Source organism: Rattus norvegicus, chromosome 2, assembly GCF_036323735.1.
Source record: "Rattus norvegicus strain BN/NHsdMcwi chromosome 2, GRCr8, whole genome shotgun sequence".
Lineage (NCBI taxonomy): Eukaryota > Metazoa > Chordata > Mammalia > Rodentia > Muridae > Rattus > Rattus norvegicus.
Genome location: NC_086020.1, coordinates 239,695,716 through 239,839,894, shown reverse-complemented (window position 1 = coordinate 239,839,894; position 144,179 = coordinate 239,695,716). Strand labels below are relative to the sequence as shown.

At 39.1% G+C, this 144,179-nt stretch overlaps 3 long non-coding RNA genes and 1 pseudogene across 4 annotated transcripts; 2 read left to right on the top strand and 2 right to left on the bottom strand.

Moving 5' to 3' along the window:
• Window positions 1–36,279: 36,279 nt before the first annotated feature.
• On the bottom strand, window positions 36,280–57,592 carry LOC134486001 (uncharacterized). Of its 2 annotated transcripts, XR_010064505.1 has the most exons (3): window positions 57,448–57,592; window positions 51,324–51,562; window positions 36,280–38,233 (listed from the first exon to the last, which is right to left on the bottom strand). It is a non-coding gene; the product is annotated as an uncharacterized LOC134486001 (long non-coding RNA). The 2 variants fall into 2 exon arrangements; XR_010064504.1 differs by lacking the exons at window positions 36,280–38,233; window positions 51,324–51,562 and adding an exon at window positions 53,470–55,833.
• On the top strand, window positions 48,275–53,331 carry LOC134486002 (uncharacterized). Its single transcript, XR_010064506.1, has 3 exons — window positions 48,275–48,425; window positions 52,696–52,824; window positions 53,003–53,331. It is a non-coding gene; the product is annotated as an uncharacterized LOC134486002 (long non-coding RNA).
• Window positions 57,593–60,813: 3,221 nt separating the features above from the next.
• On the top strand, window positions 60,814–102,171 carry LOC134486000 (uncharacterized). Its single transcript, XR_010064503.1, has 2 exons — window positions 60,814–60,932; window positions 101,570–102,171. It is a non-coding gene; the product is annotated as an uncharacterized LOC134486000 (long non-coding RNA).
• A 22,546-nt stretch (window positions 102,172–124,717) lies between these two features.
• On the bottom strand, window positions 124,718–125,548 carry Esd-ps1 (esterase D, pseudogene 1; annotated as a pseudogene).
• Window positions 125,549–144,179: the final 18,631 nt, after the last annotated feature.

The following is a 144,179-nucleotide window of genomic DNA, read 5'->3' as shown; positions in this document are numbered from 1 at the left end:
CCTTCGTTATTCAGGTAGAGTGCCTAGATGCATAAAGGTCCAGTTATCAAAGCCCGTACTCATGCAAAGACTCTGAGGTCTCTCCTGGTTTTAATGAAAAGGGTTTCATCATTTTAGGATCTCTTGCTGTGCCTGTGTCTCTTGTGGAAAATCCTCCTCTGGTTATGCCAGGATCCATCAGGACTCACTGTGGCCCACCACAGCAGGCTCTCAACCAACCTGTCAGACCTCTGGATCAATGATCTTCTGATACTGCCAAAGGAGCCGGATGGTGCTCCCCAGTGATGTGTCTTTCTAGAAGTTTGTTCTGGATGATTAGAGAAAGGCTGCATTATGCCCGGGCTTAACTATGACAATGTCTGGTTCTCTAACACACGTGTGAGCAAGATGAATAATCACATCCCATAACGAGGTTGAAACTTTGCTACTTTTAAAAAAGATTTTGAAGATTCCCTGCTTTTGTTTAATAATTTATGACTGTTTCCTCTATTATTATAATTCGTACTATAGTTATGATCCCTAAGCTTGATTTTGATTTTTGCTAAATTTTATGAACTGTCTTGAGGACTTTTTCAAATTTATCTGTTGCACTTGAAATTCTTACAATAACATACTTGTTTATATTTTATAAATGGGGCAAAAAAAGAACTGTGCTGTGACTTGCCAAATTCATAGGGTCATGAAGAAATGAGGATTTGCATGCCCAGCTTTGAAGGCAATGGGCTTGGGTGCTCTTTACCAACACTGTGCACGGCACAGCTGTTTAACTTTGAAGCTACGGTGAGGGAAGCAGACAGGAAATAATCTGTATGTACGGGGCAGACCACCAACATTTTCCACAACATAGGTCATCCTAGAACGACATATATATATATATGTGTGTGTGTGTGTGTGTGTATATATATATATATGGGGTTGTTTTTTCCCTCTCTCTATCATGTGGGTCCCAGGGATTGAGGACAGGGTGTCAGTTTGGCTGGTAAGCCACCTTTACCTCCTGAGGCATCTCACCTACTTCTTCATCTCTTAAGGCAACCTTTCTGGAAACTGCTTTTGTTTCACAGTCTGAGCCAAGAGGTATTAGAGAACCCATGTGTCACAGGAACAAACTGTCAAGAACTTTCCCATGGGTGGAGCTGCCACACCCATACCCTGGCTTGAAATTTATGATGAAAAGAACACAGCAGCCAGAGTGTGGAGATGACAGTTGGCTTTTATTAGGGTGTGGCAGCGCTGTCCTGTTAGGAGCCATTGGTCTAGTCACTTTTGATTTACAGAGCTTTGCATAACCAAACATTCTGTGTAGGGTACATGTGCCAGTCCTCAATCAGATTGGCCTCTCCTGTGTATGAGGATGTCTTCCTTCAGAATGGTGTTTCCAATGGCTGTAGTGATTCAGAATCCGTAACACAACTTACTGTGCCAAAAGAACAAATACAGGTTGATTACCAGATGGTTACCTGAGAGAATTCACCAATGTCCTAACCTTGAGGAGTATAATACTATTCAACAGAGTTGGAATGGTTATAAAATTCCATAATCTTTGGTCCTAAATGGAACATATTGATGGTCTATAAGTCAAGCAATTAGTGATATCACACCCAAGCCAAAGTGTGACTTCGAAGAGTCACTTCATTGCCTTTAATGCTTTCTTTAATAAGCCGGCATACATTATTCAAATATTTACCCTTTTTTTGGGAAATTTGTAAAGTGTCTTGTCAAAAATAAATATAAAGAGTGTGATTATTTCTGTTTTGGCCTTTGCCAGAGCTATGATAATAAGTAAAACTGCTTTGCTTTTGTACTCCTGTTTGTGGAAATGGCTTGCTTGCCCATTGTATCACTGGAACAATATTATGCAGGTCCAATAAACTGCACTTTGGAACGAAATGCAAATCTTCTTGACAACAGGATGTAGCATACATGGATTCCTTTTGTGGAAATGTCTGCTTCCCTTTGCTAATATACGAAGAATGTCTTTGTACGTTAATTAAAGAGTAGAGGGTTGTAGTACAAAGAGCATGACAGAGAAACGGGGGACCAGTCTTTCAGCTGCCTATTGTTCTGTTCCTGATCCAATGAGCCATTTTCCGTGTGTTTATTAAACCAAGCAAAACGCTGTTTTGCACATTTCCTAGTCCTTCTGGAATCAAATCAATTCAAAAATAGGTGAAAAAGAGAAGTGTGCAAATCACAATTTACATTGAGAAATTGATTCTTTCCCTGAGTGAAACCATGTTCCCTGTCAGATCGCGGGAACATCAAAGCCACCATGAACAAGGATGAAAACAGAATTTAGCAATAGAAATTGAACTCTGTCTACAGCGTGTCAGGTATGGAGTAACAGTCTCCCAACAGACCAACTTAATATGTTGATTATTGTTCACTGAGCTGTTGAATACTTACATTACATATATACATATACACATACACACACATACATATGCATACATGTGTTCCTGTATAATCTATAAACAATTTCTGAAGCAAATAAATAAAAAGATCATTTTAAAATAGTTATATTTTTTGTTGGCTTGACTATTTCACAACAAAAGTTTCCAGAGAATGCTGGAGGATTATAGCCTCTTTGACTTTAGTCAAGTCCACTGCCTATGTTGCTGCAGTATTGAGTGAATTTTGGTCTTCCTCAGGCCTACATTCTATTGACTTGACCCTGATCTAGGTTCATGATATGGAATGGACATTTATATTTTTTTGTAATCTAAGCATGAACACTTAAAAAATAAATTATTCTCCTTGTAGATTTTTGTAGAACTATTTTATGATTTCTAATATATTTTATGTAATGTCTTGTGTGGATTATTCAAGGGTTTTTTGTTTGGTGTAAGTAGTTTTTGAAAACAGTGGCTTCTTCTTCTTCTTCTTCTTCTTCTTCTTCTTCTTCTTCTTCTTCTTCTTCTTCTTCTTCTTCTTCTCCTTCTCCTTCTCCTTCTCCTTCTCCTTCTCCTTCTCCTCCTTCTCCTTCTCCTCCTCCTCCTCCTCCTCCTCCTCCTTCTTCTCCTTCTCCTTCTCCTCTTCTTCTTTTTGGAAATGGAGTCATTTTTGAGGTACAACAGCAGAGCCTGAAGTAAATAATGGTGCTTGAAATTCATATAAGAGTTTGCTGGTCAATCTACATTAGCAAATACGAAGATTATCTACTTAAGTGTACTTTTATAAGAAAAATGCACATAAAATAGAGAAGATATACTTTTTTATTTTTAGTTTTCAGGGCTTTTTCACATAAAATATGTGATAGAAGACATTTTCGAGAACCAAGTTGGCATATAGATATGCCATGAGGGAAGAATAATTTTAATCACAGTCAGGGATAATCGCATACCATTTAGGTTTTGTTTGTTTTACAACTACATGGAATTATTAGGGACCACCGTGTATGATTCCATATACTACTGTATATATTTTCTGCCCACCCCCAAATACACCCTTCACCTTGCTCAGTGTCACTGAAAGTGTGTGGTATAACTCAGCAGGCTTTTCTGCCATCCGGTTTCCTACATTTCATGCCAAAGTGTGCAGCAGCCAGAGAAAAAGAGATTCATTTGAGTTTCTCTGGTTTCCACCTTGAGTCTTTGCTGAGAGATCGCTGTGTCCCTTCATGGGTACCAGCTTCCATGAGAGGATCCTGCCTCACAGCACTTCCTCCTCCTCTATTGTTGGAGCCTTCTCCTTACGTGGATCTGTACACACGGTAAGAGCATCCACATCTGACTCCTAGAGCGCTAGCAGATGCCTTGTGCTTTGCTGTTTCCCGTCTTTCATAGGCAGCCTCTTCCTTCGGCTATTCACTAGTTACAGAATCGGAAGGACTCATATGTTTACTTTCAATACTTGGATTGGCATGCATGGAAAATGATAAAATATATTGAAGCCTCCCCCGACTGCAAATATTCTTGCTCCTAGTTTAGTAAGTCAACAAATGGAGAAACAGCATGGGTGACCAGAAGTTTCTTATGCTGCTATAGGGAGTATGGAATCCTGTCTGCATGTATGTCCCAACTCACCCCAGGTAAGGAACACTTGTGAATTTTAAATTCTAGGTGCTACTTGATTCACTAAGTATATTTAGTCTTCCCATAATGACTAAATTCTGGGAATTATAAAGGAAAAGTCTAAGTTGCTTTGGTCATTTCTCATCTCTGAGTATTGTACTCTTGGTATATTCTTTCTGAGGATTAAATGCAAGAGTGAAGAGCTGAGTGGGTCGATGTATTTTCGGAACCTTTGCTTCCTATCAGTTTACCCCTCTATAAATTGCATTGTTCTTGAGCTCTATGAAGTTGATGAAAAATCCTGTCAGGATTCCTCTGCTTACATCTATGTTGTCCTCTTCAGCATTAGTGGCCTTTCCTAAGAATCCTAACTTCAACAATACTAGCTTGTCTTAGGTCTTCCCCTAAATGTTCAGCTGAAAACATCCTCCTCAAGAGGCTAACTTGGCATTTCCCTTTCCTGTGCTCATCATCAAAATGAGATTTACTTCCCTGTGTTGCCTCATCCCTGTGCTTAAAACTGAATGCTAAAGGCATTCTCATTGACAGAATGAGAAGTATCATTTTGGGTATGTTCCTTAAATTCAAAAACTTTCCACAGTTATTTATCAAATATCAGAAACGAGGCTATACTACATGAAGGCATATGAACAAGAAAAAAAAAGATATTAAGTGTCTGCCAAATGTCCTGAGAAGAAGGCTAATAGCGCCTGTCATGTAGGCACCTTGACAAAAGCTCTCTATAGTCACAACTGTAACCACTCCACTCCATCCTCCCTCTGGCAACTGCTTCCTACTCTAGCTCACAGCTCACAACCTTTGATGGCTGTCTCTGCTTTTAAAATAAATTTCAAAATTCTGGGTGCCATATGGAACTACTCAAAATCAAGGACACCAGCCAATCCGGGATCAGTTTTCATCCCATCAGATGGGCATTATAAAGCTTGTTCCTTATTGGATGGCCAGCATTCCATCGCAGGCTCAGCTCACTTTGATTCCCATCTTGCCTGGTGCTGTCATTTCCAGCTGGTAGAGGAAAGATGTTCCCACCGAGAGCCAGACCAAATGCCAATTTTCTCACCACATCATTCCCACTTCATTGCGTGTTCATTCGTTACTGAAGTTCGCCATTCACCAGCCTCAAAAGCATGGCTATATACCTTCCCAATTAGAGTCTAACTTCTAAGGTGAGAAGATCAAACACGTCCCAACTCCTAGCTCAGTGGTGTCTAGCAGAGGGCTTTGTTTGGCACATGTATTTTCAGATCAGTAAATATTTCTGAAACGAAATGACTTCTAGTGCTGTAATTAAACTTGGCGTGACCTTCCTTTGGATGGAGGCAGGAAGTGAGCTATGTATCATGAAGGGTATTAGAACGTTAGGTAAATTTGCAAGTTTTAACCTTCACAGTCTTAATTTAAGCGGAAAAGCACTTTTTTAATATCCACAGAAGCTTATGTTTGCCTTCTCTTCCTTCTCTTAGCAAAGTGGAATTATTCTACAAACCTGCCAGAGACAAGTTAGGTAAGGTTATCTCTTCTTCATGCCTTGTGGATTTCTCTTTTGAAACGATAAAGTTTCAAAAATTATCTGCCTCCTTTTTAAAATTATGTTAAGCAAAATTCAAAAATCGTACATGTGTAAGATACAATATTCACAATTCAAAAATTAAAAGTCTCCTTTGTTCCGATTATTAAATTGTGAAAATACTAAAGGGGTTTTTAAAAACACATCTAAGGATGTTCTTTTTCAAAAAATAATTCTCCAAAGGTACCTATGGATTTATTGAAATATTTATGATAAAACGAAACCCAGCGGCTTTATGTTGGTGGCATCAGAAAAAGGTTGTGTGATAGGCAGGGTCTGATTCTTGGGGTGAATTATTAAAAATATATTCTTCTGTACAGATCAAGAATTGAGAGATCAAGCAGTACAGTTCAAAAGTTGAAAGAGATTAGATAAAAGATGGGTGTGCAGGAAAGCCCAAGGAAGACATGAAACAACTGTGGGGTTGAGCATGGATCTATGGCGTGATCTGTGAGCATGAGGATTCGCATTTGAACAGAGAGCATCCATGTGCACAATTCACGTCAAATATTGGCTCTACAATTATTCCATAAAAATCCACGTGACACTCGTTTGATAATATTCTATTGGCAAAAACAAATTTTGGCTAATTTAGCGAAGTCTTGTATCATTTAATGCAAATAATTAAGAAGATGCTGCTATTCCTAATATGTTACAAAAGAGAAAACAGAGAAGACAGGGAATCCATGTTAGTGTTCTTCCTGTGATCACATGTGAGACGCGCCACTTTCGCATTTACATTTGGAAACTGGTGACTAGGCTTGTCTGGAGAATAAATGGACTTAGTCTCTATTATACCTAGCAGGTGGGTCTCTTTACTGTCTGGTGTTGATATTTGAATAAAAGGAGAGAGAGATGTTACCACAGGGTTATGTGCTTGAATGCTTAGTCCCCACTTTGTGGCACTATTTAGAGAGATTATGAGACTCTATTAAAGAGATGATCCCGGAAGAGGCATGCCATTGGAAGTAGGCTTTGAAGGTGTGTAGCCTTTCCCACTCCCTGATCTCTCCCTGTCCATGTCCCTCTCCCTGTTCCTCCCTTCCTGCCCTTCCCTTCCCCGCCCCTCCCCCTCACTCTCTCCCTCCTCCCACCTCTGTTTCCTATGTGTGAGTGACACGGGATCAAGCAGCTTCCTGCTCCTACCTCCAGCTGTTGTCCTTTCTGAACCATTATTGGCGTGTAAGGCCTGAGTCTAGACACCAAAATAATTATTCCTTTTATAACTTGCTCTTGGTTATGGTGATTTATGGCAGCAACAGAAGCTTCCACATGACTGTTTCTAACAAAGGCAACATTTGAGGTCACCAGGAATTGTACTGGTGTATTAAGACCAGAGTATTAGCTACCCCCTTTTCCAATACTCCACTGATAAGTTAGATGATGCCCATTGTCTTGTAGGACAAAAGTAAACTTCTAACATCTCATGATAGTTAGGTTGATAGGAGGGAGAAGCCATTCTGAAGGCACTCTTGGATCAGAGGCTTCTAAGTATTAAACTATTAAACATGCTCATCTAGATTTTTTTCCTTAGAAAGTCAAGTTCCTTTCCTTAGTGTAGTTCTTGACCTTGAAAAGACAACTAGAGTTGAAAGTCAGCTTTCTCTAGTCCTCAGGTACCCTTAATACTTAAGCTCTGGGCCAATCTTTTTCACCCTTTTATTCATAAGATACAAGAATGTTCTTCTTTACTATTTACAGCAATTCTTAGGAGACAGTAAGCTGTGAGTTCCCAACAGTAAGCATTCTTGACTAGCAGAAATAATAGCATTGTTTGGAAATTAACAAATTTGGACTAGTTAGCCTCTACCAAAAGAGAAGCATTCTTTGATCACAGTGTTGCGTATTGCTTCGTGTTATATATTGACAAGAAAGGACAAAAGGGAAAGAGAAGAGCTACATGTAGATTCAGCCTTTTAAACAAGCAAGTGACTGGCAATTGTCTGGTAGAAATGAAGGAGGGGCCAAGACCAAGGTTTGCGTGTCTCTTTTCACACACAGCAGAAGAGAGCATCGGATCCCATTACTGATGGTTGTGTGTGTTCTGGAAACTCAGAACCTTTGGAACAGCAGTCAGTGCTCTTAATCACTGAGCCAGCTTCCCAACCCCAGATAATCTCTTAACAATAAAATTCCATTGGCCAGTGAAGCTTCTAGGAAAGTATAGAATGGTTGAAAATATTTTGTTCATTGAAAAAAATCTCCATAATATTCCTCCTGTGTGCTGCATTAAAAATAGGAAGTTATGTATCTAGAGAAAGATAAACTTGACAAGCATAGTGGTGGGAAGAGATAAGTTCGGGGGCTAAGAGTATTTTAATGAAACAGCCTGCTTCGTTCTGTGGCTTTCTCCAGTCCTCCTCAGCTGAGTCAGCTTAACAAGGAAATTGTTAGCTGGCTGACTTTAGAGTTCAAATTTGTCCAGAGTTTAAAGACTATGAAGACAAGTGAGATGTCACATGTTTCTTAAGGATTCAGTTAGGAAATAACAGAATGGAAAGGAACTCGTGGATTGACAGGTAATTGACAATTTTAACCACGGTTTCATTACAAAAGTTAAACATACAAAGCAGAAATAGCTATCTTTTTGGAAACATTATTTGGGTATGGATATCAGGTGGCTTTAAAGTTCAAGGCTGATGTGAGAAATCACCTTAGATGATGAAGTCAGTGAACCCTCACTGTCGCATAATCAAAACCACACCATTCAGCAATATTCAGGATCAGGAGTAAATGTTGCTCTACCAGAAACTGATCAACTTTCTGATGCTGTGCCACTTTGCCCTCTCTCCCTTTCTAAGTGACTTTTCAGTGACTTTCCACAGCTTTTCTATGCAGTCCTTTCTTACCATAGTTGGCCCTAAGATTCCATCCACACATGTGGACTCATGCGTATCTACATGGTAATCGTTCTCAGACGTTTCTCCCCTCTCACTCACGTCACTTCCTACGAACTCCAGACTCATATATCTAATTAGATCATTCATATCCCTTTTCTTCAACTCCTGTACAATGGAATTCATCATCTTCCCAAGAGCCTGGCCTTCTTTAATACTTTCCTAAAGGATTAGGTCATACCCAGAGACAGTCAGATGTTTCATCTTCATGTAAAGCCCACTCAACTGAACTTTCAGTCGACCTAGAGATATGGTCTATTTTCTTACTCCATGCACTGGCGTTAGAATCAGTAAGTTCTGTAACACAGACCCTTAAAGTGAGTGTGACCCTCAGTCTCTCATCATCACCATCCACTTATTCAGCAGTTTCCTTTAGAAGGCTTCTTACAAATGTCTACGTCTCTCTAGATCTCCCACCATGAGCATAACAGTACTTTCATGGAAACCAGAAATAATCCTTTAAACCGCAGTCTCCTTTTTCTCTTTGCTTTTTTTTTCCATTTAAATCAATCTGATCATGCAAATTAGATTATATCTCACCTCAGATATAAAACTTTTCATAACTTCTGGTTATTTTACAAATAATCAAGGCCAAAGGGGTCTAACTCTGATTTGTGCCTGTCTGATCATCAGCTTAATTTACCTTACACTTTATATTGCTTTGGTTACTGTGAACCAGGTTTCTTTTTAATGCATCTTTATTACTTTTTCCCAATTTTAAAGGTTGATTTTATTCTCATTTTTCATCCCATTTAAGTAAATTTCACATCTTTCGCTGTGCTTGGGTTCACGTGGCTCATGGGGCTGAGCCTTTGAACTGTAGTCACTTGATTTGAGTCATTTTGTAATCATAGATGAGTTCATGTTTCCCTCAGATATAAACATTTAAGGTTATCTGCTCAGGGAAACTTTTACAGTTCTAATTTAGTAATTAAGTGTTCATTATACATCTCCCTATTTGTCTCAGGGTTTGGTAGCAACAGGTCCACAGATGATGCCTTTTATTTGTTTCTCTATTTTAGAGATATTATCCTCTTTAATAATAGCAAATATAGGACAAAAAAAATAAGTGAATGGATAAATAAACTATCTCATGGTCAAATGAGTGAGCTGAGCCAAGTACTTAGTGTAGGAAGTTCCACAACCAGTGCACCAGCATTCTTACGCTTCTCTTTGTGTACCCAATGGGAAAGGGTGCTAATGTAAAGTCTCATTTAAGAAGAAAGCCCAACAAGCTCTCATTCTCAGCACATTGACCAGTAACGAGTCTCTGCATTGACTACTATCCTATGTTAAAAGTTTGAAAGCAACACAGGTCTATTAAAATAAATATGAGTATTTAGAAGGCAGTAGTATAATATATCTAGTTAGAAGAAAAGTGGCAAGTTCCCTAATAGTTTTGACTGTTGACCGGTTTGCTGTGGCTGATATGAACTCTTTCTGGTGGAGCAGGCCTCATATAAAGTCAGTAAGTGATTGGTTACCCTCACACCAGTCACACCACTACTCTCACAGCGAATCCATCTTGCCTGGATAGTCAGTGTTACAGGATTTGGGATTTAAATGGATGGTGTGTCTTCCCCTGTGTCCTGTTCTGTAACATAAGTCTGTGTGTTTTGAACAATGGAGTCTTACCATCAGTTCTTGTGGACTCATAGAGAAGCATCTCACACTTGATGCTGAGATTTTTATTTAATAACCCATATGTTCTGAGGGACATTGTACACCCAAAAGTAGGGTACCTATATTCAAGTTCCTTCTTTAAAAATATTTCTTAGAATTACTTTCCAGCCTAGTTTCATATATTTTAGCTTGGTTAACCCCCTTCAGTCCCTCTGCTTCTCTGACTTCCAGGTTTCCACTTAGATAATACAGAGAGTAGCCACCTTCAAGGACTCTGACTAAGAAGGTAAATTGGGAAATTTGACAGCGTCTATAAAAAAAACCCCTTTAAGTCCATAATTTTACTTCTTGGAATCGCTCTTAAAAATTAAAAACCCATAGGAACATGAATAGAAAGGTTGTCATTAATATTATATTACTGAAGAACTAAAAGTCTACCTACAGGTTTGAACAGGACTGGTATAAGAACTAGTTTATATTCATGTATTTCCTGAAGTGCACTTCAGTTATTAGACAGGCATAAGGTACACATCAACAAGCTTGTGAGCGTCAATTCAGCATGGACTTTTTCTTTTTCCCTGATGTATCACCAGAGAGCAGAAAATGGCCTTGAACGTTGTCTATTTAGGTGAATAAATTTAATATTCATTATCCTGAAAAGTTATCTGAAAACATAGGAAGTTAAAAAATAAATTAAACTCCATAATAATTCATGGGAAAACATCTAATTTATGTTCAATAAAATAAATGTATAAATAAAAAGAGTCAGACTGCTACCCTTTAAGCTGCCTCCAAATGTGCCCTCTGTGAGTTGGGGATTAGGGCAAGAAGAGGAGCCATACTTCATGTGCCCGGTTAGCTGTTGCTCGCCTCTTTTGGAACAAGTAGGTATTCATGCATCATTTAAAAATCATCACGATTCATTTGAAAATCATTTGAAATTATAATATAAAGCGGGGCATTTATATTTTGAGCAGGGAAAAGTAATATTAGCTAAAACTGTATGCTCATCACGATCCACCTGCTTCTTCAATAATTTGCCTGAATTAACTTACCTGTTCCAGGCTCTTTTAATCCCCACAAGAGAAGCACCAATACTGTTTTGTAGATAAGGACACCTGGGACATAGTGATGATTTGACGTCACAAAGTTTACGTGGTCGTTGATGATGATGATGACGATGACGATGAGGACGACGACAATGATGATGATGATGATGATAGGATAATGGGATTCATTTTTAGAAAAGCTGAGTCATCAGTTGTATATAGGGCTGAGTTCATGGTCATCAGGTCATCTAGAGGGCGTGGTGCACAGTTCCTCAAACAAAGCACATTTTGGTGCACATTAACTCAACTTTGATGGATACACCGTTCATTTGTTTGACTAGAAATGTCTCTTTCCTGCTTGAATGGACAGTTTTGTATAATTTACCTTTTATTTATACTGAATTCATCTAACAGTTCTGGGGGTTACACCCCAGGAACCAGGACATGGTAGTCCAGTGTGCTTGATCTGCCCCATGCTTCAGTGATGTAATCTAGGCAAGTACTCAACCACTGAGCCACATCTCCAGTCCTAATCCCTAAAAGTTTAAAGGGAAAAATGGAAACTACTTCCTTCATAAAATTTTTGAATAGTACCAAGAAACAATAATAAAATGTGGGGTTTTTTTTGTTTGGTTGTTTATTTTTTGTTTTGGGCATTTGGTTTTTGCCATTCCTTGCTTCTGTGGTCATTTTGTACAACCATACTTACTATATAGATCAATGGTTAGCTAAGGAAAGTAGATATTTAATAAATAAGTAAGTAAGTAAATAAATAAATAAATAAATAAATAAATGAATAAATAATGTGCTCACTTATTTAAAACTTAAAGCTTTCTTTTGTTGATCCTTGTTTGCTAAAGACCATCACAATATACAGCCAAGGAGGTGCTTCTCTGACAGCAATCACATAAAAGAACGGGTATATTTTAATGTAGTTCCTGTAATTAGTTGTCACCTTATTAAAATAATGATTATGTCTTCTAAATTTAATGGGTGGAATAAAACTCTAAAGTGTATTGAATACTTTATGAAGGCCATTCTAAATCACACACATGCATGTGGCACACACACCTACGTGCACAAAATATTTCTCTTCACTCTTAACCCAGATGACATGACCAATGTACACTTACCGAGAAATAAGGCTTAGAAAGGGTAGGTTGACCAATGTCAAACAAATAATAATTCTGAAAAGTGGGTTTGATCTCAGGCTTGTTTTCCCTAAAGGTTTTGATTTTGCTGAGAGAAAATAGGAAGCAGTGATGAAGAGAGGCAAAAGCAATGTGGGATTAGAAGGACCTGCTGATTGGAGAGCTGTGATTTCTACCACAGCTCTCACAGAAAGGTGTGGTGACTCTAGTACATCACATACTGGCACAACATCCATGCCAACATTTCTAAACAAACCTGGAGATAAACCAATGGCTGGTTTCAGCAATGCTATCATCTTCCTGGTATTAACACAGAACGCTAAACAAACCTTGTTCACTTTAGAGCAAGCTCTGCTGTTCTTGCCTGAAACTTGTCTTGATTTTGTCTAAGCATAGACTGAGAGAGAGAGAGAGAGAGAGAGAGAGAGAGAGAGAGAGAGAGAGAGAGAGAGAAACATTTTATGTCGTCATCAGGAAGGTAGACTGTGCCTAGGACACAGCAGGAGACAGCACAGGGGCTGGGTCCATTTGTTCGCCCTTGTCTTTCTGCCTGGAACAAAATGCACGCTAAGAGTCATGTGAAGCCAAGAAGTTCCAGACAGCTCTCTCCATCTACGTTGTCAGTGATTTTGTAGAAAACATCCTTAAGAAGAGGTGACTGCAAGAGAATCCTTGCAGAGAGCAGTGACAGCCAGGAACAGATTGTTTTACTCGACGATGTTTTATATTTCAATAACTACCGCAATTGAATGATGATCGGAATGAAGAAAGATTTCCCAGAACGTCCCATCTTTCATCATCATCAGAGAGCAAACTCTGAGTTACTCAGGGGTGTAAGGAAGAGGTAGCTCTCGGGAATCTTCTCAGTGATGGCTGAAGTCCAGTGGATCACATATGATAGTTTTTCTTAAATTACCACACAGTAAGGGGGAGCGGCATTGAGTAATTTGAGGTGACTACCCCACAAATAGTCAGGGAAAGAGAGAGGTACAGTTGACTTATTTCCTTAATAATTGATCAAAACCACTTCCTCTCATAATGATTCTATTTCACACACATTGTGCTAATTTATTTATTTGTTTATTTACTGGCAGCAAGACATTGACAGGCTGTTTGCTGAATAAGATACTGGCTGACTTGGTAAAACAACAACAACAACAGACCCTGATCATTTAGTAAAGCACTAAATATTTTGAAGACTTTTTTCCAAATGAGTTGAAAGAAAGAAAGAGAGAAAGAAAGATAAAAAGTAAAAAGGAAGAAAGAAAAAGAAAAAGGGAGAGAAGGAGTGAAAGAGGGAAGGAAGGATGAAAGAAAAAAATTAGAAAAGGAAGGAAGGGACTGAGGGAAGGAAGGACAAAAGAAAGAAATGAAAAGAAAAGGAAACAAAGAAAGAGAAAGAAAGACATAAGGTGTTATATTAAATTTTGCCTTGGGGCATTATTACTTTGAAAGTAATCCAAATATTTTGTTTATGTTGGAAAGGTTTGTGGAGACACAGTTAACTGTGAATAGAATTCAAAACAACTCTGAGGAAGAGAGCTATCCCCTTTGGTCAGAGGCTATTGTGTCAGCAATTGTGCGGAGTCAATCAAAAGGAAGAAAGGGAGAGCAAATGCCAGCCGCAGAATGGAGCTGTCAGGCTGACTGACGAGGTGGCAACATAAAATTTGAGATGTTCTATGTCAAAAGATAAATACTTTTTGTCTGAGTGCTGAAAAAAAATAATAAATGTAACAATGTGAAAACCTTATGGGAACACCATTATTGAGTAATATAAAGAAACTAAATTAATTCTGCATAAAATTAAAAACAACACAAGTTAATTGTCTAATAGCATTGAACATTGCTGGGAGAGTGCGGTAGAGGAGTGCTAAGATTAATTTCAGAGCTGCATATGTGCTTGCGTTGCATTTTGTTCTCTCTTTTTGACAACTTTGTTAAATAAGCGACATGTCAAACCCACAAGTTCTGTTTTAGTTACACGCACACACACAAAAAAAATGTGTTTCAGGTGAATTATTTGACCTTTGGGAAAACCATTTTAGGAATTGGAACACCGAGAACATTTTTCCCCCTGCAGATTTAAAGAATAAGACTGACAACAACAGGAAACTGTATTGGTTTGCTTAGACTTTTATTTCTGTGACTAATTATTGCTGGGTTTCTTCTGAACTGACTCCAGTTGCCTTCTGCCGTGGTGCTAGGGAAACGTTAGACACCATGCTAGGAGGAAATAGGTCTGCTCAGGGCAGCCGATGGCCAAAAAAGTAGAGAATACTGAAATTTTTCTGTAACTACTGTCTCCTTTCATTCCATTTATGTCTTTGCTTGAAGTTGACTTTCTAACTTTTGTTTGACCTATGGAGTTCTTGATTAACCTATACCATGAAAATTTAATTAAAATGGGGTTTCCATTCCTTTTCCTGCTCCTTAGTAGATTTCAATCACTTTGTCAAAAAGGTTTTATTTCTTATATTCAACATTTGCATTTCCCCTTTGTAATCGCACACAAAAATAATTCCCACTCCTTATTGCTAATTTTTAGCATGTGTGATGTAGGCAGCCATGGCTACTGTGTGCTCATGTGTGACTATGCCACATCCTCGCGGCTCTCTGTCCTCCAGTTCTAACCATCTTTCCACCGTTTTCTCTGTGATGTTCACTGGGTCTTGCTGATGTGTAGTGTAGAATATAGATATAGTTAGAGGTAGAGATTAGATATAGTTTTTATATATAGATTAGATATAGACACAGATGTAGATATAGATGAGTCTATATATAGATAATGATAGATAGATAGGTAGATAGATAGATAGATAGATAGATAGATAGATAGATAGATAGGTAGATAGGTAGATAGATAGATAGATAGATAGATACAGAGATAGATACAGAGATTAGATGTAGATTAGACAGAGATAGAGGTAGAAATAGATAATGATATAGATAGATAGAGATGATATAGAGATGGATACATTTAGAAACTAAGTTGAACAATATCTTCCTGGGGCTTGTTCGAGCCTCCTCGCTTAGTCTTAACTTTCTGGAAGTCTAAATGAACCTGCAGCTGAGTTCCTAGTCAGCCATGCGCTGCATGCAAACAGCTTCCTACTCTCTTAACTTCCTGTTCACTCAAAGTGCCACCTGGGAATGCATTTCCATCAAGTTCCTCTTTCTCCGTTTCAGTGTTTTGATATGATTATAGAAACATTTTACAGAGCATTTACTGCCTCCCTTTTCCCTCGCCACATTGTTCATTATGTCATGCACTTTTAAAGGTGTGCGCACGCGCACACACATACACACATATACATATAAACATACATATAAATACATATAAACACACATATAGATACATATATACACACAAACATATATATATATATATATATATATATATATATATCCCCACCAATATGAGAAAAAGAAAATGAAAAAACCAAATCTCTAAGATACATATTCACTACTGTAAGGAGTGTGTGTGTGTGTGTGTGTGTGTGTGTGTGTGAAGGGTTCTTTGGCAAGAGAAGAACTTAAGAATGAATGTTAGCATTTCAAGTGCATACTGTCTTCATCACGGAAAAGAGGGTGGAAAGATGGCCAGAACTGGAGGATGGAGAGGCCTGTGAAGTTCTGTCACGTGGCCGTGGCATGGCCAGCAGAATCAGGAACACACAGCAGATATGGCTAACTACATCAGACCTACTGAAAAGTAACAGTGAGGCATGAGATTATTTTGTGCGTGATTACACAGGTTGTAATGCAAAGGTTGACGATAAGAAATTCATTTGGGTGTCGTTTCCTAATTTCTTTCTCAGCCTGTTTATCCTTTGAGTAGAGGAAGGCTACTGATTTGTTTGAGTTAATTTTATACCCAGCCACTTTGCTGAAGTTGTTTATCATGTTTAGGAGTTCTCTGGTGGAATTTTGGGGTCACTTAAGTATATTATCATGTCATCTGCAAATAGTGATATTTTCACTTCCTTTCCAATTTGTATTCCCTTGACCTCCATTCATTGTCTGCATGCTCTGGCTAGAACTTCGAGTACTATATTGAATAAGTAGGGAAAGAGTGGGCAGCCTTGTCTAGTCCCTGATTTTAGTGGGATTGCTTCAAGTTTCTCTCCATTTAGTTTGTTGGCTACTGGTTTACCGTACATTGCTTTTACTGTGTTTAGGTATGTGCCTTGAGTTCCTAATCTTTCCAAGACTTTTATCATGAAGGGTTATTGAATTTTGTCAAATGCCTTCTGAGCATCCAATGAAATGATCATAGTTTTTTTTTCTTTGAGTTTGTTTATATAGTAGATTCCGTTGATGAATTTCTATATATTGAACCATCCCCTCCTCACTGGGATGAGGCATACTTGATCCTGATAGATGACTATTTGAGGATGCCAAGAGTTACATGCTGACAGAAACCTGATATAGTTGTCTCCTGAGAGACTCAGTTAGAGCATGACAAATACGGAGGTGGATGGTCACAGCCAACCACTGGACTGAGAATGGGGTCCCCAATGGAGAAGTTAGAGAAAGGACTGAGGTAGCTGAGTGAGTTTGCAATCACATAGGAAGAACAAAAATAACCAACCAGACACCCCAGAGCTTCCAGGGACCAAACCACCAACCTACGGGTACACATGGAGCAACCTATGATTCCAGCCGCATATGTAGCAGAGGATAGCCTTGTTGGGCATCAGTGGAGGAGAGGCCCTTGGTCCTGTGAATTCTCCATGCCTCAGGCTAGGGGAATGCCAGGATGGAAATGAGTAGGTGGGGGAGCACGCTCATGGAGGCAGGTGGTGGGGGTATGGAATGGGGTTTTCCACAGGGGAAACTAGGAAGAGGGATAACATTTGAAAGGTAAATAAGAAAGAAAATATCCAATAAAAAAGTAATTCATTTGGAATTCTCTGTGTTCAAATTCATCACTTGCATTTATTTTCTTAGTAAGTTTTAAAGTAGAAATCATTTAAATGTCATGAAAACTGATTTCTTATAACTATGCGTTTTTTCCTTTAAGTTCTGAATACTGTGTATTTTTACATCTCTATTACTTGTATGTCATTAAGTTATTTATGTATGAAATGATACATATTCATTAGATATGGTAAACTTACCACTGTGATTCCACAGAAGGTGTGTGCTACACAGTTTTGATTCCCTCTAAGAAGTCTACACTCACTCTAATTGCAGTGTTATCATTAGGGCTCTGGGAATGAGGACTGTTTGGTGTTGGCCTCTAAACCAAAACATTTGTTACTTATGTTCCCAGCCTGTTCTTTTATAAATCAAGATTGAATTAACTTACTCTCAGAGCTTTTTCAGATATCTGAAATATTGATGATACTGTACTCTGTCCCTGACTGTTATGGGCTCCTGATGAAAAACATTTTGGTGCACCTTAAATACATATACACTAAAAAACAATTGCACGAGACATTTAAAGTCTGTGAGGACACAGGGTAAGCCAAAAACCTGCACTACATTTACTCTGCACAATGTCAGTTAGAGTCACTCTGTGTTATGGCATTGACAACTTTGCCTATTTTACTTTGCACATGCTCCCTCGTGACTCTGTCAACTGTGCAAAGACATCCAAGTTCATAGCACAGAACTATGCTTAACCAAATAAGTTCACCAAATTATTCTGTCTTTGCTGAGAACTCGTGTTAGCTGCTCTTGATTAGAAATGGAGATAAAATTAATTGTCTGGGTTTTGATAGGGATTGCACAAGCTTAGAAGGTTTTATTAGCTAATCCAAACAATGTCTGAGTGAGACAGTTTGTGTCATCTCTTTTTCTGCCCTACCCCCAATCATCTGGACTGGAAATGATGGATGGTATATTAACAAGAAAACATGAGACCAGAGGGCCCGACATGAAGACCACATTCTTTGTAGCTTCACTTGTGCCCTAATAATGAGGAGATAGCCTATACTGCACACCGTGTCTTGCCTGCTCTGCTTTGACTAAAACCAAGAACATCTTCCAGCCACGTGTCTTGTACCTTGGAATGGAAATACCTCACCATTTCTATGACGTGGCCTGCCACACAGGTTCTCCTGCAGGACCAGCTCATGATCAGGATGTGCAGAGACCCGAAGTAGGACAATTTCTGATGTGAAATCTCTGAACACTGTGACGGATCACACTGAAGGCAGTAGAATAAATTCATGTCTGAGGAAAGAAGAAAAATGGAAGCCTAGAAGGGTGAGAAAACCTATTTGTAGTTGGATGCCACAGATGTCAGCTTCGGCACCTGAGAAGTTCTATGGCACAACTTTCCCTCTGAAGGCTTCACCAGCTGAGTCTTCTGGTTGACCTCCCAGAGTTCATGAGTGTTACTATCATCTAAGGAAGGCTCACTGCATTCCTTTTAATGGATTCCTGCCAATTTCAAAGAAACAACAGCAGCTACAAAAACTGTAGGAATGGGAGAAATCACAGCTACCAACATCGGAAGGTAATTGTGGGACGTAGGTTAGAACAATATCCACGTGCCCAATTAGTAGACTCATGCACTCAGCTGAAGGCTTCCTAAGTAATGAAGGGACTGAAGAAGAAATCTTTATGATTTTTATACAGGTGCCTACTTAAAAGAAAAGGAAGTTCTTAAAATATTGTGAGACAACAGTAACTGTTTCAAATGACTTCCTTATTCCCAGGGACCGTATAGTAAAATAGAAATGGAACAACATGAACAAAAGAAGTTAGCAATGTCTATCATTTAAACCCTTTTTATACTGATAATATTTTTAGTTTGTGAATAGGGGTATGCACAGGCCTCAGTACCTACATGGAGGTCAGAGGCAACTTGAGAGAGTTAGTTCTCTCCTTTCACAAACTAGGTCCCAGGAGTTGAGCTTGAACTGTTAGTTTTGGCAGCAGTTACATTTTCCCACTTATCCATGTCTTTGCCCACCTCACTGTATGTTTTACCACGCAATGGAGGAGGCTGGAGAGGTGTTCAGCTGTTAAGAGCATTTGTTGCTTTTGCAGAGGAGAGCATTTGGTGCCCAGGACTCACACGGTGACTCCTATCCATCCATAACTCCATTTCTAGGGACCTAACTCCCTCTTCTGACCTCCAAAGCACCATACCTCCACAGGCAAAATACCTGTACACATAAAATAAAACACATAAATTTACAATAATTTAAGCTGCAGTTAAAATATATAAAACGCTTCATGAAGATGGGCACACTAATAAGCCTGTGCTCTTTCCTTAAAAAACCAAACATAGAAGGTAAGAATCTCATGTAAAAGATTTGTGGGGTTGGGGATTTAACTCAGTGGTAGGGCGCTTGCCTAGTAAGCGCAAGGCCCTGGGTTCGGTTCTCAGCTCTGAAAAAAAGAAAAAAAATGATTTGTAATCATGATCTATTATTATATCTTAGAAAATTATTGCTATTGTGCAAAATGTTTCTCAATTTGCATGTGATGATGGTGGTGGTGGTGGTGGTGGTGGTGGTGTGTGTGTGTGTGTGTGTGTGTGTGTGTGTGTGTTTGTGCATGCACATATGAAAATGTCTGGAGGATGGGGGTCTTTGATAGGTGTCTTTTTTCATAGCTCTTCTGCATATTCTTTGAAACAACATGTCTTAATGAACCTGCCCATCAATAATTAAGCCAGAATGTCTAGTGAGCTACAATGTGTCTGCCTGCCTCTGCCCTCCAACACTTAGGTCATGGCTGTGCACATCTCTACCCACCCATCTTCCGTGTAGCTGCCAGGTTCATGAACTCAGTCCCTCATACTCAGATAGCCATCAGCTTTTACCCATCTCCTTGGCCCATGTGACCCTGGGTTTGAGGACACCCTAAGAAGCATGAGAAGCTGGTTAAACACATTTTTAATTTTTGATGCTTATTTATTTTTGTTTTATGCATATGGGTGTCTTGCTTGTAGTCATATATGTGTATCATATGTGTTTGGTGCCATTGGAAGCCAAAAGAGTTAATAGAATCCCCATCCTCTGGAAGAGAAGTTCCTACTCTTAAATATCATTATAATATTATATACCTATTTATTTATATTTATTAGTATTAGTATTTTGTTGTTTTGTTTATTTACTGACAAGACTACTACACTTGATACTGTCTAGACGTGTTATATAAAGCTTCTGATTCTTTAAAATTATAAAGTTTATGAAATAATTTCTACTTCTATGTTGGGGTGCCTTAATATGTACTGTGGCAGGCTACCAGAAAGCGTCATAGAATGGACTCTAGTTGTGCCAGCTTAGTTTAAAATAAAACGCAAATGGTGCATGCCTTTAATCCCGTTATGTGGGAGGCAGAGGCAGGCAGAGCTCTGAGTTGAAGGTCAGCCTGGTCTACAACTGTAAGTTCCAGGACAGCCAGAGCTACACAGAGAAACCCTATCTCAAAACAAAACAACAACAAAATACTAATAAATAAGTAGATAGATAGATAAATAAATAAATAAATCACAGTAGCCTTATTCTGTAATGACTGTGTGCACCTATAATAGTATTTCTCTTCCTTTTGACTTGAATATAACTGCCTTTCATTGAATTTTTTCAATGGCATTTCAGCACGTACTGCACTTCTAATTCAATATTCCTTGTAGTCGTCTGTTAACCACTAATCTCTTCCACACCAGCCCTGTGCTTTTTCAAGATAAGGACCATGCCTCTCCCTCATTCATCTAATTTTAAACCTTCAAACCTTAAATACAAACCCTGATATATTACAGACCTTCAATAAACACTTGTTAAGTAACTGAATGAATGCAGGAACGAACCCACTATGTTTGTCGTGACCTGGCCAAGGCTGTGAATGGAAGAAGTATTTCAATAAGCTGCCTCCTTCCATCTCCTTTAAACCTGTGCTTACATTAAGGTTCGCATGATACTAAAACTGGATACAAATAATTGTAAGATTTCAGAGTTGGATGAGTTTTGAAAGTGAAGGAAGATTGAAAAGTTTTCTTAGGTAGGTGCAGTGCTGTTTGGAAATGAAAATAATGACCTATTATTGCAGGCTTATTAACATGAGCTATTGTCCTGATTATTCTAACACAAACCAAATGCCATGTACTTCAGAAGAAATTGCTCTGGATCTGCAATCTAAAGAGGCGAGAAGCGCAACAGACTTCCTTTACGCTATGTTTGGGATGCGGTTAAATTATTTTAGGATGTTCAGCAGTGTAGCGCAAATTCAAATCCTGTGGGCAAAGCTAAACAAGCAATGTGAGGCGGCTTAGCCACTTAATCTTTTGGTGTTCAGTCTGTTGGGTCTGTGCTGTGAAACGGACCCCGTGGCTTTCATGTGGAAAATGAGAATGCTCTATTACAGCTGATGTGGGAGTAGAGACGCAAACATAAGGAACCCTTACCAGCTCTCAATATCAACTGCACTAAGTAAGTGTGACGAACTGCATTCCGGTAGTGATCTATCAGGGGCTGACCAAATACTGTTTCTGTATGCCCCTGTTAACGGCTTTCAGTTATTGATCTGTCAGGGGTTAACCAAATTCTATTTTTAGACATCCACTTTGCAGACAGGGACAGAAAGCACAGGGAAGTTGAAATGGTTGTTAAACAAGTTATAGATGAATGGATTAATTTTCTTTAGTCCATCTTAAGAGAATGCCCAAGGGACATTGATAACAACTGGAAAATTACCTAAGACTTATTGACCCTGATCATTAATCATTAAATTGTCGATAATTATGATTTTAATAGAAACTATATATTTTTAGTTACTTGGTAAGTGAAACATTGAATTTGAAGGGATGTCTTATTACATTTTATTTTCCTCTTTCGAATATTCCTGAGTCACATTAACCTTAGTTCATAATAATGAGAAGGCAGCATAGCCTGTTCTAGGTAGCTAAATAAACAATTAAACCGCTGCATGAACAGGCTACGGGTATTTAGGGATAAAGGTGAATGCAATGTATTTGGGATGTGTAAATGACACTTTGATTTCAATCTCATTTCAGTAGATTCCAGACCCCATTAATGTAAACAATGAAAGTAGATTTATTTACTTAGAGATGAGAGGGGTCTTTCTGGGTTCTCTCTGTATCTGCCACACTCTGACTAGCAGCCATATCTACTCTCACAAGTTGGTGATTAGACTTTTGGGCTATTTTAAAGCATGCAGAGGACCTTTCTTTCTAAGTATCTAAGGCTTTTAAGCACAAATCCCAATTGTAAGCTTCAAGACACTTGAATCCTGATTACCTTTTTCAGTCTTTAATTACCCCAGAATCAGGTTATAAGCAAGCGGTGGTAGCAGAAAAGAAAAGTGGGGGTAGCATTCAGTGTGTGCAGTGAATTACTTCACAAGCTAGAAACACCCCAATCTCACTGACAGCCACAAACCACACCACACAGAATACTCAACCTCTCCAACGTTGTATGCACACGGAGGAGGAGAACTCATCTTGCCATGAGATCACAAAGATGTTTATAAGGCACATTGTGAACGAGAGCTAATGTCATTTTATCATGTCATGTCCCTGATCTAATCCTCCAAAGAACCAGATATTCCAAGCATACCAACACTGCCTTCTATCAGTTACACCAAAAGAATTTCCCCAACGATACATACCTAATAATGTGTGTGTGTGTGTGTGTGTGTGTGTGTGTGTGTGTGTGTGTGTGAAATAAATTTTTTAGACCCTTCTCTTGTAGAGGACGCCCCAGGAACACATTTCTGACTGAACTGTAAAGGAAATGCAGGAACATGGTTTGTTGGTTCGTTTTTACTCAGACTCAGATTAGCCTCAGAAAGATCCCCCAGTAAAAGGTCAGATTTTGAGAACATGTTTTAGAAGTTAAAATCAGGGACAGATTTTTTTTCTTCTCAGAAGGAAATTAATTAAAGAAAAGACACAAAGAAAGACAGGTTCTTGCCATTGAATTACTATAGAACATTTATGATATTCTGTTCTCAAGGCATGCTCATTAACGCCCATGGAGTGGGGTTATAAGTCCTATCTGTAGCCCGTGTACATTTGTCACACAGTTTGGTTGTTCTTCCTGTCTTTGGCTATACAATCATATGTGGTGGCTTCAATCATGTTAGTTTATGATCCACTTCAGGCCACCCAAACTCACTCAAACTTCAACTACAAGTCTAACTATTTCTTTCTTTTTTTTTTTTTTTTTTTGGTTCTTTTTTTCGGAGCTGGGGACCGAACCCAGGGCCTTGCACTTCCTAGGCAAGCGCTCTACCACTGAGCTAAATCCCCAACCCCCTAACTATTTCTTTTAAGAGATTGTGCAGACCTGGAACAGACTTGTAGAAGCATAAGAGCTCTGCTGCCTGCCACTTCCGTCTTCTCATGGAGATCCCACATACATACCTAAATCATGGCTGTGTTTTTTTTTATACAGTGACTGGAAAACACATTGTTTTACATGTTTACACACATTTGAGGGCATTTAAAAACATGATGGTTCAATGGTGTTTCTACAACTCACTGTTTTTGCAAAGAATGGCACAGATGATGTTTACATGAATTTGGGGTATGTGTGTGTAGTCTGTGATCTATGTAGAAATGCCGAAGATGACTTTGTTACTTACTGTGTTTGATTTTAAAACCTGTCGCAAAGCTCCAGTAATCCAGGTGCTGTATTGGTAAAAAAAAATAGCATTTCTGGAATTGATGGATTTCAGAAATAAATGCCATGATTATCATCAATGGAAAATGTTGCCAGAGTCTAGTTGTTACTGGATGAATCATAAAAGAAAGATATACCTAAGCTGACTTTCATCCAAGTCATTGAACTTCTAATCTTTGAAGGACAAACTCACAGAGACACACTAATGTGATCTTAGCAATCAGAAAGCTAAGGCAGAAAACCCAGTAGTTGGAGGCCAGCTTAACATTACAGATGCAGCTACAGAGAGAGGGAAAAGACAGAAGAGGGAAGGAGAAAAGAGAGAAATTCAACAATTTAGCGAAGCAAGTAAATTTAACACAAGTTGTAGGCTGAGGGAGAATGTCTGCCCAGTGTATATCTGATAAAGGGCTTCTTTTCATGCTGTAAAAATTTTTTAACTCAATAATAAAAAGACAGATGATCTAATAAAAAATGAAAAAAAGGACTTTGTATCCTACAATAAAAAATTTAAAACTCAATAATAAAAGATGGGTAATCTAATAAAAACAAGCAAAATATTTGAGAAGATGCTTATCAGATATGTCAGGACTGCAAATCACCAAAAAGTAGGGCCCTTAAAATCATTAATCAAATTAAAATTAAAACCACAATACACCACCACTGCATACCAACCTTTGTGTCTCAAATCAAGACTGGCAATTCCAAGGGCTGCAGGTTATGTAGGGGGTGCAACGCTCATATATAACTGCTGGGGAGAGTTCTACATACACTTTAGAAACAATTGTGATTAACTCTTTTGAGGTTCATCCCACCTGCTATTGCTACATGGCTCAAAGTTCATCAAGCATGAAGTCCTGACCTAAAATAATCCCTTTAAAAAGTTGGGCTAGACACCCGAGGATCCCGGCCCGCAGCAGCTCTCTGCTCCCAGACCCGGTGAGAGAGAGACCCAACCGCCTGGTCAGGTGGGCACTCCTGAGGCTGCAGAGCGGAAGAGACCACCAACACTGCTCACCCCTGCCCACATCCCTGGCCCAAGAGGAAACTGTATAAGCCCTCTGGGCTCCCGTGGGGGAGGGCCCAGGAGCGGCAGGACACCTGCCTGAGACACCGCCAGAACCTGAAAGAAACAGACCGGATAAACAGTTCTCTGCACCCAAATCCCGTGGGAGGGAGAGCTAAACCTTCAGAGAGGCAGACAAGCCTGGGAAACCAGAAGAGACTGCTCCCTGCACACACATCTCGGACACCAGAGGAAAAAGCCAAAGACCATCTGGAACCCTGGTGCACTGAAGCTCCCAGAAGGGGCGGCACAGGTCTTCCTGGTTGCTGCCGCTGCAGAGAGCCCGTGGGCAGCACCCCACCAGCGAACTTGAGCCTCAGGACCACAGGTAAGACCAAATTTTCTGCTGCAAGAAAGCTGCCTGGTGAACTCAAGACACAGGCCCACAGGAACAGCTGAAGACCTGTAGAGAGGAAAAACTACACGCCCGAAAGCAGAACACTCTGTCCCCATAACTGACTGAAAGAGAGGAAAACAGGTCTACAGCACTCCTGACACACAGGCTTATAGGACAGTCTAGCCACTGTCAGAAATAGCAGAACAAAGTAACACTAGAGATAATCTGATGGCGAGAGGCAAGCGCAGGAACCCAAGCAACAGAAACCAAGACTGCATGCCATCATCGGAGCCCAATTCTCCCACCAAAACAAACATGGAATATCCAAACACACCAGAAAAGCAAGATCTAGTTTCAAAATCATATTTGATCATGATGCTGGAGGACTTCAAGAAAGACATGAACACACTTAGGGAAACACAGGAAAACATTAATAAACAAGTAGAAGCCTACAGAGAGGAATCGCAAAAATCCCTGAAAGAATTCCAGGAAAACACAATCAAACAGTTGAAGGAATTAAAAATGGAAATAGAAGCAATCAAGAAAGAACACATGGAAACAACCCTGGATATAGAAAACCACAAGAAGAGACAAGGAGCTGTAGATACAAGCTTCACCAACAGAATACAAGAGATGGAAGAGAGAATCTCAGGAGCAGAAGATTCCATAGAAATCATTGACTCAACTGTCAAAGATAATGTAAAGCGGAAAAAGCTACTGGTCCAAAACATACAGGAAATCCAGGACTCAATGAGAAGATCAAACCTAAGGATAATAGGTATAGAAGAGAGTGAAGACTCCCAGCTCAAAGGACCAGTAAATATCTTCAACAAAATCATAGAAGAAAACTTCCCTAACCTAAAAAAAGAGATACCCATAGACATACAAGAAGCCTACAGAACTCCAAATAGATTGGACCAGAAAAGAAACACCTCCCGTCACATAATTGTCAAAACACCAAACGCACAAAATAAAGAAAGAATATTAAAAGCAGTAAGGGAAAAAGGTCAAGTAACATATAAAGGGAGACCTATCAGAATCACACCAGACTTCTCGCCAGAAATTATGAAGGCCAGAAGATCCTGGACTGATGTCATACAGACCCTAAGAGAACACAAATGCCAGCCCAGGTTACTGTATCCTGCAAAACTCTCAATTAACATTGATGGAGAAACCAAGATATTCCATGACAAAACCAAATTTACACAATATCTTTCTACAAATCCAGCACTACAAAGGATAATAAATGGTAAAGCCCAACATAAGGAGGCAAGCTATACCCTAGAAGAAGCAAGAAACTAATCGTCTTGGCAACAAAACAAAGAGAATGAAAGCACACAAACATAACCTCACATCCAAATATGAATATAAAGGGAAACAATAATCACTATTCCTTAGTATCTCTCAATATCAATGGCCTCAACTCCCCAATAAAAAGACATAGTTTAACAAACTGGATACGCAACGAGGACCCTGCATTCTGCTGCCTACAGGAAACACACCTCAGAGACAAAGACAGACACTACCTCAGAGTGAAAGGCTGGAAAACAACTTTCCAAGCAAATGGTCAGAAGAAGCAAGCTGGAGTAGCCATTCTAATATCAAATAAAATCAATTTCCAACTAAAAGTCATCAAAAAAGATAAGGAAGGACACTTCATATTCATCAAAGGGAAAATCCACCAAGATGAACTCTCAATCCTAAATATCTATGCCCCAAATACAAGGGCACCTACATACGTAAAAGAAACCTTGCTAAAGCTCCAAACACACATTGCACCTCACACAATAATAGTGGGAGATTTCAACACCCCACTCTCATCAATGGACAGATCATGGAAACAGAAATTAAACAGTGATGTAGACAGACTAAGAGAAGTCATGAGCCAAATGGACTTAACGGATATTTATAGAACATTCTATCCTAAAGCAAAAGGATATACCTTCTTCTCAGCTCCTCATGGTACTTTCTCCAAAATTGACCATATAATTGGTCAAAAAACGGGCCTCAACAGGTACAGAAAGATAGAAATAATCCCATGCGTGCTATCGGACCACCACGGCCTAAAACTGGTCTTCAATAACAATAAGGGAAGAATGCCCACATATACGTGGAAATTGAACAATGCTCTACTCAATGATAACCTGGTCAAGGAAGAAATAAAGAAAGAAATTAAAAACTTTTTAGAATTTAATGAAAATGAAGATACAACATACTCAAACTTATGGGACACAATGAAAGCTGTGCTAAGAGGAAAACTCATAGCGCTGAGTGCCTGCAGAAAGAAACAGGAAAGAGCATATGTCAGCAGCTTGACAGCACACCTAAAAGCTCTAGAACAAAAAGAAGCAAATACACCCAGGAGGAGTAGAAGGCAGGAAATAATCAAACTCAGAGCTGAAATCAACCAAGTAGAAACAAAAAGGACCATAGAAAGAATCAACAGAACCAAAAGTTGGTTCTTTGAGAAAATCAACAAGATAGATAAACCCTTAGCCAGACTAACGAGAGGACACAGAGAGTGCGTCCAAATTAACAAAATCAGAAATGAAAAGGGATACATAACTACAGATTCAGAGGAAATTCAAAAAATCATCAGATCTTACTATAAAAACCTATATTCAACAAAATTTGAAAATCTTCAGGAAATGGACAATTTCCTAGACAGATACCAGGTATCGAAGTTAAATCAGGAACAGATAAACCAGTTAAACAACCCCATAACTCCTAAGGAAATAGAAGCAGTCATTAAAGGTCTCCCAACCAAAAAGAGCCCAGGTCCAGACGGGTTTAGTGCAGAATTCTATCAAACCTTCATAGAAGACCTCATACCAATATTATCCAAACTATTCCACAAAATTGAAACAGATGGAGCCCTACCGAATTCCTTCTACGAAGCCACAATTACTCTTATACCTAAACCACACAAAGACACAACAAAGAAAGAGAACTTCAGACCAATTTCCCTTATGAATATCGACGCAAAAATACTCAATAAAATTCTGGCAAACCGAATTCAAGAGCACATCAAAACAATCATCCACCATGATCAAGTAGGCTTCATCCCAGGCATGCAGGGATGGTTTAATATACGGAAAACCATCAACGTGATCCATTATATAAACAAACTGAAAGAACAGAACCACATGATCATTTCATTAGATGCTGAGAAAGCATTTGACAAAATTCAACACCCCTTCATGATAAAAGTCCTGGAAAGAATAGGAATTCAAGGCCCATACCTAAACATAGTAAAAGCCATATACATCAAACCAGTTGCTAACATTAAACTAAATGGAGAGAAACTTGAAGCAATCCCACTAAAATCAGGGACTAGACAAGGCTGCCCACTCTCTCCCTACTTATTCAATATAGTTCTTGAAGTTCTAGCCAGAGCAATCAGACAACAAAAGGAGATCAAAGGGATACAGATCGGAAAAGAAGAGGTCAAAATATCACTATTTGCAGATGACATGATAGTATATTTAAGTGATCCCAAAAGTCCCACCAGAGAACTACTAAAGCTGATAAACAACTTCAGCAAAGTGGCTGGGTATAAAATTAACTCAAATAAATCAGTTGCCTTCCTCTATACAAAAGAGAAACAAGCCGAGAAAGAAATTAGGGAAACGACACCCTTCATAATAGACCCAAATAATATAAAGTACCTCGGTGTGACTTTAACCAAGCAAGTAAAAGATCTGTACAATAAGAACTTCAAGACACTGAGGAAAGAAATTGAAGAAGACCTCAGAAGATGGAAAGATCTCCCATGCTCATGGATTGGCAGGATTAATATAGTAAAAATGGCCATTTTACCAAAAGCAATCTACAGATTCAATGCAATCCCCATCAAAATACCAATCCAATTCTTCAAAGAGTTAGACAGAACAATTTGCAAATTCATCTGGAATAACAAAAAACCCAGGATAGCTAAAGCTATCCTCAACAATAAAAGGACTTCAGGGGGAATCACTATCCCTGAACTCAAGCAGTATTACAGAGCAATAGTGATAAAAACTGCATGGTATTGGTACAGAGACAGACAGATAGACCAATGGAATAGAATTGAAGACCCAGAAATGAACCCACACACCTATGGTCACTTGATTTTTGACAAAGGAGCCAAAACCATCCAATGGAAAAAAGATAGCATTTTCAGCAAATGGTGCTGGTTCAACTGGAGGGCAACATGTAGAAGAATGCAGATCGATCCATGCTTATCACCCTGTACAAAGATTAAGTCCAAGTGGATCAAGGACCTCCACATCAAACCAGACACACTCAAACTAATAGAAGAAAAACTAGGGAAGCATCTGGAACACATGGGCACTGGAAAAAATTTTCTGAACAAAACACCAATGGCTTATGCTCTAAGATCAAGAATCGACAAATGGGATCTCATAAAACTGCAAAGCTTCTGTAAGGCAAAGGACACTGTGGTTAGGACAAAACGGCAACCAACAGATTGGGAAAAGATCTTTACCAATCCTACAACAGATAGAGGCCTTATATCCAAAATATACAAAGAACTCAAGAAGTTAGACCGCAGGGAAACAAATAACCCTATTAAAAAATGGGGTTCAGAGCTAAACAAAGAATTCACAGCTGAGGAATGCCAAATGGCTGAGAAACACCTAAAGAAATGTTCAACATCTCTAGTCATAAGGGAAATGCAAATCAAAACAACCCTGAGATTTCACCTCACACCAGTGCGATTGCCTAAGATCAAAAACTCAGGTGACAGCAGATGCTGGCGAGGATGTGGAGAAAGAGGAACACTCCTCCATTGTTGGTGGGATTGCAGACTGGTAAAACCATTCTGGAAATCAGTCTGGAGGTTCCTCAGAAAATTGGACATTGAACTGCCTGAGGATCCAGCTATACCTCTCTTGGGCATATACCCAAAAGATGCCTCAACATATAAAAGAGACACGTGCTCCACGATGTTCATCGCAGCCTTATTTATAATAGCCAGAAACTGGAAAGAACCCAGATGCCCTTCAACAGAGGAATGGATACAGAAAATGTGGTACATCTACACAATGGAATATTACTCAGCTATCAAAAACAACGAGTTTATGAAATTCGTAGGCAAATGGTTGGAACTGGAAAATATCATCCTGAGTGAGCTAACCCAATCACAGAAAGACATACATGGTATGCACTCATTGATAAGTGGCTATTAGCCCAAATGCTTGAATTACCCTAGATCCCTAGAACAAACGAAACTCAAGACGGATGATCAAAATGTGAATGCTTCACTCCTTCTTTAAATGAGGAAAAAGAATACCCTTGGCAGGGAAGGGAGAGGCAAAGATTAAAACAGAGACTGAAGGAACACCCATTCAGAGCCTGCCCCACATGTGGCCCATACATATTCAGCCACCCAATTAGACAAGATGGATGAAGCAAAGAAGTGCAGACCGACAGGAGCCGGATGTAGATCTCTCCTGAGAGACACAGCCAGAATACAGCAAATACAGAGGCGAATGCCAGCAGCAAACATCTGAACTGAGAATAGGTCCCCTATTGAAGGAATCAGAGAAAGAACTGGAAGAGTTTGAAGGGGCTCGAGACCCCAAAAGTACAACAATGTCAAGCAACCAGAGCTTCCAGGGACTAAGCCACTACCTAAAGACTATACATGGACTGACCCTGGACTCTGACCCCATAGGTAGCAATGAATATCCTAGTAAGAGCACCAGTGGAAGGGGAAGCCCTGGGTCCTGCTAAGACTGAACCCCCAGTGAACTAGTCTATGGGGGGAGGGCGGCAATGGGGGGAGGGTTGGGAGGGGAACACCCATAAGGAAGGGGAGGGGGGAGGGGGGAGGGGGATGTTTGCCCGGAAACCGGGAAAGGGAATAACACTCGAAATGTATATAAGAAATACTCAAGTTAATAATAATAAAAAAAAAAGAGAGAAAAAAAAAAGTTGGGCTAAACCACTGAATCCAAATGCTAATCAGATGATGAATGACAAATGAGCTCCGGTCGTTGAAATGTCACACTACACTGAAAGAGATCCTAAGAAGACAACAGGTAGATGAGAGGCAGGACAATACAAAGCCAAGGAAGCTAACTGTGAAGGGTGAGCATTGTAGCCATTCTAATGGAGAAAAAATAATTTTAGTAGTATTGCTGCTTTACAATCCTGTACAGTCTGCTTAGTATATATAAATTCTTTTGCACAGTTGACTTTTGTTTGATTGGTGTGTATTGGCTTATGTGCCAGTAACTTTTTATCGTATATCTTGTAGTTTAATTAGTTTTTCATCATAATCTCTCTTGAAAGTATTTTTTTTTCAAATTTCACATTTCCTTTTCAAATATAGCTTTGGCTTACTTTGTTATTTAGCTCGAAATATTTTCTAACAAGGTTTTTTTTAAAGGATGAGAGGAACCACTAAGGATCTAAGTGAGACCCGAGACAATCTCTGCCCACAACCACTCTGCAAGGGTGGGGCAGAAGACACCCACAGGTCTGAGCACTGAGGTGAGAAAGCGGTGGAGAAATGATAGAAAGAACATTGTGTGGGTAATGGAGACTGGCAGATCTGGAGACCCAATGGTAGTGAGGGACAGCCTGGTCCAGAGCACCCTGGCTGCCACCTGAGACAACAATGGCAAGGTCCTGGCTCCAGTGGTCAAGGACCACGTCTGGGTCTGTGGCCCTGCAGCACCAGTACCTGTATCAATGCCCATGGTACATGTTACCCGCAAAGACCTGGTCTGGGCTGCAGCCTGGGGTTGTGTTGACGTCTAAGGGCTGTGCGGAGCTGGCCCCACCCCTCACTGGCTTCTGCATGGCCTGAACATGGGACAGATGGTCCTTCCTACCCCCACCACTCTCTAGCTACTTGCATCAGGTCGGAGAACTGGTCCTACCTGTAGCCTGCTGCCTCACTCACTTGGCAGCGTAACCTCGCACTTCCCACGGGGAGAACAGTAGAGTTGTCCCTGGTGATGGTGCTGTTGGCTAGCCTGCCCCTCATGAACACAGTTGTTGCATTGGAGAGTAGGACCCAAAGGTGTAAACTGAGAAGAGCTGGTCCTGCGCCCTAGCCTGGGAAGGGCAGGAGAGCGGGCCCTACTCCTCACAGCCTGCAGTATTTGGGGAGAGTGGTATGTTAGAGGCGGCTCCAGAGGGCATGAGTGAGGTAGAGTTGTTGGGCTGATCAGTTCAACTACAGCCAGGCCAATCCAGGACTTTGAGTTGGCCTACCATAATATCTGTCTCATCTAGGAACTCTTGCAGAAAGCGAGGGGTCTGATCCTGCAAATCCATAGCTTCAGGACCTCTAAGACACAGTATAGCAACAGGAAATCCAAGAGCAAACCAGGTGAGGTTCTAATATTAATAGTGTAAAAGGAGCTGGTGGCCTTGAACCGGACCAATGACTCATTGAAATGAACATTTGCAAGTAAAAGTGTTTGGACAACAGTCTGTAATGTGGGATATACCACGACACACAACAGATTCTCTGTCAAGATTTTTTTGGAAGGTTGCAAGGGCAAAAGGTGGGGACAGGGCAGATAGTGAAATTGGGGTACAGGATGTGAAACACATAAAGAATCAATGAAGAGGGTTCTTGTTTGGTTTTGTTTGAAGAGTCTGAGTCCATCAGTTATGACACATGGTATGTTTCTATATTTTAATAAGTATTTGAGTGGGGTTATCTTAGGTAACCTCTAAATTTGCATATAGACATTATATAATCATAAATTCAATAGTATGCTTTCTTGTAATGCATGTATATATGTACCGCACATAAACTCTCAATAGTATCTATGTGTTCATTGAACTGTAGCTTGGCTATCTACAAGAATATAATTCTATACATGTTGAACACATAGAGGCTGCTTTTCCTTCAAATTATTTCCTAAGCAGTAGACTATAACAACTACGTACACAATCTATACATTGTTTTAAATTCTGTAAGTAGTCTAGCTATAGCCTAAAGTTCACGAGACGAACATGTGTTACATGTATATACTGCATCGTTTTATAGGAGCAGTCATGGCCTCACCCTCCTCAGGAATCTGGAATCAGGTTTCCATTGATATCTAGGTGTAACTAACTGCATTTTAAATTGAGCTCTACCCCAAGATGTTTACAGATTTTGTTAAATTGTTTTTATTACCTTTTCTAAATGATTACTTAAAGTATGTATGAAATTTATTGGGTTTTCTATATTTGATGTAGTCAGTTTTGTGCACATTCTACATAGTTCTGAACAATTTGTTCTTGCTTCTTGGTCACCGTCATTTTATCTGAATATAGTAATAATTCATATTGCTTCTCTGTTAATTGCCATCCTTCCTTTTCATTTGCTTGGACGGAACATTCAGAACTTGATCTCGTGTGACTAGAATGAGTCTAATGAGCTGACAATTTCCTGGATGTTAGTAAGAGGGAAGGAAAGTCTCCTTAACAGCTGAAGCAGGTATTGGACATAGGTTTTAGCATTTTTGATGCTACTTTGCCGATAGGCTGGAAGGTTGGTTTATGTCCTCCCATTGTCAAGTGATGCCAGAGAAAAGAATGGGGGTGGGTTTCTCATGAGTTTCTTGCTGCAGGAGGAAACAAGCAGTGTAAGAAATGCACAAACATACAGTATGTGGACAAGAAAAGCTCACCTGTCAAGTTACCAGAGGGAGGAGTCAGTAGCCTTGACTTTGTCCATGAAGGCTTCTATGGTAAGAGTACAATGTGATGTACAAGGAGAGAGAGAGAGAGAGAGAGAGAGAGAGAGAGAGAGAGAGAGAGAGAGAGAGAGAGAGAGAGAGAGAGAGACCATCCTTTAAGCTTGCTAAGAATCCTCTGTCATGATGTAGTATGTTCATTGTGCCCCTGATGGATTCCTTAGGGTGAGTATATGATGTCTGGCTATAATCTGTCGAATGAAAGTAATATGGGCTCGTATTATGTCATTTACATGATGAGTTATATGAACCGATGCTCTTGAAACTAAATGAGTTGTTCGTGCTGGCATGGATGTTAATTTATAATCCAAATATTTTATAAAGGATTATTAATAAGTACTGTTGAAGTTTTACTCAGTTTAGCTGAAGATTACTAAACAAGGATGAGTATTGGAGTTTTTCCTTTTTTTCCAAATGATTTTGACTGTAGTTTATTTGATAAGAGATAGCCGAAGTAGGAAATGGAAAACTGCCTACTTCCCAGAAAAGTGAAATTCTATTAGCCTGGATGCTTCTTTTATAATGGTTTTAGTTTCTTTCATGGTTTATTTAACATGACATTCTCTTGACATTTCCTCATACTTTGTAAATAAATCTAAAGTGAATTTTTTACATACATATTATTAGAGATCCTACATTTTATGTATATATTTTTCATTTTTGTTTTCATGCATGATGGTTAAAAATTAAGCTATGCGTTTATACCTTAGAGTCCTCATTGTCAAATCTACTGGTAATTGTTTTTAAAACGTGATCCATAGCACTGAAATAAAAATCTAATCTCTAAATTCTTCAATGCTTAAAATATGACCGATTACATTGCTTATCAATGTTTTCTTCTAAACTTTTTATTTTTAATATTATTTCATGTAGAATATTTGCTCAATATCATCTGTATCTCGTCTGTTGTCATAGTAACCACGGTTCTACTGATTATCAATTATGAATAGAAACAGTGCATGTAATTAAGGCTGGACCCTTAGCAGAATCTATACTCAAAGTAACAATGTATTGGATATTATCCCTATCACTGTATTATTCATACACGACATCATACAAACAACAACAACAACATCAACAACAACAACTGCAGAAGACAAGGTCATCTGCAATCTTCTCTGCCTGTCTACAGCATCTGTATTCAGAGTAGATACAAGGTCAGGAAAAATGAAAGTTGGTATCTGGAAGTTTTAGGCATCTCTATACACCCTTAACTTCGAAATAAGTCCTTTACAAAGACTTGCAGAAAATCAACTACAGGCTATGCGAATGAAATCTGCCTTCATTCTTGAAGTGTCAATTTTGTCTCAGAAAAATATTGAAAAGTTAGCTTGCTCTCCAGAATGTCTTCCTTCTCATCATTATATCTGATTTTAACAAATGCATCTTAATAATTAAATATAACAAAAATGAAACAATAAATGAAATATACTCCTTTTTTTCCACCTACATTGTCATGGAAAATCAACTATTTCAGTGGCTGGTTTAATAGTAACAGCTATGACTTACACATGAGACTAAAAATCTAAATTTAGAACATTCATGCTTCAGTTCAGTGGTGAGACAGAACCCATCCAATATAATTATTGTATCTATGTAGGCAGACAAGTGTTATTGCTTAACGCTTTTTCTTAACTTTCCTAGAAAGTTGTTTTTAATTTATTGAAAAGTGATTTTTTTCTATATAATATATCCTCATTACAGCTTCCCCCCTCTCGCTCCTCTTCCCATTTCCTCCTGATCTCTCCTCCCATCTCAATCCACCCTTTCTGTTTCTCATTAGAAAACAAAGGGATTTCTAGGTGATAATAATCATAGAATAAAAAGTAACATGCCAGAATAATACAAAACCCAGAGGTAAAGGAGCCCACGAAAAGACACAAGAAGCAGACATAAACACAGATCCTCTCATTTACACACTCAGGAATCCCATAGAAATGCTGTACTGAAAGATGCTAGACTGAATGATATATATATATATATATCCATGCAAAGGGCCTGAAAGGTAAAAAAAGGGGAAAACACAATTATATATAAATAAAATTATGTGTGTGCGTGTGTGTGCGTGTGTGTGCATGTGTGTGTGTGCATATGTGTGTGCATGTGTACAAAGGACCTGTAAGGGAAAAAAGGAAAAATACATGCATACTTTGTTATACATATTATAAATACATATATACATATCTATATCTGACACCACAACCTTATGAGACAAACTATAAAGATTCCCTTGAATTCATTTTTGGTTGACCATCTATTGCTGGACATTCATGTTACCCATCAAAATAATGTGTTTCTCCAATTAGACTCCCTCGTAGGAAATAAACTTTCATTTGTATGTATTGATCTATTGGAGATGACTTCTGGATTGCCGGTGAGAGTGCGTATCCACTTCTTTCGGCTTTAGGACTTTATCTACTGCGGGCCCTGTCACTGCTTTAGTCTCTGAGCTCATGGATGTGTCTGTCCTAAAGATTTCCATGCTTTTGCCTTCTTTATGTCCCTCATCCCCTCTTGCTCTTACACTCTCTCTGTCTCCACTTCTGCAGGGCTCTCAGAGCCACAAGGATATTTGATGGACATTCAGTTTAAGGTTGAGTGTTCAAAGGTCTCTCAGTTGCTGCATATTGTTGGGCTATCTTTGTATTTGTTCTCGTCTTCTGCAGAAGAACGTTTCTCTGATGATGGCTGAGTAAGTCACAAATCTGTGAGTATATCTGAATGTTCTTAGTATTCATTTCAGTAGAAGAGTAACAATAACAAGCTTAAAGACATAAACCATGTAATCATCTCATTAGATGTATAAAAAGCCTTTGACAAAATCAAATACCCCTTCAAGATAAAAGTCCTAGGAAGATTAGGGTTACAGAGGGCATGCCCCAACATAATACAGGCGGTTTACAGCAAGCCCATAGCCAACATCAACCTAAATGGAGAGAAACTCAAAGCAATTTTATTCAAACCAGTAACAAGACAAAGCTGTCCATCTTTCCATACCTATTCAATATAGTACTTGAAATCTTAGAGCAATAAGACCACTCAAGATCAAGGGGATTTGAACTGGAAAGGAAGAATTAAAGGTATGTTTATTTGCAGATGATGTGATAGTATATATAATTGACCCTAAGAATTCTACCAGGAAACTTTTATAGCTGATAATCTTTACCTGAATACAAAATTAGCTCATAAAAAATCCTTGTAGCCCTCCTATAGAGGAATGACAAATGTACTTAGAATGAAATCAGGGAAACAAACCTTCTCACAATCTGAAATAGTATAAAATTTCTTAGAGTAACTAACCAAACATATGAATGACTTATATAATTAAAAATGAAACAAAACAAAACAAAAATCCCACAACTTTGAGACAAAAATCTTCTAAGAGCAACCAACCAATATTGAATTTGACTCAAGGTCTAGTCCATAAGATGGGACACATATTGGACACTGTTTGGGTGACCAAATACCTGAGATTCGATATCCCACGGACTTATGTGTAAACGTAGCTTTTATTTCCTCAGATGAAGTGATGAGATGAGAGCTGTACCCAGGGCATTTCCTTCTGTCTTCTAACTACCCTTAGGCCTAGGCCTGGAAGCTTGTAGCCTCTGCACAATGTAATCATCCAAGCTCACTGAACTCAACCAAGTTTCTCTTGAGTTCTGACTGAATTGCTGTGTCTGGACTCAGACTGACTTTGAGAATCTGTTCTAATCTTTTTGATCCTCATTTTCTGACTAATTATAGCTTCACCTCTGTCTAGCTTATTATCTCAGTAACCTGTCTCTGTAAAGCTTTCCTGGTTAAAAATGTCACACACACACACACACACACACACACACACACACACACACACACCACATTATCACACACCACAAACAGCACACCACATTACACTTTTTTCACTCTCCTACTCTTAAGTCATCTTTCTTTTTCTGCTATTCTTGTATCAGTTGGACCAATCCTATCTCTGACTCATTCTGTCAAGTATTTCTCTTATTTAAATCACTTTGCTTTTAATTAGAGGTCACTTTCAAAATAGCTGCTTCTTCCTCTAAACCAAACTTACCTTCATTGTTAGGAGTTAAAAGTGTGTAGTAAGGGCCTGTTTATATTCCAACCAGATGACACTGTAATCTTTGAATGCGATCCCTTGCCAGAATAGCCATGCGGTTGAATTAAAATTCCTTTGCACCTAGGATAAGACCAAAAGCTTCTTAAAGCTTTTATGCTATACAACAATTTAGAAATCATTATGAAAGTTTTCTGCTACTAGTTTTGATGTAGCCTTGCTTTAGTTAAACACACACATAGACACATACCATACCCAAAACAACAAAAGGGATTAAACAAGCAACAAAGCCAAAGATTAGCTTACATAGCAAATGAGGTTTAAGATTTAGTTCTGACGCTAAGAAAGTCCTTCTTGCACTGCTAATACGAGGAATGTTTAGAAAGAAAGTAAAACTAGATGAGAAACTTTTCCAGAGTTAGCATGACGAATTTTTCTATATGGATTTATAAGCAGTCTCAGTATCAATATAAATGTTATTATGATTGTTCTGTTTATAATTTAAATATTAATATTTCAAGCATGTAAGGATCTTGCTGATAGTTATATAACCACTGGCCATTTATATCCAAGCTCCAGCTGCCAGAATGAAAATATACCCTTTCCTCAAAAAGCATAATAAATATGTCCGGGATTATTACTATTATTTTAGCAATAAACCTCTTTGTGTGGTATTTGAAATACATGAATCTCCTCTGATTATATTCTCTGTTGGGATGACATGTACCCTTGATAGCTCAAAGATTTCAGGGAAAAGCACTACATAAATCTAAGATACTGAAATATTACTTTACAACATTAATCTACCGTGAGAATTATAGTAATAGTCGCCAAAATGAAAGGTTATTGGCTGTAAATGTTTCAACCTAGTTAAATTTTAGGTCTGTGACCTGTTTCCAAACTGTAGGATTCCAACTGCCCTGGAACCTTTTATTTCAACTCCACAGAAGGTTGAGGAGACGGCTCATCTGGTACAGCGTCCAGATTCCCCAGCACTCAGGTGAAATGTTGAATGGACATTGAGGTGGCTTTATAACCTTTGAACTGGTGAGGTCAGGGAGACAGGTGGATTCCCAGAGCTCGCTTAAGATCCAACCTAGCCAATGGATAATCTCTGAGTTTGAAGAAAGGGTCTTTGTCTAAAAAAGTAACGCAGTGATGGATGCAGGAAGACATCTGACATGATCTCCAGTATTTGTGCACATGAGTACAGGCACACACGCAAACACTATGAGTGCACAAACACATTATACATAAACACACACACACACACACACATACACACACACACACACACACACACTTTTCTATTTCAAAAAGTGAATTCTGCTCCTTAGCTATTAGCTATAGGGCCTGAAGGTGTCGAGTTTGAATGTTTTAGTTTTGTCAGGCTACTTCTTCCTCATACAGCTTAGAGGAGACCTGAGAGTGTCAATAATTTTAAATCAAAATGAAAGAATCTGGGAGCATCTTCTGCAGAGACAACACAAGAGCAGGCAGTGCACTGGGCTTCTTCCTGGGGATACATAAGGATTGTCTGACATATTGAAAAGGAGTGCTAGAATATATAATACACTGTCTGTAAGAACAGATTTTTTCTTAAATTATTATGGAGTTTTAAAAGTAAAAAATTATTGATTTGGTGTAGTGCTTATAATAGAGAAATAAATTCTATGGAAATTGGGTAGGTAACATGAATGCGAAAATGGGGGTGTTTGTGACATCCTTACATAGTTGACTTTCCCTAAAGTTTGAAATAAAGATGCAAAGTTTAGGCACTCTAAGCTAAAGGAAAATAAGCAATTTTTAAAAAATATAAAAATATAATGAGTCCATAAAGCATGGATAATGGAACATTGAATATTCTTAATAAAGCTAAAATAAATAAAACCAGGGAAGGAAGGAGAAATAATAATCGATGACACAGGTTGTAATAAACATATGAATGAAAGATTTAAACTCCAGTGCATGACAGACAGTTGCTGTCTGTATACATAACACAAGACGGGTTATAATGAATAGGTGACTGCAAGATTTAAACCCTGGTTCATGAGAGTCACTTGCTGCTACATACCTAACACTTGAAGGAAACAATTTTTAAACTAGGTAAAATAAAGCCCAAAGCATAGCGTTTATGAGAAATGTATACATGCCTGTACTACCGTGCAGGACAGGAAACGTTTTCTCCCCTCTCCTTTCCTAGCCCTCTGGGAGAACTCCACCTTCAGAAACGTCAGTCTCTAAGATAAGAACAAGTAAGAAACATGGACAATCCTGATTCTGTCCTGGGACAAGCATCTGCATCATTAGTTTGTCGGGATGTGACCCATCTTGACATGATCTCCGACAAACTTGTGGTTCTCTCTCTCTCTGTGGGACTCTTCTATGATGGGACTTCCCTGTCTCTGTGACACGTGTGTCAATTCTTCCAAGGAATGCTTCTTCATATGTCCTGAGCTGTCCCTGATGCATCCTAACATAATTGTTAATGATGGTGATAAACAGACTGTGGTATACCCACATTACCTAGGAATTTAAAATAGTAAATATCATTTCATAAAAAGACATGAGGAGTGGCTGGGGATTTAGCTCAGTGGTAGAGTGCTTGCCTAGCAAGCACAAGGCCCTGGGTTCGGTCCCCAGCTCCGAAAAAAAAGAAAAAAAAAAGACACGAGGAAACCAATATATACTACTAAGTGAAATGAGAAATATACTATTATATTAGTCAATTTTCTTTAGAAATAGAGTAGTAACAGGGGCAGGAGGGAAAGAAGGGAAAGAGAGAGAGAGAGAGAGAGAGAGAGAGAGAGAGAGAGAGAGAGAGAGAAACAGAGATTCTAAACATATAAGACAGCTTTAGTCTAAAGCTATAACAGAACTGAGATATTTCTATCAAGGAATGATGTCGCTGCAATAATACTGCAGAATAATTCATTACTTAAGTGTTTATGGTGATGTGTCACAAACGTTTCATGCTATCAAGCCTGTAAGTATAGAGAGCAATTCTGCACAGCACATAATGTATGATACTGTTAATGCTGTTACTAATTCATCTACTTATATACTGTATCTATGACTGTCATTTTACAATATATTCTTTTTTACTTACACAAAAATTTTACTTATACAAAGCAGTGAGCTATGTTATCCTGACTTTAGACCCATACACCTAATGTTTACTTTGTCCTCTTGTTCATATCAAGAAGTCAAGTTAAATGATGAAGAGGAATAAGCTCATACAAATATACTATGATGTCCAAACAATGACACAATCGCTGAATGGCATTTTTCAGGATGACAATATATGCTTATATGTACTTATACATGTACATATATGAGTAGTTGACTCAGTGTTGGTGACTAACGGTTTCTTCTCCTGCTGTGTGCATTCTGCACAGACTAGTAGCCAGTTTGTGGATCCAAGTCATGTCAAGTGTTTTGAGAACTAGGATATCCAATGGTATAAGTTCTATCCTAGATCTGGTATGCCAAGAAACAGCATAGCAGATGTCTCAGGAATGCCAAAATTAGTAAAGCTGTAGATAAAAACAGAAACACTATAAGATGTGTATTATCACACTAAACTCAATGAACAAGTAGTTCAATATACAGTAAATAAGTAAACAAAAAGATGACCTAGGTATCTCAAAATCAGAATGGCAACTGACTTCTGATATATTGTCTGGACCAGTGTGCAGAATCCTGAGTCAATAGGTAGTTAATGGGCATCAGCAAGGCCACAGTTACTTCCTCCTACATTTTTTTCTTGCTGGTTGCAAACACACTTGAGGCGAATTTAACCTGGAAGTAAGCGCAGGTTAAAGAACAAAATGTGGGGACTGGGGAGATGGCGCAAAGCCTGGGAGACTCATTGCTCTTGCAGAAGAGATGTATTCTGTTACCAACACCCAGTTTCAGGATATCCACAGCCCTCTTCTACACTCTGAAGGAACATGCATATATCTAATCAGACACATAAAATAAAGCTAAATAGATATGTTATTAAAACCCAAAATCTTATATTGCTCTTATGTCAGAAGCAACAGTATAGCCATTCAGATTACCTTTTGGTACTTATTGAGTTCATCTCCTAAGCCATGAAATGGCTTACTTATTAGTTGTCCTTATGAATTCATAATAGATATTGTGGACAAAAGTGTAATTCAATTTAGAAAATAAATCTCCATACAGTTACATTGCCTGGATAAACTGTTTGTGATAGCCTTTTGTGTATCTTTTAAAGTTGCAATATTCAGTATTATTTTAAGATTTTTAGACCTCTACTGAGTAAATGCTAGATAAATCAAGCATACAATTAGGTTTGTCAAAATATAATTACAAAATACATGGTTGGAAATTCTGATAAATTATGTCTGTATGTATACTGTAGGTACTATGAGTTCAAATATTTGTAGCTATCGTGACGGCAATAGACTGTGTGGATGGTTATTTTAAGTGTCTCACATATTACTTGCTTTATAAATATCACTATTAAGATCTTGAAATTTTTTTTCTTTTAATTATAGAGAATTTTATATCTGTGTACAACGAATTATGGTCATTTTATACCTATTACTCATGATATATTTTTCTAATAGTGTTCTCCCAATTTCATCGTTTTTGTTTTTGTTTTTTTGCTTTATTTTTTTTTAACAATCTACTAAGCCCAATTAGTACTGCCCAAATGTGCATTGGTGTGTAAGTATTCACTGGTACAGGAGCAACCCAGCAGTGGCCACACATTCAAAGAAAAACAATTCTCCACCCCATAGCATGTATTGACAATCAATATCTCCTCGGTGAGCGATGTGTGTTGTGCTCCTCCCACATCCATGTAGAAATTTTGATTGTGGACTGGTCTTATACAGGTAGTCACAGCTTGTAGCTTTTCATTAGCACAATAGGCTTCACAATAGCATTTCGTAATTTCTGACCTTCATTTTTTTTCCTTCTCATTCAAGACAATCTGTGCTGTGGTTTCTGTTTTCTTTGAGCTATTCTCAATAATACATACATCAACTGAGGACTTTATAATATTTTTATAATAATTTCTATATTTGACCAATACAAGAGGAGTGTGTGTGTGTGTGTGTGTGTGTGTGTGTGTGTGTGTGTGTATTACTGCATTCAACATAACAGGTTACTTTGGTCTACTGTAATCAACTTAAAAAATCCAGCATGTTGGGGAACCAATCTGCTGGATCTGCAAAACAGATAAGTGGAGAATGTAAATACTGACTCTACTTTGGAAGTGACCTTAAATTCATCAGTTTGTATCTACACATCGATTCAAGAATAGCATGTATGTAGCTGTAATGTACTATACATTAGAAAACTATGATTTCCCAAGGATCTTCTCAGGCCTTGTGTCTTGTATAAATCTTCAACAATATCACTGGGAGGTGAAATATTTCAAGTTTTCCAGCTGGGAACCCAGGTGTGTACATTTCTGAAGATTCATGACAGCATTTGTAAGAAGGACCCTGAGGTATGAACAAGAAACCATTCCTTAGTTATTAGCTAACATCTGAAAATAAAGGGACCAACTGTCATTCTAAATGATGGGATCATCTGTGATAACATTCCCCTCGAGGTCACTCCAAAGCCACAAATCATGGAAGGTGTACATCTCTGTAGTAAATTCTTTGTGTCATAACTGAAATCCAAGAGCTGAAATTTTTTTGCCATTGCCAGGTGAGTGCAAAGAAAATAAATGTTGCCAGCTTGGTCCTGAGCTGGAAGACAGTGGACCTTGTCTGCTGTGTGTGACTCTTGTAGGTTTTCTACATTTATTTGTATCTTTGGTTGCATGTTTTATATGTCTTAGTGTCAAGCATGATTTTAAACTTCTAGGGCTAGAGGAAACAACTCATGGTTGCCCCTTATGAGTGTTGGCCTTTATGAGTGCGTTCACTATCTTAACTTCATGAATGTGTGCCACTTTATCTCCAGACACTTCGCATTATTTTCTAACAGATAAGGTCCTTTGACTTGCCACGCCACTCAATTATCAATGCAAAAAATTGACATTAATGTACCTCGAGTATTAAATCGACAGCTTTTATTCACAATTCTGAATAGTCTAAATGGCGTCCTTCACAGCGAAGTGATTCTTTGGCGAATTCATCATTAGAACTTGCATCACATGGTACGACTAATTTCCATGGCTTTTTAATCTGGACCACTTCTTGAACCCTACTTTGTGCTTCATGATCCTGGAGCTTTTAAAGCTTACAGCTCATTTGTTTTATAAAATGTCTTTCAGTTTGGCCTTGTCTGGTATTTTCTCATAATTAGATTCAGGATGTGTGTTTTTGGCAGAAACACAATGAAAATGATATTATGTCTTTCTCCTGGCGGAGTGGAGGAGACATATGGCACCTAGTTATCCTATTATTAGTGATGTTAACTTTGGTCACTTGGATAAAATGCTCCCGATCAGGTTCTCTCCACCACACAGTCACTCATCGTCACTTGCTGATTAATAAACCTCTGGTTGGAGAGTCCTTGTGACTGGGTAAATTTTCAGTAGACATCATTGTTTCAACTACTATTTAGCATTTTTAACTATTTTTCCTAGAATCAATTGTTGTAGAGTGGTTGCCAGGTAATAGTGTTAAATTTTCATATCTTAAATATTCCTGGTAGGGTTCTACTTTAAGGAAGAGCTGAGCACAGCTTTGAAGAAAAGCCCATGGAAGTACAATGACATGTCTTTTAAGTGAGAAGCTCAGAAGTTCCACCTGTGCTGCCAATCTATAAGAGATTTCTTTTAAAAGCTGGAAAATTCTGAAATCCAGTCAAGTTTTGGTTGTGTATCCCAACAATCTTCTAAAGGAGGGAGAGTTCCCCTACAGCCATTAATTTCCCAGAGTCTTAGGATAAAAACCAGCCTGCAGGATTTTGTTGTAAAAGGACATATGTAACTGCTCCATGAGACGGAAAAGTTCTGACAGAAACACGGGTAAGTGGACTCAATGAGGTTCTTAATAAACTGACCTGCACCATTTTGCAAAAGAATGGAAATGAAGGTTGTGTGAATGAAAATACACAAGGTGTATTTTATCAGCAGAGCTGAGAGAAATGCACCAGAACCTGTCTCCATGCACCTAAAGTGTCAGGAGAATGGAAACAACTCCCTTTGGAAAGAGATCCCTTCACAGCGACAGACTTTTCCATTAGCTGGTTAAAAAAAATCTATGGGAAATACTTCTAGGCAATTCGAGTCTTTGGAGCATATAAGAAAACTGCTCCCATGTAAGCGAAAGGGGGGGATGTGGAGAAGAGGGATACATTGAGCAGAGACTGCTTCACACAAGTGTAAATTCTCTGGAAGAAATAAGACGAAGGTCCTCAGTGACTCTAGAAAGTAACCAGGCAGGTAACAAATGTTCTAATGATGAAGCCAAAATATAAAAGAATCTCAAACAAAAATTACAGATGTTCTGAGCTCCCACACTGTTGCATGAGAAGGTCCAGGTCACATCCACAAGAGGTTGGAAAACACAGAGTTGAACTTAGTCAGACTCTAGATGCACAAAAGCTTGCCTCCACGTCAGGTGCACAGAGGTTGACAGTAGGCCGAAAAGAAGGATCTCAATAGAACAAAAAGGACCATGCCCATGTCTGGCACGGAATTCTATCTATTCTTCTATTGTTTTCAAGAAAAACATTTATATGTTAAATCAAAGAGTGAAACTGATGGAGAAGAATGAACTCTGTGAAATGAGAGCGGATCCAGTTTAGAGAAGCAGTCCTACAGATGGTTTTAATATTAGAATTATCCAATAAGGACATGAAATTTTCTATAATAAAAAAAATCTAAAATTTACCATAAAATGTGAACATTATATGTGAGGTCCTAAGGAATTAAAATATAGCTCTAGACATTTGTGATAGCATGGCTTCCCACTTGTTAAAATAGGCCAAATGAGTCAGACCAGTTGATGATGTGGTTAAAGCATAACGCAAAGGCCCAAGTTTGTCCCACAGAACCAACATTAAAAAGCCAAAGGTTAGTAGACCTTGTAATCTTACTATCAGGGTGGGGGAAAAGGGTGGGTTCCTGGGGCCTCCTTCATCACCTAGATGGCCAGGCAGTAAGCTCTCAGTTAAAGTGAGAAGATATTGTGTTAAAGAACAAGGTAGAGAGTCCCCAACGAAGACATCGGAGGGTGACCTCTGGTCCTCAGGAAAAAAATACCTGGTGAGAAACAAAGATATGGAGATACTGCAGGGTTTCACCCACTGACTCAATATGAGGGACAGGAGCAGAGGGTGAGACAAAGAATGTGGATGGAAGCATTGGATCTGGTAACAACACTGTCGTCAGGCACAGCACATGGGCCAACTATAAAATGGTCAAAATACTTCTCGTGGAATCCCAGAAGGGGAAGGCAGGGAGAATGTGGTATCTAAGAATTACTGACCACACTGAAAACTGCAGCTACCGATCCTAATAGAGCCATTTCAAAACATCACAGAGTCCAAAGGAACAGCATGGAGTAGAAAACAAGAAGTCACATTTTTCTTAAAGTGATAATGGGAAAAAATAAGTCAGTAGCATAGGAAATCCATAGACTGCAAAAACACCCTTCAAAAATGAAACCAGAAGGAATCTAATTCCAAAGAGGAAAAAAATAACTAGAGTTATTTCTAACTGACCTCCCATTTCTTCTATAGCCACAGGAAAACCTGGATCTGCTGGTGATGTAGAAGAACTCAGCAAGAGAAGGCCAGAGCTCACCTCAGACATTGTGACCTGCTTCAAGCACGCATCCCTAGCCTTCAGTTTAGTTATGAATGCGTTTTTATATGCTAGTGGTTCCAGCTTGCCACATCTCACAGCATAAATGCCCTTATCCAGCTGCCTCTGACACTCATTCCTGGCCAGGCCCTGCAAAACCCCTTGGCTGTTTAACAAATACGACGTGTGTATCCTGGGAAGAGCTAACAGGCAAGGACTTTTCCTTTTGGAATTCTCTATGGAGTTTAGATCTGGGTTCTAACAATCTGGGTTTGGCTGGACACTGAATAGGCTGAGAAAAATGATGTCAAAGGGATGAGAAGGAAAACTCACTTTTCCTTCCTGGTCACTCCAGTTGCAGCCAAGCCCTAGTGAATCCTGCCCTTTGACCTAACCTAACTTCACAGGAAAACGTGTTTCCGGAGGAGCAATGCCCAAATCCTGGTGCACAGGTTGTGGTCGTCAGTAAAGCACTGTGTTTCAGCTCCTACTGTTTTCATATTCCATAGAAGTGGGTGTGTGTGCTGGAGGCTCATTCGTTTGCTAAGGTGTTCAGATTATATTCCTGGATGTAGCCTGTGCAATCATAAAAATGACCATTGTATTTTAAGAACTATCAGTGCTGTGAAGAGAGTTAACCCAACAGAGGAGGGGGAAGATACAATCCTGGTAAACTAACAATTAATCCAGAAACTTAAAGCGAGGTTGGAATAGAACAATGATTGTGGCTTTCAGAGAAGGAAAAATCAAGGAAGTGACTTAAACAGAACATATTCATTGGCATAATAAAAAATCATTTGAATACTCACTCAGAGGTTGAGACAAGTGAAGGACTTGCCCAAACTAGACCTACAAGACCTTGCTCACAAGAAACAGACTTAGAGGGTCTCATAAGAAATATCTCATCCAATGTGGTAGATAAAGCGAATGCCGTAATTGCCTCAAGTTTTCTAGTCTAAAATGTTTATAGAAAAACCTAACCATCAGTAAGCCAAGCCTTGACCTTTAAAAGTTTAGAATATAAAAGAGAAGAAAATCTGTGAATGATCTTAGGGACTTCACCTGACAAGGCAGGCTGGGCATTTTCTTCACCGCTCCAATCAACCAAACTGATATTAGAGGAAAGCAAACTCCTTAGAGGACCCGTCAGCTTATACAGTGAATCGTTACTTATGCACTAAGAGCCACAATAAAATACATTGATTAAAGTCATCACACTTTCCCAATTTGTCGTTATAACAAGATTAAAGAAAATTATGTGTTTTAATGTGAATCCTATTAGTGGTCCCTTAATAGTAAAAGTGACAGTGAGTGGCATGCATGACTCCGGTCCAAGGTCATGGAGTTCCCTGGGCACTGCCTAGGACCAAGTTCTGATGAGACAGGAGGAAGTTCTACAGAAAGTGATAAAAGCTGAGTTCATTTTCCTCTGCATTTTCAGCTACAAAACAGGATGTCAAGCCTTTTTATACACAATAGATGAAGATGTCTGAGGCAGAAGATAACTAACACAGTCTGAAGGAAGAGTTTTCACTCACACAGAAGGACGCTAGACTAAAGAGAAACTGGGTAAGAAAAAATAGAGTTTCTTTAAATTTGTTACATTTTAAAACTTTCTTCTCATACTTGTATATTGCCTTGCTTCTTGGACTAATAAAACCTAGATTTGGTCAGTAAGAATGTAACTATTTTCTCTTTGGAGCGTTTTCAATTTCCATCTTTTCTCCCTTCGCATCTTCTCTAGTATTTTCTATCCTTCTGAGTAGCTGCAACAGTTTCCATCAGAAAAAAAAAAGTATCTGTAAGTCTTTCAATGAGAGCTTGCCTTCAGCAAGGCACAGAGGGACTCAGAGGAGTCTCACAGTCACACGAAGAACTGTTTTATTGCCTACTTCTTTGCCTGTTATAATATTCCCAAATGAGTATTGGGACAATAATTTTCAAGAACTATTTTAATTAATTAATCTTTGTTTGGATTTTTAAAAAAATATGTCTTTTGTTTTAAAAGCCCCAGGGCACTAGCAGATTGTTAAAAATAAAACCCATTAATTAAATATTCTAAACAAGCAACAGTTACATTAATAGATGGAGAGAGGGAAATTAAGCTTTCAGGAAAACGGAGCACCCAGTAGACTGACTACCTTGTGTATTAAGATCAAGACTGGAAATTCTCAGCTCGCTTAAAATTCAGCACTAGACACCTGCACACATGCCAGGGAACCCCTGTAACATCGTTAGATTTCTGAGCTATTCAGCAATTCTTAGAGTCCTAACTATGCCAAATGCTCACATGCCACTATTTTGACAGAGATATGAAGACCCTGAATTAACCTTAGAAAGATAGTCCTGCTCCTTCCTGACATGGTAGGTTTGACACCTTGGGGCTCACTGTTATCTGCTTTGTGAGCATTTCTGTGTTATAAACTTTCTCCCACAAGCTAAGGCAGGATGTTTTCAGACACACCTCAGGTATCACAGTAATATTTGCTTTTGCAAGTATTGTCTATGGTTCGGATGCCAGGATAAGTGTGCAAGAATATTACATGTTTATTGCTGTGTTGGGTCCTGTTTGGGTCAAAAAAAAAAGGGGGACAAGGGACACTTTGCCAAGCTGACTTTAGACATAAACTCACCTCAGTTCTATTCCTACTTAGTGTCCCTCCGTGTCTTACCTCAAACCCACGACAGAGAGAACAAAGAATGAAACAGTGGTAATTACTGTGTACTTTTATTACACATCAGGAACCATGCTGCCTTCTCTTTCTTGTCTCAGTCCTTACAATACCTATAAAATGTGGTCTGCACATTCTTTTCTTTCTTAACTTTTATTTCATCTTTAATCATCTGCATATCCATGTATATGTCTACGCCTGAGTATGTGCCGGGGCCCATAGATGCCATAAGAAGGTGTCGGATTCTTGTTGGAGTGACAGGAATTTGTGAGCTTCCTCGAATGCATGCTGGGAACTGAACTCTAGTCTTTTGAAACCTCAGCACCCACTCTTTACTGCCGAGACACCTCTCCTTCCCACACAAGTTCCTATCACGAAACAAAGCAAAGCCCTGGAAAGAGTTTTCACTTTTCAACATGAGCATGGTGATAAATAAATTATGGTGGGAAATTTAGATGACGTACTGGGAGATTTTTATATCCTAAGCAAAATACTGAAATGGATCGTTTTCTCCATTTATTAGTATGTGTCATTATATGTGATTTCAAACTGTAAAGTTCTACAAGTCACTGAATCTCACTTGGGATACCACAAACATTATTCAAACAACTGACCCTACCTTTTATTAAAATGATTTCATCCTCCGGTGGTAGCCTATGTGCCTCCTGAGAAACCTACCGTAGCAGCCAATGTCACCAGCAGACTTATCTTTTACCTCTCCCAATATATTGGCACATCAATTATATATGTGTATACATTTATGTGTATGTATATACGTATGTACATATAAAGTTACCAACAAACAAACAATACAAATTGGCCAATGGTTAATATTTATTTTGCTTCAGAATTTTAATTACTTTTTGCAGTGTGACATATAACAGTTTGACATCCAGGCAGGCTCGCACAGACCGTCTGCAGCCCAGTTTTCTCTTAGGGAATCGGAATGAACGGCATTTGGCTCTGTAATTAAGACTGTTTGTAAGCCAGATAAAGAAAAAGCTGCACATAAAAAAAAATACCCTACTTTATTAAACCTGGAGCCAAAATCAGACTCTCATTTTTCAGACATTGAAACTTTTACCTGATTTTGACTATATCAATGTGCAATTTACCAAATAAGACCAGCTTTACTCTGTCTAATTATATAGTATATACTTGATGAAACATATATTTAATGAAAACAAATGTATAGTGTGCATTGATGCCTGTAGAAGCCAGATCAGGGTGCTGGATCCTCTGGAACTGGACTAAGAAGTGGTTGTGAGCCACCATACGCAAGAGCAGCAAAGGACTTACCTGCTGTGCCATTGGTCTTGTTCCTAGTATTTTTAAACTAATGAAAACTTACTTTATTTGAGATTTTTTTTCACAAAACACAGGCTGGCATCTAACTCACTGTGTAGAAAATGCTTGATGTTTCTGTCTCTACTTCCCAAGTGCTAAAATTACTGGCCATGTGCCACTGTATCCTACTTAAAAGTCCCCCCCCCCCATTTAATGGCTACCTGTACACCATAATTATGGAAAAGTCTAGGAATTTCTCACTAACCTGCAAAGCTAATGGTAAATATCAATAATAATTTGAGGAGAGGTTTTGCCTATAAATCTTATTTTCTCTGTGTAAGTTTTATTTGGGAAATGATTCTGAATGTTTCCCTTTGTCCGCATTTCCCGTGAGTCTTTGCAAGTACCTTCAGTGATCTACCACAATATAACGGATAACCTCAGCACTAAAGTGTCGTTCACAATTACGAATGCTTTCTCAAAAATCTCTGCAGTCAAGAATCCTTACCAGGAGTCTGTATGATGGCGTCTCTCATGAGGCTGCAGCTGACACCAGAGCCAAGACTGCAGTCATTTGGCAACTTCCTCAGGCAAGGAGATCTGCTCCCAGGATGGCCGACTGACAGGGCCATTGGCAGGAAATCTCACTTCCTCACTAGCGGTTGGCAGGAGGCCTCCATTCCTCCCTGTGTGGGCCTCTAAGGCTGCTCAAGAGTCCTCATGGCAAGACATCTGGTTTCCAGGTTTCTATCAGGGAGGATCAAAAGAGAAAGAGTGAGAGACAGAGAGAGACTGGAAGTCACCGTTGCCAGCAAGACACAACCCAGAAGTCAGACTTTGTCATTTGAGCCTTGTCCTTCTGGTTACAAAATTCACCCCTTGTCCACATGGTACCAGTCCACACAATAGCTCACTATCTTGAGTCACAGATAGTAGTTGGCCACCTAGAAGGTGGGCTACCATGTGTTTATTAGCATTTAAAACACACTTTACTGTGCTAGTAGTAAAGGCTGGTTTTGTTTTACAGGAAATGGCTTCTTCACCCATAGCTAGAATCTCAAAAAGGTGAACAGGTGACTCTCATAGAAGAAAAGCCCCAGATCCTGCCAGTAAATCCTTCTCTCTAAAGCACCCAGAAACTTCCTTTTCATGACTGGTCTTACTCTCTGCACTCCAGTTCTTCTTATAATTTTCCAGAACCTCTGCTTTATCCTACAAGTATACTGCTGCAGAGGGCCACCGAAGGAGGAGATGCTGGGTGTTGTTATCTTTATAGCATGTTGCATAGTAACACACCCTTGGTCAGTACTTAGGAAACAAAAAGGAGAGAGAGGGAGGGAATGGAGGAAGGGAGAGAGAGAGAGAGAGAGAGAGAGAGAGAGAGAGAGAGAGAGAAATTGAGAGAGATTGCCTTATATCACTTTATTCCCCATCCTAACCTCATTAAAAGCAATGAAATAAATTAAAAAGGGGAGATGTATATGTATATAAAAAACAAACATTTGTACATAGGCATCTTATCAACATATTCAGTAAAATCCACTAATATCTAAATATCATGGGTCAACATGAATCAGCACCTGTTCTTCGAAAAGAGAAAATACCATCACTCTGCCACTTTTAAATCTTGGAGGATAACTTAAAGGATGAGGAAGAGAGAGAATATAGAGATGTCAATGAATACAGATTTCCCTTTAATCCATTCCTTATCGTTTGCTTCTCAATACACCACTGGGCAACCACTATGCACAAGGAATCAGAAAAGATACCACAATATCTGGTGTCAATCTATTAGCTTTGATCCTACTCACAACCTTGCATTGATCAAACAAACAAACAAACAAAAATCAAACCACGAATATTTGTGTTTACTCTTGCAGAGAGATCTAATGGGGCAGAAATACACCCCATTATTAATTGTAACTGGGGATTTCGGAAAAGTACCTGGATGGAGACAGGGTTCCGTTAAGCATCAGCGTAGAGTCCTGAACCCTTCAATCAGTGCCATGGTAAAGTCAATCTTTGAGTTCCTAAGTTATCATTTCTGTTGGGTTTCCCTTATGCTTCTAATCTGGACCTTCTGTTATTAAATGCCGATGTATTGCACACTATTTGGTTGCTGTAATAAAACACGACGACAGAAAGAAACTTGAAGAAGAAAGAGTTTATTTGAGATCTCTCTTCCAGTGGGAGAGTCCGTGGTGGTGCGTGAGGCGTGGCAGAGTGGGAGGATCCGGAAGCAGAGAGATCACATTTCATCAGCACCGGAAGCAGTGGAAACAGGGATTGAGTCTGGGTGGTAAATCCTCAAAGCCCATCCCCGGTGGTGTACTTCTTATCAAGGCTCTGCCACCTGCAAGTCTTACTTACAACTTCCTCAAACAGCACCACCTGCGGCGACCAAGTGTTCAAATTGACGAGCCTACAGGGAACACCGCACATTCAAACTACCATAGGATACCAGATGCATGCCAGCAGAGATTACAGGGGTCATAAAAGGGCTGAGTCACAAAGAATTCAGGAGGCACAGGTCGTTGAGAAAGGGGGGGGGGCAAATTATGAATCTTTCAGATCAACATTCTGATTTGCTTTCTACTGATTTTTGTTCCCTTTTAAAACTGGAACTTTGACAAGGCTATGTGGGTAGAGACGCAGAGACATCAGTGATAATGAGTAGTAGAATACTCTAACTACTGCTGCAATTACTCTACACACATAATCTCATTAAACATGCCAGAAACCTGGGGTATACACACATTGAATTGTCCACCATCAGCAAACCTAGCAAAGAGTAGGTTTAGGTGTCAAAAGGTTGAAGAATCTGACTTCAGGCTAAAGGTCCTTAAGTTCTCTTAAATACTACATTTCAGTGACAAGATTGTAAATGTCTTACAATCCAGCCAACCGGGGCAGCACATAAACACAATCCCAGATCCAATGAGGCCAAGGCCAGAAGAAGGCAAATTCCAGCCTACCCTGAGCTAACACAGACAGGACCAGTTCCGTGCTAGCTTGGGCTACACAATGAAATAGTTGCAAAAATTATAACTAAGCGCCCTTCCTTATTTAGGAGTACGAAGTTTAAGCAATACTTGGGGGGATGGTGTTAAACATTTTCATCCAGAACTGTCACCCAAGGATTTGTGTAGTGTGGTGGCTCTGGACTGCACGGCTCACAACCCTTTCCACCTACACACTCCCAAACAGAGCAACACCAGAGGGGGTTTTCCCCAGAACGAAATAAACCTAAAATAGTTCAGTTTCTAATGTTGCATCCTTCTGCATGAAGTCACCGACTTAAGCATGAATGCCTTTTTGTTTTCGTCCCAGCACCCCAAGGAAACCCCAGTACCGGACAGTATTCGGATTTGTCTTCCCTGAGACTCTGAACTTGCAAATAAGGGCAAATACACAGATCATTACATTTAAGAGAAGACAGATCTCTTATCAGTGTCAGAAAGGAAGCTAAAAATCTCATAAAAATGCTAATGATCATATCTATCCCAAATGCCCTCGCTCAGTACAAAGTTTCCTTTTGATAACTCCATGTCGGGCTCTCCTCCCTCTCTTCTTAATCTCCATTTCTCAGTATGAACTTGGAGCAAATAACATAAATCTATAAAAAGATACCAGGCATTCTGTTCCAAATATAATGCTTAGATAATAATGTGATTGTTGAACTACAGAGCATGCTCTGCTCATTAGCAGTGAACTCAGATGTGAATGTGCCTCTGTCGGGCTCCTGGCTGGCCCAGCGATTACGTTCCAGCTGCAGTGCCTGAAGCCTGCTGGCCATGTTCTGCAGAGCGGAGTCCACTCTGTCCGCCCCATTAGCTGCCATTCTTCACTTCCAATAGCGTTCTTTGCAGCCATTTCTTAATCCAGGCAGAGAGAATTATTTTTTTTTCTAACAATGTGGCTGTGAACACTCCTGTAGTTGCAAGCCTTGGTTTGTTTAGGCAAATAAATACAGTGTTATGTGACAAGGCTGTGATAATCCTCGATCTGTCTTGAGCCTTGTGATACACACACACACACACACACACACACACACTAGTTGTACCCTTGTTTGAGCAAAGTCCACTTCCTATTTGAAAACTCGAAAATATTGATTCTAAGGCAGTTCAAGGCCACGAGATGGTATTTTTGTTGACGAGTGATTACAAGCTTTTCCCTTATATATTTTTATATCCTATGAGATACATAAAATTAGAAATCTACAGTTAACTCTTGGAAGCACAACTTTCTGCAGGTGACATCTAAGGCAAAGGTGGTGATCTATGTCCAGCCTAGGTGACAAAATGAGCCTCCCCCAACCAAAAAATTAAAAAAAAAAGCTTTTTAAAAAAAGAAGTAGTGATTTTATTTTTATTGTGGAATTTGAGTAGAGATTTATCTTAGATTGCATTATATTTAAAATGCTTAGTTTGGCTTTGTTGCTTTTTTTTTTTTGTTTTAGAAAGAAATTTCTACAAAATACCTTAAATTGTGTTCCAAACAGTCATGCTTTATGGTTCCAAATGATCACTGTGAAGAAAATAAAAATGTGCTTTCACATGAATAAAGGGTTCTCACTGTATGAGACTTAAACTCTCTCTGCTTTTCTTTCTCCCCCTCCTCCTCTTCCTTTTCTTCTTTTTCTTTCTCCTCCTCCTCATTCTTCCTCCTCCTCTCCCCCCTCCTCTTCTTCTTCTCTGGCTCTAAATCAGAAAAACGTTGTGGATCAGGGAAGATCAACAGATATATCCTAATCAAAGCTGTTGCAAAGGAAATTTATTTGACTTAAATTTCTAGGTGTTAAACTAAAATCCCCAGAACTAAACATCGCAAGGACATTATTTCCAACAAGACTCCAGTAATATTAGGTATTGATGCGATCAGTTTAGCATCCTGCACACCTGGATTCCTTTTGACCGTCCATCATGCCCATGCCCTTCTTCTGACGGGATAAATGAGTCTGATTTTGTCCATGGATCTGCTCTTTATCCTTGAAAACTGGTTTCACTTCATTCCTGGAGCTGCACAAGGAAGAGTAGCGTTTGCTTTGTCACTGAGTCATATGTTGGGCAAACAGTTATAGGCGTGAAAAACTGAGAATGCTTGGTCATAGTTTCATCCGAACATGTATTAAAGCCTGTGCTTGTGCTTGGAGGTCTTGTGTTTGGATGAGGCTGGTCTCACTTTAGAAACTTACACAGATGTCAGCTCAGTCAACAGAATACCTCAGTGTCACCACACCTTCCTGGAAACAAGTCCTCTATGTATAGAAAAGTTGCCAAATGCAGCATTTTGAGTGTGTACTCAGGAGACACCGCCAAGTAGAACCAGCCTGCTAAGCTAAGGCCTCCTGACTCAAATAGATGTGTGAGGAAACATTATTATTATTTTAAGGCAACTGAGGTTTGATATAATCTGTGAGGTTTTAATAGTTAGCTGCATGAATATGGGAGCTACGAATGTTATGAATAACAATTAAATCATATATTTTATAATAAATTTATATATAAAGCATATATAATTTATAATATATTATATGTAATATATAAATCAATATATTATATATAAATTATATATAAATTTTTGATATATAATTTATATAAACTTGTAATAAAAGTATAATTTATAATAAAATATAAATTAAATATGAATGTTAATTAAAAATCTGGAATGAAAGAAAAGAGTATTGTTTCCCCACTATGAACTGCATGTTAAAAATAACTAGAGGGGGATGCCACCCATCCAGTTACTGTGCTTGTGTGTCTGATGGTTCCTTACTTCATGATCATTTATTTACTGTGCAGTTCCTTGCATTGGTGCTAGCGATGTACCATGGGGTCAATTCTACATGCTAGAGTCCATTTATGTCACTTCTGGAGCAGGTAAGGTAGTTGTTTCAGCTCATATTTCAGTCTTTCTCTCCAGATGTTTTATGCCCCACCCCTTAGAAAATGCTAGTGTCCCGTGAAGAAATGCTTTACTTAGCATCCACACAGAAGCTTCTGGTTAAGAGAAATGCATGTAAATATGGCAGTCATTGTCTGGTCCACGGCAGCTTTCATGAGTCCACACAGAAGCTCCAATGGCCACTTCCAACACAACCTCAAAAGGCCCTTCGCCAGAGTCCTTTTATATGGACTCTGAATTCCCCCTAGTAACTATATAGAATATTGTATATTGCTTTAAGCTTCTGAGTTTCTGACATGTTTTTAAGTAGAAACAGATAATTCATAGGCTTACACTGGATCCATAAATCAAGAATGGTATCAAGGATACGAAAAGAAGTTTGATTCCTTGGGCATGGGAGCTGTGGAGACAGTGTTTCCTCATCCACTACATAACTATCCTAAGTTCAGGATGATAGTAGGTCCCAAGGAGACAGAGTTCATAGGTCTGGCGTTATGTCCCACAGTAGAACAAAAACATGTTAGTTGTTAAATTACTCTCCATATAAATGTGATAAATGTGTGCTAGTTTCACTTCTGTTGCTATGATAAAATACTCTGACAAAAGGCAATAGACGCAAAGAATTTGTTTTAGCTCACAATTCCAGGTCACAGGCCATCATAGCCGGAAGTCAAGGCAGGTGGGCATGTTCCATCCACAAACAACAGCAGATCGAAGTAGCCTCTTACCCTCTTAGCTGGCCTTTTCCACTCTCCAGGAAGAGAAAGGTGACCACAGTGAGCTGTGTGTTCCTCCCTCACTTGGTGTGCTAGAGACAATCTCCCACAGAATGTGCCTACTAACAGTCGTCCTCTGATGACAATTTCCTCCAGATGATTCTAGATTCCGTCAAGTTGATAATGAAAATTAACCATCAAAACATGGCAACCCATTTTGTCTAGCTACAGCCCCTTTTGTGCAGGAATTTCTAATTCTGATCTTTGGTATAAAAGAAGCAAGACTCTGGTCCTTAGCAACGTTGAGGTCATGCAGTTATCAAGTGGGTGATCTGAAAATGTGAACTCAGTTCTCTTTTATCTTAAAGAATCTGTCCTTCAACTCATTTAGCCTCTGATCATTGTTGGTGTTTTCTAAGCCACAATGCATCCCTTCCTGTTTATAACTCTCTTTCTTTCTCAGACAACAGCAATATACTCTTATAATCCAAGAAACCTCCTGCCAGGTAGGTATTATTTCTACAAATAAATAAATGGAAAGAACCTTTTTTGAGTGCAAATATTAATGTGGGGAAAGGAATGATTTTAAGAATTCATCTCATTCCTCAGACCGTCCCCAAAGAATACCTCCCAGCTACATCCTTATTTCTATTTCTTCAAATAAAAGACTCTCGAGCTGCTGTTAACAGGTTTATCAGGAGGATACTTCCTTTCTTAAATCATCCACTCCACTCCTCCCTCCCATTAGCCAGAATAATGAAACATTGCCTGTGTGCCCTCTTTGTGAAGATAAATTTAAAAGAAGAAGAAGAAAAGAAGAAGAGTCTGAGCTTGTAAATGTATCTGGGACTGTTTAGACGAGATGCTCAAACGAAGTCATGCCCTCACCACCCTGCTTCAGGGAGGTGTTCCAAACTCCAGGAGACGGGTGATGGACATTGAATTAGACAATGAGAGTAAGATCGAGACTTCCTGATGGATACAGGTGTGGTTGGTTGGCGTGGGAACTTCTGGAAGAGATGTAGAGTTTAATAAAGTGGGTCATCTTAAGGGACAGAGATTAAGCATGTCTCCTATCTCATTAAATTTTTTCTGAAACCTCTGCCTCTATTGGAAGCAGATATTTGGCAGAGACCTACACATGCTTAAGTTAAAAGAGATGGGAGGATGAAGAGATCCCCTGTGTTAAGTTTATGAGAGACTGCTTCATATTCTTCTCAAAGTGCACATATTACTTCATGATGGGACACGTAGACACACATGCACTTCTCATTCCTCTCCCTTTCCTCTCTGAAATTGGGAAATACTTGGCTCTCTTCTCCCAATGTATACAAAGAAGAGACCCTCACAAATTACCAACACCTGGGATTCATTCTCTCTTGGCTAGGATCAAATAGGAATCTTCACTCTGACTAGTGAAATAGATCAGGCCTCTCCTGCCTGACTCCAATATTTACTTGGTATTAACCTATTTTCCTTAATTTCAATGTCTAGGAATTAGATACTTAGAGTATCAAGACAGGTTTTTTTCCTCTAAAACAAAAGTGGCCTGTTATTTAATTTTTTCTTCCTTTCTGTAGTAGATAATGGGTTCCTATAGCCTTGACCTTTAACATCGACAGAAGCCGGAACATAGAGTGATAGCCAAACCTGTTTAGATAGCATGGTCTGGGCATGCACTGGAGTAATATTTCTGTGCCTAGGCGTCATCATTTACTCTTATTTATAGTTTAGCATGATTTTCAATGTCATTAAACCTTCTTGGCTGTTAACAAATGAGACTTGCCCTTCTTACCCCTCCCCGTTATTTTTGATTCTGGTCCAAAACTCAACGAAATAATATCTTATAAGTCAGTATTTTTAGGGGTTTGGCTGAAAAAAATTAGCACCACTCAAAGTAATCAAAACATAAAATTGACTCAAAAGTGAAGCATCCTGAGTATCTCAAGGTAACACATTTGGGGAAATTCATGGGGAAAAGAAATACCACCCCATGTGAGGAAATGAAAATTAGTTCAAGGACTTGGGACAGTTAGGGAGTATGGCAGATATGACTGCTGAGGTCACTTGGAGTGACATACAAACAGAAGTGATGACAGCAGCAGCTTAGGGTGGAGAAGATAATGCTGTTATAGTGTTACTATTAATAACTCATATGCAAGCTAATCTCTCATCACTGAACTTTCCTGCAAATTTTCTGTGACATTCTGCCTGCTCCTCAACATCCCTAAAATGAGAACCACTCACATTCAGAAGCAGCCAATAAAGTCTGACAAAGATATAGAACTCAGAAGTGCATATTTCCAACAAGGTTCAAGCCTGGGCTGCAAACCTACAACTGCCCTTCACTTTCATCTTGCAGAGTAGGGTAAGTGCTCTTCTCTTTGGGGGAACCGTCATGACGGGATTAAAAATCAGTATTATCTGTGGTGCTGTTATTAAACCAAAGTCTGTCTTTCTATTGTACATTAGTATATATTCCATCTCTGCTTATACCGTAGTATTCTCAGTCCCCATGTCTGAATCGACTCCAATGACTATAAGCTACTTTGTGTGTCAGTCACCTTCATATCCTGCCTTCCAACGAATAGGGAGCCATTAGCATGCAGACCTATTAACCAACTTTATAATTATGAAGCAGTTATACGTCTTATTGTAGAAATCAGCCTAAATAGTACAAGTTTTAAAGCAGAGAACGAAACCAGAAAAAACGGGATGGAGCCGCGATATAACGCATTAATAGAATACTTGTTTAGCATGCAAAAAGCCCTGGGTGTCCTGCTATTACCCAGGAATTGGGGTACAGTAACCCCAGAACACAATGAGTTGAGATCGTGGGTCAGAAATTCAATGTTATCCATGATCACATAGTAAGTTAGAAGCCAGTCTAGGGTACAGAAGACATGTGGCAGTACCAAACAACAAGAGTGAAAAGTGAAACTGACTGACTGACTGCTCTTTACCTGTGAAGAAGCAGAATGTAACTTACGGAAGGGGACCTATTAAGTTAGGGGCTCGCCTACAGTTTCAGAAGACTAGTCGACTATCATCATGGCAGAAGCACGGCAGCTGGTCTGGGGAGAGGAAGAGAGGGAGAGAGAGGGGGGACAAGGGGGTGGCTCTTGGTCTCGTGTGCCTTTTGAAACCCAAAATTCTACCCCTAGTGACATACTTTCTACAATCAGGCCACACCTATTCCAAAGAGATCAAACCTATTAAACTTTATAATCCTTTCAAACCATTCTACCCACCAGTGACTAAGCATTTGAATATAGGGACGTGGTGGGATTTCCCCTAATAAATAAACATTACAGGAAACCAATCACTGGGCGAGTAGGAGGGACTTCCGGGTCAGGAAGAGGAAGGCAGGAGACAGGAATGGCCTTTTTGGACTGCGGAGGGCAAGGGAGCGAGACAGAATGTAGGACGCTGGAGGCTGTTGTTTCGAGTGGCGGATCCTGGTGGATCTGCCACCGGAGGATTTCTAACATAGAACGGTTTGTAAAATTAGGATGTTACTTTTGACGCCCAGCGATTGTGTTACCTGTTGATTCTAAACTAAGATTGGGTGTGTGTTGTTTGCCTCCACACAGCGCTATAGTGGTAGAGCATGGCGTGCAAAAGTGCACCCCAACCAGCCACGGGACTGTGGAAGCACGGGGTGTGTGTGTGGCAACAACAAGTCATGGGAACTAGTGAGCCGGGAGGAGAGAGCCATTTCAGAGCTCTGAGTCAGAGTCTGCCAGGCTGAGAGCAGGCCGCCCTGTCTGCCGGTGCCTAACAGGTGATAGCGTGGGATTTTATTGTTTATATTTCACGCAACATAGGAGCCTCAGGGGCCATTATTATTCAAACCACCACACAAACAAATACCATCTAAGAGAAACTGGGAACTGTCTTATTCCTGCCATAAGACTTTATGACACAGATCTCTGCAACTTTAGTCATGTTGAATGTATTATTTACAAATAATGTTGGTCACTAAGAAATAGTGTGCAGGTATATGACAGACATAGCTAGGCAATAGTGACATGGTATTTCCCACAGTCGAAGTACTATGTTAAGTTCACTAAGTATCATGTTAGGGGTAAAGGAAAGATTATATATCACTTTTAAAAATGGACACCAAGAGACACAGTGGTCAAATAACATCCCAAGATCACATGGTCAGTCAATGGAGGACACGATTGTATCCTCAGGTCCATATACAGACTTGTTATGCTATATTCTTTGGGAACCAAACAGCCACTGAACATTGCAGACTCCTCTCCTCTCCCCAGCTTCTCGCTTAGGAGGTGACTTGGCAGTCATCTCCTGTCATCACTCAGAAAGCTCAGAAGAAATGTTGCCCATTTTCTTCTCTATAATACACTTACCCAGAGTCTCTTTATTTAAATATCTTTATATCACTGCTGTTCTAGGAAACTCTTCTGGGGTTCAGCCAGGTAAATTTTAGAAAAAAAAATGTAGTGTGTGTGTGTGTGTGTGTGTGTGTGTGTGTGTGTGAGAGAGAGAGAGAGAATTTGCTAAGTAATTTGTAAAATAATAAACAGCAGACAAATCACAAAGAAGTTAACCCAGTATTACTCAGTCCTGGCAGTTCCACAGTAGCTGACTCACTGGAGCCCCACAACAAGCTCTTGCTTAGTCCACAAGGCTAGTACCTCAGTAGTCCCAAACTGTCACCAGAAGCAGTAAAACTCCCTGCCTTCCATTCCTGCCCTGACTTCCTGCAGTGACAGCCAGAGAGTAGTAAGAGGAAATAAGCACTTTGCTTTGGGGAATGACATTTTATCACAGGAGTAGAAACTCTAAACCAGACGCCTGAGGAGTTTGGTTGCCCTGTGCAGCTAAAACTAGCTATAACTATGTTTGCTCTCGCACATGGAAATGTCCTTCTGCCCTGAAACTGTAAAACTGGATGTTTGCAATAATAAACAAATGACATTCATGCCAGGAACGCAACTTAAGGGTGAGGGTCCATCTTCATGTGCCAGACTTTCTTAGTTGTCTGTCTGTCTGTGTTTCTCTGTCTCTTTGTCTTTATCCCACTCATAGGTATTTGTGTATAAGAGAGAAATTAGCTATCTAGCTATCTAGCTATCTACCTACCTATCCTCTATATGTGTTTATACATATATGTAGGTTCAGTCAGGGAAAATTTTTCTAATTTTTTATTTTAACTTATTGAATTTGTATATATATATATATATATATATATGTATGTATAGTACATACATATATATATATATACACACAGAGACACACACAGAACCACACACACAGAATGAGAGAGAGAGAGAGAGACAGAGAGACAGAGAGACAGAGAGAGGAATTAACAATACTCTCCCTATACTCTGAGCTGCTACATAGACTGGCTCTAGATTGAGGCTAAATAGATTTGATTGTATTTTCAGTGTGGCCTTATTGTTTGGAAGGTGAGTGAAAGTTAATTAAGCATTAGATCCATTTGCTTGGCTATGGGTGTGTTTATGATTCTCCAGCTGTATAGCACATTGTTTAGTGAGCATTTTCTTTGTGTCCCTAAATCAATGTGCCTCTCTGGCAGAAGCCAATGATTTACCTGCTGTCCTTAATGTACTAAAGGTCAGGTAAGCATTGCGTGAAGTATTTTCCCAGAGAGGAAACCCCTTTCTTCACAAAGTCACACGAGGAACAGAACCCGTAAGAGCATCCTTGCATTTCACACAGTAGCTGACATCTTCTGCAGTCCACAGGATGCCATAGTTGCAGGGAGGATGTGGCCGGTGCTGTATCACCAAGTGACTCATGCACTCCATCTAGCTTTAGACACAGAAAGCTTCTAAGGCTGGGAAAACAAGCTAAAAAACTGCCTAGAACACAGATTGAGAGAATTTGTATTTTCTATCTCTATAAATATTTAATAAGTAGATTGTATTTTAATTGAGTAGATATTTTGTAGGTATTGCCTCTCTAATGTGTATATATTATATTATATATATTATATATGTGAATCAACAGGAAAATGATTTATTCTTTCATATAATCATTTTTTAGATAATTTATCTTTAGTTTACAAGTAAGAGAACTTGTACTGCATAAGCTTGCTTGAATTTCTCATAATGTTGTGGTGAGTAGAGTCTCAATACTAGGATAAACACATTAATTTCCAATGCATTCATACATAGACATTATATATCTCTCAAACTAGTTCTTTGAATCATGCCTACAATAAAACTTTTGAAGAACAGTTTTCCTCAGTGAACTTACTCTCGGGTCACTGGTCACCATTAAGCTTTAAAACTTCACACTTGAATTTCTTGGCTTTCTTTAGCTTGAGGAATTTGATTATTATGTTTGATTTTCGAGGAGAGATTTGCATTCCTACCCAGTAACTCAGAGCGCCAGAGAAGAGATTCCAGGTGATGGTGGATAGGATTCTGTTCATCATTTAGAAGTCAGAGCCTTGTGTCTTTCTTTTAATACCGTGCACGCAAATTCTACCATTTCCTGCCACAGGGAGGACAGCTGAAATGATTTCTTCGCATTTAACCTGGCTTCTTGGGCTTCCCAGGTCCAAAGCTCGGCCTAATAAGGCAGTAATTAACTTTACATCAGCCTCCTTCCTGCACTCCAGAAGGCAGTCAGCAAGTTCTATCGATTTTTTTTTTCTGTTCCATATTTGCAGGGCTTTATTCTTCATAAAACATTTTTCTTTTGGATTCATAAAGGTGCCAGAATTTTCTTTCTTTTCTATCGGACCTTATTTTTTTTCCCCCAAATGATGTTCAGAAGAGTGCTAATCATAACTGGCCGCAGTTTCTGAGGACTTGCCAACATTTTTTAGGAGGAATGTGATCGTCTAGGCTAGAATCACTTCCACATGTCTCAGGCTGAAGCTGAAGGGAATAAGTGCCAACCCCCCCCCCCCCGCCTTATCTTAATATCCAGTGAGCCTGGGAGGCTGAAGACAAATTTGCTTTAGATGCAGGCACTCTGATACATCGGAGCAATTTCTCAGCCCCTTCATCAGACTCACTCAGCAGCAGCGTGTGCATAACCAGGCCAGCTGTTTATGCTCCGTACGGTGCAGATTTTGAAGAAGCTCGATCTTTGACATCAGGATATCCCAAGAGCAAATGGGGCCCTGTGGGCAGTTCATTGACAGGTAATACTGTTAATCCTATGACCGTATCATTAATTCTTAAAAGTCCAATTTTCAGGATTCTGGTCTTATGTTGAAAGAAATACGATGGGAAATGCTATCTATTTGTTTAATGTGCAGGTACACCCCCATAACTTCTCTGCACCCAGCTCCCACTGCAGGAGTACACTTGTCTTCCTTGTGTGTTCTGACAGCAGGGAATACAGTCATCACTCAGTGCTCCCTTTTCAGGATGCACATGAAAAAGACTAAACAACACTGAAAAAAAGAATGACATACCCTGCAAGGAAAATGTTGTCTGGAACCCAACAAATTGTGTTAGGGCCTTATCCCACACTTCTATTAATAATAATGAGATTTGTGGTTTCATCAGAGCACTCATAATCTTTCATCTTAATTCTTCCTAAAAGAACCGAGTGTGTCAAAGTTGGCACACCATAGCTTTCCTGAAACATTTCAGTTCAAATTCTTTCACCATTGCTTGCCACGCTGATATCACAGGTCCTCCAGGACTTACTGCCTTGCAAAATACCTTTCTAGCCATGTACAAAACTATTTAAAAAACATGCACAACAACAACAAAACTCTAAAAAACAGAACAAAACAAAAACCCAATTTTTCAAAATAGGTTAAAAGCTCATTTGATAGCTCTGTCTGATTTACCTTTCCATGGTTCCTTCTTTGCCATATGGACTGGTGCGTGCTTTTCATGTTATGGATTGGATGCTGAAATAAATACCCTTTGGAACTAAAGAAAAAGAAAGGAAGAAACATATTTATGCTAAAATATAATTACTTCCAAGGTGATAGTTTCTGCTGGGCTTTTGAGAAGTGGGTGTGGCTATAATTCCCTTAGAAGGAGACTGTAGTGTTGGTCCTGGTACTGATCATTGTTGTTGAATACTTGTCTTCCCTTTGTCAAATCTCACAAAGAAGCTCATTCTTGGCCAGAAAAGATACAAGTTAAAATATTTTTTTATATTGAATGAATGTAATTTGAGGCAAAGCAGAACACACATTACGGCTAGTGAGAGTTGGATGACTTGGAGAGCAAAGTGCAGAAGTTGGGAATAGAATGGCAAATGGGCTATATCTGGTTACTATTCTGTTGGTGTGAGAAAATACTCAGACAAAAAGCAAGCTTAGAAGAAAGGGCTTATCTGGGCCTCTAATGACCTCTAGTTCCAAAGTGGTATAGACCACCATGTAAGACAAGGGCTGGCAACGTGAGGCTGACATGAGCCTTGAATTCAGGAAGCAAAGCATTCACACGTGATTCGCATATTGGAAGCCAAGGAAGAGAGAACAGACTAATACTAGGCTCTAAAATCTCACCCCATCTCCAGCCCTCAGTAACATATATCAGTAAGGCCACATGTACTACAGCTTCATAAATTTTCAAAAGTAGCAGTACTAGCTGGAGACCAGATCTCCAAACACATGAATCCATGAAGGACAATTCATATTTAAACTACAATGGGGGCTAAATGAATTAAAAGAAAGTTTCATAGGCTAGAAACATAGAAGCATAGGCTAAGTTTAAGCTTTGCCTCAACAATATGCATGCTTCTATATGTGTCCTATGGGGTTCCGTTTATTTGGAGTTAACTCTGCTTTATCCATGGAATTGCACACTACTAAGTTTACAAGATGTTTATATTTATAGAAAATATGACTTGGTTGTTTTACTTCACACTTCTGTCACACAAACAAGCACTCAATCACACTGAATTACTGTATTCTTCATGGGAATTCATCTGAAGAATTTGTATACCTAAACCAAATTTCCGTCCTTCTTTTTTCTTTCCTTCTTTCCTCCTTTCCTCCCTCCCTCCTTCCTTTCTTTTCTTCTTCTCTCCCTTCATTCCTCTCTTCTACCCTCTTTTTCTAGCTCCTTCACTCTCACTGTTCCTCTTGTCTCTCCGTCCCTCCATTCCTTCCTTCCTCCCTTTCTCCCTTCTATCCTCTCTCCTTAGCTTCCTCACTCCCACTATTTCTTCTTCCCTCCCTCCCTCTCTACCTCTCTTCCTCCCTTCTTCTCCCCCTCCCCACTTCATCTTACCTTCATTTCTTCCTCTGCCTGGTATTCACCCTTCTTTCTCTCTTTTTAAGAATTAATTTATTTTTTGATAATTTCATAAATTCATATAGAATATTCTGGTCACATTCATCCTTCTATCCTCTCCTCCTCCCGCCTTCCAAATCCCCATCTCACTTTCATGTCTCTGCTGTATTTGGTTTTGCTTTGGGATACTTGATTTAACTAGGCTCATTACTGTGAGTATGCGTGTGTAGTTAATCATTGGGGCAGAAGTCACTGTCCAGTGGTTACATCACTAAAGGCAACACCTTCTCTCTGCCAGAAGTCATCAACTGCCACTAGCTTCCTGGACAGGGTCCCATGAGCCCTCTCCATCTATGACTGATAACAAATGATAATTGTAAAATTGGATGGGAAACCGATGATCCTAGTATATTCCCCACCAGGCAAATCTTCAGTGGAAACCAGCAGGCAGTTAAGATCCCCTGTGTGCAGGCTCAAAACACAACATGGTATCAACCACATAGCATTTGAGCTCAGACACATGTACCATGGACTAGTAAGTTCATCTCACAATAAGGTGATATCATCAAAGGAGCACAGCGACTCAACACAACCTCGGAGGCCTTTAGACAGGTCCTGCCATGGAGATTTGCATATCTAAGACTTTACAATCTGATTTGGATGCCATTCAAATGGGACAAAGGTTATCACATGTTACCAGGAAATTTTCCACACCTGAGAGCTAGTCCTACATTGGTTTTTGTATGTTAGTTTCAGTTTTCTCTTTATAAGCAACCATGCCTATCTCCTGATTATTTCAGAATCTGCCTCAGAAGTATTCTCATCCACCCTGTTTCTACATTCCAAAGGCAAGCTTTTCTGGAATAACCCTGTGCTTATCTCAAAGCACAGGTATAGAGAAGCAGAACAACAAAGCTGCCAGCTACCTCCAAGTGTTAGAATTGAGAAAACATTTTGACCTCTTTTTGTTCTCTAATTGCTCTGGCTAGGAATTCAATCAAGTACAATACTGAATAGGTAGGGAGAGAGTGGGCAGTCTTATCTAGTCCCTGATTTTAGTGGGATTGCTTCGAGTTTCTCTCAATTCAGTTTGATGTTGACTACTGGTTTGCTGTATATTGCTTTTACTATGTTTAGGTATGGGCCTTGAATTCCTCATCATTCATTTTATTATGAAGGGGTGTTGAATATTGTCAAATGCTTTCTCAGTATCTAATGAGATAATTATGTGGTTTTTTCTTTGAGTTTGCTTACATAGTGGACTATGTTGATGGATTGCCTTATATTGAACCCATCCCTGCATCCCTGGGATGAAGCCTACTGGATCATGATGAATGATCATTTTGATGTGTTCTTGGATTCGGTTTGCAAGAATTTTATTGAGTATTTTTTTTTTTTTTGGTTCTTTTTTTCGGAGCTGGGGACCGAACCCAGGGCCTTGCGCTTCCTAGGTAAGCGCTCTACCACTGAGCTAAATCCCCAGCCCCTTTATTGAGTATTTTTACATCAATATTCATGAGGGAAATGGATCTGAAGTTCTTTCTTTGTAGGGTCTTTGTGTGGTTTAGATATAAGTATAATTGTGGCTCCAAAGAACAAATTAGGTACTGTTCCTTCTGTTTCTATTTTGTGGAATAGTTTGAAGAGTATTGGTATTAAGTCTTTTTTGAAGGTCTGATAGAATTCTGCACTAAACCCATCTGGTCCTGTACTTTTTTTGATTGGGAGAATTTTAGTGACTGCTTTTATTTCTTCAGGGGTTATGGGACTGTTTAGATGGTTTATCTGATCCTGATTTAACTTTGCTACTTGGTATCTGTATAGAAAATTGCCCATTTCCTTCAGATTTTCCAGTTTTGTTGAGTATAGGCTTTTGTAGTAGGATCTGATAATGTTTTGAATTTCCTCACTTTCTGTTTTTATGACTCCCTCTTCATTTCTGATTTTGTTAATTTGGATAATGTCTATGTGCCCTCTCCTTAGTCTGGCTAAAAAAAAACAATCCTGTTGATTTTTTTGTCAAAGAACCAGCTGGTAGTTTTGTTGATTGTTCGCATAGTTCTTTTTGTTTATATTTGGTTGATTTTACCCCTGGGTTTGATTAATTCCTGTCTTCTACTCCACTTGGGTGTGTTTGCTTCTTCATGCTCTAGAGCTTTTAGGTGTGCTGTCAAGCTGCTAGTATAAGCTTTCTTTTTGGGGGCACTCAGAGCTATGAGTTTTCCTCTTAGCACTGCTTTCATTGTGTCCCATAAGTTTGGGTATGCTCTGCCTTCATTTTCATTAAATTCTAAAAACGTCTTTAATTTGTTTACTTTTCCTTGACCAAGTTATCATTGAGTAGAGCATTGTTCAATATCCATGTGTATGTAGGTTTTCTGTTATTATTAAAGAACAGCCTTACTTCATGGTGATTTGACAGGATGCATGGGATTATTTTAATCTTATATCTGTTGAGGCCTATTTTGTGGCTGATTGTACGGTCGATTTTCGAGAAGGTACCATGAGGTGCAGAGAATAGGATATATTCTTTCATTTTGGGATAAAATGTTCTGTAGATATCTGTTGAATCCATTTGTTTCATAACTTCTGTTAGTTTCTCTTTGTCTCTATTTGTTTCTAGTTTCCATGACTGTCCATCGATGAGAGAGGGGTATTGAAATCTCCCGCTATTGTGTGAGGTGCAATGTGTCGTTTACATTTAGTAAAGTTGTGGATTTTTTTTTTTTTTGAATGTAGGTGCCATTGCAATTGGAGCACAGCTGTTCGGAATTGAGAGTTCATCTTGATAGATTTTTTTTCCCCCTTTGGCAAATATGAAGTCCCTCCTTACCTTTTTTCATAACTTTTGCTTGAAAGTCAATTTTATTTGATATTAGAATGGCTACTCCAGCTTGTTTCTTGGGACTATTTGCTTGGAATTTTTTTTCCAGCCTTTTACACTGAAGTAGTGTCTTTGTCACTGAGGTGTGTTTCCTGTATGTAACAAAATACTGACTCCTGTTTACATAACCAATCTGCTAATCTTTATCTTTTGTTTGGGGAATTGAGTTCGTTGATGTTAACAGATATTTTACAAATTGGACAGGAATAAGTCAAAATATCACTTTTTGCAGATGATCTGATAGTATAATTAAGTGACCCCCAAAATTGTACAAGAAAACTCCTAAACCTGATAAACAACTTCAGCAAAGTGGCTGGATATAAATTTAACTCAAACAAATCAGTAGCCTTCCTCTACTCTAAGGATTAACAGGCTGAGAAAGAAATTAGAAAAACAACACCCTTCATAATAGTCACAAATAACATAAAATACCTTGATGTGACTCTAATCAAGCAAGTGAAAGATCTGTATGACAAGAACTTCATATCTCTGAAGAAAGAAATTGAAGAAGATCTCAGAAAATGGAGAGATCTCCCATGCTCATAGATTGGAAGAAACTCAGAGCAATTTGAAAATTCATGTGGAATAACAAAAAACCCAGGATAGGGAAAACTATTCGCAACAATTAAAGAACTTCTGGAGGAATCACCATCCCGGTCCTCAAGTTGTATTACAGAAGCAGTAGTGATAAAAAACAAACAAACACACACACAAAACAAACAAACAAACAAACAAACAAAACCCTGTATGCTATTGGTACAGAGACAGGCAGGTAGATCAATGGAATACAAATGAAGACCCAGATATGAACCCACCTATTCACTTGTTCTTTGACAAAGGAGCTAAAACCATCCAGTGGAAAAAAGATAGCATTTTCAACAAATGGTTCTGGTTCATGGTAGTCAGCATATAAGACTACAAATCGATCTATTCTTTTCTCCTTGTACAAAGCTCAAGTCCAAGTGAATCAGGACCTACATATAAAACCAGATACACTGAAACTAAAGGAAGGGAAAGTGGGAAAGAGCCTCGAACACATAGGGACAGGGGAAAATGTCCTGAACAAAACACCAATGGCTTATGCTCTAAGATCACGAATTGACAAATGGGACCTCATAAAATTACAAAGTTTCAGTAAGGCAAAGGACACTGTCAATAAAACAAAACAGCAACCAACAGATTGGGAAAAGATCTTTACCAATCCTACATTCAATAGAGGGCTAATAATACATACAAAGAACTCAAGCAGTTAGATGCCAGAAAACCAAATAATCCTATTAAAAATGGGGTACAGAGCTAAACAAAGAATTCTCACTTGAGGAACATTGAAAGGCTAAGAAGCACCTAAAGAAATGTTCGACATTCTTAGTCATCAGTGAAATGCAAATTAAAACAACCCTGAGATTCTACCTCACACTAGTCAGAATGGTTAAAATCAAATACTCAGGTGACAGCAAATTCTGGTGAGAATCTGGAGAAAGAAGAACGCTCCTCCATTTTTGGTGGCATTGCAAGCTGGTACCACCACTCTGAAAATCAGTCTGGTGGTTCCTCAGAAAATTGGCATCCTTTTGACCTCTTTTTGTTGTCTGATTGCTCTGGCTAGAACTTCAAGAACTATATTGAATAAGTAGGGAGATAGTGGGCAGCCTTGTCTAGTCCCTGATTTTAGTGGAATTGCTTCAAGTTTCTCTCCATTTAGCTTAATGTTAGCTACTGTTTGCTGTATATGGCTTTTACTATGTTTAGGTATGAGCCTTAAATTCCTAATCTTTCCAAGTCTTACACAGCGTAGGCCAATGTTCTCCCACCTTACTACATTATGTTTTATTTAGAGTTGTTTACTGTCTGGCTTTTGCAGGCTTTAAAGCATGGGACACAAAGACAAGGAAATAGAATTCTTTGAACACTTAGCACCTTAACAGTGATACAGAACCTGTGGGCTGGGACTACCTAGCCCAAGAGGACAAGCAAATGCATATTTTCTACCAGATCCCAAGTGAGCAACGGTAAAATTTGTGTAAATAGGTAGGAAAATGGATAAACTATAAACCAAATGTGAGACATTAAAGAAGCTGTGGACATCCAGGAGCTATTGAAAGGACGGTCCTGAAACTCTGGAGATCCCGCTTGCTGCTGGGACAGCTTTTGTGGAGTCTAAGGATGAATATAAACAGGATAAACTGTGAGTCTAGGAGGGCAACTTTAAAGGAAATCAAGCAAGCCAGGGTAGACACATATTCCCTCAGAGCCTTCCACTCAGCACCTTTACCTCTGCACAGTAAGCCTTCCACTTGGCCTGGACGCCTAATCCACAACTCAAAGGAAAAACTACTTGAAGCCCACGTCTGATTATTTGATTCATGCAAAGCATTTCCCACCAGAGTCAATTGAGACTTGAACTTTCCATTTGCAGACTAAAAAGGCCTCAAGGTCATGCTTGGCTCCTTCCTATAAATTCAGGATTTTTTGTACAATATTCTATAGCAAAATATCCCTGAGGTTTTTTACTGCCCCGATTTCTAGAATCTAATCACTTCTTAACTCTTTTTAACACTTTGGCTCCTACTGATGTGGCAGGATCACCACTACCACCACCACCACCACACACACACACACACACACACACACACACACACACACACACACACACACATACACGCACATACACACACACCTCAGCACCATAAGAACTTTCTAAATGATACCCTTGCCTCTTTAGAGACAAAATAGACATTTTTATTCATTAACTAGAAAATTGGATCAGGTTGTAATTCCCACTTTCCAAAAGCTCAAATCTAATTCCAAGCAAACCCCTACTTCTTTATGATGGCTTACAAACTCATTAACTTCCCTTCACCCCACCATTTTATTTCACTTTGTGTTTGTGTGTGGGATTATATACATGTTCCTGTGGGGATGTGCACATTTGTATGCCTACAGGTTTGCTTGCATATGCATGTGATTGGATGTAGAGGTCAGAGGTTATCTCAGGTGTCTTCCTCTATCACCTGACCCCCATTTATTTTTTTTTAAAAACAGACTCTCACTGAGCTCAGAGCCCATCCATTTGATAAACTGGCAAGCCACTGAGCTTCATTGACTTCCCTCTACCTGCCCCAGTACCAAGGTGACAGACGTGACACATAGCCACCTAGCTTCATATGTGGGTGCTGAGGGTCCAAAGAGCCTGCATGGTAGACTTCTTATGGACTAAGCTCTCCCTGCTTATCCATGGCCATACCTCCCACTACTCTGCTAGGACCCAGAGATTTCTTTTTACATTTTGCTTATGTTTATTGTCGAGAGTAATTCATGGGTTAGAGATAGAAGAGGAGATGTTGACCCACGGACTGAACCTCCACCGAATGGGGGCAGTTCACAGAGTGTTATGCTGACAGACACCAGCAGTGATGAGTGACCCATGCCTGATACAGCTTCTATCTCAGAACCAGTCATGGACAACAGAGGCTGCTGCTGAAAGAGCCGATGGAAGTGTGCACATGGATACACACCAGTGAAAGGAAAAGGGACAGAGGTTGAGCAGAAGGATGAGGGAGGGAGACACAATGTAAGGGAGCTGTAGTGAGTTCTTCATCAGGGGCTGGTGGTATCCACTGTGCTGTCTCACTGAGGAAAGGAAGCTGCCGCTTTAGCTTTACCTCAGCTCATTCTCTCATGTTCTCTGCGACTTTCTTCTCCTTTCCTGACACACACACACACACACACACACACACACACACACACACACACACACACACACACACACACACACCTCCTAATTTACCCCTAGATCTTAGAACACAGGACCTTTTACTTCCTCTCCCCTCTTTATTACCTAATCCATGCTAATGCTCCCAATCAATTGTTTTACTAATAGCAATTCTTTTACTACCCCAGGGGAAAACTTAAGAAAATTACCTTGTAAATCTTCAATTTCCTTCACTTAATGGTGCCTGCATTTTTAGGCATTCCATAAAACAATTTCAAATTCCTTGCAGCATAACAGCTGTATGGTAAGCCTGAATGAGTGTTTGTTCCCACCTCTTCTGTGTTACACCTAATAGGCAGTAGGTGACATTATGGTGACCATTAATTAAGGACCAAATAAAAATAATAAAGCAGAGTGATGGGTAAAGGGGAGAAGGTGGGTACAGGCAGGAGACCCCAGAGGAAGTGGCCTCCATAAATGCAGTTCTTGTTCTGTTAAATTGGAAGGTGACCATGAGAGCAGGAAGTGAATGGTTTGTGACACGTTTTATTATTTACTAAACTATTATAGTGATGTTTTCTATTGTTGGGAGACTTTTTTGGTTTTGTTTTCACTCTGAAGTTCCAATAGTTACAGCTGAAAAAGTAAAGGAACAATAGATAAATAGGGATTCAGACAAAAGAGTACAAATGTACAAGGTACAGGAGCTAGAGAAATTTAGAGAAAACAGAGTGCTAGACATTTGGAGCACTCACAGATGCACACATGGACAAACACAGAGATATGCAGACACCGACAGACAGACAGACACATGCACACACACACACACACACACACACACACACACACACACACAATGAGGGGCTGTTGCCAGAAATTATAGTGTGATGGGAGGAAGAAGACAGGATAAGTTGGGTTTTATTATAAAAATCTGCCTCAGATGCTGGAGAGATGGCTCCATTGATAAGAGTACTTGCTGCTCCCACAGAAGACTCTAGTTCAATTCTTAGCTCTCACATGGCCGATCACAAACATTAGTAACATCGTTCCGTAGGCTCCAAAGCTCCCCTTTGGCATTAAGCAAGCACTTGATGCACTCACACTTAGACTGACACAACATTCATTTCATTTAAAATTGCCTTAAAATAATAATTAGGAAGCCAGCTATGAGCCTCTGACTAGGTAGGTGTGAAGACAGAGCCCTAATATCTTCCCCCTTCTTGTCTTGATCTCTCTCTCTCTCTCTCTCTCTCTCTCTCTCTCTCTCTCTCTCTCTCTCTGTGTGTGTGTGTGTGTGTGTGTGTGTGTGTGTTTTGAGAGAATATCGCATTGTAGCCCAGGTTGGCCTTTGGAGTATGGGCTTGGATCACTAATGCCATCTCTGAAGCCTTCTTCCTATGGAGACATCTTCCCAGGTTGATAAAAGCCAGACACATCAGACAAAGCAGGCTGGTGTCACCTGCTGTTCACTAGGACTACAGTCCCTCTTAAAACAGAACAGATTTTCTGGGAGAATTCTCTCATTCAGAGCTCTTCTGAATAGTTACCACAGATTATGCCACCCAAAAAAAAAAAAAGTATTCTTGAGGGAGGTCAGCTCTGACTGTGTGGCCCTGACTGATAATGTGTGGGGGATGTCTTTTGAAGAGGATGCTCTACCGAACCATTTGGAATTTTATCTAGATGCTAGCTTCCCTGTCACCTGGCCCGGGCAAAGTCACTGCACTTCACGTGCCTTCTGACTCTTCCTGCCAACCAACAGGTGAGTTCAGCTCAGTTCCAGGATGGAGCCTGCAAGGCTGTGTATCAGCCTGAGTGCCCTAAAGCTCTGAGGTTCTCTCTCAGCAGCAGCTCGGGCGGACTAACGTGAGAAATCCATTATAATAACACGCTTTCTGAGGAAAGGGGATTACAGGTAATTTTCTTTTATTCCCTAGTAACAAGGTTTTAATACAGTGCTGAGACAGTAGTTGAAAATCAAATACCTCATTGAATTAAAGTGAAAAGCAGATGGATGGGCTCATTCTTTCTCAAGGCTTTGGGGTTGTGGAAGCTGGAGACTCTTCCAGTGAGGGGCTTTTTTCAACATCAGATTTTCTTCCATATTTAGACCTCACATTTCCCCCCAAGGCCTGATTCAATATGAAGAGTTGCAAATTCTGCGAGATTCATGTTAATAGGCTTTTGATAAAGGAAGACTTGAACATGATCAGGTACCTGCTGAGAAGCCGAGCCCACAAGCATCCCTGTTTGTGTGCCACATGACTTCACGATCACAACTTTATCATGTCTACCGGCAAGTTCTCATCCCGGGAAGCAGCAAGACAGAAAACCTGAAGCAAAGGTCGTTCTGAGGAACTTTGGGGTCTGGAGAGATGGTTCAGCCAAGGGACACGTGGAGTTCAGTTCTCAGCAACCATGACAGGCTACTCATAAAGTATTAAAATTCTGGTTGCAGGCCATTCAATATCCTCTTGTGGCTTCAGAGGACATGAAAACACACACACACACACACACACACACACACACACACATGCATATATACATGCACATATAAATAAAATCAAATCTATAGAAGCAAAAGGGAAAATCTACCTTTTCTTTGGTTTTGCGAGCTGACCAATGAGTGTAGCTGCTATAAGTAAAGTTACACCTGTCAAGTAACACTGCCTGTGGCTCAGTGTTGCTTACACAGAAGGGCTGTTGCTAGATGATAACAGGGACGCTTGGGCTGCTGACTCCCACAACTGTAAACCTAATTTTCTTTATATTCATATGTGCAGGCCTGTACGTGATCGTTTGGTATAGACTGCATGATGTACTGAAAAGAGTTATCCTATGAGACATGTCTAACTCACATCCAAGGAAAATCGCATAGCCTTGGGATGCCTCAAAATGTTCATATTGAAAGTTAGAGAAGCTGGCCTGGTGAGATGTTTCAGTCGGTTAAGGCGTTGGCCATGCATGCTTGATGACTTCTGTTCAATCCCTGAGACAAATGTAAAGTTATATGGAGTAAATTGACTACAGAAAGGTGTCCTCTTAATGTCCACAGAGTCACATGGACACCTGACAACTTCTATTAACACACATACATACTTTGTACATACAAATAATAATAATAATAATAATAATAATAATAATAATAATAAAATAGTAGTGGTAGTAGTAGTAGTAGTAGTAGTAGTAGTAGTAGTAGTAGTAAAAGGTAAATAAAATGGAGAACCTTGTTCAGAGTTTAGGTAAGACTGATGCTCAGATAAGCACTGAAATTCTCTCACATACCACTTTGTCTATACACACATATCATACATTAATAATAAAAAGATAAAATGTTTAAATAAATGGAGAATCTAGTTGAGCATCCAGATAAAATTGATGCTGCAGGTCAACACTAAAATTCTGTCACCCCCCCCCACACACACACACACACACACTCCCCACTCCCCTTTGGTAACGTTTTTCTGTATACATATGACCATCAATACATGTCCTTTGAAGAAGCAGAAGGAATCTGGTCGTGCATGTTTTGTTGAAGTCTAGAGCTTACCTACAAAAAAAATTCACTCTTTTGCAAGTCTTTTTTTTCCCCCTAAATAGGCTTTAATATTGTGTACAAAATTTCAGATCTAGTACAAAGTAGAATATTGACATATTAACCCCTGAAAATGAATTTCTAATGGAGAAACCAATTGACTATTAAGCAGAGTGGTGTTAGCAGTAGTTCATCTAATGGGACATTTATAATGAATAGCTGATTAGCACCATGCTGTGATGAAAGAGAAGTGGATCGCCTTCTCTTTTACCCCTTCCTAAGGACATGCGCTCTACTGAATTGTTTTGAAGTTCATCTTTCTACTATACCTGACTTTGCTGAAAGAGCAAAACTTGAATAGATCCAGCTTTCATAGGAGTTGCACATCTCTTATTATGAAACCAGTGACGGTCCTTAACTGAGTAGAAGCAGACCCACAAACGTGAATATGGCATGTTATCATGTTGTAACAATAAATTATAAAAAACTACAGACTAAAAAAAGTCTCCAAAGTCGAGTTAATCAAGATGAACAATGTCACCCACCTGCAGAGGACACGTTAATACTTGACATTGTGTAGGTAAAAATTGAAATCCCATTGGAAAGCCATGGGGTAGATGATCCTGGTGAGAGTTTGGCTATAGAATGTGTGCGAGGTACTGCAGCGGAGACCATTGCAAATGGTGAATGCCTTCACCAAACGAATCATTGTAAAGGCTTCTAGATGCTAAAGCTCATGCACATTTCTAAAAGATAAGTGAGGAGAAAGGGTAATTCATCGCCAATGTGCGGGCCAACTGCCTTTCCTTTTTCTGGTGAGTTCTAGAATAATAATAAAGCCAATTGAAATTGACTGAAGGGGAACTACAGCCAGATGGTAACATGGAAGAGGAAAGGCCCTCAGCTGGCAGTCACAACCCCTGAGCCATGCCAGGATGCAGGGCAGAGAGTAGTTGGACAGATAAATACTGTGTTTTTTCACTGTTAAATGCAGTGTTAATCATGGCTGACGTAAGGCTCATGACTCTTCAGCAGAAGGTGTTGTGTATAAGGATTTGCAAATCGCATTCGTTTTCTTACGATACATGAAGGCATACATTAGAGCTTCACTAAATTTGTCTCTCAAACAAAATAACATATTATTACTAATATTCATAATCATCATTTTCCTTAGTCACCAGGGATGGGGCACCAGCTGGGGGTTGCCTTTAATCTACCAGATATCACACCAAATTCTAGATCACAATCTTCAGAATCATTTCATCAGCTTTCCAAACAAGAGTGTAAACATGAGTTATCATCTGTCAGAACAGCTTTCAATGATCAAGGCTTTGCAGTAGATCAAAATTAAGCCACTGAGCACAATTATGATAAAGGAGACTGGATAATGAAAGGAAACCTGATATCCTGCAGCTGTAATGCTATTTCCCCAAGGACAGAGGAGACGACTTCCTGATGTCCATGGGGTTCTTCATTACTAGGCACAGGAATCCCTGGGTTGGACATTGGGATGATAGTGACAGAACCATTGATATTTAGGCTGCATAAATCATAAACAACATTTGAAAGAGATTGACACACTTATCAAAAGAAATGAATAGTTTTCTAAGATTGTCTTTGGTCAATAGCAATTTATGCAAAAATAAGATGGGTATGTATACATGGAGGCACCAAGCTGAGGAAAAAATCAAGTGGACACTGCTAACTGTCACACCTCAGCCATTGGTTATTATAAGTCAGATCCTCTGAAAAGGCCCAGCAGGTAATATAAACTCACCAAATTCCCGATGCTACGCAACTGAAATGCGTTGAATCCTAAGACAAGGCAGCTCTTACAGGTCACTCTATATCACAGAGAATGAGATAAAGGACTCAGTTCGCTCCCACACACTTTAAAAGTGTAGCTAAAATACTGTATTGCACCAGCATAAAAACTATGCAATACATAGCCATCAGTAGTCAATACACAACACCTACCAGTTATTCCCTATCCTTGTCTCATTGTGTTTCTAAAATATTCTCCACTATTATTTATTAGTTATTTTATTTATTGTATGTGTGTGTGCATGTTGGTATGTGCACACATGTTATATAAAATGTGTGTGTGTATGTGTGTGAGTGTGTGATTATGTACCCTTGCATGCACAGAGGTCAGGAAGCACCTTCCTCTATCACAACTTTGAGCTAGGTTGAGTGACAGCAATCTCCATCAATCTCCTGTCTCTACCCAAACCTCCCTCAGTGTTAGGTTTATGGGAATACAGCCACACCCTTTCCCTTATATGGGTACTGAGGATGGGACTCAGTTTCTTATATTTGTGCAAAAAGTGCTCATGCCATTGAGCTGTCCCTCCAATCCATAAATAATCCCTGTGGCTGTTGACACATTGGTACTCTAGCGGAACATTGATCCTTCACGCATTTCTCAAACGTGTTCAATACCCATTTCTGTACATGATATCAGAGAAATAATGAGACCAGGACAAGTTCCTTCCCACGTGTGGCAGTTTAAATCACATGCGATCCCTCAGCTTCTGGCCACGGCAGGCGTCTGCTCTTCATGCTTCGTTGCTGCAACGGTGATGGAATCTTAACCTTTTGGAACTGTAACCCCTAAATAAACTCTTCACTCTTCAAGTTGCTTCAGACATGGTGCTTTTTTCTCAGCAAGAGACTTGTAACTAAAAAAGGAGTTGGGATGTTGCTGTGACAGAAGTGACTGTGCTCCTTTGGAAGACAGGGTAGGGCTTTGTAACTTTAGATTAGTCAAATGGTTGAACACAGTAAGAAGAGCTTAATGGCGCATCCTACGAGGAGATTGGAAGGCAGTAGGGCTGAGAGCATTGCAGACTGTGGAAGTTTGGCTTAAAATGTTTCAAATGGAATAATGCGGGAGTCGCGGGTAGAATATTATGAGTGAAAACCAGTTCAAATTTTTGAATAATGGTATAGAAGAAAATACATGCCACCACGGGAGCACATGGCAGTTGCTTTTCCTCTTGTGTGTTCTACTGACCACACTCCTGCTGTCCTGGGGCCATCTTTGTCCATCTTTGAGGCTCTCCTTGATAGTCAAACTTGTCATTTTGTCATACAGACATTGGTTGGTTTCTTTAGTCACTGTCAACCCACAGTATCTGTTTAAGAGAGCGACAGCACTGTGATGTGGCAAAGCCTCTGTACTTATTCATTTGCACTCAGGGGAGGGAGAGATACGAGTGAAACCTGAGCAATGTTCATAAAGAACCTACTGGAAGAAACGCAGGAGCAGCAGGTTTCCCCCGGATTCCTTCAGAAGTGCAGAGGTGCTTTGTGTGCTGTAATAGGTACCAGAATGTCTCCCTCGCCTTCGATCATTGTCTCCCTCTAGAATATTCTTTCCAGACTGTTTCAGAGTTCATTCGGTGTATAAAAATCACACCCATATTTCAAACATTGATTTATAATATTAAACAGTATTAAATTGGTAAAAGAGGATTCACTACTAAAGAGAGTAAAGTGGTGTCTTAAAAATACAGTTAAGAGTGGAGTCACTGAGTGTCACTCCCTCTAGAGCTGAGAGAGCAAACAAGGAAAGGACAAACTTGGAAGTGAGCACCTCTGGCACAGAGCTTCTATTCTAACTCTGTAAAAGAGATCTGCTGGAGAGTCAGAGTGAACCGTCCCTGGTGTGCAGGGAAAACTCAGTAGTCACCCACCCCATTGATGGCTGTGACATCTATGAAGGAGCTATTGACTGTTACATGCAAGGAATGTTTGCTGTGCAACACTGTGCTGTTGGTGAGGCTCATGGGAAGCATTGACCAGGATAATGGTGAAACCCATTGGATAACTCCCTTCACATTTGTCTCCCAGACCCTTTACTACAGCCATGCTGCTGACAAACAAAGAGGACGGGCGAAAAGATGTAGTTCCGGTGTCACAAAGCATCTAGGGCGCAGTAGAAACTTAGTGACATATTTTTTGTTCACTTGGATTTCAGTCAGCCCCACGACTCTGGCTATCCTGGGAAAATCAGTCCTCATTTTTGTTTTTACATTTGTAAATAGAAAATGGCATGCTAGTTATCTATCCAGTAATGTGATGTTGTAATGTGAAACTACATGTGACAATACACAAAAATGTATTTGCTGTTTTGTAATAGTACGAATACTCTCATATAGGCTTATTATATTTAGGAATCATTTGTAGCTCAAATTCTTATTTGGTACTTACTTCCTGCACGTCATTTTATATAGATATAAAAATTGAAATATGAAAGTTATTTCTCACTTAGTGCATAAGATAAATTTGCATAGCAAATGGGGCACAGACACTGACGTGTTGTTAATTTACACACATCATTTGGCTGCTTACCATGAAGAATGTAGCTGATGACAGTCCCAAACTATGAAAGCATTTTAAAGTTGACCTGGAGACCATGGCAGGAAAGTCCGTTTAAGCAATGGCATTTGAATTGCGAGATCTTAAAATATGGAACTTCCTTCAGCAGCTGTATTTGGAGGATGAGAATAAAGAGGCCCACCCTACAAAACACGGGCAAGGAAATTCAGCGAAGTGGAGGACATTTTTATCACATGGGATTAGTTTCCGTCAACATCTTTCACTTAATTAAGCTCCCCTGTCTTCTGTTTCCGACTTTACAGCATGTCTACACATTAAGACTGATTAATATTTGCACAGTAAAGTTCAGGTGCTACCTATTGCTCTACCCCCTCAATGTGTACAAGCGACTGAACACAGAGCTGGAAAACAATGGCTGTCTGGTTTTCAAATGTACTCAGTGGTCGCACCCTCTTCAGTTTTTATCTCACAGCTCTTTAGGGCTCAGTCGTGCTAGCTTTTCTCATGTCCCGTAATTTAAAACTATCTACCTACCTAGTGGAATACTATGCAAACCTATGAGGAAATGCTAGCCATTTTTCCCACGCCCATCTTAGAAGATAACTTTTCCTTGCAGATAGTTTTCATCTCCAAAGAATGGAGTTTCTTCAGTCGTGCACAGATGCGAGTGGTAACAAGTAGTCTACTTAAACTCTGTGGTGGAGGCTAACTTGTTTTTATATCTCCATGGATACTGAAAATCAGTTATAGTAATATAGCAGGAGTGCAGAATTTAGGTATCCAGTGTCAAAGTTTTATCAATAAAATCAATAAAGTATTCAGTAAGGAAAATGTTCCCTATTTCGGAAAAGTCTGGCGACAAAGCCCACATACACATCAAGCAGAACAGTAACCAAGAAACTGTCTTTGGTCCAGAGAAATAAATGTGTATTCTAGAACTTATTTCAGACAACTCTAGAAGTGAATAGCTACCCCTTCATGTTAGCCTCAAAGATAACCTTCTGGGTTTCCTCATGAAACTTAATAGAGAAAAACCCTGAAAGATTTATTATCTACCTAGAGCTGTGTGATTACTTATACCTCTCTACTCTTCCCAGACTTCAATGAATAGTAAATTTGCAGTTGGCACCAACGCTTGTGCTTCAGGAGCAATAAATCGACGACCCCCCAAATCCCACATTTCAGTTTTTATAATGATCGAATGTTGGCAGGCTCTAAGAAGAATGTTTTTATTATCCAAGTGAAAAGTTTATTATGAATATTGAAATGCAATTTGGGTTCCAGATGTGCACACAGGAAGAAAGGAGGGGAATGAGGGGGTATTGAAGCCTGTGATCTGGCGCTCACTTCACAATTCATTCCTCAGAGCTGCCTGTCTGTCAGTTTCTTGCACTGGAAAGCTCTCCTTTTGAAAGGAAGACTGTCACGGTACTGCAGAGTCATGTGACTGTGTCCTCTGATGACTTGTTGTGGATGAAACATGCCATATACCTTGTGCTTTGCTTTCTTTTTCTTTCCAGAAAGTTGGGTGGATTGAAGTGTTCCTGATTCTTCTTTATAATATGTCAAACTGGCATTTTATTGATGTAGGTAGTGGCGCAATACAATAAGACTTTTGATGCAATTTTATACTACAGCAGGATTAGAGGAAAGAATCGCTAGTGTAAGAACATTGTTTCTGCCTCTGGCTCCTTTTTTCCTTGTGTTTAAAAGTGGATAACTTAATATAGATTATTTTAGGATATAACAGAGCAGCATAAGTTAACCATGAAGTAACCTTCCTAAGCCTTGAGCTGATTAGACTAAGAAACTTTTAGATATAGCTTGAGAAAGCCCTAGCCACCCATTTAAAACAAAATATAACAAGCCCTAAAATCACAGCAAAGGGAATGATAGCATTTTTATCCTGGCCTGTGGGATAATTATTCTCACTCTTAGTTTTACTTATTAGGACTTATTAAGAACTAGAAATGTTATAAAATGTAAATTATACATTAATGTCAATTATAGTGAATAATTCCTTCCATGATTATTGGAAATATCTCTTTTTCTCAGCCATCTAGAAGGTTAAACTCTTCCGTGTTAAAAGGCCATAATTAAATTATTTAAGCTCAACTGATTTGTAAAAAGCTGTAGGTTTATAGTGGTGTGGAAAGTTTCCCTGATCAAACTCTATGCTCACAGAGATGAGAACACTTCAAAGTATTGATAGTTAACTGTTTAACAATCACCTGAAAAGATCTGCCTTTAAAAGTACATGCACAGACATTTATTGTCTGCTGGACTGGCATCAGACAAGTGAGATCGGCTTTTTATGCCTTTCCTTTTCACTGGGGATACCTTTGAGTATGAAGACCATTTATCACGGTCACCATTGTCTGGCACTTGAGAGCTCTCACTACCAGCTGGAGCAGCAGGACACTCTGGTTTAGAAGAAGAAACAGTTCCAAAAATCATTTTTTTAAAGAACCGGAGCCATTTAAAATTCTTTGTATTTTGACTTGTTCTATATTAGTAACAGTGTCACGGTACCATTGTCATGTGCTCTGAATACATACTTATTAAGGGGCAGGCAAGACAGTGGAAGGCAGGACCCTGAAGATTGGCCTGCTTTTGATTCTTCTGCCAAAGGGCTGGGACTGAAAGGCAAGACAGTGGCTTTAGCTTTGCTTCCCTCCATCTAACATCAGCGGCCATGCTGAGGCCAGGAAACAGGCTAGGGAGCACTGTCGGGGACCAGAATGTAGTATTCTTTTAAAGATGCATTCTATCTCCAGCAAGGATACATGGCCTTTCCACAATTATGCAACTAGTTTGCCTATATGCATACCACATGTGCACAGTACCCAAGGAGGACAGAAGACATCAGATTTGTGGGTGCTGGGGACTGAGCCTGAGTCCTTTCAAGGAAATAGGCATTCTTAATTACTTAGCCATCTCTCTAGTCTAGAATAAAACTGATTCCTATCTGGAATATCTGTGGATCTTCAGACTTTTGTAAACTCCATTTTTGATACTACTTTATCCTTCTGGTAGACTCAACTGGAGATTTAAGATTCAGTTATGCTCTCAACCAACCATTGGACTCAAATGGGGGTCCCCAGTGGAGGAATTAGAGAAAGGACTGAAGGAACTGAAGTTGTTTACAACCCCATAGGTGGAACAACAGTACCAACCCACCAGACACCCAAGAGCTCCCATGGACTGAACCACCAACCAAAGAATACACAAGGAGGGACCTATGGCTCCAGCGTCCTTTGTAGCAAAAGATGACATTGCCAGGCATCAATGGGAGGAGAGGCCCTTGGTCCTGTGAAGGCTCATTTCCCTAGGGTAGGGGAATGCCAGGGCAGGGAGTGGGTGGGAGGAGGAGCACCCTTATAGAAGTAGGGGGAGTGAGAGGGGATAGGGTATTTCCAGAGGGAAACCAGGAAAGGGGATAACATTTGAAATGTAAATAAAGTAAATATCCAATAAAAGAAAAGAAAAAAATGCCACACACACACACACACACACACACACACACACACAAATACCATGTGTTTATGAATCCCAGAAAAATACAAGAAGGACAAGAAGAAAAGCAGGAGAGTAAAAAATAAAAGATTCAGCTATGTTTGATCATGAGGGGTTATTATCTGATGTCAACAGAAAGACACATTTTCTTTCACTTGAGGAAACAGAACAACAAGCTGGATAAGGGCTCAGAAGGGATCGTGTCTTCTCTGTATTGTCTAACATGGTCTAAAAGCTGAATTTGTTGATAAAATTTGTAGCCAAAGTTGTGCAATTTATACCTGCTCTCACACAGTTCAGGCCATTGCTTTATCTGTGGTATGGCATGCATAGGCCAGAATCACCCTGATTCTGAATAATAGAGTAGTATTATTTATAGATTTTATCTTACTTCTAGTATGGACACCATATATAGAGAGAGACATTGGCAGTTATACAACATTCTATTCTACAAAAATGTTTCACAATACCTTGGTTACTATCACATATTCTTACAAAATCCTAGAATCCAAAAAAAAAAAAAAAAAATCACATCATATGACTATATTTAAATGAAATGTATGTGATTAATTACTTATTTTATGTTTTACCCTTGGACTCTAGATTTTAGGATATAAGAAAATATATCAACATTATTCATCTCTGAATGATAGAGTTTTATATGTAAAAGGGAGACTTACTGAATTTTTTGTTTTATTAAAAATAGAAAATTAAAACTGAAAAGGTTCATTCTCCATGGTTTTAGCTTTAATGTGAAATAGAAAAAAACATAACTGAGGAAGGAACAGGAGCCTTAGGTCTTTGTTCTTGAAGTTATTAAAAGTCTATTAAGTTATTAATGAGGCCATGTTATAAATTCTTGCATGTAAATGATTCAAGCACCCAGGCAACTTCATAACGCTACTACCTTTCCTTTTAATATAGACAACATATGCTTAAGTGTGGAGTTTAGTGCCATACTCTTATGGGTTGATCTTTCTTCCACCAAGGTCCAAAAATAAGGTAGATGGTAAGACAATTTTTGCAGTGATGGCAGACAAGACACTGCTTAGAAACTTGGACACTTGAAGCAGAAGTCTACACATTGCAATCCTGGCCAAGTTACTTTAGGTCTGTTTTCAACTTTTTACCTGGTAGAGTAGAGTGTATGGTAGAGTCTGCCCATTGGATTGATGTAAGAATTTAGACAACAGGAGCAAAGAATCCATCATGGTGATGGTAGCTATCATCATAGTTGCAACAGAAGTTTTACAACAATTTGACTATTGAAAACAGTAACATTTGGTAAATTTCCGGACATCATTGAAACTTGGTTCCTCTTGGTGGTGAAATCAGACTACCCCAAGGACTTTCCCTGCAGTCAGATAACAGTACTTGATCTCTACTGCTCAAGGAACATAAAGTCTGGAGTTCCCTGACCGATGGGTAGTACAACTAGCAACCTGTCAATTATCACAGCGCGGAAGACATAATGCCGTCCAACTCTGACCCTCTCTGTGCACTTCATCATGTCCCATCACTATTCTCTTATTTATTTTGTGTTTGGGTAAGGGATCATTGTTTCCCCCACAACATTATTTTTGGAGACAATAAGAACTATAAAGAGACTCATCAAATGCTCTCATTTCTTCCACTCTGTCATCAATGATTCTTCCCTCAACTCCACTTCACACACCCAATGCCCTGTCAAGCCTTAAAACGTATGCTTGTTCTCCCACAGAAAGTGCCCTTCCACTCTGTCCCTTCATTCCCCACCTTTTCTTAAGACATTGTTCCTGCAATGGTTTCTTTTCGTTTTCACTATCAACTTCCTGGTCTCTTAGAACATTAGTAAAAATGAAACACACACACACACACACACACACACACACACACACACACACACACACACACACACACGAGAGAGACAGACAGAGAGAGAGAGAGAGAGAGAGAGAGAGAAGTCTCCCATTACCTTTGTCACCCTTTCTAACCAAGTTCCTCCAGAGACTGATTCACACTCACTGCCCATTCATTGCTCATGTCTGGCTTCCCTTCAGGGTCTCATCAGTGGGCTTTTCTTATACACAATGTGTTGAGCTTCTTTGAATAAAATCAACAAGTCCATCTTATACCAACCCCAATGATCAATTTTATTTCTTTATGACATTAGTTCTTCAATGAGCTCTGCACATAACTGATGAGCCTTTTGTTGGTCCTCATCCCCATCCACTAGATTCACAAGAAACTCTTTGTTGATTTACTCTTCTGCTTTAATTGTATCAAATCAGTATTTCCTGTATTTTTCTTGTTGTGTTACCTGAAGTACTGCCAGCACCAAATTACTCCCTTTCTTTCTCTCTCCCTGTGAATACAACTAAAGGCAGTCTTGTCTGCCCATCTAGTTTTGAACACAGTATAATGTAATGCAATCTGAATCCTTTAGTACTCTTCATTGAACTTTGCATCTGAAAATGCATCCGCGTTCTCTGTAAACAGAATTTGAGATTATTATTCATTATCCCACTCCGGTGTGGTGCCATGGCTCTTCCCTAGTTAAACAAATAGCACAACCGCACGTTCTGTTGCTTAGGCACAGCCTGGGGAAGTCCCTTCGATTTCTCACTTGCCTTAATGTTCTTTATCCAGCCATTCAGCAAGTAATTTTAGGGTTCTTCGTTGAAATATATGGAAATCCAATCGTCTCAGCATCTCTACTGCCAGGAGCCTAGCTCAAGCAATAATTATCAGTTGCCCAGGATAATTATTAGGTTGACGTATTAGATAATTATTATATAATGCATTAGTCTTCTAATTATTCTTCCTATTTTATTTGCAGCTCATACTTATGTTTCCCACTAAGCAGAGATGCATTGCAAAGAAAATAATGGCCATGAAAATGTCCTGTTCCCTAGCTCCTTCTCTGTCACTCATCAGACCAAAAGCCTTCAAAGGCTTCCCATCAGGCAGTGAATAGCACAGGAAATCTTCAGCATTGATCCTGAAAGCCCTGCATTCCTGCAATTCCTAATGATTTACACTCCCCTCCTAGAGCCACACAAACCACATAGGGTTTGCAGATGCCTCTTAATGGGCTAAAGTAAAGCCCCACACCCAAATGGCTATGCTTGTTCTCCTGGCCTATGGGAGCTGTTTCTCACCAGATCTTCATTTGACCTATTCCTTTTTTTTTTCTGTCACCTCAGCTACACTGTATAAATGCCATCTCTCAAAGAGATTTCAAGGTGGCTTTATTTGAAGCATCTCCTGCATTCCTAATCCGGAACAATTATTTTATTCGAGCTTCCCTTTTAATTGAATTCAATGTTGTTGCAGTATCTACATATGTAGATACAAGCACATGTGTCCCTGCTTCCCCTTCTCCCTCACCCTTCAAGTATCCTTTCAATTGATTTCCTCCAGCAAATTCTTAAAGGAGACTGTGTGTGCCCAATGCTGTAAATTGATGATCTAGAATAATGCCTGACACATTTTAGATACCGACTAAATAGTTGTTAACCAAGACTGGATCCAGGATGGAAAACAAATTAGATGTCTTGGTTTTGTCGAGCTGTACAGGTGATTAAAACAAAACAGACTGCAGAGTAAATTGTGACTCAATGCAGAGAAGCTGTTCTTGTTGAACATTAGATAGGTCACTGTTTTTCTTCTTTTAGAAAGGTAAAAGGGATAATCTCATTCAATTAGAATGTTATTCTTTTGGGATATCTTGAGTGTTCCAAAATCACTGACTTTCACCCATAATTAGCAAACCCGAGAACGCTTTGCATTAGGGAAGTAGTGTCTGGTTTCAGTGAACTCTTGTTAGTATTTCTTCTGTCCTGGTCTAAATTCTAAGGTTAGCATAGGAGTAACCCCTCATAGCAGTCTTATTTGTGATAGCTGGAAGCTGGACATAGCCCAGATGTCCCACAACAGAAGAATGGATACAGAAAATGTGGTTAATTTACACAACGGAATACTACTCAGCTGTTAAGAACGAGAACATCCTGAGTTTCGCACGCAAATGGATAGAACTAGAAAATGTCATCTGAATGACGTAACTCAGACCTAAAAGGATATGTACGGTATGTACTCACTAGTAAGTGGATATTAGCCAAAAAAGTACAGAAGAGATCTGGGGGTGGTGCGGGGGGAAGAATTTGGTGGGAAAGGCCATAGGGAGGAGAAGAGAAAAACATGATCAGGAATTGTTGGGGGTGCAGGGGAGACAAAACTAAAGCCCTGAGGGCCAGCACAAAGACAACCTTGGAAGCAGCCTATCATGACTGCTCTCCGAAAGGCCCGACAAGCAGCTGAAAGAGTTACACGCAGATATTTATACCCAACCAATGAACAGAAGCTGGTGACCCCTGTGGTTGAATCTGGAAAAAAAAAGCTGGAAGAAGCTGAGGAGGAGGGTGACCCTAGAGGAAGACCAGCAGTCTAGTCTAGCCTGAACCCCTGGGATCTCTCAGACACTGAGCCACCAACCAGGCAGCATGCACCAGCTGATATGAGGCCCCCAGCACCTACACCGCAGAGGACTTCCAGGCCTGGACTCAGTCAGAGAAGATGCACCCAACCCCCAAGGGACTGGAGGCCCCAGGGAGTGTGGGGTCTGATGAGGTGGGGTTGGGGGCATTCTTTTGGAGATGGAGGGAGGAGGTGTGGTATGTGTAACAGTCCGAGGGTGAATCAGGAAGAAGATAAAGTGTGGACTGTAAAAAAACGATCAAAAAGAAAAAAAATTTTGAAAATTAAAAAGAGAATTGAGTCAGTACCCAATTTTCTTGAGCACCAACTGGAATGAAGCTTCTCCCCAGTCACTCAGATGGTAAATATTAAGTGCTTGCTGCCCGCTACCAGATGTAGGGGTGGGGTAGGACGATAATAAGTAACATTTTCCAGTTTTTAAAGTTTATTTTCTGTTCTTCTTCCTCTTTGTTGATTGAGTGTTGACTGACTGACTGACTGACTGCTTCATTGGGCGTATTCCCCTGAATGCCACAGCCTGCATCTGCCAAGGACACGTAGCTCGGTTTGATTTCCTTCTACTGCCACGCTGGTCCCAGTAACCAAACTCAATCCTTCGTTCTTAGGAGCAAAGGTCCATTTCCTCAGCCATGTCAGCAGCTCACTCTTTCTCGAGTGGACTCCCCACAGCTCTTGCCAGCACTGTTTACTTGTACTTAAATAAATGTATTATTTCCCACGCAGTAGCATCTGTACAACTTTTTCAATGCCTGTAGAAAGCTATGCCACACGATGTGCTGTTTCAATGGGTGGTTTTACCTAACTTAGGTCAGAGGAAACTGTGTAGAAGTATAAGATTAGAGTGAGCTTGGTGGGTTTGTAGACATGAGATTGTGCTGTGTATAAAAGAGCAAGGGCATCAAGAAAATAGTCTGTTCCTTTCATCCAGACAGAATGCTATTGTAGTAGGTGAGAGATGTGGACATCAGGACCTGGAATAAAGGGGAGTCCTATATTTACTTCTTGATTTTTATTTTTAGATATTTCTCCAAGTTACGGGGCTTGTTATTTCTCAAGGTTAACGTATTCAAACTAAGCTCCCCATGCGGGATCTGATTTATCGGAGCCCACGCAGCCCCTTACTGGGTGGAATTGCTCATGCTCTGCTTTTGTGCATCTCCAAAGCAAGTGTGGTGAAGCAGAGCAAAGCCGGTGTCCCTTTGTGAATGTGAGTGCCACCTCTCCTGGCAGAACACTTCGTTTCCGAGATGGATGTGCAGTTGATACAGCAGGGCGCACACTACATGCTTTCTCCTCCTACGGAGTAACCAAACCACACTGCGATTTTCACTCATATCTACATCTTCTTTAACCAAGGCTTTGTAATAGATTGGCTGCAAACGATTCTCAGTATCCCACGTGTCAAAGTGGAAAGGAAATAGTTGCTCATTTTCGATAAATTAGGCTAATTGTGCAACGGCATGGTAGCCCAGCAATAGAAATTGTATAGCGTTAAAAATTGCTTTTTAATTAAAACTCAGTATGCTTATGGTATGCTTTTTTAAATAACAGATTTTTTTTAAAAAATGAAGACATATTTTTAAATATGATACTGAGAGTAGCTGGTCTTCCAGTAGAGATTATCCCATTGTCAGGTTGTAACAAGCAGTTGAATGACAAGTGCTCCCCGCGCCCCAAGTGTACTAGGTTCAAGTATTTGACTACTTATTTCACAGTTCGCCGAATTTTAGGAGAAGAATATGGAACCTTAAAAAGTGGACCCTTATTCCAAGAATATCACTGGGTATGAGCTTAGGAGGTTTATAGCTTCATGTTTTCTCTGTCTGTCTGTCTGTCTGTCTGTCTGTCTGTCTGTGTGTGTGTTTGTGTGTGTATGTGTGAGTGAGAGAGAGAGAGAGAGAGAGAGAGAGAGAGAGCACATTAGTGTTTCCGAAGTTTTGTTTCAATTCATCACTATTTTTTCAGTGTAATAACCTTTTTCTGTATGAGGAATTGAAGCCAGGGCCTTTCACATGCTAGGCATACAATACAATTGAACTACCTTTCCAAATACTAGGTGTTTTGTTTTAATTGTAAGGCAGGTTCTTATTTGTGCCCACTGGCCTATCCTCTTCTATAGTACCAGGAAGACTTTGAGTCTGCAGACCTTTTCCTCTACCTCCTGTGTAGCTGCACACCCAGGCCAGTATGACCAGTGTACTCTATTCTAGAGTACACAAACTATTGCTCTAAACTTATGCTTAAGTTGCCTATTACTTATGCTAAACAATTCATTCCTCTCTCTGAGATTCTCAAACACTAGCAGCACACTCGTTCTGCTTTCCTGACTGGGAAATATAAGAAGTGCTATCAGAAGCAGAAAATTGTGAAAAACAAACCAAGTCTGTGATGTAGATTCAAAATCAGATGTTTAACAAGTTATCAGTGCATAATATTTGTGCACTCTGCCTTAAAACATGTATTTTTGAGTTATAATTTTAACATGCTTGAACACTGTTTCTCCTGAAAAGATCTAGTTAGGGTACTATGAACTCGTTAGTGTTTTAAATGTTTCTACATTTTCTGGACTTAGAAAGCATTCAGCTCCCCAGTGGAATACCATCCTTACATGAACTCCAGTGCTAAAACCTTCACATGAAGTCAAATGCTCATAGTTTATTTACTCTTTGTGATGAGAAAATTCTTTTAATTGGTGATTTTTCCTCTTTTTTATTTAGCTTCACAATATATAAAATAATGAGTTTAATTGCAATATACGCTCATGTGTATCATGGTAATTTTCTCTCAGGTGTTTTGATCTCAGACAATGCAGACTTATCTCAGAGTCCTGGAGGTCAGAGGTCCAGGTAGTCTCTAGGATTTAACACAGTCAGTTTGAAGGTAGGAAGATCCATGTGTAAGGTCATGTAAACTTAACAGAAATCAGTCTGAGATCCTGTCTTTAGTCTCCCCATCTTCCTTCCCCCTCTCTAGCTAGTCCTCTTACTCCTGCAAAAACAAAAACAAAACAAACAGAAAAAAACCTGAACAACCAAAGAAACAAAGAATCCTCCTATTTCTGCTTCAGGACCCTGTATATAGTATATTGATACCTATATATTAATGAATATAGAGATTCTGTATATGAAATTTGTATTTTATAATCCTTCTCCTAATTTTCTTTCTTTCCCTTACTCTCTTTAGGCACTTGCTTCTCCTTTAATGTTCCCCTGTCTAGAACACTACCTATTAATTCTTTATTGCTTTCATTAACTTTTTAAATTAAAATATTACTGCATCATTCCCTCTATTGTATTTCCCTTCTCCTGGTCTTCCCATGCTCCTTTCCTGGTCCCTCCCAAATTCCCAGTCTCTTCTTTTCTACTATTACTTATAAATGCAAACACGAACACACACACACATACACACACAGACACACACACACACACACACACACACACACACACTTTGTCTAGGAATGGGACTTGTGAGGTTTCTTTCTTCTGCATTAACATTTCTATTACTGTTGTCCTTGCAGAACACACTCTTTTAATCTTTTAATCTTGAAACTCACCTTTCAACCTAAACTCAACAAACTGTCTATACTCCATTACCAAACAACAACAACAACAACAACAACAACAACAACAACAACAACATCCAGAAATATTTACTGGAATTTGTGGCAAACCCCAGTTTCAAACTCACATCATGACAGTCATTAAAAAATAGTCTACTGCACAACTTTTTCTTTACTTTTTTCTCAAAACATTTTTACCTAGACATTGCGTCCATTAAATTAGGTCTCTATATGCTCTCATAAGTGATTAAGAAGTATATGTAGAAGTATATGTCGAAGGATTAAGAAAGTATATGTCTTATAGTGGTCTCAACATTTACCTAGTAAGATTTTGTTAAAGATAAAACTAGTGTTTTCTTTGGTTTCTGAAATACTCATGGATTTATAAAAATAACCTTTACATAAATGATGAGTGGAAATATTTGAAACCTTGACCTGAAAATTTCTGGATAATAATTCAAAAGGTCTCCATGAGGAGTAATAATGTCACACTTATGTCACAGATCAATAATTCTTCAAAGCTGGTCCCAGGCAGGCTCAGAAGAAAAATGACTTGTAGTCTATAAAGAAGCACTCAACTTGCCCCATCATCCCTAAAAGAGTCCAAACACAAATTCCTTAGCAGGCAGAGCACTAAGGATGGACGCACTAGTATAGTCTCTGTTCTTTTCTTGGAAAGTCTGAGTTCTGCTGTGTCCACATGGCTCCAGATCAGCCTTGGGGCATGAGTCATTCTCCCACATTGGCCATTTGTGACAGTGTCTTGAGTAGATCCCCTCCATTCGGGCTCAACTTCATTGTCATTCCCACTCTGATGAAGTCTCCATACTCCATATATCTGTCATCTTAATTTGAATCTCCGCTTACAGCTTTTATTATCCTGGTTACTTAGAGATACTCACGGTTTTTATCTTGTTTTTCATTTTTCCCCTTGGATGTGGGTCTCATCTTCTCATCACCACTGAGCAGGGAACGTCTAAAATGGTGTGCTTATTTTCTTAAATGATGTAGATCTCAGCGCAAACCACCTCTCCACAGCATAAAGACCATGTTTAGCAGACACACAAAACAAATACACAATCAAGATGAACACGTCTGTGTGCTATTTTTCCGTTGCTGCTGGCAGCTGTAGTCTAAGCATCGCCAACGTATCAACGTCACAGTCCTGACAGTGACTGGTGGACTTGGCTGCTTCCTCCATTTAAGGTCTAATACAGCCAAAGTCAGCAAGTCGGCTCTTTCTCATCTGGAGGTCCTAGAGAAAATTCCACACTCACACTCTGCTATGCTGTGGGCCCGAGTCCATTCCTTGCTTCTGTCAGCCTCTTCAAGCTGGCTGTTGGTGGAAGCTTCTCTCAGTTCCTTAAGACCACTGGCAGTTACTGTCTTATGACCCCCAACCATCTCCAGCTCATTAAGTATGAGTTTGTGCATAACTCAAATCCCTTGGGTTTTATTTCCCAGCGTATGTCATTTGTCCCCAGCCTGAGAAAATTCTCTGCTCCTAAGTATTGTGTGCTCAGATAAGACCTGCCTGAGGAATCCAAAGGAACTTTCTTAATTTAATTGCTCCTTAGTAATATAAAATAACCTTCCAATTTTTGTCATTTCCACAAAGTCCCTTTCGGTATAGAGCGGAAGCTCTAAGTAGATTTCAGAGCTTGGAGATTAGACGTTGGTATTCTACTTGTAGGCCTTTTGTTCCCTATTCCTGTTTTACTTCGACTGTCCATCGAGTCTTTGCCTCTCCTAACATTAAGGATTTCTGCAACCGTTTCTCTACCATTTGTAGAGTCAGATAGTCTGTTATGTTATTCAATGATCTTCAGGGACTTTAAATCAATGGAGATAACAGATGGACAGACAGAGACACAGACACAGACAGGGATACAGACAGACAGATGTGAGTTACACGGTTATGGATGCCAGAATAATATCCTACCTGCTTGCTTGAGAATCTGGACACCAATAACACGGCTTAATGCAAGTTAAACATCTTAGAACCGAGGAGCACGGTAATGAGGCTGAGGGTCCATAAACGTGATGTCTGCTAGTTGGAACTACAGAGTCCGTGGGCATACTGCCCAGAGTTCTGCTGTTTGAAAACAGAATGTGTTTCCAGCTCTCGGATAGAGATAGAATTTGCCTCTTCTGTGTCATACTGTTATATTTGGTCCTCGAGCAGATTAGATGGTGCCCAATGCACTGTGGGGTGGGCATGCACCTGTCAGTCTGCTGGCCCATATGCCAATTTCTAGAAATTTTGTCATAAATACCTACAGTAAAAGTTTTGTCAGCTCTCCAATATTCATTTATGCGGTCAAACTGATGTTAAAAATTAACCATGATACTAATGCCTAATCAGAAGACTGGCAGCATGTGCCACATAGGTAGATCTTACAGCTGGTTTGAATTTTGACTCGGGCTGGCCTATAACATGAAATCTCTACGCCTGCATCTGAGATCACACCATTGTATTGCCCTGCCTCACCTGGATTTGAACAGTTTATTCCATGCAGGCATAATTTATCCATCCTTCTCAAAAACATATCGATCCTTTGAAAGTTGTTTCCATCCTCCTTCTTCTCGTTCTGGAGGAGCCTCGCCACGCCATGATGAAGAACAGGTTCCCTTCGTGTTTAATTCAGTCCGAGTGTCGAGCACGTCTTCTTCACCCTAGCAGAAATATTATTTCTCATTCACTTCTTAGGAGGGCAGGAGCGATTTAAAATGCATGAATCCCAGAGGATTCAAGCTATAATTTGTCTCTTTAGGTGTAAAAGAAATGAGATATGTATGATGTGTTTTCATAGGTTTACCAAAAGAAAACAATGTGCATTTGAACCAAACTTCGGCGTTTGTTCTGCTTTTAAAATAGGCAAGTATACTTTAAAACAATAACGTTTTAAAACTAAAGGTAGGGCTACTAAAACACATCCATTTAAAATAAAATCAAACTCTCAAGATGTGCTGTGTGAGCATGTGCGTGTGTGCTCTGTGATTAGTGTGTGTATGTGTGTGTGTGTGTCTGTGTGTGTGTCTGTGTGTGTCTGTGTTTGTGCAAGCCATGAGTATGCAGGTACATGTGAAGGTCAGGGCTTCACATTAGATGTCTTTGTCTGTTACCATAAACAGTTTTTGTGATAAGGTCATTCACAGAAATCAGAGTTCTTGGATTTGGCTTGGCTGCCTAGCTATCATGTCCTCAGGATCCCCTTGTCTCAGTCCATCTAGTGCTGGAATTAGAGCTATACCACCCTGGTTGAACGTTTTACATGGTTGCTGGGTAGACAAACACAAGAACCATTCTTTTCCAGTAGGCTCTTTACTGAAACATTTCTCCAACCCCCTAACTCGTAGCTTATCAGTTTTCTTCTAAAGAGTTGCAAGATGGTAGGACTGAGGTAATGGGTGTCGAGAGCGTATGCTAAGATGCTGCTGCAAGGCTTCACCACCTCAGGCAGCGTCAGCTCCTTCTGAGTATGCCCAGTTTCATAAATGGCTTCTCAGCCATCCACACAGATTTTTTTTTTCTTTACCGGTCTCCAAAGTCTATTTCGTTTGTCCTACCTTTCCAATGACTTTCCAATAAAGGAATACAAGATGTGAATCTGGATTTTAATATGTACCATTGAAAGCAGCTATCAATGATACATTAGTCATTCTACCCAGTGCACTGGGGAGGTGGGTGAATGAATTACAGTTGACCTTCAGACAAGAGAGAAGATCTAACCTATCCTTGAAGGCTTCTGACTGTGGAGTGTTTTGTCTGCTAGGTGGGCAAGCATTGAGTCATTAGCATAATATTATGGGGATCATTTGGAATTCGAAGCTAAAATAAACTTATTTCTGTTTGTCAGGATAATGGGCTAATGTTCTTAAATGTAATAATGAATTTTAGAAGTTTTTCCTCCTTATTACAAGATTTACCATCCAATGGAGCTATTTTCTTCCAGGAAAAAAAATACAGAACTTTTAAAAGCACAAATGTTTATTTTTGATTTTTACTTTTTGGTAAAGCCAGAGAAAAATAAGAAATAGATTTATACTCTCTTTTCCATGAGTACTCTGGAGGGGAAAAAATCAGTTTCGAGTAACTGTCTAAATGAATCTTCTTTTTAATGGATCAGCCCCAGGTTGTGGAGATTGCTCAGTGCCTAAATCGTTCACCCTGGAAACATGAGGATTGTGTCTAAAATATATAAAGAATCCGGAAACTAAACATCAAGAACACAAACAAGACAATTAAAAATGGTCATGAAAACCAAGAGAAAGTTCTTAGAAGATGAAATTCAAATGGCTAGTAGATCCTTCAGAAATTAGGCGTATGAATGTTCATAGCCTGTGCTGCTGCCGGAAGCCATGTTGATGTCCATGGGCCAGGCCGTCCCTGGAGACTTATTCGTGTCCCTGAGACTGTACTGATGTCTGAGACCTGTGTTGACAGAGAGGTCCATGTTGACATCCATGATCTGTATTGTCACTGGAGGCATGCTGAGGTCTGTGGCACATGCTAACACCAGAGACCATAAAGATGCCCATGTTTCATGCTATCCAGAAACCATGTCTAAGTCCATGTGTTGTTCCTTCTGACTACAAAGGGTGAGAGAGCTCTATTTGCGGTGGTACCGAGGACTGCAGATTCTCAGTTTAAAAAAGAGACAAGAGACTTTTGAGGCTTCCGTGGTACACACATACATCTGAATTTTATTCTAGTAGAAAGAAAACTCAAGTAGTGGAATTTTCAGGTAAACAGATGAAACTGTAAAAATTATCCTGAAGGAGGAGACTCAAACCCAGAAACATATACCATATGTTCCCGCTTATAATTGAATGTTAGTTTTAAATGTTTTGTCTGGGATAGTTTAGTTGGCATGCATGTAGAAGCCAGGACTCTATAGGAAGTGTTGGCACATGAGGACAGAGTCTAGGAGTGATATGGTACAATGGATATGAAATTAGAGAGAGGGCTGAAAATACTCAAGCAGGATTGGAGGCAGGGAGAATAGGGGGAAGGAAGGAGTGGGTGGGAAGTCGGGAGCTTGAGGGGAGGATGGTTAACGAAAATGAAACCTATATAAAACCCCATATGCAAACTTCCTTTATTGTAACCTAAATTTAAAATATAATAGGAGAGAGAGCATAGGTGGTATAAAAGAATATTGGTATTGAGAGTTTAGTCTGGGGTGAGAAGAGTCGGGTAGAAGAGAAGACCGATAGAGAGTGGTAAACACAGCTAGCGATGTATGGGAAAGCTTAAAAAAACCCATTCAGTTATAGTCAAATTATTAAAAGCACTGTTTAGCCAGAAGTGATGAAGGATGCCTTTAATCCCAGCACTCGAGAAGCAGAGGAGGAAGGCTTTCTGTGAGGCTGAAGACAGCCTGGCTACAAAGTGAGTTCTAGAAGTGTGAGATGCACAAATGAAACAAAAAGAAAAAGAAAAAAATAAAAACAATAATGAATATAAGTACCGTGAATGGGCAGCCCATTCTTCCCCAGAATAGATGAGTGCTTGACATGGGATGCCTCCTTCTGAGCGCAGTGAAATTCCTGAGTCCTCCCAAACACCCCAGGCTGTCACTGTTACTCTTAGGCTGAGACCGTACATGCTCGGCCCTATTTCTGAATAGACTATACACAGTCTTATGTGTTTATCTACTGGTGGTTTGTTCAAGCTCTAGTGAATGGCCCCACACTGACCCACCCTTATGCACTGTGCTCCAACATGCTTAAGGGGACACACTAATTTAACAAGATCTCCACCCATAGGAAGACAGCTTTAGGCAACTAGTGGCTTCTGAGAGAAGATGATTAATCTTTTCCAGAGATGACCCCTCTGCGATGTTCCATGATTCCAAGTGCTCAGTCCTATACATATATACTCAGAAGAGCCACACAAAATGGACTCAGTGAGTTGTACTTAAGTGCGTACAATTTGTACATGTGTAAGAAGAATAGTTAAAGAAGAGATTCTGGCCTTGAGAGTGAATGGGGAATGACACAGGAAGAGTTGGGGGGAAGGTGATGGAAATACTCACATATGAAATTCTCAAAAATGTTTACATATAAAGAGAAGATGAAGCTGGGAGAAGTGTGCTTTGGATGGTATCTTGGGGACTGAGATGGGAAATAGTGTGTAGATGTGATGAAAACATGTCATACTCATGCATACATTTCTCAATGAGTAAATGAGATAGATTACTAAACTATGTTTTTTATTGGTATGCTCAGTCTTGGGTAGACAACAGAGTGGATAAAGTGTTCCCTGGGCAAGTCTATAACAGAGTTCATACCCAGAGACTATGTAAAGTACAGACATAGTAGGGTACATCTGTAATGCTAGCCTGCCCAGTTCATGGAACTTAATGGGTGAAAACCACCTAGGCCTTTTGTCACATGATTACTCAAAGGACAAGTTTTAAATGTGTACAATATCACTTAAAATATCTTTCTTTCTCAATAGGCTTTGTCTCTCTGCATCGATGTAGTGGAAGAGCCAAGCCTTTGTGTGATGCAGAGAAGCACTCATTCTGTCTTACATGTTACGGGCAAATCCCATGGAAGAAACGAGGGAGGGTACACAGGACAGGGATTGGTTGTTTGTGCCAACTGCATAGACCTACATATTGTTATGGTTGTTATTTATAGAATGCACAAAAGGAAAGTTGAGAAAAATGTCCCTGACTTAATATATATTTTTCCCTGCACTACCCTATCAACATTACTTCTCCATCCTTTGGAATATATTCTCCTTACTCTGTATGACTCTCTCGTTAGCAAATTAGCAGGAGTTCACAAAAGAACCTTTCATCCTTTTTTCTCCCACCCGCCCCTTATGCCTCTGTGCAGGGATCTAACCCACAGGCTACAGGGCCTCAGATACACAAGGGAAGCAATCTGCCACCAGGCCACACGTCTAGCCACAGTCACTTGTCCTTATATGCTAATTTTCTTCTTTCTTGGGAGTGAATTGCATGTTCATTGAAAAGTACACAGATTAAGTTGCAGATATTTTTAAAGCTACTTATTTTTCTCACTTTCGTCTTAGCATCCATTCCCCACGTGATTTTAAATTCATGTACTTAATTCTTTAAAGCCTGTTATTCTGTTCTTCAGAAGTAAGCATTAATGTGTCATTTTTAATAGTGCCTTCGGGGACAAATGTTTTGTATATTGAATGGGTTTAGCAGTCCTAACCAGTCCTTGGGCTTCAGTTTGGCTAAGTTTTGAAAGCTACATGGTACCAATTACATTCAGTATATAGCAAATCAATATAGGGTTGATCTGAAGTTCTTTATTGTCGTTAACAGCTGTGTGGAACTAAAGTTCTCCAGAGAGGCCACATCTATATTAAGGATCCTGCAGTATGACTTGACCTTAGCCACGATAGAATCAGGATTGTGGAGAGATACAGTATAGCGAGCTAAATTACCGTGAGATTTCCTAGGCCTATTTTAAAGTTTAAATTCACTTTTACCTTTTGTACCTGACCTGGCATTCTAGAGACTATTAGGGAAATCTTCTGGAATACATGGTTAAGCCTTGTAGACCTCTGACTTTCCACCCTTCGGCGAGTAATACCACAACATTGCATCTGAAACCCACAGAAAAACACTTCTCTTCTTTGCTTTCCCCTGCCCACAGATCTCTCCCCTGATGTATTGATTTATGACTATTTTTGTTCTGTGTCTATGAAAGTTCATCTAACCTCTTCGATAGTGGGACATGTCACTCAGGATAACTGGAGTCCATGCAGTCAAGCCATGATTACTCTTATTTAGTTCTGAGCAAGCTATTTTCTTTAAAACAAAATTGTCATCCTACTTCAATTCTTGAAAGCAGGCTTCCATTTTAGGAAAAGACATACCTTCAAGCACACGGTCAAGACTATAAGAATTGGATTTCTTTACTAGAAATTGCTTCATTTATTAGAGGGAGGGTAACCGTGTGATGACTCCCCCCTCAGAGTTTATTTAAGGTCTCTTATGCAGAATTAAGAGTAACAGGTAGAACCTTTAATGCTTTCCCAAAAGATGCTTACAAGTATGATTTCTTAGAACCATAGAAGCTCTTATATAAATGTATGATGATCCATTCTCTCATTTATTCAACAAATATGCATTGATCCACTGGCACGAAGCTACTACAGGGCACTGTACTGGCCACTAGGCATTGTTCTGCTTTGTAGGAGAATGAGGGGAGGATACGGATCAATATGTGAACATTCCTAAAACGTGTACGTAAAATGTGAAACAGGGCTGTCTATGTGGACCACTGACCTGGAGCTGATTGCTAAGGATTCAAGGAAGGGTGAGGAAAAAGAAACTGTGGGAAACATGTGAATAGTCACAAGCTGCTCAGGGACTCTGGCCCACCATTTCCAGTGCCAGTTGTCTCCTGTGCAGAGTGGGCTTTGCAACCTGACTGAGTCTGACGCCAAGAACAACTGTTAAGTTTGCTGAGCACTTTCTATTTGTCAAATACCGCTCAGAAAATTATATATATATATATATATACATATATATATATTTATTTGTGTAATTTGTGTGACATCACTCAGAGGCAGACAATTCTGTCCACTTTTTCCTTTTCCTTCTGGGAGCTCTTTCAAAGTGAGATCCCTTTCAATGGAAATTCCAGAAAGGAAAAAAATCCAAACAATATAAAACAAAACGAATTTCACCCATGGAGGATTCACTGTGGGTAGATTTCTTTAAAAACAAATAATACGGGGCTGGGGATTTAGCTCAGTGGTAGAGCGCTTACCTAGGAAGCGCAAGGCCCTGGGTTCGGTCCCCAGCTCCGAAAAAAAGAACCAAAAAAAAAAAAAAAAACAAAAAAACAAAAAACAAAAAAAAAAAAAACAAATAATACACCTGTGCTTCCTTTCCAGAAATCCATGAACCTGTGAAGAACAGAGCTCACTTTCCTGAGGTCAGATGCTTAAATCCCTTCAGAGTTCAGACATGGAAGGCAGGGCAGGAGGCTGAACGATTAAGAGAGAACTGATCGCACACAGGGCCCAGGCAGCACACACAACCTGGGACCATGAAAGATTTCTGCAGGGATTCCTGGCTCAGCTAGGGTGTTTGGGTGCAAAGCTGTAAATTCCCTGCACTGGCCAGAGTTCCCTGTCTGCACCCACCATGCCATCGTCTTCCGCCAAGCACATCTTGGCGGTACCTGTACAGATACGTACACAACTAACCTTAATGCTGATGGGACATAAACTTCCGGTCTGCTGCCATTTCTACTTCTTCTCGCTCTGAGTTGTGGAAACTGAGAATCTTTCCATGTACTCCATATTACTTCCAAAGGGGGAGACATTAACCTTAGCAAGCTCTATCAATCCACAGCGGGACCATGGAGTTTTCAGACCCTCCACTCAGAGGGGCATGTGCTGTGAAATACCAACTGCTCGCGGCTTAGCTAATGGGCCCATTAGAGCTGTGTTTAATAACTTTTGAAAATAAATCTGCTTTGATATTTTTGGCATATTTGCACCTATTTTAAAAAACGTTTAGAGGAAGACGTAATTGGGGGATTTTTTTTTTTGATACGTTAACAAAGTCAGTGTTCTTAAAGTAAGCTCTAATTCTGAGGAAAGATTCTTCACCGTGTCAGCTTCTAATTGCTACTATAGCGAAGAGTAACCAGGATAGTATCTTAGCGATGCTGCCACCTTTGCTCTGCAGAAAATATGAAAGCCAGTGAGTGTCTGAGGATATTATCAGTACTTATTATAATTGTCTGTGTGTGTGTGTGTGTGTGCGTGCGTGCGTGCGCGCGCGCGCGCGCGTGTGTGTGTGTGTGTGTGTGTGTGTTTCTGTATTACTGTTTGAAATTTAGGGCATCCACAGGAACTTGGTAATTTGCTACAGCTTAAGTCTTTTTTTTTTAATTTAGGTTTTTTGTTACAATAATTCATTTCTTGAGTTGGAGGAAGCATATGTATGGAGGTCAAAGGACGCCTTCCAAGAGGGTGGTTTCTTTCTTTCTTTCTTTTTTTTTAATTGTTGTTGTTTTTCCTTCTTCCACACTGTTCTGGAACTTTAGCTTAGGTCATTAGCCTTAGGTTCTGAACGCTCTCACATGTTGTCCATTTTTGTTACAGGGCCTCTCTAAGTCTTCTTGACTGGCCTTGAACTCTTCTGTAGCCCAGGCTGGCTCTCTGCTTGTGATCCTCATGCTTAAGCTTCCTAAATCGCTGGGATTACAAGCCTGGTTGGCCTTTCTTCCCCCTTAAAATCCCTGTCAAGGAAGGCATGAATTTTGCCTCTCCTAGCAAATGTGAGCCAGTTTGCGTTGGAAATTAGACATTCCCTGCTCCGGGTTCTGCATGGCATGACCCCAGAATCCTTCTCTGCTGTTCAGTGGCAGGCTAACAAAATCAATGTTGAGCGAGTGAAGAGAAAACCAACATTTCCTCTATGTTTGCCATTCTTGACATTTTTTTCACTTTTTTTCTCTATCAAGCTTCAGGCTCATTATTTTCCCTACTTGGCAGACTAAATCTACCTATAATTTCCACACGAAAGCATGGTGTCAGGAGGAAGATGGTTGGTTCTTCAAGAATATTTGGGGACTTCGCATTATCAGTGTAGCCTTGGACAACTAAATGCAGGTCCTGTGGATCGAGACCTCCCACCAGAGGTCTTTAGTGTGTCAGGGCATCATGACACATATGTCGCCAGAGAAACTGAGCCAACATTATTCTTGAAAATCAGTTCAGATGATCACGGGAAAGCTAATGATTCAGGAGCTGTAAAGATATTCTCACGGAACCTGGCTTGTTAGCCGATCTCAACCACCATTAATGAATATGGTAATGGTCAGTTTTATTAAGTGCTACTTCAGTTGGTCCAACAATTTTTAAAATAATGACCATTTAAATGAACTTCTAGTGTGTTCTTCCTTCGGTGATCTTCACAGTATCATTTAAAGGCTGAGATACTCAAACAACACAGGTACATTTCGTTAAGATGAAATGACCTTTGAGGTCGAAGTTCAGTAGAGCAGGTCCCTTCTACAAATCCTGATGGTGCTTTGGGCCTGAAGATGTGCAGACTTTTGACCCCCTGGCGTCCTAGAAGCTTGGTACTAGGCAGAGAGTGCTTGCCTTCCTCAGTAATTGGCACTTAGAGTAATAATTGCATCAATCATACTGTCAAGAAACATAGCATTAGACCTAATGGGAAGAAAGCAACTTATTAAGAAAAAATTTCTGTTAATAATGTTAATCTTCTATATTAAACCCTGTGAGTACCCACAGAAATAGCTAATCATATCTGAGGGATGAAAACCTCTCACCCCATGGTTCTTTTCACTTAGTCACGTGGTTGTGAGGCTCAGTCTTTAGAGGTTTGACAACTTACTGTTGGCTATTTATTTTGAAATGCAACTTCTATTTTAAAGAATATGTATTTTAATAAAAATTGTATATTTTTTAAAAAGGGAGTTAAAAGGAAGCAATAGTGAAGGATTGAGGGAGAGGAAGCTGTGGGGGTAGTAGTGTAGGGAAGAAGTGTAGGAGTAGTGTAGGGGGTAGTGTAGAGGAAGGAAGAGGAGAGGAGGGAGGGTAAGAAAAAAGAGGGGATCTCAGGATTTTTAGCTATAAAGTCATAGACAAAATCCTTAAGAAAATGAGAGAAATCGTTTACACTAGAGTATCTCCCACAGTAAAAGCTATTTGTGTACTTGCCTCCTAAGGGCAGTTAGGAACAGGGAGAAGACATCATCTAGAATATTTTTCAATATCTTAAAATGATGGGAAATAAAACTATAATTGCTTTCTGGATTGGTCTTGAGGATCCAAGGATATTCCTTGACTCTTCTGTTTTAAATCCCAAGGAAGGCACTTACTAGTCCAGAGGTAGTGTGATGTTGCCTCAGCGGTGACACAGGATACACAGGTATAAACTGGGAATCCACCCAGGTGGGAGCCATCACCCTTGGGCCACTTAGAGCTTTAGTCATTAAGTCAGTCATAAAAATTCCCATCAAGTTCACATGCTAAAAAAAAAAAAAAAAACAAAACGGATACCAGAAAGCTAGCTCAATATTAGTTAATAGTTGACCTGTTTATTACCAATCCATACTACTAAAAGGTACTGAGCAACATATGTCTTCAGAGACTGTTCAAGACGGAAGAGATATAACAAGGAATGACCAAAATAGTTTCAACCCACAGAAATCTTGCCTGATTTCTACATAATGTCATTTGAGACATTATGGTACCCTGTGAGTCCACTCTCACTCTCAGAGAATTTGAATTATCCATAGACTTTTAAAATTTACATAGCTAAACTGTCTCTTCATACTTTTATTCTGAGTGCCATAAAAGACTGGCTTTATTGCTCTTCATGGTTGGTGAAAGGCTGAGTGTTTATCAGAAGATCCAGATTTTCATCTGCATCGCGTTAACCCACATTCCCCTTGACATCTGTCTTGTTTTTCTGACCAGTGTAGAAATTCTTCAAAAGCACTGTCTATTCTCAGTTTAATCAATGGTTGCCCTGAAGCCTGGTTTGAAGGGTCTCTCTGAGACTTTGTAACCCTACTCTTGTGTTTCAGGAAGTCATGCATACCATGCTTCTGAGAAGTTCCTGACTATGTCCTAAGGATTTTAGCAAAGTTTTTAGTGGGAAGTGAAAATGGCCTAGGGGACAAGTGAAGAAGTAGAATATCACTCCTGAGGTCAGATGTCTGGTTTTAATTCCCAAGAATAGAGGCTAAGTCCTTAGCTCTGGTGAACAACTGGCTACCAGGCTCTGACAACACCATGAAGTGAAAGGCCCTATCTGTTGTCCTAGACAAAGAGGCTTGAGTAGCAGAATTGGGCAATGTGTCACACAGCAATCTGCCATTTAAAAGGATGGAGCTGATGTCCCAGTTCATCCAGGAGGGGACAGACAATAAGCACCAGTAAAATAATTTTATTTGTTTTATTTTTTCACACAAGATAAATGGATTTTTCAATTTGAAAACGTCATCCATGAAATCAGAAAGAGAAAAATAGAATTGCCCAACATAAATACATTTGTATTTATACATTAAATACATTTGTAAAATTTTCCTAAAGGCAGTTTTAAGGAATGATTCAATCCAAGCAAAACACTGAAAGTTTTGCTAAACCAATGGTTTCAAAGTATCTTTGGACGTAAATGTCGAAACAATTTCTAATTCAAATATATGACAGAATAAAAATATAAAAAGAGACATCTAAGAGAGAAATGTTGTCTTTGATTCACTTGAACTGGTCCCTTGCTCTTGTCACATGCTCATGAACAAGCGTAACTGGATTAGTTCTTATATCTTGGTCACAGTTGATGGTGTCATAAGATGAAAAATGTAATGTATTGGACACACAAGAAGACGACCCAACCTGAAAAATATTTGCCAGGATGCTGGAGGGTCAGAGTTTGTGTTTCCAGAGCTTACATAAATACCCAATAGGCATGGTAGCTTCCTGAAATCACAGAATATAGGAGCATACAGGACATCTCTTGAGCAAGTTTATTAGTTAGAGCATTGGTAAGCTGTGGGTTCAATTGAGAGGCCCTGTCTCAATATATGAGTTGAAGAAGAAGCGAGTCAGACACCTGCTGTCAGCTTCAGGCTTCCGCATGCACATGAGCACTTGCGTGCCAGTGCACACACATACGCACAAGCACGTGCACACATATGGCAAATTTTCTTCTGGAATCTGCATGCTTCAACACCACAGACTATACAGCTCCATGAGGGTAAAGACTAGCTTTTTCACTACCTGCTATAAGGCCTAGAAAAATATAGGATACTCAATAAATGTATCTAAATGAGTCACACTGAGTCATATAGCAAAAACTAATGTACACTAGGATCTTTTTTGCCTAAACATCTGCATGAGGATCATATTTTACACGTTGTCCAGGGTCTGAGATGCTGAATGATAATAGTCTACTGTAACAATCACCAGGAGACCTCTCAAGGCTAGTCTTGTCTCCACAGAATTTTCTGCATTTTTGCTATGAGCAAAACTCACTAAAGGAAACACGGCTCTCACTGCATTAGAGACAAGGCTGTCACCATCCCCCTACTTCATATACGGTTGATATTAAAAACAGGGTTTCTCACAAGGTAAGCAACAGGGAAATTACATTTCCTGCATCCAGGTCCCTTCACAATTTTCAAGTGATGAAGCATCAAGAAGTTTGATTTTATGACAATGTGTTTAAGATATATTAAGGCTGGAATGCGCAGCCCCGCGAATGGGAATTGAGATTTAGTTGCTGCTTATCTGACAGTTTGTGTTTGACCATGGTTGTGCCTCTTGGTGATTTGATGAAAGTGACTCTGATGTTTATTTGCTCTGTTTTGGTTTAAACACCTACCTATCTACCCACGAAACCATCTTCAGGTGATATATAAAATATCAAAAGGACATAGTAATTAAATGTTAATGGGTGAGTCTTTGAGAAAGATGTCACACAAACAGGCAGCTTAGATAAGGAGTCATTCTTTCCAAAATGGAGAAGCCCCAAGTGGAAAGAAATATAAATCCCAGCTGCTCATCAAATCCATCTACGTCACACATCTTCACAATTTCTCCACTCCCCTTCAGAAATTAAAATCTGTGTGTTTCTCTCTGCACTACACCCTCCACTGCCTTGAACGTTTGCTAGAGAACCATTGCTGATATATTACTTTTAGCCTGCTTTCATACAATTTTGTTGGCCGTAATTTTTATCACATGCCAACACTTAATATATGTGAAATATTTTGAAGACTGGTTTGCTAAAAATATAAAAGCCAAAGTCACATATATGGTAATCTTTAATTGGAAATTTTTCTGATGTAACTTTCTATTCAAAAACATAGAGGGTGATTTAAGAGTGTATATTAAGGTTTATAATTTTTCTAGAGCCAGCAAGAGTTGTGCTCAAGTCTCCAGAGCTAAAGCAGACTTCACAGAACCCAGGAATCTCTGTTTTCATTTGATCTCAGACTTAGGTTAGTTGACAATGTGTTTCCTTCATAGAATCCCTTTTCTAGTTTATACAATGTTGCATCTACATATGAATTCAAGAAAATGGAACCCAACTAAAACAGTGTCCCCTGTATTTTAAACTCACACATATTTTTCCTCACCTTGCACCCCACTTAATTTTTCTAACCTCTGAAGGAAAAATTTAAAACCACCAAGGAAAAGTGTCAGCAAAAGCCAAGACTTGTCCAATTTAGAATTAAAACTTTCATTTGAAGGTTGGGCAGTCTATTTTGAGAAACTGTTCTGTGTTACACACTGACCTGCAGTGATGAGTGGGAGAGGGGACAGATGCTGCAAGCCTTTCAAAATGAGAGCACTTGCAGTGATGGTCTATAAGCAGGCAGAATGGAAAGAGCTAGAAAGCTAGCCAGGAAAAGGGAGTAAGAAATGGGTCCCATGTATTGAGCCGTGGTGCTTTCCGGGGGGCACTCTTTATTCTACTTGGTGTTCATAGCCAGAGTTATGACTCTCTTTTCCTTATAACTAGGAGCAAAATAATTAGCATTGTGTGTTGTTCTTTTTCTCTTGAACTAAACAGACTCGAGTTTATATATTTGTACTTTGTACTCATTGTATAACTTTGGGCAAGTGAGCAAATCTCCTTAATGCTCACATTTCTCATTGGGAAATAGAAGCTAAGACTATTCACCTTGCAGGGATATTGGAAGGAAGACAAGGAAAATATATTAAGTGCTGAGCACATCTGAAAGTCTAATGGAAAGTAACTGTGCCACAGAGCCAGCTGCCAGGAGGGTGGAGAGCAGGGGAGGGCTGAGACTAGCCCAAGGTTGGAAACTTTGTCACAGCCTCTAACTGACAAAATAGAAATGATGAGAGTGGCTAAGATTTGCTCCTGGTTCAAAGAATAGATGGAAAAAGATGTAGCCCTGGGGCCAAGGGTTATGTGCAACCATGTCACCCATGCATGCCCAGAGACTAAGGAAGAGGGAACTCAGAGGCTCAGGAAGCTGAGTTATGGCTGAGGGCATGGGCAGCCAAGGAGAAGGCCGGCTGGCCCTGAGGAGATGAAGTGAGCGTCTACCAGAAACTCAAAGGCCAACAGGGAGATGAAATTACTGGGGTCAGCAAGGTGGCCTGGTGTACATTCAGCAGTCCAATCCCCTTTTCTTCTATGGAGAACAAGGCTTTGTAAAGAGCGAAGATGCTCTCACATTGTCCCTCTGCCACCAAGCTCCAGCCAGCCTCAAAGATCTCATGCGTACATCTTCATCCCCACCTGCCACCCACATAGTCTGTCTGTAGTTTCAGGCTTCATACTGTACAGTTGGTCTCATACAGCCTTTAGGAGCTTGACACCATTTTATAAAATCTTGAGTGAATTTATAAAGCAGTAAAATCAACCCAAAGTCAGTTACTCTACACCTAGTCAATGTCAGGAATAGAGAACAGCTTAACACGTATGGTGTGTGTTCTGACATGTGTTCTATGATATATGTGTGGGGGAGAAGTTTCAGAGGATGCCTTATGGGAGTTAGTTCTAGTATTCTAGCATGTTAATCCTGGAGATAAAACTCATGTCCTTAGGATTTTCAGAAAGTACCATAACTGGCTAAGCCATTTCATCATCCCCAAAACACAACTTTAGTTCTTAAATTAAGACTTTCAACAAAGGGATCCTATGTCCCTCTAATACAATATTCTGTAAGATTGCCCTTCACTGTATCAACAAAGATACTTATGACTCTGTAGCTGGTCATTTGAAAATCTCTCTCTCTCTCTCTCTCTCTCTCTCTCTCTCTCTCTCTCTCTCTCTCTCTCTCTGGGTGTGTGTGTGTGTGTGTGTGTGTGTATTTGTGGAGAGAAATAGAGAGAGGTTCCCCTGAGCTTACATCAACATCTTACATGAGGCCTAAACATGGTCTCACATAACAGAAAAAACAAATAGTATGTGTTACATAATTGAGTAAGTACCAATCACAAACTTAAAAGATTCACATCTAGAAGTGAGACCTGTAGTCATAACAAGACAGACCTGGGCACATAGGAAAGGGAAAGAAAGCCTGAGTGGGGAAAGATCTCAAACCTGCCTACCCAAGTCTAAATTGTCATCATGGGCTTCTGGGATGATTTGGAGCTTGTAGATCCCTCAGCAGACTTACACCGGAAATGAAAGTAGTGGTTTGGACAACACTTCTGCTTGTTCTTATTTTATGACATGCTTTAAAGCTGTGAGAAGCTCTCACAAGAAGCCAAGCAAGCGTCACAGACGCGTACCAGCATAGTCATACATTCACAGCTGTGTACCAGCACATGGGTACATTCATTGCTATGAGTTTACAGGGTTTGGTTGGTGAGTGACTTCCTCCTGTCCCAGGTCATGCTGATATGCAGTTGTCAACTTGGTGGCCTGGGACGACTGTGCATCCTCTATGTCTAGGCTTCTGCAGCAGGGCTCTTAGGTTGGGATGATGCTTTTAAGAGGATTATTTACTTACTGAAGGAGCTCTCCTTCCTTTCCTTGAATCCACATGCACAGGTTTGTTCTTGCTTTTGGCCGAACTGTGCAAGAACTTCATTCTTACCCCATGAAGCAGGTAAGAGTACTGTTCCTTTGGGGCCGTAGAACATGGGACTTAGTAGACCGTTGTTGTTTAAGGTTGCCCAGTATTATCTGCTCTGTGATAATGGCAGGAAATAGAATGAAATGATTAATTAATACCTGTCTCTTCTGAAAATTATATTGTTTTTAAAGACTACATTCTACACTTTCTTAGCTTATGACCAATGATAAATAGGTATAATTTACCTTTCAGTCTGTAACAAAGAATATAAAATAATGAACATTTACTGCCAAGTTTGACTCAATAACCTTTAAAAATTCTTGGCTGAAACCATTTATTTAATGTTATATACCCAGTTCGAAAGTAAATGTTAATGTTGTGAGTAAATTTACAAATCCATGACACTTTCTCCCTAATTAAGAGGTCCTTTCTTCACCAAACTCGAGAACAAGCACTCTCTTCCTTTGGTCTTCTACAGGGTGTCTTATTCCAGAGATAGAAGAATTGTGTCCCATGCTGAAGTATTTCACATCTGAGTTGCCTCAGAAGCATATGACTTGTGAAATTATCTTATGTGGTCATCACAGCCATGCTCACTAATTTTTATGTCTGAATAAAATTGCCTTGTTTTCTCACTATCTGCTTTGTATCCTTTTGGTGCTGTGACACAGGTTGTTTCTAAGTTGAAGTTATTAAAAATTGCTGATAAGTAAAATTCTCCTATGAGATATTTACATAATAGATATTTTAATTTCTTACACAAAAATACTTAAGCATGAAATTCTCAGGTCAGTGGATACATTTTTTTTTATCTTTGGGGAACTGTGGGGATATTTTAGATTCCTGGCAGCACCTGTGAATGTTCGATGCTACATGTCTTGTCAACATTTGATGTTACACATCCTTTAATTTTACCCATTCATATAGGCTCTTGGTGTTATTTCCCTGAAGCTTTCATCTGTATTTGCCTGTTGGCTAATGATGTCGAGGCCCTTGGAGGCTTTTGATGAGTGGTATATCTCCTTTCAGCTTATCTCTTTCCTTTATAATCTTTTACGACTTGTATTACCTCTTTATAAAGGAGTTAAAAGAATTATTTATGTATCCTAGAGGCAAACCTTTGTGTGTGTGTGTGTGTGTGTGTGTGTGTGTGTGTGTGTGTGTGAGTGAGTGTTTATGTGTGTGGGAGATATTTAGCCTCACTCTGTAGTTTGCTTACACATTTTTAAAACATTTAATAAGTTTTACACATTGGAAAAGCACAATTTATCTCTTCCTTATGATCATTTATTTTGTAGATGATATTTGCTCCCTTCAGATTTAAAGGCTACATTTCTTGTGATTTGGTTTCTAGAGTTTTATAACTTTAGCTTTCTTTCAGTTTAGCCTAGATTAAATTTCACATATGTCACCATCTGCCCTGGTGCCAGGTAGTAACTTATCAGTTGCCCATAGTTTCCCTGACACTGGTAGCTACTGGATACAGTTCCTGTCTTTCACAGGAGGAAAATTTCTATCATACCATGTAGAATTTAGATCTAGTCATCTATCTGTCATCTTTCTAGTTGCAGTGACAAAGCATCTTGCCAAGCAACTCAGGGAGTGTTTCTTTGGGCACAGCATTTGTTGGTATAATCCACTCTGGTAGGAAGGCAGAGTGGTGAGAGTAGCTCTTGCACTTGGGGCTGGGTTTTCTATCTTCCAGAATCACAAAGAGGGATGCCAGTGTTCATCTAGATTTCTCCTTTAAAAAATTGTGTGTGTGTGTGTGTGTGTGTGTGTATGTGTATACATACATACATATACATACACACATGCATATATATTCTATTTTTTATGTTGTCCCCCTTCATGGTTTCCCCTCCTCAAACTCCCATCCCATTTCCTCTGACTCCTTCTATGAGGGTGTTCTCCGTTTCATCTCCTCCCACCTCACGAACCTAGACTTCTCCTATGCTGGGGTATCAAGCCTCCATCGGACCAAGGGCCTCCCCTCCCATTGATGCCAGATAAGGTCGTCCTCTGCTGCATACGCAGCTGGAGCCATGGGTTCCTCCATGTGTACTCTTTGGTTGGTATTCTAGTCCCTGGGAGCTCTAGAGGGGTGGGGGCTCTAGTTAGTTGATATTATTGTTATTTCTATGGGGTTGCAAACCCCTTCAGCTCCTTCAGTCCTTCTCCTAACTCCCCCATTGGGTCCCCATGCTCAGTCAGATGGTTGACTGCGAGCATCTGTGTCTGTATTGGTCAGGATCTGGCAGCCTCTCGAGGAGCAGCTATACCAGACTCATGTCAATGAGTGCTTCTTGGCATCAGTAATAGGGTCTGGTTTTGATGTCTGCAGTTGGAATTTCTACATAACACCCTAACCCACAGTAAGGTGCCCAGATTCAGGATGAGTATTGTCTTCTCAATAAAACCCCTGTGGAGATATACGTATGTCTCCTAAGTGACTCAAAATTCAGTCTAGTTAACAATCAAGCCACACTATGATAATTTATAGCAAAAATCTCTATATCTTACACAAAGAGCCTATAACCAGAGAAGCTTCTAGATGTATTGCAAGAGTAAGATAAGTCAGTTTACTAAAAGTTATTAATACTAAGAAGGATAGCTAGTGTGAAGAGAGAAGGAGCCTGGCATCTTGCATTCTTGAATTCCAAGATGTCAGGGCAGAGGAAACAGGACCTGGCCCACCCTGCATTCCTGCATCTGCTGTCCTAAAGTCAGCTCAACTCTTCCATTGTCCAAGATAATCTTGAACTAGGAAGGAGGACCACTACTCTTTAATGGTGTCTCTTAATGGCAGTACTAAAATCAAAGAGAGTCTAGGAAATAAAATCTGTGGATTTCCAACCATCATAAGAAACACAAGCAATGGAGTAAAGATGGAAATTTGACTAAAGACCCAGAAATTGTTGGCAGATATAGCAGGTACCAGGTATCATCTCATTACACAATGTATAGGCATAAATGACGTTGATAGGAACAGTTGTGTTGATGTGGGGGACTGATATATAACAGATGATTTCTGAGGCCTTTTCATGCCTTCACTAAGATTCTTTCCAGTCTGATTGTATTGTAAACCAAAATAAACCCTCAATAACATGTTATTCTTTCCCTTACTCCTTCCACAAATATAAACCAGTAAATAAAGTGAGAGCCATCTGCCAAAGACCTGAGTAAGCAGATTCCCAAGGTCCACCCTCATCTGTATTCACAGCTCCAGGGTTTCTTGAGGGTTGAGGTCATGGAGATGCTGACTGGAGCAAACCTGCTCCCTGATGTGACCAGAAAACATTTGTTGAGGCAAAATTATACTATAAAGATCCATTTCCATATAAGTACCCCAGATGAGACAAGCCACAAGAGTGAACTAATTTAAAACATCTCAGAGAGGAGAAACCACTGCAAAAGTGCAACAGAGCTGAGCAAAAGTCTTCCTAGAAAACAACTGTGACAGGTAAAAATTAAGAACAGGAAATTGTGTTCAGCAAACGAATAAATATTTATCTAAGAAAAATGTAGGAAATTTTGGCAAGAACGGGAAAATTCTGCAGTACCAAGACACAACTTCTGTCGTCCTCCTCTGAGTATGGTAGAAAAAAGTCTTACTTCGGGTAGCCATAGATAGGATGTGGAACCTTCCAATGAGTTTATTGTTCTTTGCAACAGACTGATGGGTTCAACAAACCGAAAGGTACACTAAGATGAGTATACTATGAAGCCTCAAGAAATAGACATAAAAACTTCTCCCGTCAAGATGGAAGCCGTTCTTTGATGAAAATGTGGTACAATTTATGCTTCAAAGCATCCCGGGAAGGAGAGCCATCACTTAGCATGTAGTACATGGCGTTATTTGAATGTAACACCAGTAGGGAAATGCCAGCCAGAAATTTACTGGAAGATAAGGAAGCTCTCCAAGACTGAAAGAAGTTTCATGTCATCAATGCTGTGGTTTTAATGTAAAGAGAGCCTCAAGGCAGACACATCTGAACAGTGTTATATCTGTGCACTGTAGTAGAAATAGACTTCAGGGGCTTAAGTGATATATAGCAATAGATGAAAGAAGAAAAAAGAAGTGATTTAAACATAATAGTTGAGGACTTCTGTTGCAGTAAAATTTAAAAAAAAAAGGTTTCTTTTATCCCACACTAGTGCGGGCACCATAGGGCCACATTACATCTGTGGGATATTTTCATCTCAGTCAACAAAGCATCCCACCCACTAAGCTTCATCCTATATCACACTTCTGATGGCAACAATCTCTCTACCAATCTAGTTCCCAAGGCAGGTTGCCACCATGACAGACACACACATCCCAATTCCATGGTGGCTCAGTGTGTCCAGCCACCACACACTCTCTTGAACTCAATTAAATTATCACATGAAAGACCACACAACACAATAACCTCTGGTCCAATTGATTAAATATAATTGCCCACCTACATAAAATATAGTTTGTTCATCTAGACACATAAAATCCTGTACACATCCATCCCTTAAGAGTAGTCATAACAACTTGTAAATGTGCAGAGAGAAATCTTAACATCCACCTCAATGTTCTCTTGGCTGCTCTCTTTCTAAAATTTTCTCCTGCCCATCCTTTCTTCTCGTCCAGTGACAGGTCTCATTCTATCCTGTACCTTCCTTCACTTGCATAATGACATCAACATACCGACCTTACTATACAACTTTCCATAAGGTAGAGAAGAAGCAGGCCCAAGATAAACAAGTGTATGGATGATTTAAATAGAACCAGCAAACTCTTATATTTGTCTCTGGAACAATCTATTCTATAGTAGTACAATACAGGCTCATTCTAGGCATAAATTGATTATTCTGTAGAGTTTTCTGCATTAGGAAATTTAAATTATCAAAATCACATAAGTACTGTTAATGTGAGGAAAAATTACAGAAATTAGAAACAGAAACTTCAGAAAAAATATTTGACATTAATCAACACATTTCTAAATTACCAGTAGTTGCAAAGATACTACAAGGCACTCGAGGAAATTCTTTGTGTTAAATGAAGTTTAAGAGACAACAGGCCATGTCATGTGAGAAAGTGAATGAGTGCCTAAAGTTACAAATAACAGATGGAAACATATTTATTTTTTAAAATGCTTAATCTGAAAATGTAAAAAGTTTCAGTTTCAGTTAAAGGAAGAGTATGAGGAAACAGGTAATAGGCAAATTAAAAACAACAACAAATCATACAAATAAACCAAAACAAAGGAAAAGTAGATAATAACAAACAGTAACAACAAATAATTAAATTATAACTAGCTATTATGTGAGCCAAAATTTCTATGTCAAGCTGACTAGATATTTTAATATCCTATACTAAACACACATAGACTAGACACTAGACCATGCATAAAATCAATTTAGAAGGAATTTTGGATCTAATGGTACAGCCATAACTACATAGTCCTAAAGTAAAATTGAGGAGTAAATTTTCATAGCATGGACAGTGGTTTCCAAATAAAAAACTAGGAATGCAATCAATATAAAAGAAAAGAAGGAGAAAGACAAGAACAAGAGGAAGGAGGAGGAAAGGGATGGGAAGAAGGACAAGGAAAATGAAGGGGAGCAGGAGAAGAACAATGAGAAGAAGGAGGAGGAGGATGAGGAGGAGGAGGATGAGGAGAAGGAGGATTAGGATGAGGAGAAGGAGGATTAGGATGAGGAGGAGGAGGATGAGGAGGAGGAGGAAGAGGAGGACAAGGAGGAGGAGGACGAGGAGGAGGAGGAGAAGAAGAAGAAAACTATAGGTAAATTGTATTTCATCAAATTAAGTAATTTTAATCTTCAAAACTCAAGGATAAAATGATTGCAAATAAAACCTATAGAATGGGAGAAAATATCTCTCTAGCACATACCTGCTACGTGGTATAGAATTCCTAGAACTCAAATAAATCAAGTGAAAACCAGAAGTTTGAATAGCATGTGTCCAACAATAATGTAAATGACTGTTAGGCAGTTGAGTAAATGTTGAAAGCCCTTTTAGGAATTCATAAAGAAAAATTCATTAAGAAAATGATTTCTTAAGGATGCTTACAATTCTTTAAGGATTTATAAATCAAAACTGAGGTGAAAAACAATTTCTTACCCAGCAAAATGACCAAAAAAAAAATGACAGGAAATATGTGAGCTAAGATGACCAAAGTAAGAACACGTATTGCTACTACTGTAAAGTTGTAGAGACACTTTGGAACACATAGTAGGTCCTGAGAATATTAAATATAGTTTTGTTATATAACACCATTTGTTCTACTCTTTTGTTCACACTAGAGAAAAATAAAAATGCATATCCTTGCATTTGTACCTGAGTACAACATTGTAAACCGAATTCAAGTGAAAATGTATAAAAACCAACCAGAGATAACCAATGAACTAAGAGTGATGAAAAATTAATTAACCCATATTACAGGTTCTTCCAAATAACTGTACCGATTTAGTTTTTTTAGAATTACCCAATTTAGAACCTTACAAAAGCACCATGTATAAAGATTCAACCAGAGATTCAGAGGAGGGTAAAATCACATAGATCAATGACGCTTTTGCTAATGAATGAATCAAACTCAAGAATTTATGCTTGGTTGAGTTACAAAATCAGATAGAAATAGAAGCAGAATCCAAATCCAAATTTTGATGGCTCCTGCCCAGTGTCTATATTCTGGTCCCCAGGAAGGAAACTATACTTCACTCAGATCATGACTTTAACACAGATACACTCAACTTGCATTCATAATGGATAAAAGAAAAAACATCCAAGATTATAGTGGAATGAATATGTAGTCAACTACAATGGAGGATACCCTGCTAATTCTATTTTAGCTGTACATCTATATTATTCAAACACAATTGCCCCTCATTCTTCAAGACCCATCTTCTCCTTAGCTGGCAGTGTATAGTCCAAAACTTTTTAAATTTTACTATAGTAATAGTATAGAGATTAAAAAACATGTACAACTTAGGGGGCACCATTCATCCCATGCACAGCCCTGACAGATGTTCACAGACATCAGTGGAATAATGAAGAAACAAATTGATCATTCTGGAAACTGTGTTTGATGTGTTTTTAAAATCAATTTACACACTTAGTATTGATAATTGTGGCACCAATGCCCAGGGAGATTGGCATACATAATTCTAAACAAAATGCTCACAAAACAAATTGAAAAACATACTAAAAGCAGCATCCATCATGATCAGGTCAGCCTTATCCCAGAGATGGAGGGACGGCTCAAGCAAAGCGTAAAGTTTGCAATTAAGGGTAAGTTAGAATAGTTCAGTTAAGATCAATTAAAATCCTCTTCAAAAACCATGATTGGAAACTAAGTTAAGTGAGACATTACAAGGGACCGTGTTTATTGATTATGAACACATAAGAACTCTATTCCAAAGTCATAGGAAGTATTTTAAATAAAATCACAGAAAAAATTTCAAGGCCAAAATGAAAAAGAAACAAATAAGCAACAACAACAACAGCAGCAGCAGCAACAACAATAACAGCAACAACAACAACAGCAGCAGCAGCAACAACAATAACAGCAACAACAATAACAGCAACAACAACAACAGCAGCAGCAGCAGCAACAGCAGCAGCAGCAGCAACAGCAGCAACAACAACAGCAGCAGCAACAGCAACAACAGCAGCAACAACAACAGCAACAACAATAATAGCAGCAGCAACAACAACAGCAGCAACAGCAGCAGCAGCAGCAGCAACAACAACAACAACAACAATTACTGCTCTTGCAGAGGACTGGAGTTTGGTCCTCGGTCCCATGCTTGTTTACTCATAACTGCTTATATTTCTACATCCAGGAATTTCCAATGTCTGCAGCCTCAGCTTACATATATGTGTGTGTGTGTGTGTGTGTGTGTGTGTGTGTGTGTGTGTGTGTGTGTGTATAAAACAATAAGTCTTCAAGTACAAATGCACTTGACACTTTATCACATTCCTGGTAGAATGACTATTCTAGCAAATGAGAAGAGATACTGAAGAGGTTGTAAGGAAAGGGCCATTCTTTTGCATTGTTGTGGGAGTGTAGATTTGTGCAGTCACTATGAAAATCTGTGTAGATGCTTCTCAAAAGTGTAGAAATAGAACCATATGGCCCACTTACATCACTTCTGGGCATATAACCAAAGTCTCTATAAGCTACTAAAATTATATTTGCTCATCCATGTCCATTGCTGCTCTATTCACAATTTCTAGGAAATGGAAATATCTTAGATGCTCATTAACAACTAAACAGATAATCAAAACATGAATATGTACGTGTGTGTGTGTGTGTGTGTGTGTGTGTGTGTGTATGTGTAGATAGATAGATAGGTAGATAGATAGATATAGAAATCTACTGCATATAATGGAATTTTATTCAGTTGTAAAAATGAAATTCTAGAATTTTCAAGAAAATAAATAAAACAGGTTTAATAAAAAGGATTATAATGAGCGAAGTAATCTAGTCACATGATAATAAGGCCCTATTGGTGAAGACATATGCACACTAGTAGCCAGATACAGAGAAATCAATCTGAAACTGAAATGAAAGCCCTTGTCTAGTATATCTAGTCCCCAGAGTTGATAAGAAATCTGCTGCAAAGGAAAGGCATTAGTGATCTTACTCAGGAGTGAGTGCTGTAAACTATAATGCCAAACTGCCAGTTACTTCGTACTTACTGCACCAGTGGCATAGCGGTGGAGATCAATAGGTCTCAGTATGTTTGATTCATACTTCATAGGAGGAAATATCTGCCTAGTACTATGGACACTACCAAAATGTTATGGCTTGGAAGGTCATAGGAAAGTCATGGCTGCTTAGCTGAACTAACATGGCACCAAACTGAAATATAATTATATTTCTGTTTATAACCTCAGACAACAAATGCTGCTCTCATCCTCTGAACAGCTTCTCCTTTCAGGAGACAACAGTGAATGTAGGTGGCTGCCTAAGGTTCTGACAATATGTGGTAGCTGAATGTTTAGTCCTCAAGACATTCTTTCCTATTCCCTCAATACTTAGGGCACATCTCAAAAAAAAAAGAGTAAAAAACAAACAAACAAACAAAAATCAAAACTATAAGAAATAAAAAGTTGAAACAGTACGTGAAGGGTTATCTTCAGTGCATGATACAGACACTGCACGTAGGATCTTACAACAGATACAGAGTCTGAACAAGACCAGGACTGTCACCAACAAATCAGGTATGAGAAAGGGCTCAAGAAACACTACACTCCCTAGATGATATACCTGCTATAAATTAATTATGGGGCAGGGGGTGTAGTCTTTGTCTTCAGATGCATATCTAAATGCATTATGATGAGCCAACTAGATTGTAATTGATATTTTCAAAGCTGTGGTCAGGTAGAGGGTTGGTTAAAGCCAGATTGTTAGAAAACATAACAAAGCGAAAACAGGTGAGTGTGGAAAGGGGCTTGAATGGAGGAAGGAGAAAACAACTGTAGTAAGAGGAGGAGGGTGTATTATGTGTGGTGAGAATGAACAATGCATTCTCTACATGTACTGAGTTGTCAAAGAACAAATTTAGTCAGAAAAGAAAAGGAAACGTAGACGCTGTCATCTGCTTTTGCTTGATTTATATCAAAATTTTGTAAGTCTTGTCATTAAATATGCCATGGCAACACTCATGGCAACATTAGTCTAAACTTTTGGATCAGAAAGGAAGTTACCACAAGTGACTTTTATACATTAAGCTTTTGTGACATTAAATTTGGTTGACTTTGGCATTGGTCCCAATTGACAGAACTGACAAGAATTTGACATTGCATGTTGTATTTTCATTCTAGGAATTTGATTTTTAATGCACGGGACAGCATTCCTTTGATTGCTACTTTGCATCTTCTGATGTATCCTGGTGTATATTCAATGCTTTGCCTTCCTAAGTAGGTTAGACTTCTTTCTCCTAATCTCAGAATGGTTGGTTCATAATCAAAGTTTAGTGGTGTACAGCTCTTACACAAAAAGCAATCATTTATTTAATTACTGGGAACAGATGCTGATCTTGGTCTCTGATTTTAAACAAATGGTCTTGGATCCAACCCCATTGCAAGCAGGTAAATTAAGAAGAAAAGACATCTGTAAAGGAGACATGTACTTGGAATGTTATAACTAGTCTATATTTGAGGTTTCCCACTATCTTCCTAAACGGGAGAATCATTTATTCATTCTAATACCCATCATACCCATTGTTCCTCGACCAAACCATTAAGACCAGTGTAGTCTCACCATTTCCTGACTTGGTTCCCACTCATCTTTATGAATATTGAGGTTAGTACAATATGGTCAGAACACTGATATGATGAAAGTTTCTTTGAATTTCTAAGGCACAAATTTATACTTTGTAACCAAGTTCAGAACATAAAATGATAGCTTGTTTATATACATATATTAGCAAATATTATGCATATGATTTATAGATGTCTTACCAATAAGTTACGTGTTCATTGCAGAGAATTCTAAAAAAATGCAAAATATATTTCTAATTGTCTGTGTTTTCTCTCATGTATTTATTTCCTGCTAGTCTAATATATGAAATAAAATGTATATATTTGCTCTTCATACTAATCTCTACTAGAATCTGCCACAGAGTGAGGTAATACGGAGGCCATCTTCTCACACAGCAGCCAATTAACATGATGATAAGTCTAAGGGTAGCACAAGCTCGAGCTTTATGAATTTGAAGTGGCATGTTCAGTTTAGACAGATTAATTAAAACAACCAGGTACACGTTGTTATCATATTCGATTCACATCTTCCAGTATTAAGGTTGCATTAGGTTTATAAAATGAGGAATTAATTCAGAGAGGTGCTAATTAAATGTAAATAAAGGCCATTATGAACTTCTCAATGGAACTCAATTGGCATTATTATATTAAATAAAGATGATGTCAATCAGATGCCCAGGTGCATGACTTCTCTAAATTTTCACCTTTAAGCATTCAGAGAAGCATTATTGACTAGATAAATTTAATTACAGACTCATAAAAGGTTCTGCTGACCATTCTCTTAACTTCTTTGGATTATGTAGCAAAACAATCATTCCTCTCCACAAAACAAAGGATTCTTTTATCAATAAGGTGACTTTCGAGAATTTTTAAATCAAACTGTTCATTTCTCCCTTGAAATTCCTAGGGTTTCCTGCAATGGGGACACTTTTCCTGAGACGGGTTCATTCTCATTTCAGTTTTAAGTAGCTCACTGTGGGAGAAGCTCACACTCTCCTTCCCCATTTAATTTGTGTTGAGCATCACTAACTTTCAACATGTATTAAAAATAATACATGAGGGGCTGGAGAGAAGGTTCAGCAGTTAAGAGCACTGACTGCTCTGCCAGAGATCCCGAGATCAATTCCCAGCCATCACATGGTGGCTCACAACCATCTGCAATGCTATCTGATGCCCTCTTCTGGTGTGTCTGAAAACAGCTACAGTGTACCCATATACATAAAATAAATCCTTTAAAAAGCTATACATAATAAAAAAATATTTTTACCACAAAAAGAAAGGAAATTGTATAACAGCAAGCTTTTCCACCCATGGCCTAATTCCTGATATAATGACTCTAAGACTAAATTATTTATACATTTTCTTCCTGCTAGCTTGTAGTTCAGTCATCCTGATTTTTCAATTCTAAGTCCCGTCACATAGGTAGTTAACTCTTCTCAAGTTCATGTGCCCATCTTCCTCAGATTTCAGAGCAAATCCCTGTGGCTGACTATTCTGGAAATTCTCTGTCTGTACCAGAACTTCCACCTCGGTGATTCTTGCTAATAGGCCAACAGTATTTTATTGGCAGGTGATGCTTCTGTACAGTTTACAAAAGATTCTCTGTACATTTCCCCCATTTACTCTAATAAAAGATTATTTCTCTTACAGTAGTAAACTATATACCATAATAACAATTATGAAACCTAACTGGTAAGATTTACATTCACAATGTCTGGTCTAGAGGTATCTGGCAGCCTTGGAGAAAGTATTCTACTAGTCATCCAATCTCGATGAGTTCAAAGTTCTGTAACTAAATCAATTTCTATCATAACTTGCATTATCAGCCTAAAATATATTCTTAGACTTCAGAACATTTTCTTTAATCCTAAATGTCTTAAACGTATATGTATATACATATATAAGTATCTAGCCTTCATCCCCATCAGAGGCATCAGGAAGGAAGAAACACTGCCTGATAGAATCGACAGAAAAAGCTGGCTGTGTGGACTTACCAAAATTTTTCTCTGTAATGTTGGAGCAACCATCTTTAGTCTTCTATCTCAGGATATCTGACAGACTTTTCATGAAGCAGGAGGAACCACTTACCCTGTCTTGGCGACGCTCGGCAATTGAGTTGCATCTCATTTGTCCAGCTTGGATAGCATTTTTTTTCATCAGTTGAAGCAAGAGTGATATCATGCCCACTGGTTGGCTTGCTACATATGAAACACACTAGATAAGGATGTCCACTGATACTCATCATCTCCTCTGAAATAGAGAAGGGGTGCTGTCAGAAGCAGACATGTCTTGCTGCCCCAAAAAAGCCTTTTAATGATAAAACAACTTTAAATGCTATATTTCATCGATCTCTGAGGTTTTTGAAGACCATCTGTCAATCTATAGTATATCTGAATAGACAAATATCGTTTGTTCTAGCTCTTTACTATCTGTTCGATTTCGGAAACATCTTAATGTAGTTAGACTAGTATCTAACATGACAATGAATTTGATTGACTACTAACTTACACTTTTAAATATTCTAAACAGTTTGTAATAGCAGCTTTCAAGGAGTATAAGTTCATATTACATAGGCATGATACCTTAAGTAAGAGTTGAAACACATATACATAGCATATTATAGCAAAATATAATCCTAAATCTGTATCAATATCCAATATCTATTCCAACGTATAAATATTTGTCTTGTTGACATTCCTTGGTCTAAAAGTGATTCAATAATTACCCTTTTTATCCTATTATTCTTATATCTCCCTTTTTTCTTTTTGATCCTCCCCACCCTTTCCTCTCAGCATAAGAGAGAAAGAGGATAGAGGACAGAGAAAAGAGAGATATTCCGGAGTCTAACCTCCTATACTTTCTTTCCTTTCTGATCAAGGTAATTAACAACTTGCAAACAACTCCTATTAAACAATGGCAACACCTATCATCCATTGGCTGACCAGAACTATCCACCGTCCTCCTGGGAATGAGGATATTGATCTCTTGCTTCATGCTTGTTTGAGGCATCATTCCCTTTTCAGGCCTCTTTTTTTAAAAAAATGGTATATTGGGCAGTGTTTTGAGAAAACTGTCTGCAGCATTGGCTGTCCAGTCTGTGCATGCTATGAAACGTCCATGCTTAACTGAAGTCCTGACTGGAACACTCTGTGAAGTCTCGCTAGCCATTTTGAAACTGTCCCCGATGCAGATTTTTGAGAAAATAGAGTTGAGGCAGTCTGAGGTAGAATCACCTAGACTACTTGTCCAATCTTCTTTGGTGACTCATCCTCTTGAACAGCAAACATACAGACTTTTAAATGTATTATAGCTTTGTACACTAACATGAGTATAGAACATACGCTATGCAGAATTCAGTTAGATGATTCTCTGCTCACTGTACAGACAGTTATCTCAAACTTGCTTATAAGTTAGTTTAGATTGTACAACAAACTCTAGTTTAAAATTTTATCAGAGCCACTAAAAGGATGTCATGACAAATCTTGAGGGTTTTGTAGCCATCACCATTTATTGACTCTACACAGCTTAATTTCTGGCTGGAGATAACTTTCATGTCTCAGCCTCTCAGAGCTGTCCCCATATAGAAGGAACAGCATATGTTTTACTTTTTTGCTCTTCTTTTTTATTTATTTCTCCCTGTCTTCAACCGAGATCTTTAGGAGGTCTACCCATGTCAAATTTGATTTTTATCAATTTGTAAGGAATTCACAGCTTTTCCCATGGAAACAAATATAAAGCCTCTCCCCCCAGTGTAAATCTTTTCTTTCCCTCCATTATAAAGTTAGGACGACCTCAATATAATCAGGCTGATTTAGATCTGCAGTTTTTCCCATAATCCATTGCTTCTCAGCAGTAGTTGTCTTTTTGTTCATTAGCATTCAAAAATACAAGGTTAATAAAGCACTATGTAATCTATCTCTGAGGGTCTTTATTATCCCTTTGTATTGTTTAAGTGTCTCCTTTAAAGTGTGATTAGATCTCTCTTGTCCTATAGGATTGAGTGGTATAATGTAGTATGATTTATATTATAATATGAAAAATGTATCACTTTACCAGAGACATGTGTTGTAGCATTGTCAGATTTTTTTTTTAATTTTGATGTATTTATTCAGAAAAGCAATTCGGCTACAGGAACATGACCATTTGAGAGAAAATCCAAAAACTTTCAGTCAGCAATCCTGTGGATTCCAAATTTTACCATCCGGATGAGATTCTCTTGTCTGAAGCTTTTCATGAAATCAGATACTTTGCATGATGCCTGATGTGGTCAGTGATGAAGGTTGCGATGAGGTAGTAACTGTGATCATAACCCATTGTAGCCTGAAAACAACAGTGATTTTCTTTTCTGTATAGGCAGCTAGGAAGTCATCAGGGAGTAACTGTCCATCTGAGAGAAACTCATCTTTTCCTTGATCAATTAATATGTCAATCGGCGAACCTGAATAGAACCTCATGAGACAGGTGGCATCCTATGCCTTCCATTTACTTTGATCTGGTCCCAAATATCAATTAAAAGCATTTTTGTCCCAAGGACAGAGCAGAGGGTTGCAAATTGGAGCAAATGCTGACACAGATCTGTATTTTCCAGGTTCTTTCAAAGCACAAATCATAGCTCCGTGGTCTCTCGTGCAGTGACCAAAAAGAGACATCCTCTGTGGGTCCACTGGGAAATTGGCTTTTATGAGTTGTGGAAGCTCATCTGTTACATAAGCCTATAGTCTGTAGTTAGCGATCCAAAGATCTTCAGTGGCGTTCACGTAAAACCGAGCACCAGTGCCAAAGCTGTCATCTTCTCCTTTAACTTCGCAGCTACTGGAGCTGGTATCAGGGCAATGAACACAAGGCAGCTTGCTGATAGCCAGACTTCGATACGAAATTTTGTTCTGTGCAAGTTAAACCAGACAGCCAGTAAAGGGCAGGGCACTTTCCTCTCTCAGACTAGGGTGGTTAGTAGACAGCAGATTACATTTTACATTTCAGCTCAACACTGCTATGTTCGAAAACTTTCTGGAGCCCTCCAAAGCACCTGTTGCTGGAAACTTGTTTTGGCACCATTCTTCTCCTTGGTGAGGGGCAGCTCCAAAGTCATCAGAAGCATTGTCAGTCTTAATTTGTGCAGGCATTCCCATAATTGCCATAACCTATAATAAATCTGTTAGTACAGAATCAGCCTTCTCAGAACTTAAAGCGGCCTCCCATTGAAATCCTGAATGTGTCTATTGTACAATATGCATATTTTAAATTTCCAAGCTCTGCAAAATAAAACACACCCATTTGCCTTATTTTATTTCTTTGGGTACTTTTTGGGTTACTCCCTGTAGCTAATGAAGTCTGGTTATACAAAGAACAGGTGAGACATTTCTTTGTCTTGCGGCCAAGCAATAGAAAACTTTTCCTTTAAACATTTGTTGTTGACATGTTTTATTATTAATGGAATTCTGATGCTTCTAGCACATTTCTAACTAGTAGCTGATCAATTTCATTGTTGTCTGTGCTAGAGGAACTGGTCGAACCATACTGAGTGTGATAGTATGGTATTATACCCAATGGTCTATTTCCATTTCTGATAACATGTTGTAGTTGAATAAATAAAGAAGTTAATTCTGAATCATCCTGAATAAGGTCAGAAGTTCCTATATGCAAAACAACTCTTCCTGCAAATTGAGAGTCAGTAACTATAGTAAGAGATTGTGGAAAATCTAATATTACCACGAGGATGGCATATATCTCTGATTTTTGAATCTGCTAATTGATGAAGTCTTGTTTTTCCTTTCAGAGTCAATTTAGAAACCTTTTCTATTGAGGTCTTCAGTATTTTACTCATTATGTTAAAGATATCCATTCTCAGATATTATCTTCGCTCTGCATAAGAATTCATGTGGGAGAAGGAGTAGAAGGTAAAGTAACTAAAATATACACCATCTTTTCACCCAAACAATCTCTATGTGCCTCTTGTAATTTCTTTTCTAACAGAGCTAACTCTTTTTCAGCCCCTGCCTACAATTCTCTTGGGCTATTTAAGTTTTATCGTTCTTGTAAGATTTGGAATAAGTGACTTAGTTCTTGAGTAGTTAATCCAATTATAGGCCTTAGCCAATTAAAGTCTTCCAACGATTTTGAAAATCATTCACAGTTCTCAATTGAGTTCCACTGATTTGTATTTTCTGTCGTCAAATCTTTTGTAGACCTACCATATCTTACATAATTATTATAATAACTTCACTGCACCTTTTCAAGAGCAATTTGTAATCCCTACCAAGGCTAAATTCTCTTTGCTTCATCAAACATTTTCCCTCTAAGGCATTTGTATCTGAATCTGCCAATAAGATATCATCCATGTAATAAATTTTGGATTGAGGAAACAGTTTATGAATTATTTCTAATGGCTGTTGTACAAAATATTGGCAAAAGGTAGGTTTACTCAACATTTCTCGTGTAAAGACACAAAATACCTCTTTATTGAACAACTATTAAAATAAAGTACTGACAAAGCACACCTTTCTCTGTCACTCTCATGCAAAGGAATTGTGAGAAAGCAAACTTTTATATCAAACATTATAATAGGCTATGACCTAGATAATAAGGAAGGCATTGTGATTCTAGGTTCTTAAGATCCTTTTGGCTGAATGATTTTATTAATTGCTCTAAGATATGTCAACACCCTCCATTCTCCTGTTTTCATTTTAATGACAAATTCAGGAGAATTTCTAGGGGTTAGTGGGATCTTCCAAATGTTGACCCTCCAGCTGCTCTTAGACTAGCTGATGTAGCATCTGTAACTTTTCTTTTTGTCATAGACCATTCTTCTACACAAACAGGTTTGTCAGTTTTCTACTTTAATAGATAGAGTAGCTGGAGATCTATCAGTAGTGGCTCCCCCATATAGAGTAGAAGACTTATCCTCCTGTTGTATCCAGCTTATGGACAGTTTGGGTAGTCTGTAACTGTCTTCAAAAACACTTTTAAAAGTTTTTATTAATAACTTTTTTAGTGTATCTGGCTTTATGTAGAGTTCCTTGATCCACTTGGACTTAAGCTTTGTACAAGGAGATAAGAATGGATCAATTTACATTCTTCCACATGCTGACCATTAGCTGAACCAGCACTCTTTGTTAAAAATGCTCTCTTTTTTCCACTGGATGGTTTTAGCTTTGACAAAGATAAAGTGATCATAGGTATGTGGGTTCATTCTGGGTCTTCAATTCTATTCCATTGATCTATCTGCCTGTCTCTGTATCAATACCATACAGGTTTTTTTTATCACTATTGTTCTATAATATAGCTTGAGGTCATGGATGGTGATTCCCCCAGAAGTAGTAGAGGATGGACCTTGTAGGGCATCAAAGGGAGGAGAGACCCTTGTTCCTGTGAAGGCTTGATGCTCCAGTGGAGGGGAACACAAGGGCATGGAGGGGTGGGAGGTTGGGTTGGGGAGCACCCTTATGGAGGCAGGGGGTGAAGAAATGATATGGGGATTTCCAGAGGGGAAACCAGGAAAGGGATAACATTTGAAATGTAAATAAATATATCCAAGAAAAGGAAAGAAAAAAAAAGAAAAGAAAAGAAACGAAAGAACATCTTTTCTTTAACAGCCTGTTTCTAAAGTTTGAGAAAGATGCTAATCTATGCTTTCCTTTGTTGTGATAGATCTTTTTTTCATGGCTTTTGACTATATTTGCCAAACGTGGCCTTAATTTTCCTATTTGACTTTCTGAGTCTATGCATTTAATCCATTATATATTTTGTTTCACCTGAGACAGTGTCCCAATTCCTAGGTGCTATGTAAATCCCTTTGAAGTGTTCAAGCTGGATTTCAGGAATCTTGTGATATCAAAGTTACATTTGTACCAGTGTTCACTAATCCTTTAATCACAATCCCATCATATTATAATTTTTACTTTGTTTTTTTAAACATTTATTGTAATTTGTGAAAATATCTGGGTTTTCAGGTGGGGATTTGTTTGTTTGGGTTTTGTTTGTCTGTTTTTGCATCTTTAGCATTTCTTATTTTATCCATAGGAATAGCTCTATGCCTGATCAGTGGTTTATTTAAGTCTTGAGCAGTTTTCCTTGATGGACAGGAATTGAATGGCTCATGCTCTTTTTTGGTAGGGCCTTGAGTGAAGGCTCTTAGTCACTTTTCTGACCTTGAGGAATTGTCTTTATTATCTTTGAATAACCTACACTCATGAGCTTTATGTCTATATATCCTCTATATCCCACAGGAAGCCTTCTCCTTGAATTACTGTTATTATCAAAGAACTTATCCTCAGGGATTGTTTTCCTAGCCTAAAATGGCCGACTTGAGTTTGATAATGGGGCCTCTTGTAGCATTTCATGATAATGGGTTTCCTTATTTGTTCCTTGATGATCCACATTCATTGGTCCATTTACTTTTTTGTATTTACCACAGTTTTTGATTATTCCGGAAGGCTCAGTCCTTCTTTTGGGATCATCTCTAGAAAGAACATTGTTTCTAGGAATGCTTTGTCTACAATCCCTGGATAACCTACATTCATATGCCTTATCTCCATTCCTTCTCTCTCTTCTAGATCTCATGGGAAAATTTCCCCCTTAATTATTATTATTATAGAAGAATTTATCCTTAGGAACCATTTGTCTTTAGTCATTTAGGGAATTACCTGATCTTTCACAGCCAAAGCAATGGGGTTTTTGTGCTTCATATCTCCTGTAATTGTTCATAAAATACAGACCTCACCCCTGAAGGTCTAACAGCCTTTTCTCATTCAGCATTAGTTCTGATTTTTCTAAGGTTTGTCTCCATTTTTTTATCTTTTTTTCTCTGTATCTGCCCTATTTTGATATCTCTTTTAAAAAGATATGTAAAATGGAATTTTTATTGAAAGTACAATTATTTGTATGCTGATATGCGAAACAAAACAAAGTGGGACCCAGATGCCATCAGTCATTATTTTTCTCTATCTTTCGACATAAAACATTTTTATAACTTCTAACTCTTTTCTTACAGACTTCACTTTTTTTTATTTTTAAACTAAATATTTCTTTCTACTATTGTTTTTACACCTAGTTTCTTTTTCCTCTTTTATTGTTTTCGAACCTAATACCTTACCAGTTCAAAAGTTTGGGACTTTTCAGTCCTACTGCATCTCCAAAAATATCTTCAATTTCTTGAGGCCAGCATGTGTCTATGGTGGCTAACTCTACCTTGGTCTAGCAGACTGCTGTTGTCAGTTCACTAAAGCTCTATCCTTTGTCTGGGCTATTATAGGCTTTTCCTGAGTGGATCCGAGTAGGGTTGTCTAGCTTTCTCTAGCATGCTTTTCCACCTTTCTCTGGAACCTTGCTGTACTCAGGAGCAGCCTCAAGAATTGGATCCTCAGGATTTGGTTGAAGAGATCGCAAAGAGATCTGGCACCTGCAAGCTGGATTAGCGCTAAAGGCTCTTCTTACTCTCTTTTAAAGGGATTTTGCTTCCCACCTTGCTAGGAAACTGTTTTGAGATGTGTTTATTTGTGCTTTTTACCTGGGACTTTTCTAAGCTTGGATTCTATGCCTGATGGTGTATGCTATTTGTAACTGTGGCCTTCTCCACCTGCGCAAGTTCCTGAATTAAAGTCTCAAAATGAATTATGAATAAATGCCTAGGACAACGCTTTGGCTTGTTCACAGTATCTTGTCACTCAATTATACCATTCATTCTCAGTCCAGCCACATGTTTAGTAACCTCTCCTCAGATTCCTGTGACCATCTTCCTCAGAATTTGTGGTGAATCCCTGCATCTGACTCTATGCCAGAAATTCTCTCTCAGTACCAAAACATCCACCTCTGTCTTTTCTACCTAAACTAATAAACCAACACCATATTATCGACAGGTGATGCTTTCACACATTTCACAAGAGATTCCACCTATGTAGAGAGAAATTTTAGTCTTTAAAATAAATACTTTTGAAAAATATCCTTAAAACATTATGATTACTCATAAATTATTAGCATGGGCTGAGTAGTGTAATTTATTTCCATTCTTCAGGAAGGTGAAAAATTTTGTCATCATTATTCTCTGACTTCAGCTGCTCATTATTGTTGATGTTGAGCCTTTGAAACATCATGTAATTAGAATGTTGGGTGAACTGGAGACCCTTATATTTTCTATCCATGCATCTAAGGAACCAAATGTTTGAATGAAGCCTTGTGACTTCTCTAAGAGAAACCAATACCATACTTAGATGATAGTATGAACAAAATTAGCATATTATAACTCAGTCAGGTAACTCTAACATTTCCTTACACAGAACAGGTCATTTCTGTTTTGAACATAGGCCTTCAAATACTGTCTACTGAAATTACAAGCTTTGAACAAACACTCATCATTTTGCGTTTTTACTTAGAAGCCGCCGTGAATTGACCTTTCATGGAGTGAGATTTTACTTTAAAACAAGCAAACAATATTTGTGGGCAAATAAAATAAGATGACTCATTAGAAAACTCTTAGCCCTCTAAGCCAAAACCTGTTCTACAATACTGTAAAGAAATCTTCTGTGTGCACTGTGGTTATACCTTCCTGGAAGGACAACTAATTGCCTACATTCACTTTCTCCAGGGGTTTTCTAACTGAAATAATATCGTGTCTTGTTATTGAAACAATACATCAAAAGATAACAAATAGAAAGATAATTCTCTGTGGACTAATACTTCCAGGTTGGAATTTATGTTGCATTAACTTACAGGTTATACACGGCAGTATTTTGCCTTTAATATGATTCTACCATTGTGAGTTTCTCAGGCTAAACTCCACCAATGAAGGATTTCAGGGATGTTCTTCTTGGTGCCTACTCTGAAGGGATCTTCACAGTGAGGTAAGCTAAGAAGATTACTTTCTTACCAGTCTTCTAGGCATTATTTAGTTGGATGCAAAGCCAAAAAAATAAAATAAAATAAAAATATCAATATCACATCTCCCAGAAGAGATTTGCTGATTTTAGCCTATTCTACAGACAAGGGAATCCCACCTCATTCTGTTTTCCCCAGATCTCATGACTTTTCGAAGCCCATTAATAAGAGCCTCAACTAGCAGAAATTGTTTAGTTGTACTTTCAAATTCAATTCTTTTCCAGACATAGACATAACTTTTTATCAAAGATTCTAGGAATATATTTATTATGGAAATCACTTTTTATAGATCAACTAAATCTAGGCAAAAAATTTGCTTCTACTATGCATGTGTTGAGTAATTTTCAGTGAGTAGCTGATTTCTGAATTAAAAATACTTGAGGATTCTTATTGCGCACAATGCTTTAGAAAAAATCTTAAAAGGAAAAAGATAGGAAAAAAAGGAGAACAGATTTTGATCCAGATTTTGTCTATGGAAGTGTGGGTGAGGTTTGCTGAGGCTAGATTAGGCAAAGATCACATGACCAACAGGGCTGATTGTACAAGCCAGAAGATTGACATAGAAAATATAGGCAGGTGCTAGAAGATAGATATGAATATATACTTTTCATTTTGTATATTTTATTAGGTACATGAATAGCTTATTTTTATTAAGCACAGGCTATATATTCATGATAGACATAGAGATACTTGTATCACTTTATTCTATTTGTTTACATACTACTCAGACAGGAAGTTCAGAAAAGGTTGGGGAGTATAGGGACATTCTAATGAGTGATGAAATTCTAACCAGGACTAGTGAAATTCATAGCACCTCTTGAAACCCTCATAGTCATACATCTTCATTCAAAACCCAGAATGTTGTTCCACCTCAGAATTTTTTTCTATCTATTTGGGTGTTATTGCTCCTGTTTCCACATAAATAATATTTAAGCAAAAAGGCTGCCATTCATCCTCCCATCCTGTCTTGTTCACGTGGTGCATATTGTTTCCTACTAGTACATTGATTGGCTAACAGGGATTCTTTGCCAGAATGAACGAGATGTTAAGTACAGGGAAGAGAATATTTGAGATTACGTTACTCAACTCACTGTATTCAAGGGATGTTTTCTTTTTAATTCATAGTTATTAAAATTCAAGAACCATGTAAATTATTTGTAGTACAAAAAATAAAAATAAAACATTCCCAATGCTTTGGTAAATTCTAACACAAAAAGAGAGAGCTCATAAACAAATGAGATATGCAAAACATTTTTAGACCAGACTTATCATTTTTACCAGGTAAGGATGATTGAACCAAGCCTGATGACCCAATCCCAATCCCTGTGGCCAACATGGTAGAAAGAACCAACTTTGCTTAAATCACACACACATGCCATGTCATATGTGTTCTTGTGTTCACACACACAATAAATAAAGGAAAATCATATTTTCACTTACTGTGGTTGTGAACTTTCTTTGAGGGTTAAATTGGCAGAGAAAATGTTCCAACAGTGGTATTAAAATATCATCTAGAATCATTGCTCAATTAAAGTGTCTTTTTAGCAGTTGAAAACATATTTAATGTTGATAGTTTTCTAAATAGTGAAATAAAAATGTTGGAACAGGTAGTAAATATCGATACACCATTAACCAAGGATCCAGATTCTCTAAAATCAATTAAATATCTCAGCAATGGCTTTCATTATCTCAATTGATTTTTAATATTTGCTGTTTCTATGCTGTTCTTTGACATATAATAATTATATAAATTTATGGAGTACAGTGTGATCTTTCCATACATGTATAGAAATGTTACAATCACAGCAAGGTTATTGGCCCAAATCATTTATCATTTATCATTTTTCTTGTTAAAATATTCAAAATCCCATATTGTAGCTATTTTTGTAGGCTTAGATAATATACTTTAATAAGGGTTCGGCCTCCCTTCTTGCTCAGTGAACAAAGGTTGGGAAGAAAAAAGGAAGTGAGGGATGTGGACCTGTTTAGAGGTAATTTTCTGGGGTGATTTCAAAAAAGGAATCAGTTACACCAATTCAGGCCAATTTCAAACTCCAAACGCACATCAGTAGCAATGGCAAGACCCTAGAGGTGGCAAGAAACAACCAGAATACCATGAGAAGTTTTCTTGGCACCCTTTTCTCTACAAAATCACTACAAGCAAAGATCAGTGAAAAGCAGCGAAGCGTTGCAAGGCCAACCAACGCAAGAGCATCGTCACACTGTTTGTGGGGTTGTATTTATATTCTTTCTTTTTTTATTAGATATATTTCTTTACTTACATTTCAAATGTTATTCCCTTTCCCGGTTTCTTGTCCATAAACCCACACACACCCCCCATATAGTTGTTTCCCCATCCCACCCCCTTACCCTCCCCCCGACATTGCCCTGCGTTTATAGTCTTTCTAAATATCCTGTGCCCTCTCAAGCGTCCACAGCAACAAAGTGTCACATACTCTTTCATGAGACATCTTCCAGAAAAAACACCACAAAAAAACATCCTCTCACTCTCTGCTTCAGCACACATTCTCTCATAAGACAAGTCCCAGGAAAATTAATCATGACACAACTAAGTCTCCAAAGGAAGCAAAAACTTCCATGTCAATTTTAATACAAATAATTGCTTTTTAACACACTGAGTTTTAAACATCTCTCCCCTTTTCTTCTCTTTCACCTATTTTTTTTTACTATTTTGGAATTACAAGTGATATGTATCAAGATTAAATGTACAAAAAGTTATTTGAATTTTAGAAGAGATAAATTTGAATGATTTATAGAACAGACATATTTCTGCCAAAAGTTGTGGTTCACATTAAATATATTATATGCAAAGGAATTCGTTACACTGGAATATGAGAGTAGCATTTTTAGATTAAGGATAAGAAGGGATTACATAATTAGTAACACAAAATAAAATAAATATTTTAAACAAATAAGACGATTGTGTTTTTAAAGAATGATTTAATTTTGAAAAATTTAATAGGCTTTTGCAATCTAGTACCATGATGAGGAAAATGGATTTGAAGGTCACGTTAACAGGGACAAGTCCCTATTCTTTGATTCTCTAGACTGAGAACACAGTGGAAAGTTATTTTATTTCACTCAATGTTGATTTGTTTGTGGCAACTGTTGCAATTGCTTTCTTATATTACATCGCTGGAATGTTTTGAGAATGAAATGAAATAACAGGTGGAAAACAGAGCACATAAGTCGCTACTACCTGTGAGCTAATTTTATTCACCTACATAAGCTTACTTGTCTATTTACAAAAAGAATGCTGAGAGCTGATAATAATGAATTCCAAGAATACAGTTTCAAATGAAATAGAGTAGAGAATAGATACAGTTGCAAATAAATAAATGCCTTTAGGAAAGTCACAAGACACAATGACATATTTGACATATCAGGACATATTTAGTTATTTTTCTATAGTGGTAAATGTGGATTATATTTCTTGAGTAAGAAAGAGTCTGTCTTTATTTTATCTTTTTATTCTTTAATGAGAATGGAAACTACTTGATAATTCTGCACGTCGGCAGTTAATGACTTACTCTAAGAAGTTAGTGAGATCACATACATTAAAATATCTGCCTTTTCAGTTTTTGTTTTTAAGGCTATTGTCATCTGGCAAAGAAAAACACGTTTATCTCACTATAAGAAGTTAGTGCTACAAAAAGAAAAGAGGTAAAAATGAGTTCCCTATACTGGAGTAGAAAGGAGAATAGTGAAAAGGAGGAGGAAAGAGGGAACAGTAGGTCTCCATTTCAGATGATGAACCAGGAGCATGTGCCCAAGCAAAATGGACTCCGAGGACAGGCTGGTGGAGCGGAAATAACCAGAAGACATAAACTGCAAGTATTTGGGAAGCACATCTGGGGTAGTAGGCAGTTTATCTGTTAGAAAATCAGATTTTGGTAATTCCCCGTAATTGTGCAAAGGTTACATAAGTAAATCATTGTCTGAGTTTCATTCATTTGGAAGCTTGATGGGGATAGAAATACTTTGATTAACTTATAGCCACATGCTGATATTGGTTTTCTAAACAACCTGAAATTTGAATAGATCTTCACTTCACAGCTTAACAAACAGAAACTGGGAGATGGTTATTTTGCTGGGGACTGCAAGGGTGATGTGTTCTGGAACTGGATTCGAACTGATGTCTTTTAAATATAAAATTATTACTGACAGCCACTGTAGGGAAATGTCCTGCCTACTTCTGTTGCCTCCAGTAATTGGTTATTGCTACCTTGTTTAGATTGTTTAATATTGTTTAATTCATGAATTAATTTAACAATAAAATTTTAAACTGGCGAGGAAGGTTTGCACAACACAATCAGTTGTATGTAGAACTTCACTTGTCTTGTGACAACCATGTCTTAGGGTACAGAATTTAGCACTTGAATATATTGCAGCACCAGACCACACCCCCCCAATAGGTAGGAAAGGAAAATGAAGATTATAGCTGGTGAAGCTAATCTCAGCCTAAAAGGCTAACTGAGCACTTTTAGGAATTCTACCTTGAACAAGAGATTTCCAGTAGAAATTTCCTGCAGCATGTTCTAGCTATGCCTAGGACTATCTTTGCTTGTATAAAACCGCACTGCGTCTTTCTCACACTTAGTGAGCGAAGCTTTAACAATCTCAACAACAGAAGACAAAAGAAAGACAATGTGGACAATGTTATGTGAAATAAAGAGAGATTTAATTGTGACAATTCTCACTGAGATGGAACGAAGTATATAGCTGACCTACAATCATTGTTAAGCTAACACATCTGTGTATAAATATGTCAGGACTTCATTTCCACATGATAGTATCATCTGCCTTTATTTCATCTAATTTTACTGTTCTGAAAAGATTAGGATATACTTTTGTTGAGGTATTTACCTTCTTAGTGTTTTTTTTATTTGAAACTCAAGCTTGGTGTGATGGTTTGTCTGAATTGTGTGGTTGACAGTATTTAGAATCAACCCAGGGTATACTTGTCTGGTCCTATCTGTGAGGACACTTCCAAAAAATAAATAATAAGGATTAACTGAAGGCTGGGAAGTACTCTCAAAATGGTCTGCACCTTGCAACTTGCTTTTCTGGAATCATGTCAGCTGGCTTCCTCCTTTTCTTCCTGAATTCATGCTCAAGTGCAGCTGCTGTCATCGGCCGCTGCCATCAAGCTCCAGATTCAACTGCTGACTTGAAGGCCAGCAGCTCATCAGGGAGCTCTAGGCCTCCAACACCCATTTGGGACTCGCAAAAAATCAGGCTACGTGAACTGCACAGCTGTCAGGTTCTAACCATTTCAACACACAAGCAGCCATATTGTGATGACTAGGCCTATCTCATAAGACAACCAAAAATATTCTTTATCAACACACATGCACACATGCACGCACACACGCATGCACACTACCCTGGAGTTGTCAAATAAATGAGTCAGGAGTAAGTCATTTTCCTCAGAAATATCAGCTAGGCCTGATAACAGGAACTGCTATTAACCCAGGGACTTTTAAATGAATATTGACCAAACAAATGATATTATAGTAGAGCTATGCACCCATTGGATGAGCTAGGAAATCCATGAAAGAAGAGATAAAAAGAACTCAATGGTGATAGACAGGAGTAGCCTGGGGCTGACTAGAAAAGATAACCCTAATACAGAATGTGTTTGTGTTGTTGAACACTGGAGAAAACATTCTGTTTTCAAAATGGTCTCCTGTGAGTGTGGCAGAAGCATTCATGACTTAGAACAAACTTATGTGTCATTTGAATGGACACTCAGCCAGACAGAGCAAGTATTTACCATAGCAGAGCACAAGGCAGATATCAGGACTTTTTTTTTAAAAAAAAACTTTTTGTTTTGAGATTATTATCTAATTGTGTCATTTTCTTTATGCAAAACCTCCTAGGTAACCCCACTGACTTCTCTTTTTCCACGGCCTTTATTTTCTTTTTCCTGGATTATACCTATTCATTTGTATATTCCTAAATATATAATCACAATAATATACTCTGCCCAGTCTTTTCAATGTCACTCATGTGTATGTTTTCGGGGATGACCATTTAACACTGGATAACCAACTGGTGTGCTTTTCCTTGGGGAAGACCTAGTTGACTTATCTAGTTCTTGTTTATAGTTGAGGTCTCCTGGGCATTCTCCTGTCCACTTTGGCGTGTCTGTTGTTGTTGCTGTTGCTGTTGCTGTTGCTGCTGCTGCTGTTAATGATGATGATGATGATGATGATGATGATGATGATGATGATGATGATGATGATGATATTCTTGTTCAGCTTATAGGACTGATGAAGGGTGGGGAAAACACTTATTCATGGCATGTGAACAGATACTTAGGATACAGTTGAGGATTACAGTATCTTAGAAAGTGGAGCCTGTAGGTTCTTCTCCAAGATCCATGACTTCACTAGTCCTCAATAGTTGGCTAGGTTTCCTACACCAGGTTAGGCCTAGTCATAGGACAGAAACCCCAGAACTTATTCTATCTATTCTGTTAAACTGGATGACATCTAAAGTCAAGGAAACTGAGCTTAGCCCAACTGTTTTCTGTCTGTGCTCCACTTACCCTAAGATTCCAGGAAAACAAATACTATTAACTCCTTCACTGTCAATTGGTCAGTAAAAACACTCAGTGAAAATTATCAATGTTTACTACAAAAACGTGCTTTTCATAATATGGTTCAGAGCTGAACAATGTTAGTGAGGTAGATTTGAATTTTTGTCTCTGTTTTACTTCTTTTAAAATTTTGCAGCCATTACAGACATCACCTAAGCATCCCTTAATTCTACCTTCCCATCACTAAAAATGAGATTTTCTTATCAACCCAAAAGAAGACTATGGAAAGAATACTATAACATAGTTCTTCATTTAACCATGTCCAGTCTAATAAAAATAAGTGATGGGACCATATTTTAAAGAAAAAGCATTTTTTTACTTAAAAAATATATTTAAGGCAAAAACAATTTTTTTCTTGCTCAGTATAATGCCCCCTACATGAAATTCTTCTGTTGTTTTATTGCTGTCCTCCCCTTGTTTATATTTCATGTCACTAGCAAGTGACAAAATTGGATTGACATTTTTGACAGGAATGGAAAGAAATTTGCAGATGGTGTTTATTGCAGCTTGTGGTTAGCTAAAAGTAAGAGTTGGTTACCGAAGTTACAATATAGTTTCTACATAAAGTTATTTACCTCTGTCATAGTAAGAAATGTACCTGTTTGTTTTAATGTCTGCCAAATGAAACATGAAACCAGGATATGTGTTTGCTCCGCCATTCAACGCTGACCACTAATGACCCGAAAGACCAAAATAATTCTTCAGTGAAATTTTGGAGTATTTCTTAGATTTTTTTTATTTTCAGAAACAAAGTGAACCTTTTCATAATTTATATAAATAACAGCCCTCAAATGACAGAAACATGTTATCTGTTCCTGGAATTTCACCTTCCACTTTGCTTGGCTTTTGAGTTTTGACTTTAATTTTTTTAAATATTTTACTTGGCATCTTCTTTCTTTCAAACTGCAGAAAACCATCATGCAAGGTCCTTGTTCTCAGACTTTCATTTCCCGTATTTTATAAAACACACACTGTGAAGTCAGTGCTCTAATTCATGATCATGTGTACGTTCTTGCTTATTTGAAAATCTCCACACTGACACAATGCATTTGCTGTGTAGCTCAACTGTTATCTTGAATTGTGGAAATTCCTTTCATGTTTTTCCACACTAACAAAAGCAGGCCCACCACTTTATTAGAAAGCCATGTTATCATAGGATGCTTTTAATTTTCCATTCTCCTTTCAATTGTGTACAAACCCATAATTCCAATTTCACAGGCTTCATTGATTTTTTTAATAGCTCTTACCAGAAGTGAGTAGGTCCAGTCAGACTCTGTTGCCCGCATGATTGAAATGGAAGTCTTACATCCCTGGTTATTCAAAGAAGAGCATTCTCTTCAGGGCTCACACATCTGAAGTTCATCCTAGGGAACAATGGTAGTTCACCAAGAGAGATGTACATTACAAGGATGACACTTGCTCTTTCAAAGATCCCTATTCCATTCAATGGACCCCCTTTGCCTATAAGAGAAAGAACATGTTTCCAAGAAATCTTAGCAATTTTTTTTTCAGAAAATGTCATCAACTCAACTTTTAGATTTTTCATTCTGCTTCATACACTTAAGTTCTATGGATATCCTCACAAATAGAGCTTAATAACAAAAATAGACAAATTTAAAACATGTGGCCCTGTAGAGCTCACACAGGCTCTATGTGGTGAATGTCCAAGAAACTATACAAAAGCAGCCCAGTGATACACGCTGTCAGGAATGCTCCTGTGAGCTGAAAGAGACAGTCAACAGAATTGGAGGCTGGGGTACTAGATGTTATTGATAGGGGTAGCCTTGTGTACTAGATGGTATCGTTTGGGATGGCCTTGTGGATTACAGGAGATTGAGTGTAGAAGTAGAGAGGAAATGAAATGCATGGTGATCTATAGGAAGAGTGCACTAGACAGAGGAAGCACGCCTAATAAGAAGGCTGCTTAAAGCATCTTAACCACAGGAAGGCAGATAGTGCTGTCGAGACCTACATCCAATGCTATGTAGTTGGGCTGTGATTAATGTTAGTAGCTGGAGATTTTGTAGGACCTGGGAGACCACATTTAAGAGTCTTATATTATTGGAGACATTATTGTTTTATGTTATTGTTGTTATTTGATTTTATTCTGTGGCATTTGTTCTCTGATTTTGTCAAGAGAGACATTGGAAAATTCTGAATGTCTTCAGGATGGGTTGGAAGGAGACTCTTAAAGGACCATTCAGTCAACTGTGCTCATAATATCATGTAGAGGGTTGAGAGCTTAGGGAATCCATTTCAAAGATCTGAGGGGAGAGTTGGTGGCAGAACAATTTCCTGGATTGACAGAAGATCCAGTGTTTTCCTGAGCTGCCTGCTGTCTTGTGTGGGAAGCAACATTAAACTCTAAGTATCAGCTATGCCCAAATTCGGAGCGCTGTTGACCGAGATTAAAGGCTATCTCCTCTGTGGTTTTCCAGGTGCTCTTAGCTTTCCTAGCGTCCATTTATCTTTTCTGCATAGTCTAGTACATACGTTGTGCTAACTTCTCAATGTGTCTGTCTTCCTAGATAGAAGATGAACGCCACAAAATAGTGTTTTATCTAACCTTTTATTCCTGTATCTAAAAGGTGAAATGGGCTGCTGGATTCAGGGATGTACACCTGCAATCTCAATTAATTATGAGATTGAAACGGAGGACAATGTGAACCCAGCATTTAAAAGAGAGTTGGGGAGAAGGCTGTATAGCAATATTCCATCTCAATAAACAAAATGGGGGAGGGGAGAGAGAGACAGAGAGAGAGACAGAGAGAGAAAGAGACAGAGAGACAGAGAGACAGAGACAGAGAGACAGAGAGACAGAAATTATATATATATATAAAATCAAGAACTCTATATGTGCCTACCAAATAAATGAATACCTTAAAATATAAGATGAAAAATATTTGAAGTGACTTTTCCCTGTCTGTGATAAAAAAAATCACATTCTCTAGGGATGGAATGTCTAATCTCATTCTCAGAAATTTAGAACACACCATAATGAGAATGTCTGTCATCGTCCCAGACTACAAAATAGGTTTCAGTGTCCCTCTTGTAGGTCACAATAAAAATGTAATTCTACAGGTAAGGCCTGTTACTCTGTGAAAATTCACGGGAGTCTCTAGCTGAGTCCCCTGTGTGCATGCAGAATAAAGTAAGTGTCTATTTCTTTTCTTTGCCAAGACAGGGAAGTGAGCTGAACGGCATGAGGAAAGAATGAATAGAACCAGGTCCCAAGGCCCCTCCATGTCTCTAGGTGAAGGAGATGGCGGAGCTCCAGGTCTCTACGTGGAGGTGATGCTGCTGCTCCTCAAAAACAGAATGACCAAACTTTCTAAAATCTGCTTGTGTCCAAATATTTATACCCTGTGTGTATAAGGGCATGCATTTATATGTGTGTGTCAAATATGTATATGACAACAGAGGGACACTTGAACTTCTACTTGTTGACAGAGAGCCTTAGTGTCTTCTGTTAGGTACTCCAGGCTAGCTACTTCACAGGCCCTGAGGAATCTCCTGTCTTTGCCTGTTATCCTGCCATGGGGTGCTGGATCAGTGATCCCACACTATGTCTGAATTTGGGCTCTGGTACTTACAGTGGCAAGTGCTTTGCATGTTGAGCTTTCTCTCGAGCCAAACTCTCGTTTTACTTTCTGTTCTCTGTAGTATTAAGGTCACTCTGAGTAAAGTCAGGAAAGTGCTATGGGATCAGCATTGACTAACCTTCCCCGGGGCTTCCGTGTCACTTTGTAATAATTCAAAAAAGTGGACCAGATGAGCTAGAAGAACTTATAACTGAGGAATGATTACGCCAAAAAAATTACTATCTGATGGAGTGGCATGTCTCTGTCATGATGAACTTTCCAGGTATTTCAAAGACATGACTGACAGAAAATCTGTGATACATACTAAGTAAAAATATAAAGAAGTTAATTACCAGGAGTCTGAGAAAGAGCATTCAGGACTGAGGGAAAGGGACTGGAGTTTTTGAAAACTATTCTGGATAGGTACATGACGCTATTTTTACTTGTGTCTCTCTAGACCCAGTAGCAGAAGATACTAACTAATAATTAAAACAGTGCAGATGATAATAAACACACCAGGTTGCCTCAGCTGTCTCCTTAGACAAGCAGGGAAGACACCACGGTTTAGTGAAGTAACTTTTACCTCTGGCCATTCATAAACAGCTTTGAATATGAAATCTTTACCTCAAATACATGCAGGTTTGTTTTTCTCTCACAGTCTGTGGAAATCACAGAAAAATCCTTTACCCAGAACAATAAAACTTAACCCATCCATGACACATACATTGCACCAGAAACTTCTCCAAGTTTCCCACAACAAACCTGTTTGACAGATGAAGTCACTGAAGCATAAAAATGTACCTGGATAATGGGAAAATTAACTTATGCAATAGGTGAAATTCATCTTGATCTACTGCTGGTTCTCATCCTCCAATGGGTGGTATGACTCCAAGTAAAGGAGAACTGGGGAAAAGGTCAATGTTGGCCTTCTAAGGAAGAGCACAGGTGAGACAAACTGGGACAGGGATTTAGCTTGCCTCTCTCTACCAACCACCGAGCATCCCAAACAACCCAGCACTCATCTATCCTGGCACTCGTCTACTCCTGAGCCAAAGACAGGGCATTCAGAAGACTGAGTTGTGACAGCAGTTTGTTTCCCACACTCTAAAATAGTGACTCAAACTGTTTACATAGTTGAGTTAGCTTTATAGCTTCAACCAACATATTGGGTTTCCTCTCCAAAGGCTACCTGGATATTTACACGCTATTAAAGCTCACAAGTGCGATCGCTTTCATGCAAGAGCAAAAACATTGCAGTTAGAAACTGGCAGAACTTCAGAGCAGAGCACGAGTCTCCGGGATTAACTATTTCCATCGCTGCAGCTTTAAATTGCGGAGGTTAATTCGGGGGCGAGCATCATTCACAGAAACATCTTCCGGGACTGGCTATCTGGACCTGCTCCAAGCATCATGAAGCATTCCCTGGGAGCGTCTGGCAATGAATCAGGATGCTGACCTGCCATCCTTCTGCTGCCAGTAGCCATGGTGTTTAGCCATTGGTCTGCCAAGTTCATTACAGCATGCCCAAGCCTAAGAACTGTACAGATCTCCGCCAGGTTCCACACTGAACTTTGTCTGTGGTCTGGTAATGTCAAGGGCCTTTGGAAACTTCTACTAGCAAGCTAAAACCACTCTCCTTCCCCATAAGAAACGAAACCCAGAGAAGCCCTTCAGAGCGCAAACCTGAGAGACTTGAGAAAGTCCTATGTTCTCAGAGGTGCCCGATGCCACTGACTACTGAGGTCAGCCAGGTCTCCTGAGTACCCTGAAGATGTTTTCTATGCCCGTGAACTTGATTTGGAAATAATTAAACAGAGGGAGGCAGGAGACCACAGTGCCTCTTGCCTGAGTTAAAGGTTCGCTTTTTGGAATAAAGATTTCATTAAGACCGTAGAGTTTGGATGTAGACCCGTCACTTTAAAATGTACTCGTCTGAGTGGTTCCACTCCAATGGGCCTTTGAAAGGCTTCCGAGCCCCAGCAAAAAAGAAGCCAGAGCCACCCCGGGCATATTTTACAGTGACAGGTCTGAATATTTAGTGTGAATGGAATCACTGTATCCTAAACCCCAAAGTAAATGTGGAAGCTGAGATGAGGTATTCTGTCAGTCTAAGCTTTCAAATAAAATTGTCACAGGGAATTGCCTGGAATAGCTAAACCTAATTGCAGAAAGGGAGTGGAGCAGGACCAGGGCGGTCTGAAGCGAGTCATTTATATTCCGTGAATCATTGGTCATCAGAGATTATCTATGAAATACTTGAAGTCCAAAGTCAAATTGCCCAGGATTGATTTGGCGTGGAAATAGACTGGTATTTACTTTACCTGATTCTTAAATATGTATATAAAACTCTAGTTATATATGGACGAGTTTCTTTATTGAATCTGCCAAAAAAATTATGTTGAGAGAAAATATAGGACCTCTTTTTAGTTTGTACATAGTTTTCTTGTAGGTGGCCACAAATTCCCTATAACTGAAGGACAGACTTAAGGCACAGTCGATGTTATTTCGGGTTGCCCATTAATTGCATGTGTTGGGTAAAGGAGAGTTCATAGAAGCCAATTCCATAACCCCCAAACTGTAGGATTCTGTATCTTAATGTTTTCATGTGTGTTATCTA